The sequence below is a fragment of the Apteryx mantelli genome, chromosome 33 (genome assembly GCF_036417845.1).
Source record: "Apteryx mantelli isolate bAptMan1 chromosome 33, bAptMan1.hap1, whole genome shotgun sequence".
In the NCBI taxonomy this organism is placed as follows: domain Eukaryota; kingdom Metazoa; phylum Chordata; class Aves; order Apterygiformes; family Apterygidae; genus Apteryx; species Apteryx mantelli.
In genome coordinates, this window is record NC_090010.1 from 3,790,116 (window position 1) to 3,923,042 (window position 132,927).

A 132,927-nucleotide genomic window follows, 5' to 3' on the forward strand; every position below is an offset into this window, starting at 1 on the left:
GCCGGGGGCTGCGGCCGGCGGCTCCGCGCGGGTGCCAGGGCCACGGGCAGCTCAGCGCCGGGGCGCGGGGAGGCCGGTTAACAGGGGGCAGCAGAAAGCTGCAAAACGCAGCCGCAGCCGCTACGAGAAGCAAGAAACGGCAGCGAAACGGAAAAGCCGTCCAAACACGGGCGGCAAAGCCGTTCCCGCTCGCCACGGCGTGCGCAAGCCCCCTGTGCCGGGAGCGCTGTGATCCCTCCCGCGGCTCCTCCGCCAGCGCCGCGTTATTAGGTTTTTGCAAAGCGTCGCAGGAGTGTTTGGAAGGTTAATTAGCACAAGGCTCCGCAGCCTGGGAAAGCGCGGTCGCAGCCGGGTTAGCCATGGGGCAGCTGGTTCAGCCCGCCCGGCCGAAATAAAACCGCTGCTCCGAGGGCGCCTCCTTGCACGGCTCGGCCGGGGGGTTGTTTTTTTCTCCCCCCACTCGAACCCCACAGAGAGAACCGGGATCAGCTCGACCCAGGAGCGGCTCACAGCCTTGCAATTGCACCTCGGTCGGGGCGAAACCGTTCTGCTCTCAGCGCGAATCCCTCCTGCAGGAAAGTGGCAGCCCGGCGTCCGCAGCCGGCTCTGCGTGTTCCCGGGCTCGCCGTGGGCATGGACCCCCATCCACTCCTGAGCCGGCGGGATGAGCTGCTGCGAGCCCGGGAATGGGAACAGGGCTGAAGCAGAGAGGACCAGGAGCGCGGCGCCGGCGGGGTCGGCGCTAACCAGCGGCTCCGGCCGCTTCCAAGCTGCCGCTCTCCCGGTCCGGCCCCGCTCGCCGGGGTGCGTGCGCACCGCTGTAACTCGACCCTCCCATTCCTGTCGTGTTTTACATGGCCGGGCATGTGGTTATATTTTGTTTTGCCAACCTTTGCTTTCCCCAAAGGAGGGAATGAAAGGGCCAGTGTGCCGCCAATTTATTGTGCCTCCCGAGAGCCCCACGGCTGCCGAAAAAGCAGATGCCTTCGGCTTAATCTGGCCTGTTGCTATGTAAACCTCCTTCCCGCTTTGATGTCCCCTATAAATACTCCATGTGTTTCCAATAAACTGGCATTTTTATCACTGGAGCTGTTAAAGGCAGATCTGTGTCGGATTTGTCCCCGGGCTCGGCTGGGGGTTGGCTCGGGATAACCTCCGTGGCCTCCCGCGCGGCTCCTCGCGCCGGGGGCCGGGGCGTCGCGGCGAGCACTGCTCGCTCAGGTCGCTTCCGCGCCTCGGACGGGCGACCACGAAGCGCAGGCGCCGCGGGGTCACCTCGGACATCTCGGGGTTTTCCCATCCCCTAAGGCTGCCGCTAAAGCGATGAGCTGCCGAAGGGCAAATGCACCTTTGCATTGCAGAAGCAAAGAACTCTCTTAACTCCCTTTTTTTTTTAACCTATTTCCCTGAGCTGTCAGGATGAAACCCACCTCGCCTGCTCACGAAACACCTTCTGAATCCCCCTGTTGCTCCCCGCCGCCCTCCCGCACGTATAAATCTCCTCGGATTGTCAGCGTCGCCCGAGGATGGAGCACGAACCCTCCCCAGCTCCGGGCGCCTCCCGACCGCAGTCCCGTGGAGCCGGTCGGGTCCCTGCGCCTTGCAGCTGATGCACCTGCTTTAGGAGCCTCTGGAAGCCCGGGGCTGGTGGAAGCAAAGCCTCCGGAGCAAGGCAGCAAGAGCAGCACGGACCGCTGGTTCCCGGGAGGGAGCAGGGTTTTAGTAGCGCACGAGGCTTCGGCGATGTTCACGCCTGGAGGAACTCGGTGGAAGAGCCTGGCTTGTGGGCTGGCGCTCCGGCTGGATCCCTCCCCGCGGAAGGACGAGCCGGGGCGGCCACCACGTGTCCAGCCGCCCTAGCGGATCTGCAGGAGGTTGAGCGTAAAACCTGCGTCCCGTCCTTTCCAAAAGCTCTGGGGGATCCGTGCGGAGCGTGAGGGTGCTGCGTGTCGTCACCACGCAAAATCCACCCTCACAGATCCCCGTGGGTTGGGGGTCCCATTTGCAACCTTTCCAGCTCCGGGATCTCCTGCAGGGATGGGACTGGCTCCCCGCGCTCCGGCCCAGGAGCAGCGGCGGGTGTGTGGCTGCCCACAGCAGGGTGATGCCGGACCGGCCTGGCCGCACGGGAGATGCTTGCATGGACCACAGACGGCGCGACGTCCGGCTCCGAGCGGGGACGAGCAGCGCCGGGAAGGGAAGCGGCACGGCACGGCACGGCGGGGCAGGAGCGCTCGAGCGGCTGAGCTGGGCAGCAAACGTCCCCGCCTGGCCGGGAAACGGGGGGAGGGTTTTTCTCCGATCCCTATTTCGGCCTGAAATGTGGTGTCAGAAGCCCGGCTGATATATGCTGCAAAAAAAGGGGGTCGGCAGTGCCAGTATTCTTTATTTTGACAGGGCAATGAAAGTGTTATGTAGTCGTGACGCCTCCCTGCTGCTCCACCCCCCTCGTCCTTTATCAACCTGAAAGAGCCCAGGATCCTATTTATAACCTAACCTGAATTGTGCAATGCATAGGGAACGGGCCACAAAGAGCCGTGATTTATGAATGCCAAAAACAATGCAGACCCTCCGCGCTCTCGCCCTGCCTGGCCCGGGGACCCTCCCAGCCGGCGCGCGGGATACGGAGCCCGCCGGCGCCCCGGGAAGGAGCCGCGGTGCCGCTCGGCTTCGAAACGCCCCATTCGCGCAACGTGAAACCGTCCCCTTTTGCAGCACGTCGACGCTTCCTCCGGGCAGAGCTTCCCGGGCTCCTCGTCCTCCCTGGCAGTGGGAAGCGGACCTTCGGCACCACGGGAACACCGCCGTGGCGTCCCCCTCCCCGCTCGTAGGAATGGGCTGTTGCAGAAACGTAACCAGCAGATAAGGCTGTTTGTGCTCGCCTCTTTTCCCAGATCTGGTAGAAACCCAATAGCCCAAGCAGCGCGGCGATAAAAGTGCCCTCGATGGGCCTTTTGCCCCTCGGAAGTACATACTGTTATTGCTGATGACATCTGAATTCGGTATCTGAAATGCCTCCGTCCTGCGCTGTGACACATTGATGTTTGAGGCAACCCAGCAGGGTTTTGACTTTCCCTGCGTAATCAGTGCCAGATTGCCGGCCCCCTTCGCCGGGGAAAGCGTGGGAGCCGCCGTGGGAGCTGCCGGGGTGGCCGGGCCGCGAGGGGCGTCGGGTCCTGCAGCCCCAGGGGGGGAATTCGTGGTGTAAAGCCATCGGGACAGCTTGCTGGGAGGGCGCACGAACCGGCGCTTGCGTCCCTGCCTAGTGCCAGGCTTGCACTCCGTGCACCGTCCCCGGCCAGCACGAGCTGCTCCATCTCCCTTTGCATGCCAGGTGCAGCCACGAACCCAAATCCAGGCTCTCCCTGACCTGGGAAAACTCCCATCCTGTAAATCTTGCTGAGACCAGTCTCTCCACGTGAGCGGGGATTATGCTGGACTGAGCTATAGGATGCTCTAACTGCTGCTGCCCGAGAACTGTGCCCGCCCGGCCGGGGAGCGCCGCAGCCTCCGGCTCTGCCGGGTGGTAGCACCGGGCACCGCCGTCCCGCTCGGGGCATCCGCGCATGAATCCAGCCCCCGGCACAACTTGCTTGCTCCAGCTTCACGCCTAAGAACTTAAGCAGCGCGTACGTTCCCGCTCAGCCAACGTGCTCCGGATCAAGATATTCTGTCTTAGCCAACTTATTCCTCGACGTCGAGGTCAGCCAGGGTGCAGAGCGCCGAAACCAGAGCGAGAAAAGCTCTTGACAACCCCGAGCTTGTTCTGCTTTCCGTCATGCACCGCCGCTGCCGCCCTGGGAGGCTCCTTCGGTGCCGGGGCCGCTGCCGGCACCGCTTCCCGCGGTCCTCGGCTCGCGTGCCGGCCAGTGCTCCCGCGCTCCGGTGAGCCGCGGCACTGCTTTGACGTGGCAGCCGCTTGCCGGGGCCCGTGGGAAACGCGGGTCCGGGGGCTGCACTCTGCACTTCTGAGACGTCCGCGCGGCTTTTCCTGCTGCTCGGAGCATCCGTGCTGCCCTCTCCGCCCTGCGGCCCCTTGGGTTTGAGCAGGCGGCTGTGGAAGAGGTGCCGCATGGCAAACACGGCCTGCCGGGGCGCCGGAGCAGCCATTGTCTCTTCCGCTCTTCCCCTTCCACCACAGCCTCCGGGAAAGCAGCTCGGAAGAGAAGCTTCATCTCACGGAGTTAATGAGCAAGAAGGACTGAGGCTGGATTTGCATTACACTTGCATAAACCTGGGATTATTGATTTGGCTGGCGCTTCGTCCGAGGCTCGAGTGACGTTGGGACGGGTGCACACCTACAGCTTTTCTGCTTCCAAAACCAGTTTCAAGACCGAGACACGTAGTCCTCAGATTTAGGACTTTCGTTCTTCTTCAGAATACTCTTATTTCCTCACTCGCAGAGGTCCGTAGGCCTTTCTACGACATTTTTAAAGTCCTGCTACCGAACCAAAAGTCTCGCAAAGAGTCAAGAGGTTCCTCAACGGAGACATTCAAAATGTCCGTAACGACGCATGCACAGAGTTCATGTTTCATTGTGCGTTGATTTATCATCCCTGGAGTTAATTATTGACCTTAGCTTTGCCTTGGTCAATATTTACCTTCCCAGGTCAATAAATCTTGACGTTCACCTCAACAGAAGTCAATATCTGCTTAGTGTTTATCTATTCCCTCCGTTGCTAATTTTGCTGAAAGCTCTTATTTATTCTTACAAAGTGCGCTTGCTTGGCACAAGGCCCATGCCGACACCAAGCTTCGCTCACCGCCGCCGCCAGAGGCTTCTCTCCGATGGCGCGTGTGGACCATCACGGACGTGCACCGGGGGCGGCGTTATTCCAGCGGAGAGACGGGATGCCGCTTGCTTTCCCCTGGCCGATGAGAGATGACCAATTTCCGATCATCAGCTCTTCCGATGGGGCTGCCTGCTTTGCCGGGACCACGAGCGGAAGCCTGGTCCGTCCGGCTGCTGAGAAGACGCCGAGTTTCTGCCGGTCAGGGTTGAATCTGAGCAAGTCTTTGGGGCAGGAGCAGCACAGCTCGTCCTCAACTTTTTATGGGAAGAGAGGTCCGCTCCAGGGGAACGTCCTGCCCGCTTTGCTTATCAGTCCTCAACCTTCTCAGGCGGCTGGTGGTGGCTCTTCTCGCGCCCCAGAGTGCAACCGAGGAAACTGCTCCATCCAGGATGAGCATCAGGATTGTGATTTGGTGGATGCTGCCTCCATGCTCTGGATAATCCTCTCGTCCGTGCCTGGCAGCGCACCTTGGTTTATCCCAAGAGTATTGCAAACCATAGCCAGCACCTGGAGTGGCCGCTGCAGAGGATGCTGCAGCAGCAGGCAGACACGGCCCGAGATCTTGACTTGCATCCACGCAACTTCGAAATAAATCTCTCCCGGGCCTCCCATTGCCCCTCTCCCGGCCCACCCGCACCCCGCCACAATCCCTAATCCCTCTCTCTCCGCGAGGAGGAGAGGGGAATAACCTCCATCTCCGCGGTCCCGCCTCGAACTTTTAATATTTTAATTGAGTGAATTGACCTGGAGTAGTCCATTGAACTCCGCCTGACCTCTCAAATAACAGGTCAAGGATTTCGCTTTGCCGTGCTGACCTCTTCCCTTATCGGCGAGCCCCGCTCCGCTCTCAATTAGCCGCCGGCCCCTGGCCCGGCGGAGCTGGGGCCGCTTCGCAGGCGCCGGCGCCGGCACGGCTTGCTTGCCGGAGGGACCGCGGCCGGAGCGGCGCTTGCAGCGGCGCGCGGAGACGCGGCGAGAGACGCGCAGGTTGCAAAGAGCAGATTTGGGGGAGTCGGCGGTGAGAAAACCCACCGGTTCCTCCACCTATTTATCTGCTGGAGACCTTGGGCCGGGAGAGGGCGAAGGTCCGTGCAGAACTCGTGCCCGGGGGGAGCTGCTGCAGCTTCCTGAAACTCTTTTTCCACCCAAATCCGCGGCGCCTCGGGGGGGGGGCAGTGGAGCCTCTTGCCGGAGCGGCAGCTGCCATGTCCATCTGCTCCGTGAAGCAGCCAGCGCCTTTGCAGGGAGCATCCGTTCGGCTTTTACGGGGACCCACGCCGGGGGGCGGGGGGGGGGGGGCGGAAAAATGCCGAGATTTGCAAACCCGCAAGACGCCGCCTGCTGCGATTCGCGGCTCCGCGCGGCTCCGGTGCGGGCAGCAGCCCCGGGTTACCCGGCCCTGCTAAGCGAGCGCCGGCCCCGCATTCCTGAGTATAAATATCTGCCATTGTAGCACTGAGGAATGTGAGCGCGTTGGAGTCTAAAATTAAAGCGCTGGGAATACGGCAGCTCGGGTTACCGGGAACAAGACTCCATTGTGCTCCGGCCGCGGCTCCCGCGCGACGCTCCGCAGCGCTTAGGAGCTGCCCGGGTTGAGCGCGAGGGGCGACCCGGCCTTTAACTACGGGATCCGGAGACGTGTCTCAAATTGAAGCGAGACGCGGCACCGGGGCGCAGCGGACGCTTTTGTGCCATGCCCAGCCGTGCCGTGACGCTCCGGTCCCCCCGTCCCTGCCGCGGCTCTCCGAGTCCTCCAAGCTACCCCATGGCATCCTTAAATGCAACCGCTGCTCCCGCCGCTCGGCTCCGTCCCACCAAGCCGGAGGGAGCAGAGATGCTCCCCGAGCCCGGCCGAGGGGAGCTTCTCCCCCAGGCTCCGTCCTTCTTAGGCGGGGAGGGAAGCGGCGGCTGTTTTGCCCCAGCAAACCGGCGTCAAGGCGCGAGCATCCCCCCCCCCCCAAATCCGATTTATCCCGGGAGCTGCTGCAGTGGATGATTGACCTAGGGATGCGGCCGCGACTCAAGGCCGCTTCCGCCTCCCCCTGCTCCGCCGACGTCGGCTGCATCTCCCGGACGTTACTTTTCAGCGCGTGGATCGGGACCGCCGCAGCTGACGGGGAAGCTCTGCCGGGAAATGGGATTGCCCTTTGCCAAGGATCTGGTCGCCCCCGTTTAATTCCCCTCCGGGAATGGGGGGAAATCAGCCTGCTCGGTGTGTGCGTGATTCGTGACACAGAAAAAAACACCGAAACCTCCGTAAATGCAGAGCTGTTTCCTGCTCCCATGGCGGCGTCCCTCGAGCAATCGATTTACAGCCCCCAAAGCTCTCCCGAGTGGATTCAGCCTCTCAAGATAAAGCTTCTCTTTTTTGCCCTCCTTTGTGCGTGCAGGGCGCTGCTTCGGGTCAGCAGTCGCTGCTGCCAAATCGGGCGTTCGGGGAGATTAAACCGCAGGGCCGGGCGCTTTCGGCACGTTTGCCTGGGGGCTCGTTCCCCGGTCGTTTCCATAGTCGTGGAGTTTTCCTTAAAAATGAAGAGGACTTGGGCACACTACCGGGCTCAGCTCAGCTTTTCCATATGCGGATGCAGTCGGCCGAGCGCTCCCGGGAGCCGGCAGCCTTTCTGCCCTCTCCCCATCCCTTCCTCATCCCGGCAGCAGAGCGTCCGGTGCTGGAGCCGAGGCGGCGACGTGCCGCGAGCCGCGCGGGAGCCCCCAGGCTGGCGCGGTTATTCCTGGGAGCTGCTTTCGGCGGATCGAGACGTTAGCAGCTCCTCTGCTTTCTCCGGCTTTGCACGGCACCCGTGCATGCGAGCAGGCAACGCCAGGACGATGCCGGCACGGCGGTACCGCCGGGGCTGGGTCTCCGCTCGCTGCCGCCCGCCGCCCATGGGCTCCCAGCAGAGATCCCCAGCCCCAGTCGCGGCGAGGCGGCCGCCGGCGGCTCTTTCCCGCGGAGGCGGCAGCCGGCTCCCGCGGTTCGGGCTGCAGCCTCCGGCCCCGCGCGCTCCCTGTGCCGACCGCGGCGGAGCCCCACCAGCCGCACGGCTTTTAAGCACAACCAGATGTGGCCGGCGAAGCTGTTAAAGGGCTTTTGTGCGGGGCTCCGGGGCCTCTGCGGGCCCCCGCCGGCCCCAGCGAGAGAAATCCGAGTTTTCAGTCTCTCCGGGGAGGGCACCGGCTTGGGTATTCACGGAGCAATTCGGGGAGTCTCTGAAAGCAGACTCCGGCTTGCACCACCAGCCCCCTTCCCAAATGCCGCTTATTTATACTCATCGTCTCCCGCAGAAACTCGGCGCAAGCTATTTACGTGCAGGAGGTCCGTTTGCAAACGGGGGGGAAACACGCTTTAAGGCCCGTGTTTTCGGAAGCACGCAAGGGCACGGAAAGCTCAGCAGAGAAACCGCACTTGTTGGGAATCCGCGTGCTTTCGGCGCCGCTGGAGGGAGCAGGTATCTCCGAGTCCCGGGAGGGCGAGGGAGCGGCGAGCATCCAGCAGCCCAGCTGGCCGTAAATCAGCGGCCCTCCGTAATTTTATGTAACGTTAATAAATCAGACAAATGAAAATAGCTCGAGCCTTGTAAGGCATAAATCAACCCTCCGCTCTGGCACGGTGCTTTAAAATAATTTGTAGATTGATGGTTGTCTGGCTGAAGGAGGGAATCGGGGGCCTGGGAAGATTTTTAATGACCGCCGTGCTGCGGTGTCTCCTGCACGGAGTCCCGGCTCCTCCCGCCGGCCCCGTTTGCCCGCAGCAGCTTCGAGCAAAACAACTGCTACACGCTGCCCGTTCATCTGCTATGGCCAGCGCCAGCCGGGAAACAGTCCTCGACTCAGACCGGCCCATATTTCACCTCGGCCAGCGGCTCTTGCAGTTACATTCGTGAATTGGAGACTATTAAGGGCTCCAGAGGCTTGTGCTAAAAGGAAAAATTCATAATAGCGCCGGGTTCGGGGCTGGGCGACAGTCCGGCATCTCCCGATGGAAGGTGACACTAAAGCCCGGGGTGGCCGGGTCCCCACCGTCCCCCTTCGCCAAGGGGCTGCGTTTGCAGCCTGGGTTTCTTCCCCCGTTTTTCTTTTCCGGATCTTTTGACACTGTTGGCATCGAAACCGAGGAAAAAGATTCCTCCCCTTTCTGTTATTAGTTTCTCTTCCGTTCGCGATATCGTGGCGCTTCCCGCCCCGGCGCGGCCCTGGGAGCCGCGCGGCAGCACCGCGGCAGCAGCAGGCCACAACTCCCTGCTCCTGCCCTGGCTTTTCCTGCTGGGCAATTGCTGAACGGCTCCTGGCCTCGTTTTCCCCATGAAAATAATATTCCTTCCTTCCTTCCTAAGGGCACTGACTCCATTAACCGCTGTTTGCAATTGCGCCCGGACTATATCTGGATTTTGCAACTGGTTATACTGGTGCGACTCATATGCTCCTCAATCCGCCACACATATGAGCCTGTTCATCTGGCGGGAGGCATCCAGGTTTCCTGGGGATTGCTTGGCTTCCACTTGTCTGGGAATAAGGCAAGTGGTGCAAGTTCTGCGGACGGCCAAGGCTGGAGGGGACCGAATCCGTCCGACAGTGGCGACGTCCCGCTCCCGGCGCGGGGGCAAAGGGCAGTGTGGCGTTTCGGGGGGGGGTGAGCAGAGGCGCTCGAGTCCGAAACGCTTTGCAATGGGAATTTATAGCTCCTCCCGATCCCTCGTCCCCGGGGAACGAGGGCATTAAATAATTAGAGGCCTCTTCAATTAATGCCTCTTGCCCGGCGCTCAGCTGGTCCCGTGCAGGGTGTAAAGCTCGGTTCTCGCGCAGCTGCTCGCTGCCTACGGAAGTGTAAACCGAGCCGGGGAGGCATCACCCCTCCGTGAACCAGCGGCCAGGAGAAAATATCAGGCATCACATGTCAAAAATCCGCCGGCCTCGGATTATCATATTTTGTTGTTAAACCCTGATGTGATTTGAGGAATGTCAGCTTCCCCAGGGGATAAGAGAAACCCCAGCGTTTTTAAGAGGAAGGTGTCAGCACAGATTTTTGCTGATGGTTTCTATTGCTGATCAAACAGGGAAACAATTAATGGATCCGGACTTTCGATTAGGAGTTTATTTTTTAAAGGAATCACAGGGAGTGATTAGCGAAAATAAATCGCGTGACCCCGCGGTTCCCATCCAGCCTTTCCTTGGCTAATGAGGTGAGCCTGAACTCTGCGAGCAGCTCCAGAAATCCGCCTTCCCGGTTTAATAAAAGGCAGCTTCTACCTAGTGAAACCAGAATCGCAGTCAATGTCAGGCTCGGTTTATAGCTCGCTATGATTAGTACGGTTACGTACCGTTTTCACGACAGCGGCACCCGGATGCGCTCGGCCGCGGATGCACTTAGGATGCTGTCGTTTCGGCTGGAGATAAGGGACTAATCCGGGTGCTCCCGGGAGCCGGGGCCGTTCCTGACGAAGGTGCTCGTCGCCACCCCAGCACACGCTCTTGGCGTTGCTGCTTTATCGCTTCCACGCGTGAAACAGCCCCGGCCTGGAGGGCCCCGCTGGCACGGACGGATTCCCAGGCACAGCTCGTCCCCGGGGAGGCGAACGCAGCCCCGCGCGTCTTAAATAACGGCTCATTCTTTGTCACGTTCCAATTAAAACACACAATGGTGTATTGTTGCAACTGGGGGGGGAAAAAAAAAGGAAATTTTTGCATGCAAATAAGCCGCACTAAGAAAATCCCAGGTGAGAGCGAAACGTGCTCATGGAGGGACGAATGCTGCGGCAGGAAAGGGCAGCCAGGCCTGACCGCGGCTGGAGAGCGATGCTGCGGGCAAACCCAAAAGAATCGGTGAAATTGTGTCAAACCATTCGGCCCAACGCAACGCGCTCTTTGGAATTGTCCCTGCAGATTTCGCAGTCTCCGGTTGCATGTGCCGCCGCCCCAAAAGCAAATCCCCAAATTACTGGTGACGAGGGCGGCCGGCGAGCCCCGCGCGGCAGAGCTGCGCACCGCAGTCCTGCTCCTTCCCAAAGCCCAAGTGGCTCCGAGCGTCCCCATCACCTGGCCGCCGTGAAGACGATGGAACCGCAAAGATTCGGCGTTGCCCCCTCCCTTCCCCTCCGTGAGCTGCCCCAGCGGAACTGCCTGGCACCGAGACGGCACAGAAACCTGGTTAATCGGGTCTTTCCAGGCTTTTGCTGGCTACGCGGGAGGAGCAGGATTCACGCGTGTGCGGTGCAGGTTGCAGAGCGGCTAAAACCGACAGCTCGGCCACTCGGCGTCCGCACCCGGCTCCTCGCTGCGGAGCGGTTGTGGATACTGGTGGATCCGGGGAAATGCAGCCCACAGGAGCAGGCAGCGCTCGCCTGCGTCTAAGAGGAAAAACGTGTCATTATCCCTGAGGGATATGACACAACATTTGTGCGAGGAGAAGAGCGCCGTAATGTGATTACAGCAGGAAAGAACCTGATCTGGTTAAACAAAATGAAAGAGGGGCTCGCGTGCGCGAGGCTCCGGAGCGGAGGCCTGGGAAGGCTCCGAGGGCAGAGCAGCCCCGCAAGGTGAATTATCCGCCTGGAGACGGCAGCGCGTCACGGGCTGAGGGAGCAGCGCGCGGGGCCTCGAACCCCTCGCTGGGGTGGAAAAGGCCTTGATAAACAGGTCGTGCTGTGAACGCCTCCCATTGACACAGTATCCTTGGGGCAACTGTTTTATTTTTGCACGGTAAACTAATAGTAGGAAAGTATTCGAGGTATTTGGGATTCCTCTGAGTGCAGCCCAGCAGCTGAGGACCCAACCCCGCGACTCCCCGCGGGCCGCAGCACCGGGGCCGGGAGCGCCAGCGTGCCGGGCTGCAGGGGTGCTGGGGGCCCGGGGTGCGAGGCACTGGGAGGTAGAAACACAAGGATGCGGGGGGCCTGGGGGACACGGGGCCGGGGTGCAGGGATGCAGGGAGGCCAGTCTGCAGGATGCCGGGGTGCAGGGATGCAGAGATAGGCTGCGGTACAAAGATGCAGCAGAGCCAGGGTGCAGGGGGCCAGGGTGCAGAGGTGCAGGGACCCAGTGGGCTGGGATACAGGGTGCAGGGATGCAGGGTGCAGAGATGCAGGGATGAAGGGACCTGGCATGCAGGACAACTGGGGTGCAGAGATGCAAGGATGCAGGGGGCTGGGGTACAGGGTTGCAGGGATGCAAGGTGCAGAGGTGCAGGGGTGCAGAGTGCAGAGATGCAGGGTGCTGGGGTGCAGGGATGCGGGGTGCAGAGATGCAGGAGGCTGGGGTGCAGGGATGCAGGGTGCAGGGATGCAGGGTGCTGTGGTACAGGGGTGCAGAGGTGCAGGGACGCAGGGTGCAGAGACGCAGGGATGCAGGGTGCAGAGACGCAGGGTGCTGGGGTACAGGGGTGCAGGGATGCGGGGGTGCAGGGTGCTGGGGTACAGGGGTGCAGAGATGCGGGGATGCAGGGATGCGGGGATGCAGGGTGCTGGGGCACAGGAGTGCAGGGGGGCCAGGGTGCAAAGGTGCAGGGATGCAGAGTACAGAGACACGGGGTGCTGGGGTACAGGGGTGCAGAGGTGCAGGGATGCAGGGAGCCGGGGCAGAGGGACACGGGGGGGGGCAGGGTGCAGAAATGCAGGCTGCAGAGCTGCAGGGTGCCGGGGCGCAGAGGTGCGGGGGGCCGGGGGGGGGCCGTGTGTGTGTGTGTGTGTGTGTGTGTGTGCAGCGATGCCAACGCCGGCGGCGTGTGTGTGTGTGTGTGTGTGTGTGCGCGGAGGGGGGGGCGATCCCCGCGCGGGGCCCCCTGCACGCGGGGCCGGCGCTCAGCACAAAGCCGCCGCCCCCGGGCGCCGCGCTCCGCCCCGCCGCCGCCGCCGCCGCCGCCGCCGCTGCCGCCGCTGCCGCCGCCGTCGAGGGGAGGGGAGGGGAGGGGAGGGTCGGGTCGCGGAGGGCCGGGCCGCGCGGGGCCGGGGGGCGGCGCGCGGGGCCGGCCGCCGCCGAGGGGCCGAGGGGGGCCGGGCCCGTCCAGCCCCCGCGCCGCCGCCGCCCGCGGCCGCCGCGCCGCCCCGCATTGTCCCGGCGGCAGCGGCAGGATGCTGCGCCCCGCACGGCCGCCCGCCGCCGGGCCCCGCTAGGGCCCCCGCCGGCATGAGGAGGTGAGTGGAGCCGGCGGCGGGGGGGGGCGGCTGTCACCCCCCCCAACCCCCCACCCCCGCCCCGGGCCGCCGCTGCCGTCGGGGGGCGGCGGCGCTCGGCGCCTCGCGGGCTCGCGGCTGCTCCCGCAGCGGCGGACGGTGACCGGGGGGGGGGGGGCCGGGACCGGGACCGGGGGCAGGACCGGGGGGGGCCGGGACCGGGCTCCGTGGCAGCGGCAGGGAAGCGGGAGGGAAGCTCCGAGGAAAGGCGGCCGCCCGGGAGCCCACCCCGCTCGCAGGCCCCGCTGGCTTCATCTTTTCCCCCTCCCTGCTTCTTAAAAAAAAAATATATATATATATATATATATAATATATATAATAATAACAAGCGCGGCGGGAGCCCCGAGCAAGCAGACGCGCGGGTGACAGGGCGGCGGGGGCGGCCCGCGCGTGTCCGCGGCCGCGCGCGGGGCGGAACAATGCGCGTTGCGCTGCGCTGCGCTGCGCTGTGCTGTGCGCGGCCGCACGTCAAGCGCACGCTGCGCCGCTGCGTTAAACCCCGCGGGGCGCTTTTAATGGGGAGCCTCTTCTCTCTCAAAGTTTGCTGCTTTTTTTTTTTTGGTGTTTCCTTTCCAGCTGGGGCACAAAAGCTATTAAAAAAAACCAAACCAGAAAGGTTATTAAATAGCCTTGTGCTTTCCGTTTCGGTGTGCAAACTCCTTTTTCTGCTCCTGGAGATACCCAGGTTTTTGCAGCAAACGTTGCAAGGGCAAAAATGTGCCAGATTGAATTCAGAAGAGGAGAACTTCAGTGTTTGATGCGGGGAGCTTGGTTTAAGTGCACGGTGTATATACAGCACGTATGAATACAATAAGTCATGTCGGCTCATAATTGAATTACTGATTCTGTGCGTTGCTGAGGTTTTTCCGTAGTTTTCGTCCAAAGCGCTCCCCGCGATCGCCGATAGCCGGCTAGGCGTATTATGGATCGCTCTTTATGCACTCAGTTGGCCGTGACAGGGTGTTGGATTCTGTGTTTTGCAGATGCCAATATGCGCCTCATGTGCGTATTTGTTCTTAGAGGTGGTTCTGAATTAAACATTTCTGCAGAGCAGAGGCCCAGGAGTTGTTTATCAAATTAAACATTTGTTTTAGATCTCTTTAGCAGAAGTGTGTTGACATTTTCTCTTCGGGGACTGCTGGGGATAATGAATGGCATATACTGTATTGTGTTCCTTGAAAAGCCTCGGGATCCTGGAATAACATAAACACACGGGGCTGAATTCATCACAGATCTGAGAGGAATGGACTTGCTGTTTACATCCCTGATGGTCCTGAGCCACAGCTTGCATTTAAAGTTTATTATCGATTATGAAACCGTCTGCGTTAATACTTGTCAGATTTCTTTCTTTTTTCTTTTTTTATTGCTGACAGCTGTAGTTTCACTTGCAAAACAGAAACTCCCGGGTTTTGGAAATGCCCCTGGTTGTTTTATCGCAAAGAAGCGGGAGTCCGGATTTAGCGGGGGAGACGCGCGGCCCCCGGGGTGGGTTGGGGCGCCGCGAGCTTGCCGTCCCCCCGTCACGATTAGTTTTCTTTGACCCGGCTGCGGGGAAGGGTTTAGCCGCAGCCTTTGTTCTCGCGCCGAGCACCCGCCGCATTCTTTCCTTTTGCCATTATCATTTTGGTTAAACAGAGAGGCAAGTTGTGTACCATATGGATCATGTTAACAATTGCTTATCTGGCGCGGGTGTTTTCCCCTCCCTCCCTCTCTCCTCCCCGGCCTTTTTCTCCCTCCTGACATCCCGCTTGGGTTTTGAACAGCATCTTCGGCTGGGCGCCGCCGGGCTCCGCGGGGGTGCCGCTCGGGCGAGGGTCTGCACCGCGAAAACGAGCTCTCTTGCCCTCGCCTCGCGGCCTGTCGGGGTTAATCCCCTGAGTTAAAACCCCCTAAGAAACGCTGGAAATCTCCCGAGCAGGTTTCACTGGATATTCCGAAATAGGAAAGACTCACCTGGGCGGGCTTGGCGGCGACCCCGGCAGCGACCGGGGGCTGCAGCGCCGCCTCTCCCCGGCGCTCGGCGTTAGGCGCTTTCGGCTCCGCTTGCCTTTCTTTGCCGGCGAGGCCGATTGCCAGGAGATGATCCAGATGATGTTTTCCTGCTGACGCAGACCCAGACAAGCGCGCAGAGGCCACAAACATCCCCCGAAAGCGGCTCCCGGCTCGGTGTTCAGGCTTCCGAATCAGGCGCCTGCGAGTCGTGCGTCGGCGCTCGCCCCGGTCCCGTGCTCCGCAGGGGATTCCGGCGGCCCTTGGGAAGGAGGTTGTTGTTTTGGGGCCCCAGAGCCAGGTTGGAGCGGCCGGCTGGATGCTTAATTCACCTCCTCTTCCCTCTGCGGAAAAGGTAAACCGAAAAGCCTTGACAAGGCGTTTGCCTCCAAAGCCAGGGTCAAATCCTGCAGCGGCAAAGGCGGAGTCGAAGGAATAAAACAATTGGACAAGGCTCGTTTTTAAATTCTTAATGGCATGTGCCACACCATTTAAAAAAAAAAAAAAAAGCATTCCTGGAATGAATCTGGAAGCGTGTCCCCCGTCCCGCTTACAGTCTGGTATTTACAGATACCGTGGACTTTATTCATGTTAATTATTTTCGGAGCCCCCTGGTCGAGTAGATATTCCCGAGTACAGGAATGATCAGCCCCAGGTTTTCCTGCATCGGGGGCAGTGAACGAGGCTGCTGGCGCCCTTGTACGCTTCTGGTTTTCCAAGTCTGGGATAAAGACCTTTGGTATTTCTTCTCCGTAGTTGGAAGGAAATAGTCACGGTAGCGGCAAGAGCGGCGCCTCAGTCCACAATTATCGGCAGCGGGCTGTGGGAACGCTTGATCCGAGCTAGCTGTCCTAACGGGAATTTCCCTGCGGATGACGTTAATGTAGCTAGAGAAGCGCTGCTGACCCTTGTGCAACGCTGAGCCTTGCGTTTCTGCCTCTATAAACATGTTTTTCGGGCGTGTTTTTTGAGCTCCAGCGAGCGCGGGGCTCGGGGGCCGGGGCGGCACGCGGCATCGCTTCGGGGCCAGCCGCGGTTCGGCGCTCCCACCGGCCCGGCTTTGATTCGGCTCCCGGCAGTCGGAGCGCGCCACTGGCGGGGTTCATGTGCATTTTTAGCAGCTCCGTCATTCCCTGGCTCCAAAAAACCCCCTTCGCTGCCGGTGACATGCGGATGCTCATGTGCGGTCAAGCGCTCGCGGGGTGCGTGTGCCGTCCCGCCGGCTGTTGCTCCGGGGGCCTCGGCTGAGGGTCGGGGTGGTTCTGCGGTCGCGCACGAGAACGCGGCACCGAGCCCGTGTTCGTCAGCACGAAGCAGGGAAATTCCCACCGGCCATCAGAGCGGCTCTCCTTCCCGTCCCCGGGAATTGCCAGGGCTGCCGCAACGCTGGTTCCCGTGCTGCTGTCCGCACAGGGAATTGCAGCCGGGCGGCCGCGGCATCGCTTGCGCTCCGAGCGGGCTCCTGCTGCCCCGAGTTCTTCGGAAAGCGATTGCTTTTTGGGCCATTTTCCTGCTGGTTTGGGCTCTGAATGTGGCTTGTTCCCGGCCCTGGGGCCGGGACGGAGGTGTCCCCCCCCTTTTCCTGGCCCTTTCGGGTTTTGTCCCATCCGTCGGCATTCCTGCGGGCCCGGGGGGCTCCGGCCCGGCCCCGAGCAGCGGCTCTTCCCGCTCCGCAGCAAAGTTTGTTTTGCCGCGTGACGGGGGGGGTTGTAAAATCCTCCTGGCCTTGGGGCCGGCCGGCAGCCGGAGCGAAGGCGAGTTAAACCGTGCGGATCGCCAGCGCGATCCCTGCTCCGGCGGCGCTGCTGGGGCTCCGCAGGGCTGCGACGCAACCGGCCTCCTCCCGGCTCCCTTCTCCCCAGGGCAGCCGACTTCAGCCGCGGAAAATCGCCCACGTTTAGGTGCCCGGTGCGGTGCTGATGCCTGGCATTGCGGCCGCCCCGGGAAGCTCGAGGAGGGAAAACCCCGGCTCCGGAGCGCCGGCAGCCGCCGGAGGCCAAGTGGGGCGGAGAGAGGGCGGGATGGGGGGGCACGAAACGGGGGCACACGAGGAAGGAAAAGCAGAAGTGTGTGTGGGGGGGGGGACGGTGGCTTTTATCTAAAGCCTCCAGCCACGACCCCTGCTGAGGACAAGATGCTGGACCACGAGCGTGGCCCGGGGGAGCTTGTTATCGGAGCTCCGTCGTGAAAACCCCCCCGGGAGCGGAGGATTTGGGCCGTTGGAGGCGGAGGCGAGGGGTGCCGGCGCTGCCCTGGCTCCCGGCTCCTTCTCCAGCCCTGCCCAGGCTGCGGAGATCCTGCTGCCTTCAACGGTCTGCGCCCAAAGCCGTTAAGTGTTTGCAGGAAAATAAACCGCACGGGTAGTGCTTTCCTCTCGGTAAGAGGAGTGCTGAGAATTGCTTTCGGCCTTCTGGTTTTTATGCATTTGTTCGGGTGCGTTTTTTCCTTCCCACCGCGGAGGGTTTGGTGGCTTGTGCACCCAGCGCCCTGTGCGCAAGAAACCCCCAGCTCCCTCGTCCGAAACACGGAGCTGAACCCGCGGCGCCGAGCGCTTGCAGCCGTCGCGATGCATATAAATCTTGCTTGGCTTTTGCGTTACCTTACCTTGGCTTTTTTAAATAAAAAAGAGATCTCGGCCGCACGCCGGCCTCTGGCGGGTTGCGGCGCGGCGGGGCGACGGGGGCCGGGGACCCCCTGCCCGCCTCCCGCCGCCGGGCTCGCTCTTGCGCGGCGTCAGCCCCGCGGCTTTGTTCGCTGCAGGCCGAGCGCCCCGAACGAGCGCGTTAATCCCTCCCTCGGGGCTCCGGGCAGGCTTTGGAAATTCCTGGCATCCCGCGCCACACAATGCTGCCGCCGGCGCCCGCTCGCCACGGTGCGGGAATATCCCGGTTCGTCCCGGCGCCGAAAGGAAAGGGAGGAAACCGCCTGTCTTCTGCACCTGCGAGTTAAGAAAGAGGGATGAGAGCTTTATCGGAAACGGCTTCGTTTTTCAGCAGAAACCTTCCCGCAAAGTTCCTGGGACCGACAGGCTTCCCGCGCGGTCCCCTTAGCCGCGTTGCACCATCTAGCTGGGCTCGGCAACACTGCTGCCGTGGTTTGTCCGAAGCCGCTGCGGCGAGGACGTTTCCGCGCCCGGAAGGCGCGTCCTGCCGCCGCGCTGACGCTGTCGCCTTCCAGCGACGTCGCTGCTTGCTCAAACGCCGCAGCTGCAGGGAGAGGAGCGAAAACGGCACCATCGACCTGCTGGGAGCTGAGACCCGATGGGACAACGCTGCTGCGTCGGGAGCCGGGGACAAGTCCCTTTTCGGCCTTTTTCCCTCGGTCGTCTTTCCCCTCAGTTCCAAAACCAAAAATCAGCCGGGAGCTGCACGGGGCCGATTTCGCCCACGGGGCCTTTTCTAGCCGTGTCCGTTACTGGGAACGGAGGGAGGTGGTGAGTCCCGATGGGCTTCAACAAGTGGTTTGGAACGGAGCGGGATCGGGCCAAGAGAACCAGGCTGGAGTTTTGCAAAGCAGCTTCCCACCATTTGCTGTCTTTGCTCTTCGTTTGCTGAGAGGTTTCCACAGTACCAGAGATGGACATGGTCGAAAGATGCCTTCAAACTATTTCTCTGCATTTTCCTGTAGGCTCCATGAACCCGTACAGGCAAAGTCTCAGACGGTTCGTAAGGGGCTGTTCTTTCCTGGCAGCTGCAGGTAATTTCGTACGCGAAGCTCCTCGGTGCAGTTCAGGAGGAGATTGCAATGATCGTGTCCGTGCCGTTTTGCTAGCAAAGCTAAGAGGAGGCGGCATCTTGCCACCTTGGGTCCCTGACGCGCCAGGGTTGGTTCAGGTCTCAGCTGGGCTTGCAAAGCAGCGTTAGCCAGGGAGGCAGACGCCGGCTCCCGGGATGCTTCCTCGCTGTGCCGGGGCCGGGGCCAGGGCCGGGCAGGAGCAGGCGCGGAGGGGACCAAGCGCGGTGGCAGCGATGCCACCGGCGCGCTGGGGATGCCGTAGCAGCCTCGGCGGTGCTGCTGCGTCCCGCTCCGCCACCGCTGCCTCGATCATTGTCATGCAGATCGTATGCAAATCGGGTCCATTTGCCCTCCCGACCTTTTTATGGGGCCACGTCTGTTTGGGGAAATTGTTTTGCTGATTAGAAATGGATTTTTTCCCCTGCAATGTAATCCCCCGAAAATGGGCTGGGCCCCGCGCCCCGCGTCAAAGCCAGACCCTGGGGAGCTCGTTGTACGTCAAGGAATGAAATTTTGGCAGCGGGATTTGGTCCCGGAGGGGATCTGAGCTGCATCCGTGGCCTCGGAGCGCTGCGGCTCCGGGCGGAGCTGAGGTTTCTCCCACACGTCAAGGCGCAGGGAAGAGCATCCTGAGATGACCTTGAGGGTGGCAGACCAGGAACCTCCAAGATGCAACGTCTGGTGCTCTTCTAACAAATGTTTCCACCCAAAACGCTTTTACTAAAAAGCTCCTTGCTCCCCAAGAGCAATCCGTGGGGTGAAGATCCATGGGGAGATCCCAGCTGAAACGTTGCCCCAGCAAACGTCCTACGGAAAATGCAAGGTTGGAGAGGAGGAGAGTGCCGGTGTCCAGGGATGGAAGTGCTCCTGGAGGCAGCTGCGGCATCGCGGCCAGGAGCAGGACTGTGCTGATGGACATGTCTTGTGACCTTTCCGGATTGACGTTACTCTGGTAGGCGCTGAAGGGACACGTGCCCGTGGCCTGTCGGTAGAGGTAGGGTTGGGCAAAATTGTCTTTTCAGCTATTTATAGACCCAAACTTTGCGGGTTGTGAGACCGCTTTTGTCCTATATTTGGGTGGATGGGGTGAAAACCCAAAGCCAGATCGCAGCAAGCGTGAGCGGTCCATGCGACCCGAGGATGTGTGGCTTGAAGGAAAAGGTAGATAGTATGAGAGAGGCTGATCTTTTTTCTTTTCTCTTTGGGATTTTTTCTTTTTTTAGGTCCCTTTTATTGCATCTCTTTCTCCTGCCCATTTTAAGATGCTAGAAGGTGGAGCAAAATTCCTCCAATTCAGTAATTACAGCAGTTAGTTATTCATAATACCCCCATCTTATTGCAGTCCCCTGGACCGGGGGACGGCCAGGGCCGGCTCCGGTGCCCGCGCTCAGCGCCGTTCCCTCCTGGCGCCGTTTAGCGGCGAGCCTCTCGTCTCGGCTTGACAGATGGGGGATGCTCAGCTGCTGCCGGCCCGAGCGGATGCGTATGAATTTTTTATTTGCTGGATGGATCCCGAAACGGCACAGATGGGAAATGGCCCGTCGGCCGGGCTCCATTTCGCCCTGAGGTCCAGCTGCTCTGCACTTGATATATGAGTGGCCGGAGCGGACAGGAGAGCCTCCGGCTCGCTCCGGCCCGGCCCGGCCCGCGGCCGTTCCTCAGGGGGGTGGAGGATGGGGGGGGCAGAGGGCAGGAGCGCAGTTAGCCTAAATCCTTTTAACATATGTACATTGACCCCGCTTTGATTGCAATACCAGCCTTCCCTTTGTCAGCGCGGCGAGGAGGGGATGGGAAACGTGCCGCACAAAGACGCGCGGCTCCCCGATGGATTTGCCGAACGACCCAAACCCGCGCCTCGCCGGCGGCCTTGCAAAACGCGGCGTTTGCGTGGTGGCGATGGGCCGAGCTGGAAGAAATCAGCTGGGCTGCTCAGATGGGGAGGGGGGGTTAAACGCCTCGCCCTCTGCAAATGTTGACAGGCAGAATTTGCACTTCAGCTCTACAACGTCGGAGCGCGGCTGTCGGCTCTCCTTAGCCTCCTGTTGGCTTTAGGATCAGTGCTCTGCTGGTATAAATCCCTGCTCTGCCCTTCTGCCTGGTCTGGGCCCGGCGCTGCAGGGTTTCCCTGGTCGTTTCTGGATTAAATGTGTGTATCAACCTGCAAAATGCTGCTATATTCCACGGCGTTAATACTAAATCGTTCCAGAAGCGTTGCCATAAACTTTAGGTCCGCAGTGGGTGTAAATCAGAGCATCTGCTCTGATTTTAATTCTCATTTCTAGATGTAGGTTGGCTGACAGCAATGCTGCTGCCCTTTGCTTACGCCGCTGTCATGAGAAGGGATGAGCCCAGGCCCGGAACGAGCTCCTTGCAGCACAAGCCGAAAAGATCATCAGGAAATGCTTCACTCTTAAAAAAAGCAGTCATGAAGAACTGCTGCCTGCTAGTCACGGTGCAAACTGCAGAAGGGCTGCTCCTCCCTGTTTGTCCTTTTTTTTTTTTTTTTCCATCCAGTTTTTCGGCTGGAGGATCTTAATGCTGCCCTGACTTCGAAGGGCTGTTGCAAATCTGCGCGTCTCCCGACCGTCGTAGCACAGGGCAGCAAAGCGTCACGGCGCTGCTGAAAACCCCAAGGTCGTGCAGCGGCCGGGGCTGCTCGGTGCCGCGGGGCTGCGTCGCGGCAGCTGCCGCGGGGTCTGGGAAGCGTCCGCATGGATGCAAACGTCTCACCGGCCCGCGCTGGCGCTGGTTAGCTGGTCGGGTTAGTGAATCTAGCCTAAGGATTTGCATGAGCGTCATCACTGGTTCGTTCGCCGTTCATCCTGTGGGTGCTCGGTGCAGGCTCCTGGCTCGGGGTGTTGAGAGCAAAATCTGGCACAGAAGATCGTTCCTGCACGACGTACCTGGCACAAGGGATCTGCAGGGATAGGACTTGTCACAGCTCCAAGACAAATGCGTCTTGGTGGGTTGGTCTGTTTGCTCTTGAGGGGCAGAAGAAACGAAGGAGGAAGGATGATGCAGCGCGAATCTTGCCTGAACGCACGCCAGGACTCGGGTTTCCTTAGGGCATTCGGCGAAGGACGAACTGATCCTCGGGGGAAAGGAAACCCCCAAGCTCCAGGTTTGGGAGCCTGCTCCCTCCAGGGTGACCTCCCGCGGGGCTCGTCCGGGGAGCCAGGCTGCACCTACCCCCCCCCCCCGAAAAACGTGCATCCTCAGTTCGCCCGTGTTTGCGGCTGTGTGCTGCCCTCCAAATCCGCCCCGTCCCTCTAGGGAACGCCGAATTGCTGCAACGACCCGCGTGCGGCAGCATATGCCGCGTGCGTTTAACGCCTGTATTTGCATTAATGCGTGGAGCGGTGGTTTCTCGCGTGCCCGAACGTCGGCGATGTGCACGCGCACGCTTGCGCGCAGCTGGGTGAAACGCATGCCTGCACGCAGTGAGCGCGCCCATGCCGCGAGCCCTGCATGCGGATGCATCCGCCCCGGGGACGCTGCTCGGGGCCGCAGCATCGTGGCGGCACCCGAAATCGCGAGCTTTCCCCCCCCCCCCACCTCCACCGGGAGGTAGAGGCGGCGGCGGGGAGCGCACCCCGTCCAAACCGCCCAACCGTTGGACGCCCCTCGGCTTGCGCGCCGCGGAAAAAAAAAAGCCCCCTAACAAAAGCCCAGTTCAGGGTTGCTGCTGAATAGATTAACAAGATTTCCATAATTAGAGCGGGAGGGAACAATAGGATTCTCCCCCGGGCGGCCCCCCCGCCCTCCTTTTGTCTTGCGCTTGGGATAATGCGCCAGCGCGAGGGTGGGAAACTGCCGGGCCATTTGGTCACTGGACAGTAATTTTCTCACACTGCCAAGGGGAGCATTGAAACATCTGTCCCGCTCGGAGAGCTCATTCACGTTACATTTCAAACCCTTGACAACTTCTCCTCGGCCGGCCGGCCCTCCCCCTTCTCCGCAGCGGCTTATTTTTAAGGATACGGGGTGTGTGGGGGGGGTGTTTGTTTTTGGCTTTTCTTCGGCCCTGCTCCCCCAGCGCGTTGCGCGTTTAGAGGGAGCGGGTGGAAGCGTTTTTGCTTTTTTTTGGGGCTCTTGGCACTCTGATTTGCGCTGCTCTTTGCCGCACTGCCCTGAAAGCGGTGTTTGTGCGGGGCTGCGCCGCGGCGTCACGCCGTTCGCTCCCTGCCCGCGCGTCCCCCCCCCCCCCCCTTTGATTTGTGCCGTCCTTGTGGCAGGGCACGCGGCAGCGGCCGCTCGGGTGCCACGGCGGGACCCGGCCCCGGCTGTTGCCCGTGCAACATCAGCCGTCCAGCTGCAAACCTCGGTTTTAGCCGCCGTTTAGTTAGAAAATCAACCTCTATCACCGTGCTTATTTTTGGACACCGGCTTTTTAGCGCTGGCATGTTGCAAAGGCCGCCAAAACGGCACCGGGCAGCCGTCGAGGGGCTGCTCGCCTCCCCGGCAGGCGCCTCCGGGAGGGTTTTGGCTTGCCTCTTCCTCGCTTTTGCTCCCTTTGCTCCCGCGAGCGGGGCTGCCCGGCACCGCACGGGCGCAGCGCTCGGCGCGGCCCGTCCTGCCCCGAAACGGGGGTTTCAGGGTGCTATCGCGGGACGGGCAGGAGGGCAGCGGCACCTTGGTCGCGGCCAAGGCGGTTCTTGCAGCAGTTTGGGCCCGTTTAGAGGATCTGCTTTGACCTGGCCATTCCCGACGGATTGCACCCACTAAAGCACATCGAAACCCCTGGCGCTTTGGTTCCCTCCAAAAAAAAAAAAAAAAAGAGCTGGTGGAGTCACCCCAAACCTCCTTTTTTTTTTTTTTTTTTTTCCCCCTTTTAATAGCTTGCAGGTGCCTTTTGCTCCCCGTCGGCGGGGAAAGGCTCCTGTGGATCCCGCCGCCCCTCCGCTCCCCTCCGGAGCTGGCGCCGCGGCCGCTGCGGGGAAATGCGCCGCGAGAGCAGCGGTTTCCCGGCGCGCTCCTTTGTGCTCCTTCCCGCAGGCCGTCCTGGCCGTCTCCGTCCGGCTGTTTATCGGGAGCACTTTAATAATGGCGAGTAAATGCAGGGAGGACGCCGGATAAAGCCGTGCAAAGCCGCCATTTAAATCCTCTTGTGGAAGTTTGATATCCAAAGTGGAAGTACAAATGCCGTATAAGTCAATTAAAGCATTAAGTAATCTAATTGTGCTGCGGTCACAAAGTGGCTTAAAGGCTGAGCGAGGCGAGTGAATGGTGCGCCGGGTCCCCCCCGGCTCCCGCGGTCCCCGGGGCCTTTGTGCGCCGGGGAAGGGGGAGGGATGCGGGAAGGAGGGGGCATGGCGGCAGCGCGCCGGGATAACAATGGGAGAGGGATGGCGGCGGCCCGCATGCGCGGGGACCGCGGCGGTCCCGGCGCCCCGCCGCGTGGGGCCAGGCGGCGGATGTGGGTGCCGCGGGGGGCGAGGTGGGAACACGGGTGCTGGCGTGGCCTCCCGGGATGCTCCGCGGGGCGCCCGCGCGGCAGCGTTCCTCGCCCTCCGCTGTCGCAGCCTGGAAGGGAGAGCGACGGAGGGGCTTGCGGCAGCGGTTCGGCCCCGCGGAGGCTTCGTGCCGAGGACCAGAGGAATTATTTCGCTGGGCTGTCTGCAGCCCATCGGATGCCGGCACCACTGCAAGGGCACCGGCAGAGAGATGCTGCCTGGGAACAAGGGCTGCTTGGCACGTGCCTGCACGCACACATGTGTGCACACGTGTGTGTGGCACCGCCGGCGTTCCCAAACCCCATTTCCCAGCCGCCTCCGAATACCAGCGCATGCCTTGCCCTCAGCACCGCTCCCGATCTGCCTTCGTGGTTGCTCGCTGGTGGAGTCACACCGGCGGAGAAGCCTCTTTGCAGGCTTGATGCAGATGTTTCTATGCAATCTCTTTTTCTAGAAATCGGTCTGCAAACCCCCGGCCCCGACCTCTCTTTAAGGCTCAGTAAACTGCACGGCCGGCAGGATGCAGCCCAATGTCTTGACTCTCATGCTGCCGCTGAGGATTTAACCCGTTCTCCTGCTAGTGATGCTAAATGCCGGGTTTGCAACGTCAGTCCAGGCGGCGCACAGTGCCTTCTGCTCCGGATAAAACCAGGGAGCCAGCCCCAGGCTCCGGAGCGGCAGCTGGGAGCTGGGGCCGCCGCTGGGTGCTGCGGGTGGGCGCCGGAGGCGGCTGGGCTGCCGCCGCGCGAGCCCCCGGCTCTGCGTGCGTGTCTCCGGCAGTGAGAAACGGTGTTTTATGAATAACGCCTGGTCTCGAGGCGCTTTAGGGAACAAGGAATGTGTTGTTACTCTCAATTTGCAGGTAAAATACAGCCCGCAGCGCAAGCTCCTTACAGAGGATGCCGAGCTGCGCGATTCCTTGCGGCGGGGGCAAGGTTGTGGCTTCGCGTGTAATCCGAGTATTTTGTCCCATGCATGCAGAATGCATCAACACTTCAGCTGGCAAGAGCGTGCCTTTAAGCTGCTGTTTTGCAGGGAGGGGGGGGATTTGCATCGGCAACGCCGCAAGGTGCTGGCGGGGGCGTTTGCGTGAAAGGGGGAGGATTCGGGGTGCAGCGCTTGCGTTTGGGAGTCGCCTCCGGGCCGTAGCGGCGGTTCGCGGCGAGGCCCCGTTGCAAAGGGCAGGGCGCCGCGGCCGGCAGCTCACCCTGCCCTCTGCCCGCAGGTCTGTCGAAGATGCACTGGTCACCAGAGCATGCCCAGTCCCTGAACCAGTGGCCGGAGCAGCACCTGGACGTCTCCTCCACCACCTCGTCGCCGGCCCACAAGCCCGACCTCTACCCCAGCGGCCGCCAGCGCTTCAACTACGCCTGGGCCAACGACGACATCTCGGCGCTGACGGCCTCCAACCTCCTCAAGAGGTACGCGGAGAAGTACTCGGGGGTGCTGGAGCCGCCCTACGAGCGCCCGGCGCTGAGCGGCTACGGCGATGGCGCCTTCGGGGCCCTTAACGGGCAGAAGGGCGACGGGGAGCCCTGGGCCGCGCCGCCGGGCCCCGAGGGCGCCTACGCGCTGACGCCCGCGCACGATGGCCTCGCCGGCGCCAAGGGGGCCGGCGCCTCCGCCGCCACCGCGGCGCCGGGCAGCGTCCCCGCCGTGCCGGCCGCCCTCGCCGATCCCGTCTACGCCGGCGGCTCGTGCGGAGGAGGAGGAGGAGGAGGAGGAGGCGGCGGAGGCGGAGGCGGCGGGCTGGGCTCCTCTCAGGAATACGCCTCGGGCTACGGCGGCGCCTACTTGCCCTCGGGCTACTGCGGCCAGGCGGCGGCGGCGTTGCCCCCGGCTCACCCGCCGGGGCTGCTGCCGCCCGCCTCCGCCCTGGTGCCGGGCTACGGCGCCGCCGCCGCCGCCAGCCCCGCGTACGGCTACGCCGCTGCCGCCGGCTACCCGCCGCAGCCGGCCTACGGCGGCGTCCACCCGCCCCATCCCGCCGCCTCCTACCTGCCGGCGGGCATCGCGGCGCCCACCCCGCTGCCGCGGCCCCCCGCGGCGCCCGCCTACGGCTACCAGAGCCCCGGCTTGGCCCCGCCGCCGCCGGTGCCGCCGCCGGTGCCGGACGCCTCGCTGAAGCGCAAGGCCTTCGACATGGCCGGCGGCCCCGAGGAGGGCGAAGGCCGCTACGGGAAGTTCGGCTACGAGCCGCCGAAGCCCGCGCCGGCGTCGCCCTACGGCAACGGCTTTGGCGCCGCCGCCGCCGCCGAGCCGCCGCAGGGGCCCTTCAAGGCCGGGAAGCGGCCGGCGGCGGAGGAGCGTCCCGGGAAGTACGGCGGGCCGGCGCCCAAGGGCCTGGCGGCGGCCTTCGGCGCCGGGGAGCCGGCGGGGCGAGCGGCAACGGCGGCGGCGGAGCCCTTCGAGAAGTTCAGCCCGCCGGCGGCCAACGGGGAGCGGGCGGGAGAGCCGGGCCGCCCCTTCCCGCCCCGCCGGCCGCCCAAAGCGCCGGCCTTCGGCGTCCCGCCCGCCGCCGAGCCGCCCGACGCCGTCGACCCGCTCGCCCTGGAGCTGGTGGACGGCAAGATGGTGGACGGCGGCCCCCCAGTGCAGTGGGCCGACATCGCCGGGCAGGTCTCCGTGAAGGCCGCCATCGAGGAGGAGCTGGTGTGGCCCATCCTGCGGCCCGGCGCCTACAGCGGGGCCGGCCGGCCGCCCCGGACCATCCTGCTGTTCGGCCCCCGCGGCACGGGGAAGACCCTGCTGAGCAGGTGCATCTCCACCCAGCTGGGCTCCAGCCTCCTGAAGCTCAGCGGGGCGGCCCTGCTCTCCAAGTGGAAAGCCGAAGCCGAGAAGATCCTGCAGACCGTCTTCTTCGTGGCCAGCTGCCGGCAGCCCTCGGTGGTGCTCATCACGGAGGCCGAATCCCTGCTGTCGGCGCGGGCCGGCGAGGACGGCGGCCAGGCCGGCAACCTCAAGTCGCAGCTGCTCTCCTACCTGGACAACGTAGCTACCTCGGCCGAGCACAACGTGGTGGTCATCGGGACGACCTGCCGGCCCGGCGCCATGGACGAGGCGGCGCACCGGCGCTTCGCCAAGCGCTTCTACATCCCGCCGCCCGACGGCGTCGCCCGGCGGCAGATCCTGCACCGCGCCTTGGCGCAGCAGAACTCCTGCCTCAGCGAGCGCGAGATGGCCTCCCTCGTGCAGCACACGGAGAGCTACTCGGGCGGCGAGCTGATCCGGCTGTGCCAGCAGGCCGGCGCCGCCACGCCGCGCGCTTTGCCCGGCCAGCTCCAGCCCACCTCCTACGAGGACTTCGAGAGCGCCTTCTGCAAGGTGCGCCCCGCCGCCTCGCCCAAGGAGCTGGACTTGTTCGCCGAGTGGGACAAGATGTACGGGTCCAGACACTGACGGCGCCGCCGAGCGGGGACGACCCTCCGCCCCGGCTCCGGCCGCGCTGCCGGATGTCGCCCCCCCCCCCCATCCCATCCCACCTCCCCGGCTCGGCCGACGCGGCCGGAGCTTCTCCCCTGCGCCGCCACTGCCGCCGCTGCAACGTCTCCCGTTCGGCTCCGGCGGGATCCCGCGGGAAGCCCGGCCCGAGCCGGCCCCGAGGCGGAAGGCGAGCGGCTCCCCGGGAAGAGCCACGCGAGAAACGCTGTGCTGCTTCTTTACCGCTCCTGACTTGGCTCTTCGGTTCTTTGCTTTTGGAAGCAGTTGCTCACCGAACTCAGGATAAATCTATTTATTATTTGCCTGCTTCCCCCGCTCACGCGTCTCCGGAGCAGCGATGCAAGGAGAGGCGCGCAGCGCTCCGACGCTCCCCTGTCTGCTTGGGGGGGGGGGGGGGTCTCTTTTTTTTTTTTTTTTTTGTGTCGTTATTTCTAATAGAAATATCTCAGCCACCTTTTAACCAAACCAGCCCCCTTGGACGTGGCACCAAGAGCGATTCTTCTCCACCGCCTCGTGCCCTGTCGTGGACTCGTTCCTGGGGCGGCAGCGAGATCCTCCCGCGCCGCCGCCGCCGCCAGCGGTTTCTTGTTAGGAGTAAATGGCACGGGGAGAGGGGAGGAATGCAGGACTGAGGGTTTGGGGGGTAAAATAATGTAGATTGTTTAATATACTAGACTTCGTTTTTATTTTTGTAAGGTATGTAGTATTTTTTTTTTGTTTTTTCTTTTTAACTACTCAGGAAAAGAATTACCTCAGCAAAAAAAAAAAAAAAAAAAAGAATGTGTTTTTAAAAGCTCTTTTTATCTTCTCAGAAAAGGAAAAAGATTTTTTTAAGAGTTTTCAGACTTAGGACAAAGCTGTGTCGTGCATTTGCTTCCAAAAAGGGTGACAGAAAGAAAGAAGAAAGAAAGAAAGAAAAAAAAAAAAAACTTGAAGTTGTTACAAAGATGAAAGTTGAATGTATTTCAGGTGCTTTTCACATGTATTATGCCATAATTTTATTTTAATTTTTTTTTTAAACATTGTTATTGTAGCGTTTGGTGGAGTAATGTGTCTTCAACGGAAAGCGTGTTAGTGCCGTAGTGTAAAAGCCGTCGTCAGCACCACTTTTTGGACCGAGCTGCCGGCTACGGTCCCGGCCGGCCGCTCGCTCCCGCGGCCGACCCCGTTTTTATCATTCGCCCTGCCGGGGTTTCGCTGCCTTCGTACGCTTTCTTACTTGAAAAATACCCTCGTCCCTCTTTTTTTTTCCCCTGATCGTTTCCGAGGGCTGCTCGCAGGCTGCCGGATTTTGCCCTGGGCACATCTCAGCCAGCGCCGGTGCCTCCGTTTTTCCCTCCGTAGGAGTTTTCGTTTGTTCCCTCGGTTGCTGGAAAACAAAACCCAGGAGCGGCTGGGATCGGGCAATTGCGTGCGGCCCACGGGAGGTGGGGGTGGTGTTTCCTGGGATATTTGCTTTTGCTGCTGGAAGCAGAATACAGCTGAAATAGCAAATCCTACGTTTTCTGGCTGAAAAAACCAAAACCAACTGTAAGGTGCAAAGCTGCGTTGTGCAGGGCATAAACCCCCCCCCCCCGGGTTTGCTGCAAAGACCTTTCCACCACGGGGCAGCGCATCAGGGGGAGGGAGGGAGAAGCTGGACGCCCTGGTTAGCGCGCGGGGCACCAACCGACCCACCACGGCGTTTCCCCCCCCAGTTAAAAGAATTGCTTTTATATGCATGTTTTATTTTGAAGGCAAGCTTCTCTGCCAGCCTGCCCGGCAAACACGGAGCCGCAGGGGCCGGCAGGCGGAGCGCGCTGCCCAGGCTGTCTCAGGGTTGCACGGCACGAGCTCTGCACGGGCTCTGCAAGGGCCGGGGCGCGCCGCACCCGGCGCCGCGCTGCCGATAACCTCAGGGTCCGCGCTCAGGACACCCCCGTTTCGCCTAGCGGTGGCCTTTCCCCACCGCGTAACGCACCAAAGGAGCAAGCTGCGCCTGCCAGCTTTCGGGTACTTTTGCAATCTGTTGCGGATTGGCGTTTCAGCGCGTGCGAAGGGCGCTGCCGAGGCGGAGCGCGCGTTTGCCGCAGGCACTGCGAGCGCCTTCGGGGGAAGCTGGCGCTCTGGGATTGCATCGAAACCTAACTCTGGGATCCCCCTTCGCCTCTTCCCCCTTTCTCCAAAAAGTGGTACTGGGTAACCTGAAGACTTTTTATTATTATTATTAATATCATATTTGACTTTGTACACTCTCTGTAACCATTTCTACCTCATTTTGCAACATATTGTACATGAAAGTATTTAATTCATGTCTTATTAATGTCTGAGAAAGAAATGCTTTTGAACTGTAATGGTCTACCTCAAGAAATACTGTATTTTAAAAAGAAAAGTATTACACAGTATTAAAGAGATTACCTGAAACACCTGTCCGCGAGCTTGCGGTTCGTTGTGTCGGGGGAGCAGGGGGTATCATGGGGGGGGGTTGTTGCAGGTTTGGGGGTTTATTGCAAGGGCAGGGGGGGCATTGCGGGGGGGGTATTGCATGGTTTTTGGGGGGTATTGCAAGGGTGGGGGGGTACCATGGGGAGGTTATTGCAGCTGGGGCTGGCCCCATCCCCTGCGGGGGCTGTTTGGGCCCAGGTGGGTCCCATCCCCTCGTTAAGGGGCAGCAGCGGTTTGGGCCCAGGTGTGTCCCATCCCCTCATTAGGAGGCTCCTCCACCCCCGAGTCTGGATGAGGAAGGGGGGCTCTAGTGATGGGTCCTGGGGGTCCCTGCACACCACCTTGGCTGTGTCACTGCGAGGAGCTGCAGGTAAGGGGGCTGTGGGGGGTGGCTGCTCCTTTTGGGTATTTTTGTGTCTGTGCTCCATCGATTGTCACTAATGCTTGGTTATGTTTCTTCTTTGGCAGCCTTGGGTTGATTATTTATTTAATTTTTAAGCTAATATATGTGCCTTAAACCCTACTGCTCCCCCCCGACTGCTCGTTTCTCCAAGTCTCCTATCAGTCCTAGCTGGTAGGTGGTGCTTCTCTCTCTGGAAACCTGTGAAATCCTCATCCTGGCTTCTTTTTTTTGCATTAAGTTATGTGTTTGGGCAGCTCAGTGCTCCTGCAAGGGGATAAACTGGCCCCAGGGGGGAATTGGCTCCCCTGAGCGTGGGGGCACAAGCTGGGTTTGGGGGATCACCGTATCCTGGCGGTGGGAAAAACCTCTTTAACTTGGCTGGAGCTGGCGCACGGGAGGGCGAAGGGAGCCGAGGCGAGTGCTCGCCGGCGTTTTGGGTTGCTGCAAGGAACATGTGTCCCGACTGGGAGTTTCTGGAGGCTCCGGCATGGAAACAGCTGGTGCGGGGCCCTGGGTGCGTCGAGTGTTGCGAGGAAATGCCATTGAACGTCCCCGGGAAATGCTCCAAAACCTCGGTCTTGGCTCACGAGGCTTTTGCATCCTTTGGGGGAAAAAAAACTCGTGGTGCAAAATAAGACGCTCGATGGCTGGTGGCAGCTTGCTCCAGGTCTCCGGCTGCGGATGTTGGGATGGGACATCACCCTCCATCCTGTTAACCAGGGGCGTCTGAGCGGAGGGAGAAGTGGGAGGCTGCTGACTTCGGGGCCGCGTTGCCACCTCGTGGCTACGGGGCCCCTTCGACCCTTCCCATGTGCTGGAAAACTCAAGTTTGGTGGGAATCTTGGGTGGGAAACGGTGCCAGCGGAGCACGTTCCCTGCGCAGGCAACAAGTGGGAGCTTCTCCCCCCCCCCCCCCCGGGGAAGGGGATGGAGGGGACGTTCTAGCTCGGCAACGGTGATCCAGAACCAGGCGGGTCGCGGGGGCTCCGGGTCCCCTCGGGCGATGCTGGTCCCGGCAGGGCTCGGCCTCCTCTTGCTGGCGGCGTGGGGCCGCGGCGAGGACGCGGTGGCGGCGGTGCTGGGCCGGCACGCTGTGGACCGCCTGGTGCGGCTGCTCTCGCCGGCCGAGTGCCGGCAGCTCCGGGCCCAGCTGGCGGGGCCGGACGGCGACCTGGAGCGGGAGCTGGAGCAGCTCTCGGAGGCGAGGAACCCCCTGGCCCGGGTGCGCCGGGCCCCCGCCAACTGCGCCACCGCCCTGCGCCGCTGGTTGGGCACCGCCGGCGCGGCCACCCCCTGGGACCGGCTGTCCCGCGGCCTCCGCCACGTCGGCCGCCCCGACGTCGCCCGCGAGCTGGGCAAGAACCTGAACCAGGACCGCAGCCTGGAGCTGCGCAGGAACGTGGAGGGCTACGGCCGCGCCGTGGCCCGTCTCGCCTCCTCGCTGCTGCTGGAGGGCGACCATCACCGCGGTGGCAGGGCTCGGAGAGCCGGCAGCCCCATCCGGAGCGGGGGGCCGCCACCCTACGCCCGGAGCCTGCTGGGATGGGTCGGTCCCCTGGCCTCGGGTGTCCTGGGGGGCTTCCTCGCCTCTGTCGTCCTCCTCCTCCTCGCTGCTGCCTGCTCCCGCCGCCGGGTGCCAGGCTGGGACGGGGGATGCACCCGCCGTCGCGATGTCCTGCGGGAAAGCGAGATCCAATAAAGCCTTGCGGAGGAGCTGAGAGCCAGGAGACCAACCCCACGTGTCCTCTGTCCCCACCCTGGCCCACCGACAGGGCTCGTGTCACCCCGGCAGCTGCCGTGGCCGTGTTCTGGCTGCAACACGTGGCTGCAGTCCGTGGTGCAACCCATGGTTGCAACCCACAGCCATGGTCCATGGTGCAACCCATGGTTGCAACCTTCAGCCGTGACCCACAGCCACGGTCTGTGGCTGCTCCCTGTCCCACGCGGGAATGTCCCCTCACCGGGCAGCAGCAAGGGGCGCGGAAAGGCTCGGTTCCCCGCCGTGCAGCAGTCTGGCTGGTGCTGCGGATGCGACGGGAGCGGCGGTGCTGGGAAAGGGGGCTGGGGGCGTCTTGGCCGAGCTGCACCGCGCGCCTGCGCTGCCCTGAAACAGCTTCGCGTGCGAGAAGCCCTCCGGGCGGCTCTTCGCTTGTGCGTTGGGTTTTGGCTCCGTTGGGGCCGGCGAGAGAGGGGCTGAGCGTGGCCGGGGAAGGACGGACCTGCCCGCGCCTGCCCTGCCTGCGGCTCCTCGGCCGCCCGTCTCCAGCACGGCTTTACGGGAGGCTCTTTGCAATTAGAGTTTAAAACCGCATTCTGCATCAAGAAAGGGCTAATATCGAGCCAAAACACCAGCATCGGGAGCAGGGATTAGGAAAGAAAGCAAAGGACAAGTAGCACCAGCTTTAAAAGGCAAGTGAAACAGTTCAAGTTGCATTTTTAGAAAAGTGAATATCATGGAAATATTTATTGCAGCCTTTAGGGAGTGCTGTTCACCGGGGGATCGGGGCATCCGCAGCTCCAGCGCGGATGCGGCAGGCGCTGCGATAGCTCGATGCCCGGGCTGCAACCGCCCGACAGGCCGCGGAACGACGGGTCGCGTGGGAGGCGTTGTTAAAGCAGGATGGAAAAACCTTTTTATTGCAAAGTCCAAAGAAAGAGGCTGTACAGTACAAAGGACATCGAAGTTCAGGCATCAAATTCCCAACACACTGGTTTTCCATGTTTGCATCCCCTCCCTCTTGGGCTGCAGCGGAGCTGGGCAGACAGCTCGGAGCGAAGGGGGGAGCGAGCAGAGCGTGGGGGGAAACGGGGTTCGGGGCAGCTGCCGGAGGGAAGCGGGAGGGAAGATGCCGCCCCACGGCAGGAAGCGGTGCCAGCCGGAGCGGGGCTGTTCCGGGGCTTTTTGCAGCAGCATTTGCGCTGCCGTCTTGCGGCCGAGGCTCCGCTGGGTGCCTCTGAAGGCCATTTTTTGGGGCAATTCTCCAAGCGTTGCACCTGGTGGCTAATTAAACCTCCCAACCCTGCTGGGAGGTGGGTGATTAGGGACCGGTTTTGCGCAGGGGCAGGAGGTGGGAAGCCGGGAGCTCTGGGGGCTGCGGCAGGCGCCCGCTCCGCGCACCCGCACCCGGCTGCAGCCGTGCAGCGAACGGGTGCTGGAAAAGCTGCTTTTCTTCTTAGCTTTAGTCATCTTAAAGGGGGGGGGGGGGGAGCCCTTGGCTCTTTTCCTTCAATTTCTAAACCCCGTGCACGAGCTCCATCTCGGAGCTAGGGCGCTACCCGGAGGTGAAGACAAGGTGCAGAAAAGGGGCGCAGGGCTGGCGAAACCGCGGCGCCGGCTCCTGCTGCCCGTGGGGCCTTGGGGCTGTTTGGACCCCGTTTCTGGAGAGCAAAGGCAGGAACTGGCGCCGCGGTGCCGAGCATCCCTGCGGCGAAGGGCTGGACTTGGGCTTTTTTAAGTGGCTTTTGGTGGCAGTGCTCGGGATGAGCCCCCGGCGCCTCCTGAATGGCACCAACCTGGAGCAGGACCCGGCCCGCGGGAACCGGGGCACCGGGGGGGTCCCCGCCACGAAACGCCCCCAGCTCCCTTCCTGCGTCTCATCTGGTCCCTTCTCCCTGCTTATTTTCACAAAAACGGAGCAGAAAAGGCTCTTGAGGGACATCTTGGGGGGGGGGGGCAGAGTGCAGCCGGGCAAATAACTGGGACACCGAGACAACCTCACCTCATACAGTGAAAAGGGTAACGTTTATTTTATTTTCTTTTGGCTTATAGTAACGTAATTCTTTAACCAAGTTGGGTAAGATCGTTATGAGCCACCATGCAATTTCTAATACACTAATCTTCACTATTGATCTTTTACAGCTTTAACACTTTTTTTTTTTTTGCGGCGGAAAATTAAATAATTCGAACTCGGGTGTGGCCTCTATGTCATATCATGGTTTTATTTATTTTTTTTGTTCAACATTGGCTTCTATATTTTAAAAAAAGGTGAACAGGAAAAGTGAACAAAGCAGCTTGGATTGGTATTTCTTTTTTCTTTTTTTTCCGCTTTCCCCTCTGCTCTTTTAAGAACACGGTAACAAATTAATAAAAAAGGGAGGTTTTTGTAAGTGTGTGTGGGGGGGAGGAGAGCCACTGGCTGAAGTCTGAATTTTTTGGCTACGTGTTTTGCATTGACAACCCCACACTCGCCTCGTTCCCGCCACCCTCGATCCGCAATAGTGTCCGCGCGGGCGTCTTGCTGCGGAGCCGGCAGTCCGGGCACGACGCCGAGGTCTGTAACGCGCGGTGCCCAAAGTTTCCCTCCTGTCCTTGGCTTCACCTAGTGAAGATGTACAAAAATGCAGATCCGTTATTTTCAGCACCTGTGAACTGTGGCCGATGGAAATATCTGCTGTAGGAAGGAAACTAAGCAATTAAAAAACGAACAAAAAAAGAAACGGTCCAGGACGCTTCGCTCGGAGCAGAAGGACTCGCTCAGGCAACGGAGAGTTGAAGAAACTATTCGTTCCTGGTGTTTTTTGGCAATATTGGCTGATCGACAACACCCCTGGCCTCTTGCATTTAATACAGATCTAATGTTAAAAAAATAAATATATATACATAGTTTGAAGGGACTTCTTTTTCTTTAAAAGTAATCGAGTAGCTTAATGAAAGTGCCAGCATGAGCGCGGAAGGTACCAAGCGTCACGTACGAGCCAAGAGCCCAGCTTAAGAACAATTATGAAGTTTAGCCAAATCTTGCATAGAAGTGGTCAACTTATTGCACATTGGAACCCAAAAATATATACTTTTGCTGTTGCAAAGATAATTTGCAGTAAAGCTTTTTTTTTTGCATTTTTTTTATTTTTTAGATCTAGTTTGGGGGTAGGGTTTTGTTTTCCTTTGGGGGGGGGATGTTTACCAGCTATCTAAAGTCTAAGGAAAAAGGAAAAATATTAAAAAAATAAAAATAAACATGGACAATGGCATAAGCCAGAAGCCATTCTATTATTTTTGTAGTCCTTTGTATTTACAAAAAGGCATGCCGATAAAATAAAATGATATATTACAGTATTTATAATATTCTCTTAAAAAGTTCAACCACACTTTCCAGCTATTTGTTTTGTCTTGTTTTGTGCTGTTTACAATGTAGCCTGTACAGATGGATGTAGATTATTTTTTTCTTCGTTATTCGGGCGCGAGCTGCGGGGCGCCGCGGCTTCGAACCGTCCCGGCTGCGAGATGATGCAAACCAAGCTGCCGCCTGAAAGCGCGGTTGCCTCGGGGTGGGGTTTTTCTACCCCCCTCTCTCATGGGTACCCTTAGCTTGGGCCATGGATGCCCCTGTTTAAGGAACCGGGTGCAGACGGTGCGGCGCAGGGGCGCGAGGATGCTGCGAAATGCTGGCTGGGGAGAAACCCCGCAGTTTGCACTGGGGCCGGTGCCGGTTCCCACCCCCCGGCAGCGGCTCTTCCGTGGCCGCTCGCGGGAGGAAAGCAAAGGCGCTGCCCTTTAAGGGGGGGGAAAAAAATAAGGAGGGGAAAAAAACCAATCTTGTGGCTACAGAAGCAAGGAGAGGGGGAAAAAAAACCATGTGGCGTCAAAGTGCAAATGGGAAAAAATAGTGCATCATGGCCCCAGCCCTGCGACTGGGGTCGTCTTGGGGACGTCCCCGAATTGTCCCCGCAGAGATAGCGTGCCACTTTCCTTAGCACTCATCTCTTTGGGGAAAAAAATAAATAAAGTGTCTGTGCGGCAGGATGGTGGCAGAATAATAACTAATGACAACTATTACAGGATACAAATGGATTTACTGACTGGTCTCGAAGCCCTAGTTCGGGTTTTACAGTGACGCAGCGTAACAAGCTGGTCTCGATTTTTATCATCTCCCCTCGGGCGAGGGCCGGAGCAGCATTTAGTTTTGTTATATTTATTTCAGTGTGCAAAAGATGGCTGGGGGGGGGGGAAGACGTTGTTAAACATACACACACACACACACACACACAATTAATTCATCCGCTTGTTTCATTTTTTGTTTCATTTTTTTTCCCCTACTGGCAGGTCTACAAAAGATTGCTACGAAGTGGTAAGTACCGGTGAAGGGCGTGATTAGCGTTACGGTTTATCTCCGAATACAGTGGACGGTAGTCAGTGGAGTGCCTCGAATTTATGGCTTAACACACTGCTGTGGACAGATTCTCGAGTGCCTGGTGCTTCAATGGTTCCTCATGCATGGTTCCCGGTCACGGCATGCCATCATGCAAATCGTTTCTATGCATTGAACGAGCACTTTTTTTGGGGGAATCAGCCCGAGCTGGCTCCAGGCTGAAGGTACCCGATTACCCCATCTCCCAAACCAAGTAAAGCCCATGTAGAAAGTAGAATGCAGATAATAAATACCAAATAAACTATGACAATTAAATGACATGGGCTAAATGGGTGGTTTCTTTTTTTGTTTTGCTTATTTTCGCATTTTTCTCTTTTTTTCTTTTTCTTTTTTTTTTGCTGCTTAACTAAACGCAAATCTAGTTTTGCATGAACAAACCCTTTAACATTGTGACTTCTGGGTTTTCTTTCAATAATCAACAAAATGGGAAAATAAAATCCATTTTTGGCTGCTTTGGAAAAATATATGAATCCCAGCAGCAGGTTTTGTTTCTGTGTGTGTGTGTTTTGTTTTGCTTGTTTGTCCTAAGTTGCATTGACTGATGTGGAACATGCAGTATCCACCTGCCCAAACAATAGAAAATCCTTTTTTTTTTCCTTTTTTGTTTTTAAATGTTTGTTTACAAGGGTCCTTTAAACAGGTGGTAGGTCACTGCTTTAGATGCAACGCTGTCACACAGTAAGCAGACTATGTTTGGTATAAGATCTTCAGGTAAGTGTCTCCACAGCTGTTCTGTATTGATATATTTCATGAAGTTTGTAAACAATCTTTTTCACTTGCAAATTTTTTTAATTTGTACAATTTTATTATTTTGTCTCAACACTTGGATTCCCTGACATCTTTTGGTCTTTTCACTCTTTCTCGTCTTCCTTCCTCTGCCCGTTGCTGTTTCTCCTTCTCTGGTTTAGTAACACTGTCATATGATGGGAGAGATGCTGTAGAGGGGGTGCCTTCTTTTTTCTCCCTGTTTGCTCCTCCGTTTTCCATTTTGGTGGAGACAGGCTTTCGACTAATAAAACCCCGCCTTGCTAAACGAGACCTGTAAGCCCTCTGGATAACCACCGCTGAAACCTCTTCCTGCTTACGCCGCAGCGTAGTTGTGATGGGCTCATAAGACACTTTGGAAGGGTTGGACGCCACAAATCTTTCCTCCATCTGTTGTCTCAGGATGTCCAGCTCTCCGCTGTCCCCCAGGACACGTTTGGTGAAGGCAAACAGGATGTCTAAACAGTGAATCCTGTCTCCACTTACCATAGGCAAGTCCATGGCAATGAGTTCAATGGTGTTGGGTTTGGGGACACGGAGAGGATGTTCCAAAGCATCAGCAAAGTCTGCTAGCTTGCAGTATTCGATGAACTGCGTGGCGTCGGGGTCAAACTTCTCCCAGATCTCATAGAAGGTTTCAAAGTCATCCTCGCTTAGTGGATCGGCACTCTCCTCGGTGGCCACGCTGAAGTTCTCCAGGATGATGGCAATGTACATGTTCACCACGATCAGGAAGGAGATGATGATATAACTCACGAAGAAAAATATCCCCACTGAAGGGTTCCCACAATCACCCTTAAAACCACTCCCAGGGTGCTCCTTGTCTAGGCTGCAGTCTGGCGGCCGGTTTAGGATCGGCAGCAGCAGGCCATCCCAACCAGCCGATGTGGTGATCTGGAACAAGCAGATCATGCTGTTTCCAAAGGTCTCAAAATTGAACATATCATCTATGCCAGCCTCATGCTTGACGTAGGCAAAGTTTGACATGCCAAAGATGGAGAAGATGAACATGACCAAGAACAGCAAGAGGCCAATGTTGAACAAGGCAGGCAAAGACATCATTAAGGCAAAAAGCAAGGTGCGGATTCCTTTGGCTCCTTTGATCAAACGCAGGATACGTCCAATGCGAGCCAGTCGGATGACTCGGAATAGAGTGGGCGACACGAAATACTTCTCAATGATTTCGGCCAGGAACATACCTGAAGTAGAAGAGAAGGAAGAAGTGTGACAACAGAGATGTGCAGTCTGCCTCTTGTTCTGAATCTAGCTAAGGGACTTGGGCCACAGAACAGCTCGGTCAGACTTTCACAAGAAGCCTGTGACTGAGATGCCTCCCTTTCAGGCAGCTAACTCTTAGCTAGCTGCTCAGGCTCCCTAAATAGTTCTCCTAAATGGAGAGGGTACAGCTGCAGCATGATTCATTCCACCTGCATAAGGATGGATGAGTGGTTTCCTGGAGGTGTCTAGTTCTCCATGTCTAAACTCCGCCACGAGAGCCTAGATAACAAATTTTGGCTATGGATTTCATTTTGAAGGTGCTTAAAAATATGTAAGACAAATCTTATTTTAAGCAGCAGACAAATCTGCATCAGAGCTTTAGATTGCAGGACAGTCGCTAAATTTTGGCTGGTGTTTTGTCAATATGTCCAGGCAGAGTTGTGTCCAGGCAAGCTTTTTGAGTGATCCTGTTGTACTTGTGAGATTATGTATAAATTACAGATTAGCCACTAAGAACAAAAACCTGGTGGAAGAAACTAGTCTACTCACCTTCAACCTAAACTGGAAACAAGAGAATGCAAATCACATACTGATGGAGGCTGGAAGCACTACAGTGCTATATTCAGGAATGTTACAATGCTTATGAACACCTGTGAGGTGAGTAAAATATTTATTTTTAAAGACAGGGAAAGAGTAATTGTGTTTTTACGCAATAAAACTGGAAATGAATTCCAGAACTGAGGGAGAAGGGGGCATTAGTCAGGACTTCAGACTGCAAAACTATGCCACAGTCTCTTCACAATCCTAAAAGGAGAGGCCAGAAGTTCTGGCTCTATGGTATTTTATGCATCCAGCATAAAATACATCCTCCTCAATGACAAGAATATGCTCTGCTCTGCAAACACAGAGGAAGACAGCCTAGCTCCGCATGACGTCAAAGAAAGTTGTGCAATGCACAGACCTCTAATTGGTATCGCACTTACCCACAATGGACAGAATCACGACCACAAAGTCAAAAATGTTCCACCCAATGGTGAAATAATAGTGCCGCAAGGCAAACATCTTCAGCACACACTCGCAGGTGAAGAAGATGACAAACACCAGGTTGATCCAGTAGAGGATGTTCTCCATCTGCTTGCTTTGTGTGTCTGTCTCCACCATCATGGTCACCATGTTGAGGCAGATGAGCATCATGATGACTATATCAAACGCTTGCTGAGTGACAAAGTCAAAGACAGCTCCTTGAATGCGGTTCTGTGCAACAGGAGAGAGACGGTGAACCAAACAGATTTGAACAAAAATCTACTACTAGCCAACACTTCACTGTTGGGAGAAACACAGATGAGGACGCAGCATTACCATGATCTTTGTTACAAAGATTTCAAGGCAGGCTCTACCTCACAGGTCAATCTGTTTGTGGGAAAGGTATGAAAATGCTACTCTTTAAACCCTAAACATGCTAACAAAACCCTATTCTGAGCATATCTTGCTCTTTGTTGAGACCAAAGGCAAGGTGATGCGTTTCCATTCACACATGGAGAAAGCAGCCAGGTCTATATTGCTGTAGTGACTCTGGCTGCAGAAATACTTGAACTAGACTTCAGCTACCTCCTTCGGGTCCTGGCAGCAGTCTAGTCCCAGAAGCAGGCAGATCGGCAGGATGGCTTATCTATAGTAGTGCAGACATTACCTTAGGGACTCACCCAATGTCACAAACAAAGCCTTGCACGAAGCAGGGAAATGTACTTTGGTCTCAGTCAATGTAACCCACATGGCTGGCTGACTGTCCGAGGTCCCCCTCACTAATGCCAGGAAACTTCCTACCCTATGGCTGGCCTTTCAGCCAGACAGGATTTTCAGATTTTTTTGTTGATTCAAGTCAGCCAATTGATTAATATCAACCATGGCTGCAGCACTTTAACCTTTCTCAGATCATACCTGCATTATAATGACAAGAACATGGTGATGTGGAGTCAAGCATGAGGGAGAACAAATGAAGCTTTTGGAGTTGAAGCTCCTTTGAAAGTCTGCTCTGCGTTTTCTTCCTTCGGTTCCCTTTATATCATACTCACCAGAGGTCGGGGAATAGGTTTTTGAGGTTTCTTTGAGCCCAGCTTTTTCATGGCATTATAGTACTTCTTTTGTTCTTCTGTCATAAAAATATCTTGACCTCCAAAGTAAAGGAGCAAAAGGAAAACTGGTTACAATCAGCTCATCCACCAGAAGGGAAAGGAATCACACACTAGCTAAGTCATGAGGATACCTGCCATATGGGAAGTTGGTGGCAGCTATTTTAGACAGAAATAACTTGTACTAATACCCAAGAGATGCTGATTTTCCTTTAAAGAAAACTGAGTATTTTTCCTATGAATAATGTTTTTACTTCATTACATCCTGCCACTCCCCTCTATCTCATTTGCAACAAACCAGCAGCAGAGGTTTCACACTTGTTCTAAAATGAAGGCTGTGTAAGCAGGTACTTTATGCATGCAAATCCTCAAGTTCCAGAGAAGAAAAGCAGTATTAAAGAGAGAGGAAATGACAGTGGCAAGGGGGGGGAGAGACCCTACTTCCAGTCTGTATATCGTAGCCAAGATCAGAAAACAGAAATGCATGAAAATTAAGCTGAGGGAAGTTTTCCAAACTTGGGTAGAGCTCTAGCTAAAGTTTTGCATTGCCGCTTGCACTCTCTGAGCCTGCCTAGCCACTCTCAGAGGGGCTGGGTAGGGAGCGACGCACTAAAAAGTCACAGTGGTTCTGCAGCCCATAGCTCTAAGAGAGGAGGCCAGAGCCACCGAGTGAAGGTCTTCGGCCTTCGTGATGCAGAAAAGCCCCTCTGGCCTGAAGAAGCAACAGTTCTGCCCGTCACACAGGCAGGCCTCATCTCCCCTACTAATAAGCAAATATCGATCACTTATCTTTTTCTTTTGTTGATTGAAGTTGTCAATGATGACACCAATGAACAAGTTCAGGGTGAAAAAGGAGCCAAAGATGATGAAGATTACAAAATATATGTACATGTAAATGTTGTCCTCATACTTGGGTTGCTCTTCTTGCTGAATGGGAGAGGAGAAATAAGTGACATTTCAAAGGCATCATAAAATACAGTTAAAATGAAGACAGTTCTGTGAGCTTTCCAAAAGGGGTGCTCACTTAACAGATACAAAAGAAAAACAAATCTAGATCAGATCTGAGTCAGTTTACCTAAAGGAGAAAGCAATTGCAACTGAGTCATCTTTTTCCTCATATAGATTATACCTTGGATCCCTCTTTCCTCCAGATTTCTACAAAGGTAGTGGGTACAATCAAAGAAAATGTAACCAGACAATATGTCCTTGATTGCACAATAACTCCAGTGCTTGCCAAGACAGGACAGAAGCATTAGTCATGTTTCCAAGTATTCACATGTAAGGCAGTCATACTCTGTAAGCTGCGGTTATATCTGGAATCTTAGTGTCTTCACACTGTTTAAAGTAAAGCAAAAGCATATGTGTGCCTACTGCAGGTATATGCAGGGAGGCTAGAGGGGGAGAGTCTCCCAAAAAACACAGAAAGTTGTTAATACACAAGCTTCCAAAACCAACCATCAAGAGTTTTTAACTTAATATAGCCATCAGACCTCATTTTCAGAAATACAATACGCTACAGTTTAAACTGACTTTCACTGTAATTGAGGTCAGCGCTGCTGTATTAGGCCCATAAAATACACAGTAATTTGCAAATCATAAGGAAATTGTCACTGCAATGACAAGCACTGTCAGAGTGAAAGCATCATCTTTTCTTTTGGAAAGGGGCATGTAAGTATATCATTTGATCAAAAAGGGAAAACATTTTTACGTTGTCTCCATGTATTCATACTCATTTTTTTTCCTGCCCTGCACTCAGCATGCAACAAGAAAAAACATTTTAAAATCTTTTCACATAAAGCCAAGAGAAGAGGAGAAAAGAGGGGGGGAAGGAACATAGTGGTATTTGCATGATTCCAGCGTGCGAGAACAAGAAAAGTGCCTGAAGGAAGAATTCCAGCCGTTCCAGGATTTCTGAAACTGGATTCAGACACAGACTTGGGTTCCCATGTAGGTGCAAGGTTCATGGAGACCCTCCTGGCTAATTCCTCTCCATAATTTGTTTTAATGAAATATATATTCTTGGTGTATTCTTTTTTCACTGCAGTTCTACTCCAGCAGTTTTCCTGCCCCAAGCAAGCAGAAGACTCTTGCTCTTTTGGGTTTTGTTGAGTGTCTTTTAACTTACTAACAGCAGCAAACTAAACACAATCACAACATAAATACATAATACAAGCACAGTTCTACCGTTTTTACTCTTGAATTTAAAGACGACAAAATAGCAGAGCGATGGGGAGGTGAGAGTGTACGTGGTCGTGTACTTTACCTTTCTGGAATCTACTGCTGCATACATGATGTCCATCCAGCCCTTGAAAGTCGCCTAGCAAAGAAAACACACGTTCTCTTAGACAGAATTCATCTGGAGAAAAAATGAACAAGTCTGATTTGTGTCAGCTCTTTCAAGGATTCCCTGGCACTCTTCCCCTCCCTTATAATGAACTTCCACATTATTTAAATATGTCTCTTTTCATTTAGTCTAAATGCACGGATTTATTGTTGTCTCATGGGAGATTTGGTAGACTCTTTTGGGGCTGCTTCCTGCACTGGGAGACCCAAACTAGGCAAAGGGATGAGAGATGAAATGGGGATTGTATGCCAGACCCAAACCCGAGGGGAATTAACGGGAATGCTCATTACATGGAGAGAGGGAAGCAGTCAAAAACGGAGAAAATACTTTAGAAAAGCTCATTTTTATCAATACTAGGGAGGTGGCAAAGGCAAAACTTACAACTTGCAGAAGAGCCAGATATCCTGCCCCAACGTTGTCAAAATTAATTTTCACGTTCTTCCATCGAATCTCAGTGGAGTTGGGCGGCATCAGCGCTTCGCAGTCAGTCTTGTTGTTAACAATATCTATTTCAAAGCGCTCCTCAGCTGTTTCATTAAAGCAGTAATGATATTTCCCGGCAAACAGGTTAACCCCCATAATGCTGAAAATCAGCCAGAAGATAAGGCAGACCAACAACACATTCATAATGGAAGGGATAGCGCCAACCAAGGCGTTGACAACCACCTGTGTTGGAAGGGGTGGGAAAAAGTTTCAGTATAAAACACGAGGCAGGAGACAGCAAGCATCAATACAGCTGTTTTTGGGGGGGGAATTGGAGGTAAGGCCACTGACAGATCGGTGGCGTTTACTCCATGCAAAGTTGGCAGTGAACTTATTCCAAGCGGTGAAGAAAATCTGCTTAAAAGCCACCTACTGAAGCTCTGTTTTTTAAAATAAAACAGGCCAGGCTGTTAGCTTTACCGGTTTTGATTTTGGATTTGTTTTCTTTTTTTTTTTTTTTTTTTAGTTAAACAACAATTGTGTTAAATCATTTTAGTTGCCAAAAGGGAGAGGGGATATTAATGAGTGAGGCTCACACTCTCTTCTTAGCAACAAACAGGCTCCTAACTAGAGTTTTCTCAGAGCCGGGTTTGACAAGACTTTTGCTGGTCGGCCAGGGCCCTTACGGCCATTCCCCACTTTCAAACAAGGCTGTTTTCACTTCAAAGCCTGCTTCCTGCTCCCACCGAGCTCCGCAGCAAACGCGCGGCCCCAACGCCGACGGGGGCAGGACCAGGCCCTGGAATTGCTCTGTTAAGACTCAGCAGTGAGTTGGTGTAAACATCAAGATCATATTTGTGACTAAGCAAGGCCAATCATGTTGTCCCAGGCAGACAGCTGAGCATGCAGCTAGGCAGGCTCAAGAAGACACAAAAGCCATGTTCCTTCCTCCAAACTGCAGCAAACGCAGCGCCGAGCGCCGGGGCTTTTGTCAGAGCTTGTATCTGCCCCTGTCTCTTAATTTGAGCCCTTCCCAGTTTGGGAGCAGCGTGTCCCTAAGCATCCCTGACCAACACATGACAAAACTTAAGCTAGCAGGTTTTTAATAGAGCTAGGTCAGCAGGCTACTAAATCTTTTATTACGATCTCCTCATTTAGACTCCTTTAATAGCTGAACAGAATCTAAACTTTTACCCCTCTGCCATGGTTTTGAAAGACTTCTCCAATACACTGTGCTCCAGCAGTCCTCAGCTACCGACCCGGGGCCACGGCTGGCCCTGCCACAGTTGCTGGCTGCGGCGTAGTGTCCCCTCTCCTCCTCCACGACCCGCCTGCTAGGTGCAGTCGCCGCGCACGTGACAAGCTCTGCAGCCAGCACCTTTCCTCCATCACAGCAAGCAGGAAAAACTGGAGACCACCGTGGTCTAGACGATACGGGGCATTACGACACTATCACGCAACATCATGGATTCTGCAAGTCGCTGGGTTTACAGTGCTAAGACAAAGATTAGGATCAGGCCCTGCAGCGGGGCTGCGTACATAGCACCTTTGCTGCCTTTCCTCCCAATTCCATCCACGTCGGATGCTCCGCTGCTGAACACCAATGCGCCAGCAATCACGCCTTGTGATTTTAAGGCTCTGCGGGTATTGGCATGCTGGTTTATTCCAGTTCACCAAAGCAACGAGAAAAAGTCTTACATCCTCCTGTAATCGTTTACCAAAACGGATATGGTCACTTAGAGTACGCTGAATTTTCACAGCTTTCAAGCCGATCCGAGAGAAGGAACATGGCTTTTGTGTGCAGACTGAACATCGGCAGTTGACAAAGATGCATGCACATTTCACAGCATTACTGTCATACTTCCTGAGGAATTTAAGAGCAGAGCAAGCTCTTTAAGATGCAGATTACTATGGAGTAGAGAAAAGCAAAGAACTGCATTTTATGTTTCCTTTGCAAAGGCATTTCAGATCTCTATTCTTTGGCTCAGAAGAATTGTTCTGGTAGTACAGGGCAGCAACACTTGTCTTAAAGTCAAAACAAAGGAAGAATTAATTGGTTTTAGGTAACAGAGTTACTGAGTAGAAGCTATAATTCTGTATTGATTTTACTGTACTGAAAATTCCCCACTTTAAGCATAAGAATTTCTTGTTTGTGTATTGCGAATCACAGCCTTCTCTCTTGCACGGTTTTAAAATAGCATTTAATATCTAGAGATTTAGTGCTAGGTCTTCTCCTCTGCGATTACACTGGACTCTCTCATGACAGTTAGCTAAACTTCTGATTAGCAATATACTTTAGCAAAAACGACCACGCGCTTTAGTGGCAAAAAAATTAATTCGGACTGAACTGATAATGTACTAGGGGTAAAACACTTCCATCTGGATAAAATTTGTCCCCGTGCAGAGTCAACCGTAGCAGCACATTGATCTAACGTTCATCACTTTGGGAACGAGTTTATACAAAGCTGGGGAGGAAAAGGGACCCAAGTGCCCAAGGGGGTGACAAAGTCGGGTCTGAAGAGGAAACAAGTGCTGAACCCCCAGGCAGGGCCTGAGCGCGGCCTGGCAAAAGCTCTAGCTTTGAGCCGATGGAAAAGAAAAAAATCATCCTTTGTGGCTGCATTATATAATAAAGCTTAGCATTAAGCTAACAGAGCCTAAATGATACATAGAAATAATGGCAGGATGACTTATCAGGGAAGGAACAACCTTCTTTGGATTTACTGTCACATTGTTTACTCCTATATCACTTCCTACAAAATTTGAGAATTTCTTTGAAAATTCCCAATTAGTTCATTGCATCTTTTACACTGTATTTTGCACTAAATTACAGCAGAGCAAATTAAAGGAAATCAGAATGATCCAGGTGGAATCACTCCAGTCGTACACTGAAGTCATCTAAGTGACTGCTATTTTCTTCAGGGTTTGGGGAGGGGGGGAATTTTCCTGTTTTTTAAGTATATCTCTAATTGTGAGCTGAGGTCTAGCACAAAAGACCTAAATTATTGTTCTAGAAGCAGCTGCAAACCCATTAATAGAACATACCTTTACTTATAGAAATATACAGGTTTTTTGCATGTTCTTACGAGATTCTTTCAATCCAAAAAGGAAAAAAAAAAGCACCAAAATACAGAATATTAGTGGCAAAGCAGCAAGACACTGCAATAATTTTGGATCCCCGAGACAGTGGTGCCGTCTAACAATTTGAGGAAAGCTTGTTAAGTTCAATGCTTTGCTTGTGCTTTACTGCTAGTTTCACAGTGACAGGACAGGGGACCATAAAAGCATGGTAAAAGGGAGGGAGTGGAAAGGAGAAGCTTCACTATCAGACAAGGCTTCCAGTCGCCACCAGACTGGACCGAGAACAACAAGGTGCAACAAGAGGAATTAAACCAAACCCTTTTTTTTTTTTTCTCTCTCTCCAAACAGCTGAGCTCCCCACCGTTCCCTTCCTGAAGGCCTGAGCTATCCAAGGAAGGAAGCCGCTTTTTACCCACTTGCACGCAGATTGCATTTTTAAAACCCCCTCCGATATTCTTTCAATCAAATTCCACCAGCGGCCAACACTGAGAGGGGGTGGAGACACTGAGGTGGTTCAAATTCTGCTTCTTTGCACCTGGTGATTCTCCCTAGGTAAAAAAAAGTTACAGCTGAGAAGCCCCCTCAGATGCTAGAGGTAGAAGCCAGGCTAAATGAGAACAGCCAAGTGTTAACATAGTCTACAAATGGCATGTGGTTTGGGCCAGTAATTAATGTAATGAGGCAGCTTAATGCATCTCCCTTTCTTAGGAGGGGAGTGTGCAGCGGTGGGCAGGGTGAGGGGACAGAAACGATAGAGGTGATCAAGTCAGCAGCTGCATCATGATTCTGTTTGGAAGTTTCTTTCCACCAGTTTGATCAGTTCTAGCATGCTTAAAAAAAACCGCTCCACAGGCATGCAGAAGGATCAGCTGCTAATGGCATCTTACCCTCATCCCCTCAAATCGGGACAACGCTCTTAAAGGCCTCAAAGCTCTTAGTGTCCTAAGGGACTTTATGGCACCTAGTTCCGAGTAGCCCAGGGCATTAGCTACAAGGCTGACTAAAGAGACCTACACAGAAAATAGAAAAAAAGAAAAAAAGAAAGAAAGAAAAAAAGAAAAAAAAGAAAGAAAGAAAAAAAAAAGAAAAAGAAAAAAAAGGTTCCAGACTGTTAGAATGAATCCCCTAGCACTGATTGCCCAGCCCAGACTGCCAGCCTGGGCCCCCATAGATAAATACCGAAGACATGACACCAGCTGCCTACTTCACTTGACTGAAACGACCTGGAAGGAAATAATGAGGTTGAGAAAGGCATAAGAAAAAAACATAGGGGAAAGATAAGTGAGAGAGAGGCAGAGACACACAGACGGAGAAGGGGTCTGTCGGAAGGAAGAGCCCAAATGGATGACAAAAACCTTACCCTCGCCCTTTACTGTCTGCAGGATCCCAGCGGCTCCCATTAAATTAAGCCAGACAAATTTTAAAGGTACCTATGAGAAAGAATACAGATAAATACACACACTGCACAAACTGCGCTCAACTCGCACAGCAAGCCGCCGTGCTCACGCCGCGCGGCAGCGCCTCGTCCACGGCAATGGCCTCCAGGGACAGCATCTGTGACAGAAAGTTTGCTTCTGTCAAAATAATTTTGAAAAACGTGAACGCTAGCTCCACACGATATGATCCATCTTTGGTACTAAGGTAGCTAAATCCAACTTTTACTGCCTTAAAAGCCCAAGAACAGGCGGGGTTTTTGCTTGACAGTTTGCAGAGCGGCTGTTAAGCACTTTTGTGCCTCAGGAAGCTGCAGTGACATTTGTGACCGTCTTTGAGGGAAGATTAGGACAAGCAAGCACATCTTACAGATGGGGAAAGCGAGTGTACACCAAATACGTGGTTGCTCAAGCTCATACCCTGAAACCATGACAAAGCTGGAGACAGGTTTCTTAAATCCATTTTTCAACACCATAACCACACAGACAACCCGTTTTCTTTAGCAGCGTGGAATCAAATTTAGGCTCTACAACTACTGGACATCCTCAGCCAAGGGGGGTGAGGGCAGCCTGGGGTCTCGCAGGGTCGAGATTTGTATCACCAAAAACATGAACGCACGGGACCATCTAGTTTTAAGCTGCCACGTGCATTTGGGGCAGCAGTCCAATTCCCACGCTAGCCAAGGGACTGCTCTTTGGATTAAATCAGATGCGACTTGGCCATGTATAAATAACATCCACAGACCCCATTTCATCTGCATCCCACTATCTTCCATTTTTGGCTAGTATCACATTACAGACACACATAAGAACAGATATGTCAACCTTTGGGGAAAAAAAAAGAAAAGAAAAAAGACAAGACATCAATATACAGTAACAAATAATGGAAAACCCTGAGACGTCCTCCCATGGCAGTTTTTCTTTTTGATCATTAGTTAATTCTCAGAATAGGACACTTCCTATTTATCCTTTTTTTTTTTTTTTTTAAAGGGCCATTAAGATACCAAAGTGAAATTAATTGCAAGGATGATCCTTAAAAAAAGCCCACACACTCCAGGAAAAATTCAGGACATTTCAAATACATAAACATGCAGGAGAATTTCTGTGCCAGCTTCTGGACTTCCTTCATCATACCTGCCAAGTGTCTTCTCACCTAGTATACGAGAGACTGAACCTAGGATCTCCAGAGATGAAAAGCTCGATTTGTACAGCCTGGCCTGAAGAATCGCCTTTTGTTATTGTAGGTTGTAAAGGACTCTTACCCTCTGCAGGCCAAGCACATGAAGGCATGTATTTCCTCATCCAACACCAGTACGTGATCTCTACCTATCACAGCTTTCCAAGAACGGTAACGCTGCCCAGACAGCAGCAAATGAACATGTTTTCAATCTATCTGGTAGAGGGATGTTGGGAAGAATTACAAAACTTGCTTGCGCTTGCAGGATGCCGGTTCCATTTCATTATTTTACTCTTTGCGCCCGTGCTTCTTGCTTTCTCTGTCTTCATATCTGCCCCGAAACAAATGGCCACAATAGATATGGCTCTTTTAAGGTTTTTCCATGTGGTTTGGATTTTGAAATTACACTGATAAAAAAAAAAAAAAATGCCCGGGGTGCCCCAAAATTTTACAACAGAACCTTTGTGAGACAAAATCAACCTACTCGGGGAGGAACCGAGGAACTGGTGCATTTAAAGCCCTGGTTCCCTGAAGTTTAGCTGAGATTCAAATCCCACGCTGAGCCACTCCTTTTCTACCATAGATTGAATGGTCACCGTTGGGGACCCTGGGTCTGCACAGCTATCTGAGAACATGCTAATTATGCCAGAAACAAGCAGAATGGAAAACGTTACAAGAAATCACCTGAAGGGCAAACTAACTGCGTGAGCTCCGTCTCAGTCTGGGCTGCACAAGCAGCATCGGCACAGGCGTACACTCAAGGCAACCTGGCCCACCGAGCAAAACCAGCTCCCATGAAGCTCTGAGGAGGGGAGTGCCTCGATAAATCCAGATAGAGCAGCCATAGGATTTTGCTGGAAGACTGATCAGGGTTCAGATCCCAAATTTCAAAGTATGGATGGGATTTAGAGGCAGGAGCTGTAAGGTCCACATACACAAAGTACAGCACTTCTCTCCCTAAATATAACACGGGGGGAAGGCTTAATTGAGTCCTCAATTTTGGAGCTTCTTTCCCTTAGGATAACGCCTTGCTCCTGAGTTTAACTGACAAAACAGCAGTGAAATTTCTAACAGCTAATTTAGCTTCCAGTGGCTCTTTCCAGTGTTATTCTCTCAGGACACTCCAGCAGAATACACAGTGGGCATCGAGGTAAGACGAAAGGAATTGCAAATCAACTGAAAAGCAGAAGCCTTCATTATTACCCAGAAAAAGACTTTGTCTTCACAAATACACCCAGCAAGCTTTGGGAATCAGAGGAGGAGGGTTATTTGACAATGCTATCAAACCTGAAAAATAACATTCAAGAGCGTTGTTATGATGCAAAGGCTTATTCTCCATTAGCTATGGCTGCCATCACGTGACTTCACTTAAACCCCATTTATGCCACATAAGAAACGTTGAAAAAAACGTGTTTAACAGATACAGAAGAAGATGCATAGCTGAGATTTTGCTGAGTAATATTCAGTCTTGGTTCATTACTTTTAACATCAACTTATTCGATAGCTTTTGGCATCTCAAATTCAAACTTCAGATTTTCTGCAGGCAAAAACGTGCAACTTCCCCACCTCTGGTACCAAGGGAAATGAGAAATTTCTACTGAAGAACTATGAACGCAGAGAGCTCAGGTTCCTCATGTGTATCACTTGCACTGCACTTGTTCACTGCATGTAAATCTGCTGCCTGACTGGGAAGTCCCATATCTTTACCCTGCCAGTAGCCAGGTGCTTTGGAAGGAAGACAATAAAACTTGTAACACATCTGCCAATTAAAGCATTCACTTGTTCCCAACAGCTGGAATTCAACTCACAACATGAAGCATGAGGACTGTGAATGACTTTGCTGTTTTTGTTGTGGCACGCTCAAGTGCTGGTCTTCTTTTTAAATACGATACCCCAATGAATTTAATTTTCAGAAACACTCTCCTCAAAGCAGTACAGAAGAATAGGTGGTATCTTGCATTAGTGTCCACGTTAGCACTTGCACTTCAGTTTAATGCAGTGAAAGAGATACAGAGTTATTTTCAGAAGAGTTACTTCTTCGAGATGTATATTAAAAAGGAAAGGTGTTAAGGGATCAGAGAGGACTTTTTTTTTTTTTTTTCTTAAATATTCAGTTTTCCACCGGAAATGTAGACATCTTGAGTCACTTCTGCCCCTGAATTCCAAGGATAGTTCCTCCACCTACTCAGAAATATTTCCAGAGTGCTAATGTCACTGAACAGCAACTTGGCACAAGTGAATCATATTCAAAATACTCCTTCTCCCAGCATGGGACTTGGAAAAACGCTTTTTTGTTTGTTTAATACTTGTTCTTGGGGCACTCGCTAGGACACTGTTTCACAACTGGATGTGACAAAATTTTTTTAGAGAATACAAACATTTGGGATCCTAAACTTCCACTTTCTACAATTCTTAGGACTCCAAGTCCTATGGACTTCCTGTAAGTCTTTACCATTTTTGACAGCATAAATTTCATTTATTTTAAGTGCCCTTGCTGTTTCTTTTTTAGACTCAGATTTATTACTAACATTTCTCTCTACTGTTCTTGTTTTAATTCTCAAATTCATTCTCCCAACCAAGATGTTCTGCAGGGGGATTCCGGGCTGATTACGTGCTGATCCATCCAGACTGACCACCACTTTCTTTTATATACTATGATCTCTTACCAACAAGCTACTGCCTCTGTTTGATGTGGTCCTTTCTTTCTTTTTCCCCTGGGCATTAGATTTTATTTATTCATTCATTTATTTTTAACAGAAGGATGATGTTGAACTTCATTTTGCATGATAAGCTTTATAAGTACTCTGATCTGTACAAACGTAGGAAAGGACCCGTTACTCTGAGCACCTGGTGTTCAGAATAACAGACCACGTTAGGCAGTAGTAACTGCCTCATCATGCTCCCATGGTTACAAACGCCACCAAATCACTTGGAGAACAGTGGGTGTCAGTGTCTGACCTTAGGGAATGCCAGGTTTGCACCCAGCACAAGTTCTCCCACTGCTGACACCTGCCAATAGCTCAACATGCAGGAAGGCCTCTTGCAGACAGTCATTTCAGCAGAGCACAAGGAAGGGCTGGAAAACCCTTCGCGGTCTGTGTAGGCTCACTAGGAACTGCAGGGCAGAAAGTTCACAGCTGCATAGGGAACACGAGCAATACTCAGTGGGCTCAAAGGCTTCACCTTTCATCATGTTTTAGAAACTTACAGATATCCCGGATTCAATCCACTTCCCCATTAAACATATGATTCAGTTCTCAGAAGAAAACATGACCCCAGCACTCTTCTAACTAACAATTTTTTCCAATCAGAAATAAGGAGAAGAGGATACATACAGCCACAATGAGGAAATCCAGCCAGCACCAGGCGTTAGTGAAGAACTTGACGAATCCATAAGCACACCATTTCAGCAACATCTCCAGGATAAAAATGTAAGTGAAGACCTTGTCTGCATACTCCAGGATGGTCCGGATGGTTTTTCTCTGTTCTATGTAAATATCCTCAAAAGCCTGGGAAATAACCAGGTACTCTTGTCAATGATATCAGATTTATTCCACAATTCCACGTGGTAATCCAGAAGTTTAACTCAAACTATATTGACATGAAGAGTGGAATTACATTTCTTGTAAGTGCAACTTATCTGCTCTAGTAGTTGCAACAATTCAATGCCAAACCAAAAAAAAAAAATCCTGCAAAAACAACCCTGAAAAGCTAGGTTTACAGAAGAACTTCTCTACCTTCTAGGCATCCGAATAAAATCCTTTCTTTCTAAATGCTCAGCACATCCTATCTCTCCTATAACACATACAGACAGGTATTCCCTGCAGCTGAACGCTCAGCACATTCAAGTGGGCTGAGTTCATTGAAAAATGGACTCAATTTTCAGGAGAGCTATGCATGTGGAAAGTATCCAGCCTCGACTGTGGGATACCAACTGTTGTGCACTTTTTTCTTCCAGAACTTGCGAGTAAAATGCGCTGTGGTTGTTTGTTGTATAACCCTATCTACTAAATACTCAGTGTGCTGATCCTCTGCAAGACGACAAACAAACACAGTGATTATTTGTAGCTACGTAACACCACAAGCTCAAGAACCTCTATGATGATGGGAAAGTGAAAAAAGGGAAGTTATTTTTGGTAATGTGAAAATAAGACAGATACAGGCTGACTTTGTCCAAAATCATCACATTTCCAGTCAAGCTATGATTAGAACCCAGATTTCCAGACCTTTAAGTTTTCAACCTTAATTTAAACTAAGCAAAATCATTAAGAAAGGCTTTTGTACAGTATCTACCACAAAGGAACTGTTGTTTTGCAAAAATCATCAATATAGCTTTCTTTTTCACCAAATTTTTTATATACAGCTTTCCCATGTAGATGTCTCCTAACTTAATGCAACTAGGCTACACATATTTCTACATTGTACTCACCAGAGCACCACTGCTCAGTAGGATCATAAAGATGATGAAAGTCTCAAACCAGTTATGTTCCACAATGAGAAAGCAAGTCTTCCTCAAGGTCCACCAAGACTTTCCCAGCCCTTCCTCAATATTGACCTGACAGCATTTACAGCGCTGCGTACAACCTGGAATGGGGATAGTGCAGAGAGGAGAATGAGCCCCACATTTTGTTAGGTAACAGATGAGAAAATGTAAGAATGTAAAATGTCTTTGCCTAACAGTGATTTTGATGCAAACAGTATTAGAGATGTTGAATTTCTGCTAAAACTGTGCATTCTAGAGGCTTTCTTGATTACTTTTACCTGAATTTACGGGCACCTGAATTAACATCAATTTGTGAACAGATTAAGCTAGTTATATTTGGTGAGGCATCCATGCACTTGACAGGAGTGGAATGGAGAACTTGCTGATAAAATAACCTTGAACCATTTAAAATATCTTTGCCATGGGAATAGCTGTAACAAATCAGTCACAGAAAGACATTGAGGCCAGCAACAGCGGAGGGGGGAAAAAAACAAACCAGAAGCCAGATTTTTCTGCTTCAGAATACTCAAGGTATCAGTTGTACAAAAGATCGACTTGCCTTAGCTGTAGATCATCTAGATCCTGGCAACAGCACCTGCATCTCCAAGGCCTTCATCTTGCAAATGCTTCCAAACTAATTCAAAATAAGCCAATATCCAGCCCTGAGCCACACTCAGACCTAACCTTAAAGCAAGTTTATAGTAGACGTAGTTCCCAATAGCAGCTCAGAGGCTTGTTTGTACACTTATGTACTACACTTTGCACAGCTTACCTTCTGTGAAGCACGCATCTGGATCCAGATACTCCTCTGGTGCCTCCACGGGGACTTCTTCCACTTCGGGCTTTATATCAATGGTGCTACCTTCAGAGGAGCTGGTATAATCAAGTTTCTTGAACACAAAATAAAACCCAATCCAGCCTATAATTAGATGCCACCAAACATGGAACTTCATGATGACTCAGCAACAAGTTCACCATATTTACTGTAAAGGAAGTTCATTCCTCACCTCATCTCATTAAACCCTGGCCCTGCTTGCATCTCATATTTACAGGACACACAGAGTTTTATTCAATTGCTGACTTTCACCTTATACCTAAATTGACTAAACAAATTAAGTAGCATTTGTGGCTCTCCATAGAGCATAACTAGCACAAGAAAGAGGCTTCTGTCTTGGGTGCAAAGACAATACCATAAAATAAACAAACCCTTGTGCTGGAACTACCCAGTTCTCCCTCCCAAGGTACTTTGCACAAGGCTGAATGATTCTTTAGCATTTTTTCCTACCTCTTTACTCCCATCAGGATCCGTGTCGCTGCTGCAATCTTCTGTGTTGAGATTTTCAAAATCTGATTCACCTACAGCAATAGGCACCCGGACAGTGAGATTGGGGTTATTGATGAAGGACATGTGATCTTCATCTATTATGTATTTCTCCACACTGCTCCCAATTCCACTGGTTGTGCCATTGCCATTCTTCTGATAATCAATGTCTCTGTTGATATCGGCCCCTGTATGGTTAGCAATGCAGTTCGCCTTCTTGTCGTACAATTCATCCAAAGGTTTGACCTCGTCTGCCTCTCTCTGCTTGAAATGAGTCTGCATGAACTCACGCACTTTCGCCTTGATCCAAGCAATGCCCTTCTTGATGCGAATAACAGAGATCTGCAGGTTGTTCATCTCCCCATCATCATCTGTTGCTGCTAAGTTGTCTGCGCTGAAGGAGCTCAGTAGCAAGGCCAAGAACAGGTTCAGCACCTGAAGGAGAAGAGGTCACGCTTGGCAGAGCTCTGACTGTGCTGACACACAAGGGTAATATTTCCAAAGCTGAGTATGAGTATTTAGCCACCTGAGTCCTGCTGATGTTAACAGGGCCTGCAGAGTCAAGCCTCCAAACACCACACTGAGAACCAGCTCTGGTGTCCAACAGACCTATCAAGGTATCCAGGACTCAAGGATCAAAGCACCGATCCTGCAATGCATTCCATAAACAGGGAGCCCTGTGCAGCACACAACCCCGCTGCTGTCAGTGGGGTTCAGTGCAGGTAAAAGGGTCCCTGACATAGACTTCATTGCAGGATCCAGACTGCAGATGTTAAAGGTAGGGATTTAAGCAGCAACGATCTAAGGGATTTAAATTCAGTGTTATTAGTTTGGTTCCATCTCTGGTTCAAAGGAAGTGTGCCAAACCTAGTCGTTTTGAGCAATCACTCCCTGCTCTATTTCCTTGCTCACATCTACTCATAGTCCCCAAGGCTTATTTTGTCAAAATCCCTTGGTGAGACAAATCTTCTGGGAGAAAGCTCACAACACTCTTTTTAAGATATGCAACTGTTCACACTACGCCATTCTTGATTATTTTTTCTTCCATAGATTTTTTTTTTCCATAAAATTTAAGACCAGAAGGAAACATCATGATCTAGTCTAACCTCCCACACAACAGGCAGTGCAATTTCACCAGCCGATTCTTGCACACAACCATACCTCATGATTGAGCTAGTGGGCAGATTTTAGAAGAACTTCCAATCTTATTTTTAATGTTTCAGGACCTTCCCTTGCTTACCACGTTATTGCTTCTCCTGGAATTTGAAAGCCAGGCTTTGCTTCTTGCCAGCTTCTTTTACCCCATCAGGCAAGTTGTAGATCTGTCCCTTCTGACTGAGGGTTTCGTACCTCCAGCTTTTATTGCCAAGTGCTAGCATTCTTTTTTGATGGGCAACTGTTAAGGCCCTAACCAAGCAAAACAAAGCCTTAATATTGTGCTACCAAAGTCAACAGGACTGTTCATATGCCAAAGGCCACAAAGGACCCCAACAGAGCTGGAAGACTCACAAATCTAGTCCTTTGGTCTCCCCATGTTCTATCCCCCCCAGAGGCAACCAATAAAGACCATCAGTAACCATTTACTGACCACTAAATTTCCGATGACCATGACCATCATGAAGACAATCAAGCACATGGCCTGTCCTGCCACTTCCATACAATCCCACATGGTCTCAATCCATTCCCCACACAACACACGGAAGACAATAAGGAAGGAGTGGAAGAAATCGTGCATGTGCCAGCGGGGTAGCTCACACTCCGGATTGATCTTGCAGACGCACTCCTTGTAGCTTTTGCCGAAGAGCTGCATGCCCACCACAGCAAAGATAAACACGATGATGGCTAGCACCAAGGTCAAGTTCCCCAAAGCGCCCACTGAGTTACCGATGATTTTTATCAGCATGTTCAGAGTGGGCCAGGACTTGGCTAGTTTGAAGACTCTCAGCTACAAAACAAAACAAAACAAGGCATTTAATTCAATTTCACCTAAAACAAAGAGGAAAGCCAGGTAAAACTTTCTAAATGGCAACAACCTGTATGTTATGAAAATATAAGCCCACGTTTCTGCTGCTGAAGTCAGTGGGAGTAGGGAATGCTTAACTTCTCTCTGAATTTGGCCCCCTGTATTTTGCACTTTGTTATCCCCCACATACTCCTCTCCCTTTACACAGGAAAAGTATGGAGCATCTTTCTTGCTTTGCAAACTCTGCAACATTAAGGAAGTCAGGAGACTTATTTGAAGGTTGTGTGTCACAATTTTTTCTTCCCTGAATGCTTCTCATGTTCCCCTGGAAAAAAGTACCAGGTTTCCTGGCAAAGCCAGAGCACACAATCAAAGTTTAATTTCCAGAGAATCTCATCTCAGAGGAGGGAGACAGACCTTCTGAAGTTGCATGTAAGCGTGAGCTTCCGAGTACGAGCTCTTTGGAAAATCTGACCTCAGCCATGGTTCTCAGTGTCCAAAAATCTAACCTTGAGGTTTTCATAATTTAATTTTCACAAGCTCTAACCATTGCCAGAGCAAGATAAAGCACATGAGGGCTGTAGGTATTCAGCACTTTTATTATACCATTATATAGAACCTACCAAATTTGACTCAGTGAATTACCTGGAGAGACCATGTAGGTGACATTAGAATGCACCTTTTATTTCACCTACTTTCATCTACTTCCCAAGATACCTCCCACATGATCCTTCACTGCCTACATGGAACGAGCTGCTGCTCAGGTCTCAAAATGTAAACAGCAGTTGTGAAGTGAGAGGAGACCACAAAAATGACAACGCCCCATTGCTGTCCTCCCCAACACAGAAAAAGAGGGGGTTTGCTTTTCAGTTCTACCATATTAATTTATGAAAAAAGTTTTCTAGTAGCTGCAAGACAGAAACATTCAAAAAAGGACTGAAATATGGAATACCAATCGGAAAGATCGCAGCACTGAAAGTCCTTCCACATCTGCCAGACCCAGTTCCATTAAACTGAGGGAAACAATAAATCCATCAAAGATGTTCCAGCCTTCTTGGAAATAATAGTAGGGATCCATGGCTATAAGCTTCAGGAACATTTCTGCCGTGAAAATCCCAGTGAAAACCTGGAGTGGTGAGGAAAGACACAGAAAAGAAGAGGCGTACAAAGATTCCCGTTTGTTCATTTTCTGATCATCAGTGTCAACATCAAACAATGCACTTTGTCACACTGATTCACACGTGGAGTCTGTACAATGCCACATGCTTGCCTGCAATAAAGTCTTTTCTCTATTGATGTAGCTTCACTAGCATGAACCTTGTAGACCTACACAGGCAATCTTTAGCATACCAGAAACTAATGGACGGATTAGAAGTAGTAACAAATTTTGACCAGAAAGGTGTGCCCGTAGCCAACGTCTCTGAGTTGCCATAGATTGCAGCGAGGGCAACTCATGCATCTCAGTGTCCTCTAGGAACCTGTAACAGCACCTCTTTCAGGCTAAGTCTACATTAACAAGTAGTGTATCCCAACAGGAGCAGATCTGTAGGGCACGTTTACCAATGCTATCTTACCAGATTTCCTACGGAGAGCACATGTTCAAACTGTGGGGTCATAGGATGGTGCTCCATTGCCATGAATAAAGTGTTCAGCACAATACAGATGGTGATGGCCAGGTCAACAAAAGGATCCATGACAATTAAGTTCACTATCTCCTTCAGCTTGATCCAGTACGGGTGGCATTCCCAAATCAAGAATGTGTTGGCAAATTTGTACCAGCAAGGGGGACACTTCCTCTGGGACTCCTCCAGCTCTACAGTTACAAAAAAGAACAGCAATGGACTTAAGTCTTTGCCTCTAAAGCTGCTGCATCTGTCTGACTCTTAGCATGGCTAAAATATTAACTCGCTGATCTTGCCTGTCCTGAACTTCTCTCTTCTTGCTTACACAATAATTCAGCGTTCTTGGGGAAAGATATTTTTTGCTGTATGTACATACAGCACTCAACGATGAACTTCACAATGCTCAGCAATAGCTTAATGCAAACAATTAATAAGCACTGAACCTCATCACCATGGCCAATGCAGATGCAGATCACCATGATAGATGCAAAGAGTCAGGTCAAGTCTTGTACTGAGCTTCACCGAGTTCTTCCTTGTATCTAGGCAATATCAACATACACATTTGCACTAGACTACCAGGAAGTACATTTTTAAATTTGTGCAACAAGACTTTGTGCATCTCCTGATTCAATTCAAATTATTTTAAATGGAGGAATATATTTAACTCAGAACTGATCAAGGTAAAATGATTTAAACTAACAGATTCTAAACCATCTTTGGTGCCAGTTTTTAAATAACTTAAAAGTTAAACGAATTCAATGTTGAATACAGACATAGTCTAAAAGAGGAAATAAATGACATAATGCTGCAAAGCAATTTAAATAGCAAGAAGCTGATTAAGACAAACCACATCCATTTACAGAAATCAAACATAATGCTGTGTCCATTTTTTAAACCGGCTTATTTCAAATGGTTGGGGGGGGTGGAAATCAAGAATTTCCCTCCCGCCCCTATTCTTTGTCTTGCAGTGATTCCATTCAGGCTATACAGCTGTTCATCCTGATGCTCTATTTTTTATGGGTAGGGAAAGGACCATCGCTCTCTCTTTCTGATTGGTTCTTCGGTTGCTTGGTATTTAGTTGCCTTGGAATTTCTAAAGTTAAAAAAGAGGATCGTAGCACTGTAGCCTGTAGGCGTTTGCGCAGGAGGGAAGCAGCAGAAGAACCTTGCTCTGTTTCTAAGTATATTTAGTTTTCATGCAATTTTATTGCAGGAGACAGCAGGAATTTGAGAACATCAACCTCGTATGGCTGCTGTTCACAAGTTCTTGCCGGCTCCTGCCTAACATATTTGGAAATCTCGTCTCTGCATGCGGTCCGTTTCGGAATTGCCATCGTACAGAAGTCCCATTCTCTTTTGACAGCAGCCACACTTGAGATCTCAGTGCAGCTCAAACCTTTCTCTCCCGGGCTGTAAACAGAGGAGGGTGTCTCCAGCCCTTGGGGCATGGGGGACACAGTACCCCTGTATCATCACACGTTGTCTTACTCCTATAATCTCCACACTGCATATTCCTTATTGCAATATCACAACTCTTCCGTTGTTTTTACTTGTGGATCTGCATAATTCGGATGCAAAACCAGGTAAAATAAAGCCTAATAAATGCTTCTGTGTTAATAATGACTGAGAAGCAGCAGGTTTATGTAAAAACAGTGCATGAATATGTACTACTCGAAAGCAGGAACAGCAAAATTCTTTACGTCTGAAGGGCATGCATATGAGAACAGGGACTTAAGGCTCAAAACAGGTCTCTGCTGGGCGACACTTCACCTCACAGGCCTCAGCCATGCCTGGCCTCCGTCTGTGCTCCCCCATCCTACACTCTTCACCCTGGTCCCCAATAAGGTATTCCCCAGCGTAACCTCATTAACCAACCGAAGCCACTGAGAAGCCATCTCACTGAGTTTAACACTAACACCCAGCATCCTCTTGGACAGACGGAGCAGACGCATCTGTCTGTGCCCTCCGGCAACCCCTCTGGCTGTGGATGGGCAGCCAGCAGGGCTCCGGCTCTGCACAAGCGACCTCAGGCAGATCTAGGTCCCCACAGGGGTGCAAGAGCCTCTCCCACAACTGCCAGGAGAAGAGGTCCTCTGCCTACCTAAAACGCACCACGAGGGGGCAATCGATGCATGCGTACTGAAAACCAGCAAAGACACCTTCCAAGCATACCTACCCTCAACAAGGGTATTCGTCAAAACCGTCATGATACTGTTGGTTCGATCCTTCCTTCCGTAGGACGCATTCATCTGATCCATTGAGACCAAGAGAGAGCCACCAGGCTTCTTCTTAATTTCGATTTCAGTAGTACCCTGCAAAATTCATACGCCAATTAACACAAACTCTTAGTCTGCCTGGTGCTTTACATATTATCAGCCTAGAAATATGGTACACATGCCCAAAAGAGAAAAAAACCTTTGCTCCTGCTGTCCTTTTCACTCTCCTGTATTACATAAGTGGTCAAAGCAAAACTCAAGCCCTTGTTTCTGCTAGTACCAGTGCTTTGCAGCCTTAGAGAAATTAAGGATTATATTTTAAAGAACGATTTTAACAAATACTGCTGTAGTACTAAGCATTATATATTCTGTACTACTACTAGACTAACAGCACAGACAGGAAGTGAATCTTTTAACCAGGCCACTTTACAACACTTCTGGTCAGGGTGCAAATCCCACCCCAGCCTCATCTGAGCCACCCAAACTAAAAAGGAAACTGAGGATTTGATAGCATCTACATTTATTTCAAAATCCTTGTCTGAAAATTGGGATAAAAGGAGTTCAGCATGGTGCATCGCCTCTAAGAACTAGTGGGAATCTCACGCTCTAGCCCCCCGAGAAGCTCATTCTCCAACACAACAGGGACATCACCAAGTCTCAGGTTTCACCCTTGTTCAGAATCATCTTGCTGCACTCAAGCCAAAAAGCAGATGCTTTCACAGGCACCTCCCAGGTTCCCCTCTTCAGATTGCTTTGAAAGTGCCAGTCGCTGTTTAGGTACACAAAATGTTGTGTACTAACAGATAATTGCTTTTTTTCTTTTCTTTTAAAGAATTTGGCACTGTCTGCTTGTCAACTGCGAGGCCTTTCACCACGCTTTCCCAAGAGAATGAAATACTTCTGTGAGCAGCAGAGGTATCCGCACAACCCATGCAGCTCTCCCACCACGATACTTCATTTGTTGCTGCGTGTTTAACTCTTTATAAAGCTATGAAAAACAACTGCCAACTAATACTTTATCTTTTATGCATGCATCATGCTGATTACTCTTCCTACTATGTTCATGCTGTGTTATAAAGAGAACTAAATACTGAAGCAAAACATTATATTAACATGCTAACTGGAAAAAAAAAGTAGCAACTAATATTGAACATAACTAATTAAGGTCAATTAGGTTGCAAGAATTGAAGTAACTAAAACAAAAAATAGCTTGGAATTTATAGACATGGTAGCAAGCTCAGACTTTTTTCCAGAAACTCTTGCTTTAGTTACCTCTCGAATGTTACTGTTTTAATCTTATCCAGATTATTATAGTCCCCACTAACACACTTATTTTTTGAGCTTTGTTTCTCTGCTGCATTTTGAAATGTTGATCCATTAAAAAAATTAGCCAATACCAATTCAGTCAACTCTTTAAAAAAAATCACTGTCAAGAAAAATTCAGAAATTGAAAGGAAAGTAAACTTTAAAAGTCCTTATTTGTATTACATTAACAGCTTGCCTTGTAAAATAAACCTACAGAATTTAATAGCAATGAAACTAGTAGAGTCCCACAGATATTCCCCTAAAGACACTTCAATGCTTTAGGGTGCAGGACTTGATCCTGATAAAGATCTAGAGTCTTATGCAGACTGATGAGGCCTCCACAGCCTGATGGAAATGTTCAACCACTGCCCAACCTGTCCTACCTTGCATAGGCTTTGCAAACAAGAAGTTCAATGTTTAATATGGAAGGTTTTAAAACAAGCACCTTAAATAATGGTTTTCACCCTTTGGATTTTTTTCAGTTGAGAGACTGAAGCTAGGCGAATGAAAGCCTCTCCCTGTTACAAGCAGCTACATTTCCTCTTTCACAGATTTTTACATGCTCAGAAACGCTAAATCCAAAATTAAGCTGTTTTCATATAAATGTCTCAATTCTGTGAAAACATTTCTATTGTGAAAATATTTCTATTCATTAAGTGTTTTACACAAAACCTAAATTTTGGACTTGAATTTCTTGACAGTGTCCCTTTCTAAATCTCTCATTTTTACCTGAATTGTAATTTTTCTTTGTGTCCAATCTCTCTCCCAGGGCCGTCTTTTAGAACCAAACTTTGTTTTGGAGACTTCTCCTTCGCCTTCCTTCCCTTGCAGGGCCCTCATTCTGTAAGCCCATCTATTTGAAAGAAATTCTACAAGCTGATGCCCTTAAGTGCAGGTGTGTCCCCAGTAATTTCACAGGTAAGGTAGGCCTTAACTTCGTAAAAACAAGGAAAACAATCTCCTTGTTTGTATTCAAAGGTATTCCCGCTCCTGCTAAAGAAAAGATGTCTCCTCTTTAAATTTAGTGACGACTCTAACATTGTTCTTTATATTTCCTTTTAAATTCCTGAATATTATTTCTTATTGTGGAGAAACATTTGCAACACGCTGTGATCAATGTCCCCATCCCCATGTTTTGATAAACTGGTATTTAGGAATCATCCTGACAAATGCCAAGGATTTCTGCTATTATTATGCCTTTAATTAAGGACTCAATTCCAAGCCTTTTTTTCCCAGGAAGCCGGGGGAAAAGGATGTGGGTCAATAAGATTGAGAAGGAAAGAAAAGGGGAAGTTAAAGCAGTCTTTTTAAAATCCAGTGCAGACTTCGTCGCCTGCGGTCAGACAAACCGATTCTCATTCCATCGGGGAGCCTGTTTCACTTGGAGGGCGGCATACAGGAAAGCGGAAGAGGACAGACCGCCATGCCTATGCTATCTACTCATTGCCTTCCTTACACTGTCATCGGTAGCTGCCTTATCTATTTTCACCTCAGGCAGAAGGCGTCCACCAGGCATGCTGGAAGGCGGGCCACCAATGAGGGACACCACTCCGTTACAGTCCACCGTGCTGTTCCTCTTCACGTTGCGGCGCAGGTTGGGGAAAATGCGCGAGGACCGGCTGCCTTGGCTGTAACCGCTGTAGCCGCTGTAGCTGCTTCTTCGATCGCGGCCACGGATAGGGATGAAGAGGGAGTCTCTCCTGCCTTCGCTTTCCTCCACCGTGCTGTGCTCGTCATCGGCAAACTCGTTTTCCGAGCCCGGGTCACGAAAGCGTCCTTTGTAGCTGAAGATGCTGCTTTTGCTATTGTGTCGGGAGATAAAAGGGGAGCCTGGGATACTGAGAAGAGACTAGGGGGAAGAAAAGAAAGAACGACAACAGTGTGAATAGCATGGCAAAAACAAAGCACTTCAGCGCCGTCACGTGTTGGTGAAGTGGGTTCGCTCCCTCTCCAAACTTATACAAACCATCACCACTTAGACTTTGGCTACCCTTAAAAGTTGTTGATGTAAATCCTCTTGACCGGCTGAGCTACACTGGTAAAGAAGTTTGTGTAAATTCAGTTACGCCAGCAAGAGTACTTTTGTCAGCAGAGCTCACTCTGGGGAACCAGATGAAACAGCACTGGCAAAAGAGCGTGGAGGCAAGTCACAGCTCCTTCAGAAAGGGTTGCAGAGGTAACTGCTGCCGAGTTCGCTCTGGAGAGCACACCAGCCCTTCACTGTTGAAATACTTAAGGGACAGGGACTGCCTGCATGCTGCTTGGCACAGCGCGAGGCCGTTCCCCACTCTGCCTTTAAGGTGCTGTCATGACAGAGACAAGCCTTTGCCACGACTGGAGCCAAGGGAATAGATTCAGCAGGACGGCTGCAGCGGACAGTGCTCGCGCAGTGATGCTGGCTGGAGCGTACGGACAGGCCTTGGGCACCTGAGTGATTTCAGAGCCATAAATCCCTTTTTCATAAATCAACTGAACTCCTAAATAAAGTTAGCTTGTTAAATTCACTAACCTCAGTAATAATTTGTGCTAGGATAAGTAAGCGCGAGGACTACCAATCTGGGTCCTAAGCATCCCCCAATCCATCGTAAGCTTAAGTCAGTGGGCAGATTCCTCTGAAATGCTAACCGGGGTCTAAACTAGGATATCACTCTGAATATAAATCAGCACGAAACATTAGAGAAGGAAATGAATACTACCTGGTTCATGATGGAAAACTTCCTTCCTAGCCTGTTGTCTGGTAGCCTGAAGGCTTTCCTCCTCATGCCATCTTCTGATTCCGACTTGAACACCTTCTCATTGTCACCCTTCTCCTCTCCTTCTGACAGTTCTTTGTCCTTTCGTTTTTTCCTCCTATTTCGGCGCTCCTTGGCACTCTTGGAACTGAGTTTGGAAATCTCTGAAGAGCTCCGAGACACCCTCCCCCCACCGTCATCCTCCACAGCATCTTCAGAGACCGTCCCTGCCGAAGTGACCATAGCAGCAGCCTGAGGGCAAAGGGAAGAAAACGGCAAAATAAATCAGATCTTACCTTGACTACTATTCCATTTTCTGCTTTAAAAAGAAGAGTGTGGCTTAGTGCACATAAGCACTTTGGGACAGGGCTGAGATGCTTATTCTTTCTCTTGAGGGGTACTTGCAGCCAGGACTCATAAGTACTTTAATAGTCTACTTTTGCAAGTAGTAAAATCTCTCTCAGGTCTTCAGCTTTGTTTATAACTGTTTGATATAGGATTAACAAAGTACTTAGACAAAGTACTTGTCTATTTTGCAAAGGAATTCCCAGACTTAACTATAGACTGTGAGAATGTTTAAAAATTCCTTAATAAAAGGCAGTTTTCCAATAGAAAATAAACAAGGCAAGCTTGCATACATTCAGAAAAACACAGCAGCAGCAGACAGAGACACCAAGTTTGCCTCCACATGCCTAGGGCAGCCCCACAACACGTGTCCCACTCGCCTGCCTCCCCTCCCGCCACTTACACCAGCATTAACCCCAGTCCACAGAGGAAAGCGATGCTGAGAAGGCTCGCCATAGCATTACTGCTCTGTAATAACGGGCAAATAAATCTAAAAATACGTAAACTCATTAAAAATATATGATCAAAACACTCACCTGTGCTTCCTCCTGCTGCTTTTTCAATTGTTCTAACATGGCCTTAAATTCTGCCTCTTTCTGCTCTGCCTCCTCCAATGTGGCCTGGTTCTGCTCTTCATAAGCCATAGCCACCACAGCCAAAATTAGATTAACTAGATAGAACGATCCCACAAAGATCACCAAGACAAAGAAGATCATGTAGGTTTTTCCTGCTGCTCGTAAGGTCTGGAAGTAGAAGAGAATGACAGAGGGAAGAGAAAAGGAAAAGGGAAAGCAATTTCTAGAGGGATCACCTGATAAAAAAACTTGAGCAGCTGATTCCAAGTTTCTTGACCCAAATGTTTCTAAGAAAACATAGCGGTGCTGAATATTTAACATCTCAACACTTCCACTGCAAAGCATTCAGACATTGCACATTCAGTAGCCATACACGCAAAAGGTGACATCACTCTTCTTCTCTTAAGATAACAAGCAAAGGGATGGAAGTTAAAAAGGATTCAGAAAAACAGCATGAAACTCAATGCTTAGACTCCCTCAAAAAGAAAACAGCCATTTCAGCAAGGTCCCCAAACTGTCCTTAGGTTACAAGGAAACACTCTGCCCTCTAAAGCGCCTGAGTATCCTCTACGAGTCAAGCCAAAGCTGCATCCAGTCTCTGCAACACGGAGTGAAGTTTCTCCAGAACTAATCCAGAGTTTAGCTTCATACCCGCTAAGGACCCAGAGTCTCTTCTAGGTTTGTAAGCACAACACCCGCTTTCAGGCATTGTCCCCTTCCTCCTCAATGCACAATATCTCATTCTGCAGCTCTACCTGCAGTCACTTTTTCAGATACTAGGAAGAAAGCAAGCTAGTCATCATTTCCTTTCCCAACTTGTCCCCAACTTCTCATCTTGTATAACACCAAAGCAAAATGTTTACTTACTAATTGATATAAGTTTTCCCAAAAGTCCTGAGTCATAAGGCGAAATAAAGCCAGAAAAGCCCAGCTGAAAGTGTCAAAGCTCGTGTAACCATAGTTGGGGTTCCGTCCTGCTTTCATGCACGTGTAACCCTCCGGACACTGGCTGCAAAGAACACAAAAGCAGTATCGGGCCATCAGTACAAGAGAAAGGGACAGGGCAGATTCACAACATGCACGTTATCCATGCTTAGGAGATTTCCCAATGCTCATAACAAATTGCATGCATTTTGCTTTCCTCGTTAAGAATAGCAGATCAAGGAGGCTGACGGACAATACTTGAGAAAGCCCCCGTCACCCTCGTCCTACAGACACGAGACAGGGCAACACGAGGCTTTCCACCCGCTCTGAGCCAGGCAGGCAGGCTCAACCTAAGCAGAAAGGACCAGCCTCTGTTCTAACTCTCCTTGCAGTCGAAGGACTAGGTGAAAAACCAATTGGAGGCAATGCTACGTGGGAAGTTTCCAATTCTGAACCTCCATCCCCCACTTCTCTGATGATCTTTATGGTTGGACTGAGAAGGAAGTAATGCCACTAACAGGCATCATTAGACATACCTGCCTCCTGAGACGACAAGAAAAATGCCAGCTTACATCACATGAGCCAAACAGGCAGCAGCAATGGATTAATAACTAGATCAAGAGATGTGAAAACTTTCTGCATGCAAATTAACATAAGAACCAACACAGGAAGTGACAGGAAATATTCCAAAGGTTGTCATCAACAGCAAACACCACTAGCAATTAGAGTCTTTACTTTTAATAAATCCCAACACTCACCCTGCATCTGAGCTGTTACCACAGAGCAAGGGATCAGGGGCCCCAGGAATTATGTAAAAATTTGCTGAAGAAGATGAAAAAGATAAAGAATTACATGCACACACACATATGGAGTTAGAGGATTTAACATACTACAACACTATAAAAACTTGAACTGAATAGTCCTCTGGGGGCTCTACTGATGAATTTATCAGTAAACTAACTCAGCTTTAAATAACATTAGCCCCACTAACTGTGCCTGAGTTTAAACACCTTTCTGAAAGCCAGCAGAGCATTTTGAATAAAAATTTAAGACTGGGTGACTGCACAGCAGAGAAGCTTAGTTCAAAGCGAGAAGGGAGGAAGAAATTAAGTTACAAAAACTTGGAGCCTGGTTTCTTGATCAGCTGCAGCATCATTACAGCTTTGAAATCCTGCCAGCATGGAAACAAGTCACCTCCCGTTAGCAAGCAGAAACGGGTACGAGCAACTTCATGTGCATTCGTCAAACAAGAACTCAGCAAAACTAAACGAAGGACTTGGCACTCAGTCCAGGGATTTAAATGGGCAGAGTTACTTCCCTTTTACCATACTTATACCCTGTTTTTAATTGGAAACGAATCAGAAAAAAAAAAAAGCATTTTGGACCAAGTCTTTATCTAGCTAGAAACAACACAGCCAAGACTTTCTAAAGAGACGAGCCCAACTAGAAACACCTTAACAAGGTCAGGCTTCCAGAAACTGAAAGACATCTGAGTATGGGGTTTTTATCGGGCAAAGCTGGGCATATAAGTCATGTCAGAAATCCTGGGCAGCAGCATTAAGTCAAATAATAAGGTTTTGGGGAGTATCACTGCAGAAATACCTACAGATATTGTTGGTGTATTCCTCCCAGTCAAAGCCCCTAGAGCCGTTGTCCAGGAACGTCTCGTTCACATTAATTGGCCATATCACACACTTGTTCCTCAAATTGCCCATAAACAGCTGCAACCCGATCAGAGCAAAGACACTGAGACAAAACACTGTCAAGATCATTACATCTGACAGCTTCTTCACCGACTGAATTAGGGCACCCACAATGGTCTTCAGGCCTGCAGGAAAAAAAACAAGACTGGAAATCACTCCTGTAGAATAAAAAGACATGGAAACTTCAAATGCATACGGTATGTTACCACCGCCACATCGTAGCACAGGATTATCGCTCTAAAGTGGCCGGATTCCTGGGAACTCCAAGATGCACCACTTGCATTCGGCTTTTTCCACAGAGTATAACGAATATGACGAACGAACCATTCTCATGCCAGACGTTAAGCCGAACAGTTTCAACGGTGGACTTGCAGCAGTGAGATCAAAATACAGAAGTTCATCCCTGAAAATATCCGAGTTTTGTAGAAGAGTATGCAAAGCATACTTAAGAATCATCATAACGAACAGCAGGGTTTGCCTAAGCAAAGATGTTAAATTAAGATACACTGCTATAAACCTCTCCATGGACGCATTTAGCTGTGCTTAAACCTGGCTTACGGCACAAACTACAACTTACAAAGATCCAATACCTGTCATACTGTCTGCATCATAAGTTTGTATTGGTTAACTGAATTGTTTCAGCATTTCGCTTTTCCCTGCAGAAGCAGAATCCTTCATTGAGATCAAGGGTTGTTGATATAAATAAGAAAGAATTTGGGATGCAGGAATGATACAGTACTAGGACCTTGTAAATGAGCCTTTCAGATGTCCAGCAGAACAGTCTTGCATATATGAGTGGTGAAGGAGGCTGAAGAGAGTAAGGAGTTAAATGACTGGCTTTTTCCAAATTTTTCTGAAAAGCTTGGGAAACAATGCTCTTACCTGCCTCTCCCTTGACAATTCCCAAATCACTCTTCCTGCTCACAAGGTTCAGAGATTTTGCAAATCAAACTGCCTCACTGTACAAATTCATATAATGCTTCAGCAAATAAAAGCTTCTACCATCTTTCTTTAATGCAAAGAGCAAGGTAATATTTTCATCAGGGAGAAATTCTGTTAAATGAGGGCAAAATACAGTTCTTATAAGAAACCTTCTTCTTTGAAGAATGCCGGAAGTCTCATTCTAAGAGATGAATAGACTGCTCCTAGAATTGATGGAGTAAAGTTTAATAAAAACCTACAGATTCTCCCAGATGCATGAATTCAAGCACAAATCCTTTTTCTTCTTCCATGCAATTAATCTAGTTCCATAATTCAGTCCTCCCATCCTTTAATTCATGATATGAAAAAGGCATTTAATGAGTTGTTGAGTGTTCTGCTTTATACGTTTCTTACTCAAATCTACTGTTAGCGCCTACTTTTTGCAAAGTATTTTATTATTCCCTAATCGTGCATGATTTCCATGCCCTGGCATATATGCCATACCCCTATCTCTCAGTGCTTCCATGCCAGTGTAACTGATGTTAATTAAAATAGTACTGATGGAGAAGGTCTGTTTCTGACATATTTAAAGATTCAACACGTATAGGTATTTTGAAATCCAAGCAATTATTCCAGTCTTGAAATGCTTCTTTGGATTGCATCAAACATCCATAATATCCCGATGAACAAGAGGCTGCTTAAAGGAACCAACTCAGAAGTTTAAAAGAAACAAAACAAAACAAAGTCAGGTCCAGCTGAATACATTTTTGGTAGGGCTAGATCAGATCCAAGTCTCCGGCTGAGGCCACATAAGCATTCTGCAACAAACTATAAACTTTTGACAAGAAGCCTTTTTATACCAACACAGGTTTGATCCATATCAGGCACGTAAAGATTCAAAAATACATAAATAAAAAAGAATTCTTATGGAGGAAAAAGTTCAGAAGCATCTTTTATTTCCTTCAAAACTTTTAAATCAATGCCAAAGTCCTATGCAAACACAAAGCAGTTGTTTTGCTGTTAGTTCTGGCAGACAAATAGCCGTTAGGACACTCATTCGCATGCTAATCTCCACTGCTCCAATATGCACCGCTCCGTACATGCAGCCATGGGCACTCGCATTCGCGTTTCTGGCTTGTACGCTGCTCTCTCATAGGCATATCAGGAGAAAGTGGTCTCGAACAAAGATGATAAACGGGCAGCAAGAGAGTTCCCAGCCCAGTCACAAGATAAATGCACCTTCAACAACTCTCAGCTGAAGGAATTGCCCCCCTGTGCTGCAGGTCTCGGTCACCCCGGGTCCTATCTAGGGCAGAAAGTGCCGCTGAGGCCGACAGTGCAAGGAGGCTGATGGCATTAACTTAAATTAAGTAACTCACCAGTGACTTAAGTGCCAATGAAAAACTTTCTTTGGACCATCACAGAGTTTAAGATGGTCTATCAAGCCATAAGATGAAGGCAACATTTTGATATTTCAGCTCATATAGATCACAGGTGCCACAGCCCAGGCCTGTCACACCAGTCCATATAGACCCTCCTCCTGCACAGCATTTTATCCAGTGGCATGTCTTCTCCTGACAATACTTCTTACTTGTATCTTGTCTAAAAAAAACACACTGAGGACAATCCTAATTATTTATAGGCGATGCAGTTAGCACTCGTCATAACAGCAAGATGATTTTCTCATTAGCACAATGTTAAAATTCCCATTCCATTACACGCACTGAGGCGGTAAGAGAACGCTGTCATATTTTAATATATTAAGTGTATTCTAAAAATCACTTCTGCCATGAAACATAGTAACATTGAAACCCATAAAGAGCACACTAAGCCTGACTTCATGTTAAATAACCCAAAAGGTTAATTACAGAAGCGCTTCATGTTCTTCGTGTTGTTAGTGGCGAAACCAAAGGGGGAGCAAGGTTTGTACCTCCCCTGCCTGCTGCAGAACCACAATTGGGGCAATTCTATCCCAAAGTCTAACTGATACAAATAACTGAAGTTTTGCCACCTCCAGTTCTAGCCACGGATGAGTTCGGTGTATTTAATACTCAAAACAAGCAATCTCAGCTGGGTGCAGCAAATCATCATCCAGTAAAAAAAACGTGGCTGCACTGAACTGGAAGAAGGGTCTCCAATCCCCTACCCTTGCTGTCATTTGAAATAAAAGGAAAACTCCTTTAGTTTTGAGCAGTGTGGAGAGAATGACACAAAGCTGAACTCTTCTGCTCCTTTCCACAGGAGGACAAGGCATGCTGTCACACATTTAGTAACCGGCTCATTAAAGTTGCATCATCTTCATTTTGCTATGATCACGAAAGCAAAACACACAGAAAACTTATATTAACATTGATGCTTCTCTTTTAGCAAGCCAGTTAATCCCTGTAGCAGGCTGATAAAATCACAACTGCATTTCAGATCCATCTAGTGCACTGCTATCAGCAATTACCAAATCCCTTTTGCTCTTTGTATGTGCACGGCCAAACATTAGGAAAGGCTAAGTAAGAACATTATTCTAGCATTCCCTCATTCAGTGCAAGAAAAGCAGGTTCCACTTAAGAGCATCATGCACAACAGCCATGTAAATCTGATGGGTTTAGCAGTCTGGAGAGGGGATAAAAGTGATGGGCTTCTAGAATTCCCACTTCTTTTTTTGGCAAATATATAAGCAAGTGTAGCCTGAGAAAGCCACAGAACCATTATCAGTTAATGCATTAGGAAACAAAACACACAGAAATAGAAGACCACAACTCACCAAGTGGCTGCTTATTTTGGGTGCCTACCTTGAAATATGTCAAGCACCTAGAAGCTGGAAAGCTACAGGGGATTTAGCACCTGTGAGAATTGAGCCTTAAAATATCTTAAGCTTAGCCTTAAAACCAGGGGCACTTTTGAGAAATCATCCACAAAAGACTTTTCTAAACAAGCCATGTGCACTTTGTATACAAGAATTAGGAGTTTCTTGCTTCTAATCGTATTCTCAGTCCCCGTCACGGTGCCTCCACGGTCTCTTACGATAAAGGAAGAGCCTTTGCTCCCGCTTTGACACGCAGACTGGGCAAAAGTCCAGAAGCGGCTTTGTGAATGGCCGTCCTGCAAAGCCCATGTGAAATGGGCACGTCTAGGAATTGGGACTTCTGGCTTGATTTGGGCCCCGTACTATTATATTAATATCTGATGACCAGTTCCATTAAAAAATATAAATGGCAAGACTGATAATGGCAATGCTCCATTTAGCTTCGTCTATCTCAAAATGTGAACATCAATCCTTTCTGAAGGCAGGGAGGCAAGCTTAGCGTCGTTACTGAAGACAGAACCTGTCCCAGATCCCACCTGACTCCCAGTTGCTGGAGCAGCCTCAGGCAGAAAGGTTTCACTTTGGTCGGGTTTTGTTTGCTTGCTTTATAAACTTCTTTCTAAAACAACTCTAGAAACACTGGTGCTGATGGGATGACTCACAGACCACAAAACTATTCAGCTCGAGTAGGAAGGTAGCACCTGATCCTTTACTCGTACCGAACTAAACTTTTGGGTTGGCTTTCATTTAGGAGATTGGATAGCTGTATGCATACAGAGATAAAGTACAGAACAGCAGACTGTTCATCCAGGAATAAAGCAAATTTGATGGCTCAGAAGCCTTATATTAATTTCAAACAACTCTATTTACGCAGACTGCAAAGCCCATCAAAAACATCCCAGTGCCATTTCTGAGAAATAAGCAATGCAGGACGAGGGAGAAGATATGGAGAAGAGATACAGGCAAGACTAGCCTTTAATGCTTAACGGTTTCTCACCTGGAATAACAGAGATAGTTTTCAAAGCTCGGAGAACTCTGAAAGTTCTCAATGCTGAGACATTCCCAAGGTCCACAAACTCTGTGACATATCTGCAATGAGGGAGGTCACACACAAAAAACACAATGACAATACACACACCAAAAAAACAACAACTACAGACAAAGCAATACATCACTCACAGGGGCCTGTACCCAACAGCTAACACCAACCGGAGGCCGCCTTACCTGGAATTACAGAAATAGTTTTCAAAGCTCTCAGAACCCTGAAAGTGCGCAGAGCTGAAACATTGCCTAGGTTTACAAACTCTGTTATATACCTGCAGAATTAAACCAGAGTTAATGGCACCATTGGGGTCACCTTCCTTTGAATATAGTTGTCTGTTTGCAGGAAACAGCTTGTTAATTTAAAATGTTTGCGAATTGGCATTTAAAAGAGAGAGAGAGAGACAGAAAGTTTCAAGGTGAAAACAGTTTCGGTCTCTCACGCTGCAAGCCAGCTTATCCAGCTGTGCGTTCTCTCCTATATAGCACGCAAAAATTTAATGCTATCTCTACAGAAGAAGGTAATTGTAAAACTGTTAAATGTGCCAGGAGACTTGGTGGCATCACCTCAATTCAACTGTTTCAGGTATATTTGCTTCATCTTCCTTCATGTTTTTAATAAAGTACCATCATCTTTTGCTTTTATTATTGTCCTTTATTTTAATCCTTATGCTTTACTACCTGTTTGTGAGCTACAGGTAGGTGCTATTATCCCCATTTTACAGAGGGGCAAACCTGAGACACACAGAGGCTAGGAGCTATGGAGTTTTGTTTTTTTTTAAATCACAACTGAGAATAGAATATTTCCTCTGTGCTGTTTGGGGAGAAATAGGGTATAAAAAGTCAGAGAAATGCACTATATTCAGGATTCTTCCTGGTGCAGAAAGGCCATCTCAAGCACTTCATAAAATGTGGACTCTATTAGTGAGATTTAAATAACACAGAGGTTTGCTCTAGCCCTCGACAAAAAAAGTATTTTATTCCGTGTTTACGGGGCCAAACTCTCCCACAGCAATGCGACCCCACTGGCAGTAAGGAGATTATATAGCTGGATTAGCTGAAGATTTAGCATGTTTATTTAGTATCAGTGCCTTGGGCCTTTCAAAGCCAGCATGCTGATATTGGTTAATTTAAGAAACATAAAGAAAGGAATCAATCCTCAGTGAATTCGACCTACGCGCCCAGCCCTGGGAGCCTCCCCCACAGAGGCACGTTATGCTGCCCACAGCAGATCCCTGCCTTTTCTAAAGCAAAACGCAAGCGTCAGCGAGTTACGAGTTATTTGCCCTTCTTTGGACAATGCACAACCCTCTGCATATCATTTAAATACACAACTAAAAGGCAAGTAGAAAAAGGGCAGATATTCAGGAAAACCAGCACTCTCAGCTGCAGAATCCAGCCAACACGAGGCCATGGCTTTTTAGAAGGTTTAAGCATTTTATTGCAAACAAATTCAAGTGCTCTGAACCCTTGAAAATTAGGACCCGGAGCCTCCCTAGTTTAGCCCTCAGTTTTCACTGGCCATGGGTGACTGTGGGAGCCCAAACATCTGCAACTGTAACATCCCAAAACAAATGCAAAAGAGCAAAAGGAATCTCTTCCACCAGCAGCTCAGACTGCCAGTGACGTGCAGCTGGTTTTCATCAGCGGCAGGAAGACTAAGCAACGGTCAGGGCAGCCCGGAAAGAGCCCGGCGGCCCCCGGAAATCTAGACTGCACCTCCGGCTTCAGAAGTGAACTCAAACATCCACATGAGCTCCTCATTCTTAGACCAAGGTAAGCTGATCTAGCACGAGAGAAAAGAACGAGGAAGCAAAATAAAGTCTTTCCTTTTCTGACACTGCATCTTCATCTGAAACGGGTTGGGAGCTGTTCGGTAGCCGCAAGCTGCAGCCCGGGAAACGTGAACATGCAGGGCCTGGCTGAAGAGGGACCGAGTGGCAGAGACGAGTTTAACCTAATCCTGTGTTCAACACAGCAAGCTGCCACTCTGGCACACGAGACAACCTAAAACGCTTGACACTATTATAAAACCACACGTTAACAAAGGCAGTTATTAAGAAAACTGTATTATTTTTGCAGCAGCTCTGCTAATTCCATTGAACTGCCTTTTAGATCTGTGATTCTATGTCAAGCTAAAGCTTTCTTTCGAAAATTAAGAGAAAAATCTTTTGGGGATTCACTTAAGTTCTCCTTGCTTTATTTTTGCCTTACACACCCACCCTCTTCCTAAGATCTGATGCCCTCCCACATATAACAAATACCTGAAATAATCTAAAAATGCAACTTACGCCATCATGATCACACTGAAATCTAGCCAGTTCCATGGATCGCGTAGGAAAGTAAAGCCATCTATACAGAAACCTCTCGCAATAATTTTCACAAGTGATTCAAATGTATAAATACCAGTGAATGTATACCTGTTAAAAGGAGGAGAGAGAGCTGTACTGAGAAGTCTGTAGAAATGTAATTTTGGTCATGAAAAAAAAAGATAAATTACAGACTTTCTTGTCTAAGCAAAGTGGATATAAAAGACTACTTGTGTTCATGCTAACGTAAACACGAGTAGGAAAAGATTTCCAAACAGTCAGAAAACAACATTCTGTAAGATTCTTAAAGATACAAAAAGTATTACTTACTCCACATTCTTCGACCATTCAGGCGGGTTACTAAAAGTCATGAATACACAGTTGGTCAAAATAGTGCACATAATGATCATGCTAAATAATGTGGAACAAAGTCAAGGATCAAAGGGACACTAACGTGGCTCTTTACATCAGCTTACACCCTCTGACAGGTCACTGAACTACAACACAGTTCTAGAACAACCGTGTCCAGTCCATCCCTCCCGGAATACACCCAAGAGCCAAGACACTTCCTGCATCATGGGAGACAAGAACAGCGGCAGCTATACGTAAATACTACTTTTATGTCGCCATTCACTTAATTTTCTATTTTCTGTTCTCTCTTAGCAGTTCAAAAATCACAGGCCTTAATGAAAAGGTCTTCCCAAATAATTCCCTAATAACATCAAAGTTCATGGCCTGCTAATATATCCCGCAAGGAAGCGGCATTGCATCCCACTGACACCTGGGATTTTGCTTGGAGAAAATCTCACAAATCTGCACAAGGCGTATTTTAAATGAAACCTGTCCTTCCAAAGCAGAGCACACTGGACAGATTAATCCTGCATCTCAGAGGTACAGATGTTATCTCGTTTCTGATTCCATACGGAAAGAGGCAGGTTTTCATACCTGACACCACCTGCTAGTGGCCGTGGCCTGGTCACCAAATTTACAGACACGAGTCTCCCCATATACTCTCGCTGTCGCATGCACAGTCACTTGCATGAGCAAAAAGACGACAAATTTCAAACACATTACTCAAAAAACAAAGTGTTTTTAAAAAAGGCAACATGTTTTTTCATATATTCTGCTATGGGAAAGAGGAAGGAGGGTTGGTTGGGAATAAAATCCCTTCAACTCTTCAGATATAAATAGAGTTGTTCCTCCTTGTCCCTTTAAATCAATATCTGGCTTGGATAAATTGGTTGACCATGCTTCTGACCAATCTTTTCAATGTTTGCTGAAATAATTATGGACTTGTATATCCAAAATGAGATTTTTCACGTGTAGTCAGCATGTTTATCAGAAAGGGAGAGTTCACAAAAGCACCTTTTTACTAATCGCTGCTGCTCCCTCTGAGCGTCAAGGATCTTGTGCGTCTTATCTGCAGATGAAAGGTTCCTTATTATTTAATTTGAGGAGCATTGCGGGGACGATACAGCTTCAGAATTGGAAGTTTGAGTCAATTTTGACTACTGAATTATTAGCAGAATGGTGAAACCCAGGGTCAGATCCAAAGCTGTTTGAAATCAAAAAACTATTTAAGCAGCCTCGAATTTTAGAACAGGGCTCAAGACCCAGTGCCAAAACCTCTGTCTCAATCTGGCCCATTTGCATCTCTCAGCTGCATCCTAACACACAAAGCGAGGAGGAAAGTCTACAAGAAACAACCCAGGAGCCAAAAGAGCCTGTTCCCAGCCTTAGATCCCAGGTTGAGTTTGAAGCATTAAAAGATGGAAAAGAATTTTTTCATATGAGATGCAGGAAGTAATTATATAGAAGCCTCTAAAACAACAAACAAATGCGTTTCCACAAGATGTTTTAGAGTCACTTTCTAAAAATAAATAGGACAAACCAGCTCATCCAATATACTACCACTTTTTTCCTGTCTTTTTTTTTTTTCCTTCCTTTTTAAATAACACACGCAGGTGATGTTTTGGAAGCTGTCAGAGCTCTCTGAAGCCCAGCAGTGGAACATTTTGGAATAGCTTTGCCATTAGAAGGAAGTTTGAGAGATGCCAAAAGAGCAAGAAATTAGTCAGCATCTAATTATATATACAGTATCTTTGGCTGCTTCTCCAGATAACAATTCTGTTTAACCATTTTAGCAGCGAGTTAAAGCTCGACTCCTCTCCATGGAAGCATAACTTTAAATCATGTCTGTTCCAATACTTATCAATGTCTGTGTATTGGTGGAAGAACTGATACAGATAGATACAATTTAGCAGGGAATATAAATGAAATGTTAATTGACAGGCTATATCTAAGGGTTATGTTTTTCATTCAAAATACACATTTCTGCGTATGCTCCAAGGCAAATCCAACTTCACCAGGCACAGAACTGTAATTCATAAATAATGTCTGAATGGAGCAGTGAGACAACAGGTCAGAGATTTTTCAAGCAATAAACAAAGACAAAATAACTCAATAATAAAAAGGATATGAATGTATCAAAATTTTAATAGCTATTCTTCTAAACAGATTAAAAGGACTTAAAATGTACAAGGCAGGTGTGGCACTAAATCGGAAGAGTGTTTTCCCTCTGTTTAGTACTACAAAGGTCTGTAGAGAAAGAAAGAAAGAAAGAAAGAGAAAGAGAGAGTTAATGCATGAAAACCAAAGTATGAATTGTACAAGAAAGAGCAACAACTTTAATAGTAAAAGATTATTTTCTGCTTTTCTAAAGCATATTCTCCTTTAAGAAGTTCCCATTAGGGTAAAACATACCTACCAGTACATCATTAATAATTCTTCCTCAAGCCATCCCATTTTACTAGACATTACCCAGAGCAGAAGCAAACTCTCCCACCCAAGAGCTTGCATTCTCATTACACAGGGGTCCAAGCCCTGTTAGCTCTTTCTTATAGAATCACAGAATCACTGAGGTTGGAAGGGACCTCTGGAGATCATCTAGTCCAACACCCCTGCTCAAGCAGGGTCACCTAGAGCACATTGCACAGGATTGCATCCAGGCGGCTTTTGAATATCTCCAGAGAAGGAGACTCCACCACCTCTCGGGGCAACCTGTTCCAGTGCTCTGTCACCCTCACAGTGAAAAAGTTTCTCCTCAGCTTCAGATGGAAGTGTCTGTGTTTCAGTTTGTGCCCATTGCCTCGCGTCCTGTCGCTCGGCACCACTGAAAAGAGTCTGGCCCCATCCTCTCGACACCCTCCCTTCAGATACTTGTACACATTGATAAGATCTCCTCTCAGCCTTCTCTTCTCCAAGCTAAACAGGCCAAGCTCTCTCAGCCTTTCCTCATAAGAGAGATGCTCCAGTCCCCTAATCATCTTTGTGGCCCTTCGCTGGACTTGCTCCAGTAGTGCCACATCCCTCTTGTACTGGGGAGCCCAGAACTGGACGCAGGACTCCAGATGTGGCCTCACCAGGGCTGAGGAGAGGGGGAGAATCACTTCCCTCGACCTGCTGGCAACACTCTTCCTGATGCACCCCAGGATATCATTGGCCTTCTTGGCCACAAGGGCACATTGCTGCCTCATGCTTAACTTGGTGTCCACCAGCACTCCCAGGTCCTTCTCCGCAGAGCTGCTTTCCAGCAGGTCAACCCCCAACCTGGACTGCTGCATGGGGTTATTCCTCCCCAGGTGCAGGACCCTGCACTTCCCTTTGTTGAATTTCATGAGGTTCCTCTCTGCCCACCTCTCCAGCCTGTCCAAGTCTCTTTGAATGGCAGCACAGCCCTCTGGCGTATCGGCCACTCCTCCCAGTTTTGTATCGTCAGCAAACTTGCTGAGTGTGCACTCTGTGCCTTCATCCAGGTCATTGATGAAGAAGTTGAACAAGACTGGACCCAGTACTGACCCCTGGGGGACACCGCTAGCTACAGGCCTCCAACTAGACTCTGTGCCACTGATCACAACTCTCTGAGCTCTGCCATTCAGCCAGGTCTCAATCCACCTCACTGTCCACTCATCTAACCCACACTTCCTGAGCTTGTCTATGAGGATGCTATGGGAGACAGTGTCAAAAGCCTTGCTGAAGTCTAGGTAGACAACATCCACTGCTCTCCCCTCATCTACCCAGCCAGTCATTCCATCATAGAAGGCTATCAGATTGGTTAGGCATGATTTCCCCTTGGTGAAGCCATGCTGACTACTCCTGATCACCTTCTTTTCCTCCACATGCGTGGAGATGGCTTCCAGGATGATCTGCTCCATCACCTTTCCAGGGATGGAGGTGAGGCTGACTGGCCTGTAGTTCCCTGGGTCCTCCTTCTTGCCCTTTTTGAAGACTGGGGTGACATTGGCTTTCTTCCAGTCCTCGGGCACCTCTCCTGTTCTCCATGACCTTTCAAAGATGATGGAGAGTGGCTTAGCAATAACATCCGCCAGCTCCCTCAGCACTCGTGGGTGCATCCCATCAGGGCCCATGGATTTGTGGGTGTCAAGTTTGCTTAAATGATCTCTAACCCACTCCTCCTCCACCAAGGGAAAGTCTTCCTCTCTCCAGACTTTCTCTCTTGCCTCCAGGGTCTGGGGTTCCTGAGGGCTGGCCTGACCAGTAAAGACTGAAGCAAAGAAGGCATTCAGTAACTCTGCCTTCTCTGCATCCTTCGTCACCAGGGCACCCACTCCATTCAGCAAAGGGCCCACATTTTCCCTAGTCTTCCTCTTGCTGCTGATGTATTTGAAGAAGCCCTTCTTGTTGATAGATGAGAACCAAGGCCCAAAGCAGCTAAGGAGCTTCCCTACGATCAAATTCAGGAGCCGAGTTGGCAGCTGAAGCCAGGCTTCAAGTCATCGCCCAACACACAAGACCATTTTTATGGCATCGTGCTTCCATGACCTATTCCTCCTTCCCAAACCTTGTGGACAGCTCCCACAGTGCATCGTGTTGCGATGAGACAGCACCTCACCTGCAAAAGCCTTTGACATATAGGTGGGAAAAAACCTTACCGGTGGAGCCCAACCCCAGCATGCTCAACAAGCCAGACACCCAGGGCTCCCCGCTCGCTGGTAACGTTGGACACATCGCGCAATGGTGCGCAAGCGCCAGTCACAAGCAGGTGCTCTCACTGCCTTTAATTAGAGAATTGTTAACATTCACGAATGTTTACAGAAGCTGTGAAATGAAGTATGCAAACATAAGGCAGAACTGATCTCATCTATCACTATCCTTAAAATAGAGACCCCCTATTTTATCTCCCCAGTAAGGAATGTGCATACTGGATGGCACTGGGAGAATCATCTTGAGAGGCAAAGTTAGAACCTCGGTCTCCTAATACCAGCACACCCAGCGCATCTACCATTCAAGTTAAAGGAAAAAAAGTAATTTGTGTGTACTGAAAAGCCAATAAAAGCCAATAAAAGCCCTGGCACCAGTTTCCCGTTGTACAATCCCTCCTGCGGGCTGCAGAATGGGTGCGACAGGACGAAACTCGGAGCCCCGCAGGGGGACAGAGTAGAGCCTACCTCCCCGCTGGCTCGCTCCCCGGCACTAACCCACCGCCTGGCACAGCCCCGAGCCTCCGGGAGTCCAACGCGAGGGAATCCACCAGGGCCCTCTGCCAAAGCAGCGCCTGAGCCTCCCTGGGAGACTCCCTCTTCGGAAATTTGTCATTTCCCTCCTAACAAGTGAAACAACATATTTTAGCTCATTTGGCTAAATTAGACCATTGAGCAGCAAATTATTTGAAAAGGAAATCAAAATCAGGTTGTGGTTTAGCACTAAGTGAGAAACATTAGTTAGCGCAACCACTAATGCACCTCCCAACAAAGAGCACTTTAAAGACAACCTTGGACAGCTCTTCGGCTGCGGCATCAAGAATTAATGAATGAATTATCTTGGCATGTAGGAATACTGTAAAAGGCCATGACTTTTTCTAAGCTGCAGGTTACAGAGTGCTCGAAGGCCACCCCATCAGAAAAACCAGCTGCCTCTCCTTCCCTGATACAACCAACTTTTCAAAATTCACATACCTTTCATTTTAAAGCCTCCTCTCACCATCCCTGGCAATGGCTTTCCCTATTCAGACTGTAATGCTTGTTGAACTTACTCCTCTGCACATTGCCAGTCATAACTGGGCCTCTCACTACGACTGTAACACAAATGAGAGTCTGCTCCGCTCATTTATCATGATGGTTCCAAGATCTGCCACTACAGTTCCCTAGTGTACCTTATAAAACCCTGGGTAAATCTCCACTTGGCGTTGTAAATAGAAAGAAGAAGAGAAAAGCCAAAAAAGCGTCTGGCATTTTAAAAACTTACCTTATTTTTTCTTTATGCTGCTGACATATTAAAACTCAATTTCAAAATGGCTGCATGCACTTAAAATGTTTGCTGGTTCAGGTCCAAGAACATCCTTAAGCCCTTTTAAGATCTGCTGAGGCAAAGCTCAAAACTCAGAGAAAGGCGATACCTGGAGAAAGGCATTTTGCAGTCCTCTTAGAAGAGATGAAGTCTGTTAGAAGTTTCAGAAGGCCTCAGTTTGTTGTTAAGCAGTTGTTGAAAAGGCTCTGTCCATTTTAGTTTGCTTAAAGTTGGCTGGGATTTTATGTTTTATAGGAACTTTAAAAATATCCCTCATATAAAAAGAAATAGTATCAAAAAAGAAATACTCTTAAGGAACAGGCCTCATTAAAACCACTGCATTCAAGTCTGTAAATCAATTTGCAAAATAACGCATGGAAGAAGCTCTGTTGGAGAGTAGGGCAGAACTGATCAAATGATGGCAAAAAGAACTCTGGTTACACGAGGATCGAAACTAGGCTCGCTTCATGCAGGTTTTACATTAAGCACGTCTGTGATGGCTGCAAAGCGAGGAGGAGTGGGCAGAAGATTCAAGAAGAAAACAGCTTCATGAACAGCACAGGGAACATATGGGACTGCATTCCCGCAGGGGTATATGACTGCCTTGCTCAACGCAAGAGAGAGCAATGACTCGCCGATGGCATCCTGAGAACGATACCTGAACGTAGCTATAGGCAAAACGGATTTATAGGGACCTCTGTAAGCTGAGGAGGTATACACAGAATTAAAAGTCACTTCAAAACATTTTTCAAGTCCGTTTTGCCTCATAAAGATGTACTTTTTTTACACAGAAAACATATTACTTAATATTTATTTTTCCATCCCTCCCAAAAAGGGGATACATCTAGTGTTTATCAGTATCTTATTCTTTACCACTGAAAAGCTTATGGGTGAAAAAAAGTATCTGCCACATCTTGTGCTTCTTTTAAACTCTTGTTTGGAGCCCAATACAGCAAAACCCCCTGGAGCTTTTTTTTTGGAAATGTTTTCAATTTTTATCTATCTATATTCCCTAAAGATATATTTTCAAAACATAAGTATTGTTCATCATGCAGTACTGAGGAACCAATCTGGTTTACCAACATCAGAAACTGCCTATGCAGGGAATTTCATTCTGTCCTAGAAGTGGGGATGATCATTCTTCCTTTCAGTCATCACCAACAGGTTTCATCTGTTTAGACTATTGCGGCAGAGCTTCTCTTGCCTCCTGGCCTGTGTCATACCCAGCATAACGCGATCCTGATCACAGGAAGAAAGCTCTACTTGCTACTGCAACACTAAGAACTGGATGTAAGTAGTGCTGCTGTCTGTCATCTCATGAACAGGTATACAACTGCGAACGACTCTGTTCCAGCTTGCCTACCACGCAGCTCCCAGCGGGAACTGGAAAAGACGGCTGCCCAGGAGATTACCCTCTCCTTCCTTTGCTCCACCAGGACAGTAGGGAGGATAACTAGCAAGTGTATGCTTCCTTTTCCTGCTCCTTTTAAGCCTCTGGGCGGATGGAGGGCAAGAAGTAGTAATATCATACCTACAAGGCCTGGAAAAGGCAATTCGCTTTTGGAAATGAGAATAAAGGGCTGGTTTTGAGATGGCCTGGATCTTTTGCTTCTCCCCATCAAGCCTAGCCATAGTACCATGACCTTGTATGGCCACAACCTTGCCATACAAAGAAGTCATAGGAGAAGGCTCCTTGAAGCACATGCTAGAGTCAGACATGCTTCCCCCAAGCTGCTCTTTCATATCCCTGTAATTTTCCCAGTTCTGTGCACTCAAGGTGACATTCTGGGCTGGAGGGCCTGTTTCCAAATGGAGCATGTGACTTGATGAAGTTGCAAGTCACTCTTGGCACATACACACTAGAAGGATCCTCAGGTGCCCATCTGCGAGCTATAGGTGACCTCAGACAATCCCACTCCAGACTCTGATGTTCAGAGACGTGTAGGTTGCTTTCCGCAACTGCAGAGTACCCCAGTACCCACTGGGCTCAATCCACCTAAGCTTAAATATGGTCTCCCCTCTCAGAATATCCAGGGACCTTCTACTTCTCCTAAATGGAGAAACTGCAGGAGCATTAGCACCTTTGCCTTGTTATGTAGCAAGTATAGAACAGATTCATATAATCAAGTGAGATGGATGGAAGGCACTTAAGGAAAATGACCAGAGCCTGGCTCTGTTCATGGTCATGTTTGGTGGAGAAGAACAAGAAGAGTTGCTCAACAGAAGTGACAGCAGATGCCATAAACGGAGGAGAAAGGAGAGAGGCCTAAAAGGTGGAAAACCATAAAGAAAAGAAATATTAGTGAGGTTGTGGACACAAAAAGAAGAGGGGGATGACACTTACCTCTTGCATAAGCAAACACCGAAGAATGTTCTGCTCTACAGCCCACTTCCATGTGGAGAATTGTTCTGTTTCTCCCCATTTTGCTCAGCTGCTGACACGGGTTGCCAGACAAGCAGAGCACCAGGTCTCAAGAGCACAAGAAAGAGGCAACGCCGCTAAGTGACTGGCACTTCTTTCTGCAGTAGGCGATAACATCTGTTTCTACAAAAATCTTTCATCCAAAGATCTCCAAGATCTTCACAAAACTCTCTGAGACCTTCCAGGGTAAAAAGTGTTTGAGCCAAGTGGGCACTAGGAAAACACACTTACAAATTCTGATTCACCGCTGGCTTAGACTATATGCTTGCACTGTAGCTCATTTTCCCATAAGACAAACAACTGGTTTGCATTCATTGCTTGGGGTGTTCACACAGTTATCTTTCATGAATTTCTTTTGCATACGTCAACAAGGAAGTTCATGTGCAAGCATTTGCCTTTTTCTTTTTTTAATTTAAAATGTTTCAGGTGCCCACACTAGATTTCATGGGCCAGTAATGCTTCCATCATATACTCCAGACCAGAAATTGGAAGATGATCAAATTATTTGCAAAAAAAGTTCATGAAAAAATTCTCCCTGGTACTTAAATGAAAACAAAAAAGTGCTAAATTAGCTCCATAATCTTTTACTTGTGAGTAAATGGATTTTCCTGATTCTATTAAGAGCCATTACTCCCATTTTACAAAAATGAAAAAAATGAGCAGAGAAGAGCAAAGCAGCTTGGAGAAAACAGTATCACTTGCAGGGGCAGGCTCCAAACCCAGGAGTTTCGACTCCCCGTATCGTGGCTCTGTTTCTAGGTCGCACTGTTTCTCCTTTAAATATCAGTTAACAGGCCACTGGAAAGTTCAGCTTCGCAGTTAAAATGCAGTTTCAGTTTCCTTAGATAAACCAAGATCACTGTGTCCTACTGCAAGGAAAAGCAACCAGCTGATTTGTTCCTATGCATGCTGTATGTCTAGCTTTAAAAGAAAAGACCTATGATGCAAAGCCTTCTGGCAAATGCTAGAGAAGGAAAAAAAAAAAAAAAAAAAAAGTCTTGGAAAACTTCCCATGATTCAAGCAGATTCGCAATTCCTGATGATTCAGAGAAGGGCCTTTTTTAATAGCCTTAAAAAAAATTCTTTGTGGGAAGTCGCTGAGTATTTGAAGAAGCAAAAAAGTAACACACATCTAAACTCTCGCCATACCGATGTGGATGCAAAAGAAATAAAGGCAGTAAAATGCTAATTCCATGTCTAAGGGGAGGGAAGGGCTCCTTTTGCCGAACAGCGGTAGGAGGCTGGCAGGGCCGTCCAGGCCGGTCTCCAGCCCCGAACCTCGGCCTGCCCCTGCCAGCCAAAGGCACGCGCGGGCTCTCTGCCCGGCCGGCGCGCCGAGCTCGCAGAAACTCTGCAAGCGGCTGCACGCAGAAATGACAGCTCTCTTCGGGGGACATGACAGATGTCGTCAGATTTGCCTCCAAACAAAATGCTATTTTAAAACTCTTATTTTTAGAGGAAAAAAAAAAAGCAACATTCCCAGCTCAGAAGACTGATAAAACACGAGGGTTAATGGGGTTCACCTCTGTCTCCTGTTTCTGGGGGAATACTGAGACAACAAAGGCAGGTCTCAACGCTTCAGGACACAGCAGTGGCCGTTACCCTTTCGGCACTGCTCTCCTGTTACGGCTTGAAAGCACGTGGCCCGATTCTCCCACGTGCACTGTCCATCCAGCTGTGTGACTGCAGAGAGGGCATAAAACAACCCTGTTTGGATTTGCGGTGTCATTTCACACCTACTCTGGTTGGGTGCAAGTGGCCACACGAAGCCAAAGATACACTGGGACCTGCTATTAAGCTGCATATCTCTAGCTCAGCCCGCCCACACCAAAGCCAGGCAACAACAGATTTGTTTAACACAGATAAAACATCTCTGAGGGATAATGTAAGCTTCCTTCTCACCAGCAACAGCAGCCATCAACACTCTTCCTTAAGCATAACATCCACCTAAACTCCTCTCTGCCTGGTATTCAACACGCACCCAAAGCGCCTATTTTGAAGCCCTGCTCCGAGTCGGTACCTGCACTCTTAGCAACTCTGACACAATCAACAAGCACTGAATTTGCTAGTGTCAGTGCAGCGAAGAACTCCAAGTTATACGAGGCTTTAGCAGCCAGTCCCAGGCGACTCTATGCGAATAACGCTCCGCAATTCACAGAATCATTTCTGAGCATGGCAAAAAACGCCTTCCCCAAAGTCAGAAAATATTCTGTTACCCATGATGACTTACTGATATTTTACATGACACCCATGTAACCATTCAAAACTTGGGTAAAATCACAATTGTTGTCACACATACAGTCAAACCTCCAGCTTCTCAAGCACAGCCAAGCCCGAGTTATATCTTTCTAGTAATTAGCTTACTTAAATTCAGTTTCTATGAAAGAAAGTGATTAAATGAAGCAATAAAAAAGAAGCTCAGTTTTAAGTCATCTAGACTTCTAGGAAAAAAGATCAGTGATCACACTCTTCCCTGTTTCACCAGTACAAGATGCCCCCCCTCTCCATTTCCAGCATACTGCTTGCTTACTCACCACTTCCCTCAAGACACTACTTCATTTCTTAATAAATTTCAGCATCAACAAATGCCTCCAGACTCATCACCTGAATTCCCCAGACAACAATTAAAAAAATAAAAGTTATGAAGATGAAAGTGAGTTAAGTAATTCATCTCGCTTTGATTTTGTCCCAGTTCTATCCCTTTGTTTCATTATGACCAAATTCAGACTGAATCCAGTGCAAGCAATGAATTACACAATAAACCCATCACCCCTCAATGAAATCCTTCTTATTGCCCTCATGGTTAAAAATTGTCACATTTGTACAAGTTAATCTATTTTTAGTTTCCAGACCTTGTTCTGCCATCTCCACCCAAGCAGGTGCTTAAAAGACTAATCATACAATCTCTAACTTAGTTAAACTGGATAATTGTTTGGAAGGTACATGAAGCACAAGAGCAACACTGTTAAACATCAAGAAAAAAAATACATAAAAAAATATAGGCCCCATCCAAAGACTCGATTTTTTGTCTTCTATTTAAACCATACTCAAACCTGCAACTTCTTAAGAAAAAGATGGCTTAGTGACTTCTTTCCTAGTGCAGAGCGGACTCACTTTCTGGGTCATATAATAAGGGTCAAAGTCCTCCAGTGGTACAGCAACCAGGCCTTTTGGGATGTCCCCGTAGATGAAAGGCAAATTCTTCCCCGCCTCAAGGTCACTGTTTGGTTTTGGTTTGCTGTCTTCATCATCATCCCGGTGGCTGCTGTCTTGCTTTGGACGCTTCTTTTTTTCTTCTGCAATGCGTTTCTCAATGTTAGCCAGAGACTCCGGAGTGAAAGGTTTAAAACTATCAGGGCCTGGTGGTGCGAGCAGCCGTGCTGCCATCTTTTCATCCTGCAGCAGCTTCTTTAGTTATGTTGCACCCCGGGCAGGTCAGCTCTGCAAGGGAGCAAAGAGCACAGGCAGAGCAGAGTCAGGCACCGCAAAACCACACAGGCAAGCACAGAGCGCCGAAGAGCCAAGGGCGCCCGAGATCCTCCCGTCCTCCCGGGGAGAGGCAAGCTCCCAATAAAAGTTACTGGCAGACGCCAATAAAGTTAGGTGCCGGGTACTGCCCAACGGAGCGGACCTCCCAGTCCCCGCACCACCCAGTGCCGGGTAGCTAGTGGAGAACTGTTTTCCCATATCCCAGGATCTGGAATTTCGAAAGCCTTCCCACTCTGCCCCGGGATGGAATCGCAGCCTCACAGTCGAGGCATTTTCACCTAGGTTTAACAACGAAGCAAGAGCAGGCACAGAGCCGCACCGCCAACGCCCACACGGATGGCTCCCCTGAGCCGGTACCTTCCGGCCGGGAATTCTGGTCTATCACAAAGAAATCTTTCTGAACAGCAACTTTATCAAGAACGCTACGTTCCCACAAAAATGATTTTACCAGTCCTTGCTCTCTCACAAGCTATTTATTAGATAAAAATTCCAAGTCCTTTCTGTTCCCAGGGTCGGGATGAGGTGTTGGGCCGCGTCCGGAAGGATGGGCATCAGCACATGTCCTACCCCGCTGACAAGATGCACGTCAGGACTTCCTGCCTTGGAACATGCCAGCTCTCTATTACAGCAAGTCAAATCTCACCCTTTCATTTTACATGCATATAATTAGCAGGGTTTCTATTAATTTTAGGCCCTAGGAATTAAATAATCTTTAAAATCTTTTCATGAAGCACAATAGTAATTTTTGAAAGTTAAACTTGCGTAATACGTGGGTTAGATGCAGAGTCTTCTTTGCATCACATGCAATGCAAACAATACCAGAACACGAAGAGAAGCAAAGGGAAGCAGACCAGGTACAAAAGCACTAGGAAGGCCTCGCAGGGGCTCCAGCCCGCGAGGAGCACGGACCTTTCCCAGGGTTTTACACCATCCCTACAAAGGACACCTAGCACTGCCCCCCCGGCTCCTGCAAAGGAGAAACCCTGCCGGGGAATCAGTTTATCCGAATCCAGCACGCCCACAAACCCTCTGCAGCTCGGCACCTTGTGCCAAGCTCTTGCTGGAGAAGCAGCAACCAGAATATATTGCAACGCCGAGATGCTGTTACCTCGTCGAGCTTTTCGCACTACAGGAAGAGGCCGCGGGAGGAGAGGAATTACAGAAATCCTGCACTGATGCAACAGCACTGCAGTACTGCAGGCTGGAATACAACGGAGCCCTGACACTGCCTGGCGCTTCGGGGACTAACCCACACAAGGAGCTGGCAGGCAACTTCCGAGGAAAGACAAAAGAGCCATGGAGTATATGGCACAGAAAGACTAAAAGCTATGCATGCAGGCTAAGACCCTGTATTTAAAGAAAAAAGGTTATCAGTAATGTCAGATCTTTTTAATCTAACAGACACACACAGCCTCGTAACATGTATTAAAGATTTTGGCTCTCTGAATGAAGAACGACTTTCGAATTCCTTGAAACCTACAATCCGTACAGGACCGAATCATTAAGATTCAGCTATTCTAGCGTGAAGTTAGCCACCAACAGCCTTTCCGGCCCTTGGCTTTGAGGACTACATGTATCAGCCTGGCAAGAGTTCACCAAATCCAGGGACTTCACCAAAACGGAGGCGAGGGAGGGACACTCCTACCCATAACGACCGGCTGGGACCCATCCGCCCAGCTTTAGCGACAGACGCCCTCCAAGGCTTGCACCGAACGTCTCGGGAGCTGCGCCAAGGCGTTGGGGGAGAGGGGCAAGACAAAAAGAAACAGGCTCCTTCAGGGCGCGCTCAAACCCTTGCTGGTGGACACGTCTTCAAAGCTCCTCCATGCCTTCCCTCCCGCCCGGCGTGCCCGCAGTGCCGTGGGCTCCCGGAACAGCCGGAGGCGGCTATCGGGGCAAGGCAGCGGGATGACTCCTTCCTTCCTCCCCTTCCCCACGACACAGTCCCCCGCTCGGCCCCTCCTCTTTCAGTGAAAGACATTTGGGGCAGGACTCTCCCCGACACACGTACGCGCTGTTCCTCCTGCCACTGGATTCCTACTGGCCTTCCTGATCCTTCCTGAGGCCTGTAGGAGCTATTTATATAGAAGTAATGTGACTTTGCAAACTTGACTTAGAATCACCAACTTTGCACGGATTTCAGTGGATTTCAAAACAAATGCATCATGGAAATGACCTGAGTTATCTTTTTTAAAAGACGTGCAGATCCCAGCCTTCAATACGGTACCCAGGGTATTTCCAAAACACAAAGTATCAGGTGCAAAGTAACCCTCCAAGTGATTCCAGCTTATTGCTTCACTCTAGCTGTGATATCGCCATTTACAGACTTTATGGAGGTGCCGGTTTGCATGTAAAACCCAGACCGCACCACACCTATAGAACTTAAACACTCTTTCCAGCTCGGGTTTTATTTGCATATCCAAAGAAACCTAAGTACGGATTTTCCTCCTTATGTAACAACACAGCGTAGCCCGAGTTGGAATTCTTTTCATGTAAACTTTAACAGATATTTCTAGAGTAATAATAATAAAAACTCAAAAAGATGGGAAGAAGGGAAAAGAAAAGCCAATATCTTGGTTACATTATCTCCAGAAACATCACAGAAGAGCCTGCTGATATTAAGGAAAAATTAATTTATTCTATTCTTGCAGCATTTGCATGCATTTAATTACCAAATTTCCCACATACTGTGAAACTATATAGCAGCATTGGGGATGTGGTCTAATTGAATGGCACAGATAAATATGTAAGGCCTGAATTTAGAAACCAAAGTAGCTCAGGGACACAGGAGCATAAAAAAGGAAAAAAAAAACCCCGAAGGCACAAATGGATGCCTTATTTGTATGCACAATTACACAACCGGGAACTGGAAGCAACCAACCAATCGAAGTGGCCCTTTAAAAAAAAAAAAAACCCTCCAAATCCGGTGCACGACTGCATACGACGCTGGGCCCCCGTGTCCCCGGCTCAGGGTGATGACGTGGGGCTCTTTTATCCCCCTCTGGGGCAGATCCCCACGTGCTCTTTGTTTGCCGGGACGTTTCAACTCTGACTCGCAGTGCGCTACTGTAAATATTTCTCTCCCTCAAAAGTGTTTGCAAGGACTCTGTCCGTTAATAAATCACGAGACACTCTGATACTGTACGGAAGAAGTTTGCCTCCTGCTGCTTGTTCTCTATTTACACATAGGTGCTAGCCTGTTCTGCTGCCAGACTTAAAAGACGCAATTGCTTTTGTTTCAGTAGCTGGTATTTACTCCCAGATCTGTTACTTGCTCAATATCAATACATAATGCTGATCCGGCATTCTCATTTCTTGGGATTTTCTTGCCTGCCTTAACTTGTTTTCCCAGTAAATTATCCCACATTAAGATTATAGACAGAATCAGGATATAAATTGAAAGGATAGGAATGGGCTATTTACTTAATTCCTTAAACCAGACCCACGTAGCAGTTTTTATGCTTTGCAGCTCCAACAGCCAATGCTCACCCCTTCCCTTTTACTCAGCACCATCAGACCCCACTTCCGCGGGATGTTTCAGAGAGCTAGGTTCGTTACAAAAACCGCATGGCCAAGGAAGCCGGGACGCCCTAGCCACACGGCCGTGCCAAGCTGCCCGGGCTCGCCGCAGCACGTGCGGAGCAGGACCTACGCCACCGTGCAACCAGGAGCAGTGCTTAAAACGGCATCTGCGGAGCAATCCACATGGAAGACGAGAAAACCCCAGCAACAGCAACAATTTTTCACCCAAGGATCCAAGAGCATTTCTTAAGCCTCCCTCAGCACCCACCAAGGGAGGGCTCAGGTATCTCTTCTGGAGAAGGGAAAACGAGGAACTGAGTGGAAAGCGCAAAAGCATCCACTAAAAACAAACAAACAAACAAACAAAATCCCCACAAAACCCAGCCGCACAGAGAGAGCATCTCAGGGCATCTGCTTCTTGGGTGAATTCAGAGTCCAATCTGCTTATTCCAGTAAAACTCCATTGCTGCTGTAGGGGCTTGTAGAGGAAGCGCAGCCAAAAGGATGAGCTGATTTCATTCCTTTTCCTTTTTGCGCATCCCACGTAGTAGTTATTAGAGGGTATTTAAAAAGCACCAAGTATTACCTAATTCTTTGCTCTTTTTTAACATAACAGTAACGTTTAAAGATCTTTACTAAGATCAGTCCATATCCACGTGTTCGCTGATTGAACAAACATTAAACTGTCGTCATCCTGAAGAGCTCTCAATTTAAGCAAAAAAAAAAAAAAAAAGTTTCTCTGCAGAGACGGACATAGAAAGGGAAAATAACATGTCCAAGATCACCCAGAAATCAGTGGCAGAACTGGAAGCAGATCACAAGCACTGGGACTCTCGCGGGCCCCAGGCCTATTTCGCGGGCAGTGTCCGGGGAGCCAAGCGGCTTGCGCTCGCCTCCCTCGACACCGGCTCCGAGCACCTCGGCCACGGCACGCCTGGGCCGCCGGAGCGCAGCCTCGTCCGCTCCGCACGGGTTTCTTCAGCCTAGAAAACTAGCCGCTTCTTTTTACAGATGAGCAAAGCCTTGCCGGGATACACAGAAATTGGTGAGAATAGGTGCTAGAATTCGTTTTGGCAAAGGCAACGCTTTCCGCAATGCAATTCTTCAACCTCCAACAGAAACTTTTAAAAAATTGTGACAAAGGCTGCCTATCGGGCTGGAATCAGAGAAAAGCATACATGCTTTTCCCAGCTACGGATGACCACATCGGGAATGAAATGCTGTTGTTGGGGATCAGCAGTGCAATTCACGATGACTTCAGGGGAGTCAGAAATTTGTCCCAGGCACCTGGAGTTTAACGCATAGAAACACCTGGGGCCTAACTGCCTATTTACACACATATTCTTCAAAGATCAAAGATTTTACACCCCAAAAAATGCTGTACTGAGGTGTTCACTTACTAAGAATTAATTATTTTTTACAAATGTTCCCAGCAGTCCACTTACTGGTGCATTATGAAATACTCTAATAAATTATTAAAGCTGATTGTCAAAATAAATTGAAAAACACTTTTGAAGCAATATCTTTGCTTTAACACATTTCTTCGCATATTAATTTGCAAGATTCAGTCATTCACAGTGTATGTTTCAGTTCCTTCAAAAAAGAGCCTTTCTATAAGAATTTTTATATAACCCACATAGAGACACATGGGTTTTGATTTGAACATGCAGGGTTGGGGCAGAAAAGACGACATCAGTATAGATGAATAATCCTCTGAAATACGACTGGATGAGACCCTAAAACACCTGGAATCAAAATGAAAAAAAAAATCTGTGTATGAGAGAATCTGTGGCTGGAAATGGCATTCAAAAGAACCAGCAAATCTTCTCCCCCTGCGGTAAATTCTGCGAGTCTAGAACAGGCCAACTTCATGGATAAAAGTGCAGGACAATGTAACTGGCGGAGATGCAGGTGGAAACCTTTCCCTTAGAAAAGCTGCCACGTGACAAAAATGCACAGAGCTGGGTGGAGGAGACAGGAGCACAGCAGCAATCCAAAGCAACAGAAAAGTATTAAATATACTCATTGTAACATTTAAAGAGGCTTTAATAAAGAACTGAAAAACTTAAGAGCTAGTACTGTGGGTTTTTTAAATCCCCATCAGTAGCAGTATGACTTCTCTAATGTCACCCACTAAGTTATGAGAACTAAAAATAGCTAAACCCAGATCTCCAGTTCCCTGTCTTTGACAGTACTCAAAGCTGACTTGCATTTATCACCAACTGCACGTAGGAACCTGGCGATTCATCCCGATTAAGCACCCTGAAGTATGGCGCTTCAAGCTTCCCTTTCGAAAAGCTAAGTTCTGAACAAAGAATTGTTCAAAATAGGTGTTGCTTAATAATTAAAAGACACCAGTGTACTGCTTGAAAGACCTAAATTTAATTCCTTGTTCAGAATTTAATTCCTTTTTCAAGTCATTTAGCCTATTAGTGACCCACAAAACAGGAGCAAGGTTATTCTTCACAGGAAGTTTGGAGGAATTCATTTAAGGTTGTGATGCGCTCAAATGGTACAATAATAAACAGTATAAATACGCAAATCTGTTAACAAAATGAAAGGAAGGAGAATAAGCCAGCTTCTACTTCTCTGCTGTTACACAACACAGATTCTCAAAAGTTCTGCCATGTTCTGGAATACAACCCATGCAGGCCCAGCGTTTCCCCATGCTGCCTGAGCCGTGCTGCCTTCATCTTCTCTTCTCTTCACACGCAGATCTCAGCTAACTAGACAAAAAACATTCTTCCCTGATGTCTTGCAAAAGATGTAGTTAGAGCCATCCAGCTATTCCTAGTTCTCTTACATTACCATCCTGCTACTGACTTCACTGGCCAGTCAATAAAAAGTTCACCTTCTGCTCCTGTTTAAAATATCATTAAAATACAGGCATTTGTTGTTCAACCTCATGTTTTTAGAGTACTTTCCCTCTTAGGTGAACTTTAACTCACAGCGAAGGGCCTATGTATCACTTAAGTGCCACTTAAGTCACTAAGGAAAATAAAATCCATGAATGGGCTGAGGATTGGACATCTAGCTTTGCAACTTTGTAACTATTAAGTTAGGCTCCTTAAAAGTGGTCTAATTTTTAAAGGTGTTGAGTACTGACTCCTATTAGATTTCCACAGAACTACTGGGAATTCGACATGCCTGGAAATCGAGACAGGCTTTATCATTCTTGGCCGCAGAATGGCAATATTCCTGTTTATCATAAGTTACAAAATAAATTTAGTTAATACCTGGGCAGGTGCTTAGCCAGGAAAAGAAAATCAGGTAAGCTGAAGCACTGGGAAAAGATATGCAAGTTATCTGTGATGAGCTTTGCTGCTTTGTTTTTAAAGTATCCTTCCGCAAAACCCAAAGCCAGAATATCACCTCACTGGCCAAGGAGAACCGGATATTGCTAAGTTTGCCTCAACAAGCCGTAGGAGCCTCTGAGCAGCAGCAGCACCACGTCCTCCCCCAGGAGCCGAGCTGAACGGTTTCGAAGCCCTCTCAGACATACCTAAGTGGCTGCATACGTGTGTATTTTATTTGTTTTTAAAATTCATATGTAGAGTTCCGGTGAACATAAATAACAGTGCACATATATTGAGAGAGAAAAAAGAGTAAGGCGATGGCTTTTAGTCTTTTTCAAGATTTTCCACTCTCTACTTCTATAACAATGAATCAATAACAGGTTTTATTTATATGCCTTTAAGACCACTACTTGTAATGTCAAGGATGTATTATACGCTACTTAACAATGAAAAACACTACCGTTTTTTTTTTTGGAAAATGTTTCCTCCTAGAATTAACTGCTGAGAATATTTTATTTTCAAATATAGAATCCTTACACCTTTCTGTTAGCACAGGAGCAGCATGAGCAACACGGAATATGATTTTCAGGTCTTAGATGGCAAAATTTTGCTTTTTAAAATGGCTACTCTTAGAAAAGAGCACTTCACTGATTTGCTGCAGTCCAGTCCCTGATGGCTACTCTTTCTGCTTAAGAGATCCTCCATGCTGATGTGCTCCATTAGGTAGGGATAGTACTTTGCTATAGGAAAAGACTGAGAGAAGAAAGGCAGAAGTTATTCTAACTTCGGAGCAGTATTCAAAGACACTTCTTTCATAGGACAGAAGATCATGCAAAAAGTTAGAAGCTACTCTTGACTCTGAGATACTACCAAGAAGGAATTTTACTACTCTTATCCTGCAGTGGTGAACTACCTTCTCTGTACTTGTCTTCTCCTGCTTGGTGACTGTCCGCTCTGCTCACACAGAGCCTGGAATAATATGGCATAAAGGAGAATCTGGGCCTGTGAGGAACAGACTTTATGGCCCCTCTTTGCCGAAAACGCCAATGAGAAGGACAACTAAAGCCAGTTTCTCTGAAGGTTGAAGGGTGGATGCTTTTTAACTGGGGACTGGACCGAGATCACCAACATGGTCCAATGGACCGATATAGCATTTAGTTACTTCCGAACCACGCTGGATTCAAACCAATGGCCAAACAATGATAGGGTCTCCACTGCAGTACCAGCAACATGAGCCATCACATGCAATCTCTTCTGTGTTTTTTTTTTATTATTTTTTTTCCATCTCCACATGAGTGCCTACTTGCAGAGAAACTTGCTCTCATCTCTAATGCCTTTGTTACATTATTTTACCACATCTTCTTTAATCCAGACCATTTCGTTGAGCATAACGACAGATTATTGATCCTAGTGCATTGTTTATTTCAATGACAGTTGCAAGCGCTCCAGGAGGAAGGCAATCAATAGTGAATGGAAACCATGTGACCACATGAACACTGTGTGCCCCAGGAGTCACATACAGCCTCTGGTGCCGACTGCTTCTCGAGTCATTGAAAAATAGTAAGCATCAACCGATAAGTAAAGAAAAGCCCTATTGGTTCATTTTAATGAAAAAGCCTGCTAAACAAACCCACAAATGAAAGCAGACATAGCAGTTAAAAGGGGGAAGAAGATGACACCGTGTTTCAGAATTTCAGACTCTGCTATTTTCACTCAATGCTGATCGAGTCTCTATTTCTCCCCCTTTAACCGAAAACTAAACCGAACGCCCGTGCCGCATTTCTTGCGCCATGCGATTGCTCTCTTTGCCTGTCGCCGGCCTCGCTCTCCGCCTCTGCTCAGGAAACACTCGCGTTCCGCTTGTTCGGCTAAGCGGGAACGCGTCGCAGCCCGGACGGCGACGGGGGTTTTCCCCGCACACCGGAGGTTATATAACGACCGCTTCAACGCGCGGTGGCGGCCCCGGTGCCGCCGCCCGGCCCCGGCCCCGGCCGTCGCTGTCCATTTCAGCACCACGGGACGCGCCGTCCCTCCGCAACCGGGCGCCGGCGGCGGCGTCCCGCGTCGCCCCCGCGGCTGCCGGCCGCGCTGCCCGCCCCGGCTCCGGGGCTCTTTCCGCGGGCCCGTCCATCACGCGGCGCGGACGACGAGCGTTACTGTGCAACGACATTTCCAGCCGCCCTCCCTCCGAAACGGCGCCGGCCACGGATTGCCGGACAGCGGCAACGGGAAGACGGGAATGCTGCTCCCCTTTTCGCCTCCGGACTCTAGGAGGGGGCGAGCAGGCTCCCGGAACAGCCTCGTTGCTCACGTTTGAGTCTTTCCCGGTGTGAAATGAGGACATACGGGTCACGGGTTCCCATCGGGGCGGATTGCTGCAGTGTTACAAGGGCCGGGTGACATGTCCACACACCACAGACGCGCAGCCGGCACCCAAAAAAACGACCCCACCTGTAAGACTCCTAAGCGACCCCGCGCCGATCGCCTCTAACGCGGCGCACATGGAAAGAAAGCGGCGTCTAAACCTACCACACCTGCAGTCTCGCTCCCAAAACTGAGCTCCGGCCCCTCGGAGACCCCCGGCTCCGGCCGGGCCGCCCCCGCTGCACACACTCCCCTTGCCGGCAGACTTTCAGACTTCACCCCGGCTCAGCCGCAGCTCCTGCCGTGGAGTCTCCTCCAGCCTCCCCACCCCCACGTCAGCTGGGCACAATTTGCACCAGCGAGGAGGTGGGGAGGGGGAGAAGACACCCAGATTTTTAATAGAAAAAACTTGTGAACAGGCAATTCCTTTTCCCCAGGGGGAAAAAAAAGGAAAAAAAGAAAAAGAAGAAGAAGAGGTCTACCCTCCTAATTCCCCCAAATCTGTACAGCGGAAGAAAGCGAGGGCACCAAGCACGGTGCCCACACCGAGGTCAGCCGAAGCACCGAGGCCGCTCCACGGAGCTCCCCCACAAAACTCTCTCCTCCAACTTCTCCCCCCGCGGCCGGCGGGGGGGGGGGGGGAGGAGAGGAGGGGGCGGCGGCGGCCGGGCCCGCTCCGCAGCGGGGCCGGGGGGAGGGGGGGGGCAGGGATGCCGACGAGACCTCCGGGCCTCTCCCGCCGCACGATGCGGACAACGGGACGGCCCGGCAGCGCCGGAGCCCTGCCCGCCGCCCCCTCCCGGCACTGCCGCCCGGCCGGGCCCAGGCCCCCACCGCAGGCCGGGCCCGCGGAAGGGGCTGCGCGGGGCCGGGGGAAGCGGGGGGGGGGCAGCCGCTGGGGCAAGCGGCCCCGCGGGGAGGGGGGGGTGAGGAGGGGGCGCCCTCCGCGGCTCGGGAGCGCGGGGGAAGCAGCGCCCGGAGCCGCCGGTGCTGGGAAACCGCTCTGCGGCAAAGCCCCCGCCCGAGGGGGAGGGGAGCCGGCACCGATTTATGGGGGGGGGGGGGGGGGGGGAGGAAAAAAAATAATAATAGTCGCGACAGCGGAGGGGGCGAAGGGCCGCGCGCCCCCGCGCAGCCGTCGGGGCCCCCGGCCGGGCTGGACTTACTGCGGCGGCCGCGCTAGCGCGTCTCCCGCGGGGCGCTGCCGGACTGCGGCGCGGCGGGAGCTGCAGGAGGAACTGCGGTTGTCGCCATCTTGGTGCGCTGCCTCCGCCGCCGCCTCCCCCGGCGCAGCGCGCCCTGCCCTTGCATAATTGATGACTCCGGGCAGCGCCGGCGGAGGCAGCGCGCCGAAGCCCCGGCCCCGCGGCAGCCCGCCCGCCCGCTGCCGCCGCCGCCCCGCCCCGGCCCCGGCCCCGGCCCGGCCCCCGCCGCGTCCGCGCCGCGCCGCTCCGGCAGCGAGAAGCCCCGGCGGCCGCGGAGCCCCCGCGCACCGTTTTCCTCCCGAGCGGAGGAGCGACGGTAACGGCAGCCGCTCCTAGCGGCGCTCCCTGCCCGGAGCATCGCAGCTGCTCGGCACCGGCGGAAAAGCCCCCGGGAGCCGGGCGCTCCCCCCGCTCCGGCCGGGGCTCCGCGACCAGAGCAGGCACGAGCGCGATTCCAGCACGTACAAGAAGCACAAACTCTTAGACCCGAACTTTGTTTAGGCCCCTGTTTTGCCTCAGTCTCATTCACTGTCCACGCAGACCGGACTTCAGAAAGAAATGCAAAAAACCCCCCAAACCTGTAAGCGACACACAAGGAGTGACCTGTCCTACGTGAAAGATTTCAACAACAGTGTATAAAAGAATAAACCTCGTATCAGCCAAACACCTCTCGTTTACATCATTAGATCATGGCTACAACAGTGTTACTACTTGGCCCAGTTATCAGTTTTTTGGTTTTTATAATCTTCCTTTTTACTCTCACCTGGCAAGTTGATACCAGGTTCCTTAGGAAAGACCCTCCCACGTTCTCTCTTTACGGGTACTAAAAGCAGCCTCTCTGCTCAGTGTCATACACTGCTGTGACTTTCCATCATGAGTCAAGCCGAAAGATTTCCATTGCATGAAGCAAAGCAAAGTATCAGCTCTTTATTTTCCCTTTCGTTTTCTATGGAAAACGTTCAGCATCAGTGCATTTTTGTATGTCTATGGATCAGTTTGGGCAAGGAGGGCATCTGCTAACCTATGATCAAATTAGTAAGTGTTTTGGTGATTAACAGATTTAAAAACGCTCGATTCCTGAGATCACACCATCTGCATGTAACTGTATTCCTATCTCAGCATTTTTGACTTTTTGACTAGTTTTAGCAGAGGATTAATAGTTTCGAAGATAACTAACTTCCAGAAAGTTTTGTGAAAATACAAAATTGCAATGAGAAGAGAAATCTTTCAAGTAGCACCTAAGATTGTAATGACCAAGGGAAAGGCTGCAGCCTGAGTATCTACATTATTAGAGACCAGAAAATTAATGCATAGCAGATACCTTCATAAATGCTCCTGAAATAAACTCCAGTCGGAGTTTACTATGGAACATAAATCCACAGAAACACCAGGCATCATTAGCTTCGATGCTCACAAAGACACTGTGATTTAACCTCTACATTTGTCTTGAAGACTGCATGCTGTTAAAAAGTAGCTGGCTACGGAATCACAAAGATCATTGGGTAACAATGAGATTTTACAAAGGAAATAAAAAAGCACCACTAAGACATCTATATCACCCGTGCCAACGTTCTTTGCTAGGTAACGCTAGGCCCTGTCTTGCCTTATTCCTTCCAATTGCACATGGGTCACAAACTCTGGTAGTCTCGGCAAAAACTTGTACTCGACTCCACTTCCATGGGAGAACCCAAAGCTCCCGCGTATCGGCAGTACAGATCTGCAGAGATCTTAGAGAAACCTCTTCAGGTTTCTCCTCAAAGATCCTTCCTCCGCACCTGCCAGTTTTCTCAGCAAGCTGCGGAACTGCTGAACGCCCAGCAGCTCACCAAAGAGATTAACGTCTCCTGTTCTCGGCTACACCCCCAGCATACAGCGGATTACGGTTTTTTCCAGTGAAATAGGGAGTAACAGAATACTAATAATTGATCCAAGTTACCCCTCTTCATTTAAGCCAGAGAACTCCCCTGCTTTTACACCTATATCTTATGCTGTTGGGATGAGAATTTTAGGATCATTTTTATCGTTATGTAATTCCTGTTTTCAATAGGACTGCGCCTGTGTTGCTGAGACAACAACCTGAAATGCTGTATTAGGTTGCTGTTTTTTCTTTTTTCAATCCACCTTGCGGGAATGCCCTCCTCATGGAATTTTAAGTCTTGTCCTCTGAGCAGAGCTTCAGGAATTGTACGCCATGTGCTGAGCCGACAACCTCACAGGGCACAGCGCTGCGCTCGAGAACTCATTTATCTTGCCTTAGATACGACACAGGACCTAAATCTTCCCTCACTGTACATCGCTGACTTCTATGGGACTGCTCTAATGTAACACAAGGGCAGATGCAAGCTAAAAAAATTAAGATATTTCAAACCAGAACTAACCAAAAGCACACACTAAATAAGCTGCTACTGAGATCCAAAGATTTGGAGAAAGTTGTGGTCCAAACTGGACTTTCCGAAGCTTGGTTCTCACTAGGGCTTACATTTCCAAAGGGATGCAAAACAAGAAAATAACAAATAAAAACACTGAAATATAGAAAAAAAGATCCACTGATAATAAACTGCTAGGAAACAGGACAGCATCTCCCAAATATAGAGTTTTAAAGTGTTCAAAAAACAAAGTTAAGCCATATGACTTAAGAAACAGAAAAAATATCTTCTCTACATAGATAAGAGTGCCAACAGTTTGAACTGTGCAGTGCGGCACCCACCCCGCTGTAGGGCAAAGCTGCCAGGACTGGGACAACGATCAGTTCGGCAGCAAAGCAAATCATCAGCCCGCAGACAGAAACGCGGGAGCACACCCCGGCTTCCAGCGAGGGCACCCGCAGGACTGATGGGCACCGCGGGCACATCATTCCCAACGGGCACAGGCAGCACACCGAAAATACATCCTTCAAGGACATTCCAGGGCCCCAAGGGTGTTATTACAGCCGGCATAAGATATCTTTGAGCAAGTTGCTTAAAGAAATAAGTAGGTCAATGCTCATGTGTTGAACAGTCATAACAAAAAAAAAAAAAAAAAGGGATCCTAATTGAGCTAAACGATCCCAACACAGCCTAATAGAGACTCTATTGCTGATGAGAGGCATGAAATTCAGCATAATGCCCATGCAGAATTACACTTTCTGCAGTTTGCACCTCTCCACCCTCTTGCTGCTGTTACTGCTGGCCTTTGCCAACAACAGCGCATTGCTCTGTTTCTTTGACGGACAAACTATCACCCAGGCACGAGATACAGCACTTGAGGTAGAAGCACTTTCAGACCAGTTTGACACACAGAAAGCAGAACTGGGGCATACCGAGTTTTCACAACAGCAGCTGTGCTATTAAATATCTAATTCACTGTCCCAAACCATGTTGAAAGGGAGTCCTTAGAAAATGAGCGCACTCAGAGTTTACGAGTATTTTGAAAATAATGGGGCCTTGAAAAGCAGATAAATATAATAGCAGCTATAATATAATAAATGTATAAGCAGATAATAAAATAACTCCAGTTAATGATCTTGCTTGTAATCAGAACAGTAAAGCAAATCAAAACCATAAAAACTTTCCCTGGGTTAAAACACATACACACACACACTACAGATTTTATGCTTGATAAGAATACTGCCTTTTCCTTATTTCATCATTATAGCCCTCACTTCTTTTCCCTTCTCCTTTTGCATAGTGACCTCTGAACTGCCTGGTCAGTTCATAAGCTTTGTGGGCAGGGACACGTCATACCTACGTGTCTGCAACACCTACAGGGTACCTGTGCTTCTGTAATAATACCCATGAGACTATATAGCTTTGCTTTTAACAAGCACCGTCAAGCAAACCCAAGCTAAACAAAGCTCAGTAGCTGCAATGACTATGTAGTTTAAACAGGTAGTTACATGTGGAGAGCTAAAGAGATCGCGATAGTCTGAAAGACTTCCGCTATCTCATGAGTGCAATTCTTTCGTAACCCAAATGTACTGTGTTCTTAACCAAACTCTGCATCAACTATAAGGTGAGCTATCATTTAAAACTCCCAAGTTACTGGGAGAGGCGATTACTATTAAAGTGCACTGCATACCCTACCACAAGGGCTCAGGAGATGGTCAGAGGTATGATGATACAGCAGTCAACAAAACTGAGAGGCAAAACGCGTGTGAGGGTTGAAACAGTTGCTTCTCCCAGGCTCCAGGCTCAAACCAGACAGGATCTGAGCACTCAGATTCCACCCAGTTAAATGTTTAAGTACGTCCTTAATACACAGGCAGAAATTCAAAACCACTTCACACTTGCAGTAACTATAGCCTTACACGTGTTACGTGAAGCAAGAATGCTCCGCACGTCTGGCTTTCCCCTCCCTTTTCAGACGTTTCCAGCAGTTTTGTGCCGCTGAAGCGGTGACGCACTGTCACTTTAAGACGGAGTTTGGAGGGTGGCCAGGAGGAAAGACAGACACATCCGGTTCAGAGGTAGCGCTGGCGACCGGCACCAGAAGGACCTGTAGCGCGGGCTGCCGGCACGGCCTTCACGCCGCGCTGTGCTCGGGGTCTCTGCACCCATGGGCCTCATCTCCTGCCTCCAGAGATGCGTTCAGCTCGTCATCTTGCCCGCATATATACTTGCCTATGTGGGTTTATGGGACTCCTTCTACAAGAAAGTTTTTCCATATATCATGGCCAAGTTTGCACCAATCTACAACCGTAAGGTCTACAAGCAGAAACAAGAGCTGTTCAGCAACTTAAGAAAATTTGCCGGCCCTTCAGGCCAGCTCAGGTTGTTGGAAATTGGCACAGGCACCGGCCCCAATTTCCAGTTCTACCCACCAGGCTGCCGGCTTACATGCACCGATCCTAATCCCAATTTCCAACAGTTCCTCCTCAAGAGCCTCTCGGAGAACCCGCACCTCCACCTTGAACATTCGGTGGTTGCTTCTGGGGAGAATCTGCATCAGATATCGGATGGCACCATGGACGTAGTGGTGTGCACCTTAGTGTTGTGCTCTGTAACCGACGTCAACAAAGTCCTGAAAGAAGTTTTGCGAGTGCTCAGGCTGGTAAGCTGGGGCAGGGCGAGGGAGGGAGGCAGGGAATGATCCTGCTCTCACTTCTGATTTCCTTTCCCCTGCCAAATCCTCTTTCTTTCTCTCTTGTAATCTTGCCCATTAGAGAAGGGCTGCCAACTCCTTCACTCCTTACTGTGCTGTAGATACCTGTAGACCCTTCCGTGATCACAAGAGAGAGCATCCATCCTACTGTATCTCGTACCACTCAGATGCAACAGAATCAGGTCTGCACAGCGTACCACTCGCAAGTAATTTCTTTGGGCTGCTTCACCTGCAGATGGAAGAACTAGTTCATCCTGCTTTCCCGCTCCCTCCTTAGCACCTGGCCAGGGTGCTGCCAAGCGTGCAGAAGGCCTGGAGCACCTGCAAGGCGGCGCTGACTGCTGGGGCAATCGAGAGACAGCTACTCCAACAGGGCACCCCGGCTCCTGTACTCGCAGCTGGGAAGCCTGCAAAACCCCCAGACCAAAACTCTGAGGAGGTCCCGGGGGCCGGGAGGAGCAGGAGCAGAGCAGTACAGAATGAGGGTTACTGCAAGAAAACGGTGGACATGAGGGGCACAAAGGGAGAGAAGCAGGGAGGGATGCGAATTCTAACACAGGCAAAAGATTAACAAGCATTTCAGTTTATAGTTGCCCTGTGCATTCACTAGCAACTGCTCTCACCTTTAGACCTTAAGCATCTGACCAGGTATTTTCATTATAATCTAAGGTGACACTTGTAAAACCCCACATTCCCACATATTTATATGCCTCTCTTCCACTACAACAATACTTTTTTTCCACCAGTTATCTCAGAATAACCGGGGAAGGGTTTAAATTAAACTTAAGACAAATCAAGTCTGCATGGGTTGGGTTAAATCTATGTAACTGGTCCTTCCTGTGTAAATAAGACTTCGTCCCTGGATGTGGCTAAAACCCCACTTCATTCCTCAAGGTAACCCTGTACACTCCTACAAGGCAAAACTAGGGAAGAGGCAATAAGATAAGGCAATAAGATCATACCCAACACTCTCCACTAAGAAGGGGAGGGAAATACCAGCTCAGCGTCCTTGACTTCTGTATGTGGATCCATTAGACAGCCTTTACTGTTACGAAAAGGCTTGCTTACATTACTAGATTTGCCTTTTATCTGTTGTTTATCAACACTGAAAGGCATCGAATTGGATGTGGCAAAAGACCCAGTTAAACACTGGCAGGGTTCACAAGACTGACAAAGAACAAACTATTACATGCTGTACCTACCCGCTGTAGCCTCTCTCTCTCTCATCTGGGACATTTGATTTCTGCTTGCTAACAGCTATCTCACATGCTTCACAAACATTAAGAAATGAGCTCTTTTAATTGCTGGGACGGAGAGTAAGCAACTTGTTTATTCACATTTTACTGATGAGAACTGAAACCCAGGGAAGTTAAGTGGCTTGTCCAAGATCATGCAAGGTAGCTGGGGCAGAGATAAATACCCTGTGACAGCAATTCCCAACCACCAGACCATACTGCCTCTTGCAGAATTATAAGCTGCAAATAAATAAATAATCATCCAGTAAATAAGTAATCATCCAGTAAAACCCACTACCTTCTACACAGATTGAATGGGAGGCAGTTACAGAGGCTTCACTACTCAAAACGAACATGAATCCATCATGCATAATCTCTAGGAAAGGAGGCCAGTCTCCAGAGAGGTGAAAAAAGGCAGCCTGTTCGCTAAAAAGTAAATAATAAAATTCTACGTACAGAGGTGAAAGTTCCTAAGTCCTTTTTATAGTTTTTTATGGCATTGTTTTACAGGGTGGAGCATTTTACTTTTTGGAGCATGTGGCTGCAGATCATTCCAGCTGGACCTACTTTTGGCAAAGGGTCTGTGACCCAGCCTGGAAGTGTTTTGGAGACGGGTGTTCCTTGAGCAGAGACACGCAGAAGAACCTGGAGAAAACTAACTTCTCAGAACTGAACTTGAGGCGCATACATGTCGCACCCCGCTGGATTCCTACCAGTCCTCATATCATTGGATATGCAGTAAAATAAATGACCACGAGCGCTGCAGGACACAGAACGTCCCTTCGGCAGCTCCTTTCACACTTTTTATAAAGTATTTTTCACTGCGTAGTAGCCTTACAGTAAACCCATGTACAGCAGCTAAGTACCCAGAATAAAAACATGAAAAACTTTGTGAGCATCCATAGCTCGTTCAAACAGGGAATCACATTCTTCCATTTGCTGGATGGAGCTCTTAAATAGAGCTGTGGCACAAGGACCAAGCAGATTGGAAACAAAACCAGAGAACGCATTTCAGTGCAATGCAAAATAAAGGAGGAGTCACCGTCTCAGAGTTGAGAAAGGGAAGAGGGAAGAAAGGGAACAGATCTGTGCCAACAAATACAGAGAGCTAACGTCCTTCTAATAGCAGAGACTATTACTCAACCTTTAAGATTTCAGATTCAGGACACATACATAATAGATACAGCATCAGTACAAGCCTTTTTCTTTCAGTCTTCCCATTACAAAATACCGCTAGGAGCCGGCGTTCATTCTCCCATGCCAGTTGAGTCCTCCCTTACTGGACTGTTTATTCAGGGAAGTGCCCATTAGAGCACCAGTTCACTACACAGAGCTTTCACCGGCCATTAGATGCTAATGCTATCAGCCTAGATTTAACTTACAACCTACAAAGCAAGAAACAGAACTTCTTACCCTGGGAGAAAGTTGGCATTTGTTAAATCAGATGGCAGAAATCTCATCTCAGCTGTGAAACGGTCACCACTAAGCCATGCTCTTACAGCTCTTTTGTCACGCTCTGCTAAAAAGTTAAACCTATGCTTAAACTCTTCATATTCTACTCTCCCTTCGGTCCAGATTACACCTTTAAGGTGCCAAGTCTTTTTTAAAAGCCACACATTTCATTAGGAATGTTTTCCAGTTAAACTCCCCTAGGACACCAAGAGAAGGTGCTGCTATCTTGGCCACTGTTTAACCTTCTTTTTGATTTCCCACAGTAAAGCACCTAAGAATTAAAACCTAGTGCAAATGATTTTTAAGAAAAGAATGCACTTAATGCCTCTGTTTTGTGCTCCACACGCATCCAACTGGTCTACACAGAAAGTACATCTGAAGTAATTCCCACTGTTTAGATTTGCTTCTCCAACGTAGTCACCACATGATGGAGGCATGAAGGTGTGACAACAGAGTTTAGCAATAAAGCAGTCTAATAACGATGCTGCCGTATGCTGGGTATTTTATTTGCTTTCTGACCACTAGAGGGAGGAGGCAACTCCGGACAACAAGGCTACCTAGCATTCAACAGAAAAATCAACTTCTCCAGGGCAATTCGCAACAGAACTGCTGGAATTGGGGATCTAAAGTTGAGTGGGGCAAACAGTTCCCTCGTCCCTTTACTAGGCTCACTCAGGCAGAGCAATTAAATGTCAGTGGCTAATCTACACTGCTACTGCTAAACCCTGTGAAAAAACACCGGTGATAGCAAAATTGAAAAAGTTTTACAGAAGGCATTTAGCATAAAACGGACTGTACATTGTCAACTCAGGCTTATAAAGTTAATAAAACCAAGCTACTACAGACAGCAATTACTGAATTAATAAATTGTTTTATCTCTGGTCCACGATTCCTATAAAAGATCTGAAAGGTAACTAAGAAAAGCAAGTTCATTCACCACAAAGGAGCCCACATCCGCATATCAAAATATTTTAGGTGTCCATGAAGTGGAAAGACTGAAAGCTGCTGTTGCAGAGAAAGCACACAGCAAGTAGCTGACTAGCTCATCCAGCTACTTTGGACACCTAAAACAAGGTGGTAAACAACCCTTAAATACACCTTTAAAATGTTAAACAAACAAAATTAAATGTCCACAGCAAATCCGGAGTTCAGATTAACTTCCTACCACTCACTGAAAACAAGATACGGTTTCTTTAAGAGATATGAACCGTAATCTGAAACTGCTGAACACCAGATTAGGGTGATGGATGACATTTTGCCAACAGTTAAATACAAAGATGCACTGTCCAGTTTATCTAGGTTACTTAACGGGCTGGCAGCTCCTTTCTGGCCCGAGCTGGGACACTACGGTAACTGTTTGGTATGCAGTGCTGTTTTTCCCTTCCTCGTCTGTGACTGGACTTTAAAATCAGCTTTAGAGAAAAGTCCACCCCATCAATCCAAAGAGTTGCACTTCAAGAGGAACACAGCGAGTACACAAACCCAGCTCGAAGTTTCAAGTGCTAACACGTAGAGGAACGAGCTCTGCGCCGTACGGATCCGTTGCCCCCACGCTGGAAATGACGGAGGTCAGCATTCTCCTCTTCCGTGCCTGCCTCGCGCTGCTCGCCATGCCCATCTACCTGCTATCATTCCTGGGTATATGGGAGCCTTTCTGTAAGAAGGTATTTTTTCCTTTCTTCCTCGAGAAGCTTTCTGCAGTTCACAACAGGAAAACACTGAGGCAGAAACAGGAGCTATTTCATAATCTGCCCGAGTTTGCGGGTCCCTCAGGAGAGCTGAAGCTGCTGGAGATCGGGACCGGCTGTGGTGCTAACTTCCAGTTCTACCCACCAGGCTGCAAAGTGACATGCACCGATATAAACCCTCACTTCCAGAAAGGCCTTTCTCGAAGCATGAGCCAGAACCAGCACCTCCACTATGAGCGTTTCTTAGTAGCTGCAGCGGAAGACCTGAGCCAGGTGCCCAGCGGCTCTGTGGACGCAGTCGTTTGCACTTTAGTCCTATGCTCTGTGAAGGATGTAAACAGAGCCCTGAAAGAAGCACAGCGAGTGCTCAGACCAGTGAGTATTTGAAGTTTTATGTTATTTCTTTTATCATCTATTCCAGAGGCACTGCACCAAAACAAAAAGTTGACTTTGAGCTGACAAGCTAGACCCTGTTTTTCGTAGTAAAACAAGATTTACAACCACCCTGCAATGCTATATGGTGCAAAGCAGTAGTAGCACACTGGTCAGTCAGTCTTAGTTCAGCCTTAAAAGTAACACAGTAAGCAACTAGAACTGCCATTAATTTTGGAAGCAATTACAGCACATCATTTAAAGCAGAAGTGGCTCCTTTGTTATTGTCCCTCCCCCCACACACCAGATTTTCTTTTAGGGAGAAGGGGGGAAGGTCTCCAATCAAGACTGAAAGTCTGTGTTTTAAACAAACTGCTTCAGCCTCTTAGAAGAGGGCCTGATCTACCTGTATGACTAAAGCAATCTAAATGCCTTCATTCCCCGTAGTGTCTCATTCAAGTTAAGGATAAAAAAAGCTATTTTTTGCAATAAAATTTCAGCCTTTAAAATGGTACTGTCAACTCAATCCTTTGGGATGTCAAAAACCCGGTGAGTTCTAGTAGGGTTCATACATTTCACCTACTTTCCTTTGAAAAATGACACGCTAGCAACTGTAATTTAAACAAAAAGACAAAGAACAAACTATTGCTAAAAGAACAAAGGGATCCAGTAAGTACACCTTTCATCCTTTCAGAACATGCATTTTGAATCTCTGCAAGTTTCCTGCTTATATTAATTCCAATTGACATTACAGAGGTAAAAAAGCTGGCAGGAAAGGGGTAGAAAGATACTGTTGAAGTGAGCGAATTGCGTTTCCCATGCATCAAATAGTGTTTGAGAAAAGGTGGGTCAGAGAGGGAAGCATCCGCTGCGTGTGCGTTCCTTCTGTGATATTCTAAGATGACTTTGCTTCCCCAGGGTGGCGCTTTCTATTTCTTAGATCACGTGGCTGCTGATCACTCCAGCTGGAAGTATTTTTGGCAGCAGATCTGCTATCCGACTTGGAAACTCGTGTTTGCTGGGTGCTGCCTAACAAGAGAGACATGGAAAAGCCTAGAACAGGCCAACTTCTCCGAACTGAAATTACAACACATCAGCGTTCCTCTACCCTGGACACCTATTAAGCCTCATATCATTGGATATGCTGTGAAGTAATTCATGTTGCACTGTAACTTTCTCCCCTGTCCTCCAAGAAATTCCTTGACATAGTCAAAGCTGCAAAATGGTATATGCTAATCTAAATAGCCACACCCAGGTTAACATGATTAAGCTTCAGTTATCTTAAGTTTCTGCTTTAAATGTCAAATGAGGAAGAAGTTCAGCTTTCTAAAAATCTTGAAATGGAAATAATTACACTGATGATAGGCTTTATAGGTAAAGCATCAGCAACTGGTATTCTGAAGTTCCAGACAGCACAAAAATAAAGCAGATCTGCCTGGGCAGACGTTAAACCCTTAGAACGACTGCAGTGTGCTGGCTGTGCCTCGCCAACGCTAGAAAACCCTCCCCGGTTCGCGGCGGTTTGAGAAATGCCTCACCGCTGGCACGAGCGCACGCTCAAACCCTTCCTTATCTCATCTAGACTCACCGAGTTTCGAAACAAGGCTGATTTGCTCGTGCAGCTGCAAGAGCATGCAAACATTTTGGTAAAGAGACAAAAAAAAAAAAATTAACTCCTTACTCAGGGGAGCCTCTGCTTAACTGGCAGGCGATTCCTCGGGATGCTCCCAGGCCGATTTCCGCCGTGAAAAAGCGGGCAGAGCGGGGTGCGGCCACCATCACCGCTCGCCTGCAGAGAAGCGGCCGCGCTGACGGGCCGCTTTCCACCTTGCCGGCCCAGCCCGTTCCCCCTTTTCTCTGCTTTGTTATCGCAGCTTATTTCGAGTGTTACGAAACGGGCAGGTTTCCCGTCAAACCCTCAGGCACAACCGTTACGCTCCAAGTGTACAAGCGTATAAACCCCCCTCCCCCCCACACACACACCGTGCGGCCGTTGGCGGCCGTTGCGCGTCACGTGCCCCGCCACAGCAGCGCGGCCGCCATTTTGCCCCGTCGACGGAGGATGCGGCCGAGGCTCCCCGTCGCCTCACTGCTGCTGCCGCTGCTCGCGGGCGCCGTGCCCGATGCCCCGGCCCCCTGGATTCCCACTGAAGGTAGCGCCGCTCTCGCCGAGCGCTGCGGGAGAGCAGCGGGCGTCGAAAGCAGCGGGCGCGGGCAGGTTCAAGCGGTTGGGCGCGCCTGCGCGTCGCCGGCCGCGTGGGAGAACTACAGTTCCCGTGAGCCCCCGCGCGGAGGCGGGAAGCGCCGCGCGGGCGGGCGCCATGACGGCGCGGCTGCCCCAGGGAGGAGGGAGCCGGGCCCCTTTTGCCGCACGGCTTCATTCCACGGTTACCCGCAGACACGGAGGGAAAGGGTTTCTGCCTACGCACAGATGAGATCAATACCAAAAAGCAGCAGTGACGGGAACCCACTGGAAACCACTTACAGTGACTGGAAACCGCCCTAGCACGGGAAACCACTCACAAAAATGCATATGCGGCCCTATACAACAAGCACGTATACAGCTACCGAACAACGCACGCACAGCCAGATACAGTAAATAAATACCTCACGGCACGAGAGAAAATCCAAGGGATCTTCAGAATCAGGGCTCCAGTGCGAACATCCAAATAAATAAATAAATACCACAGTATATGCCAAAAAACCCCGCTGCCAGCAGAGCTCCACTGCGAACGTCCAAATAAATAAATACCACAGTATATACCAAAACCTCCCCCCGCTGCCAGCCTGCTGCTAAAGCTGCGTGTCTGCTCTCTTTTGCAGAGTGCGGTGAACGGCCGCTCGCCGAGATGCTCTCGGGGCCTCGGATCGTGGGTGGACGCGATGCCCAAGCGGGAGCATGGCCGTGGTTAGTCAGCCTCCAAATTCACCAAATTGGTGTAAAATTTAAGCACGTATGCGGTGGAGCTTTAGTTAACGAGAACTCAGTGCTTTCAGCTGCCCACTGCGCTACGGGGAAGAAGTATGTATCCATCTAAAACGTCTTTTTACTGAGTATGAGAAGGGCATAGAGCAGAAAAGCATCACCTTTGAGTCACGTAATTTAATTTGTATCGGTTGTATCTTTGGGAAAAAAAATGGAAATCAATGGGACCGAGCTCTGATAACGCAGAACCAAACTATCCAACTCCTGTTTGCCAGTACTGCCCACCGGTGGTACTTGAGGACCAAAACCCTTCCCTTCGCCCTCCTTGGCTGCAGCAGCCACGCTTGGTGACTGCTGCCGTCCCGGCATGCCCGGTATGGGAAGTTACACCTTAAAATTAAGTCAGCATCAAGATATTTTGGAAACGCGCTTCTGATTTGGCCCAGAACAACCTTTGTTACTTTTGCCGAAGGTTGGGTTGTTCTCATATCTATGCAACGTTTTTGTTAGGCTGGGGGGTTTCTGTTTTTTCCCTTTTTTTTTTTTTTAACATGAATTTCTAGTTTTTCTCAATAGATTTTTCTAAACTAGTAAAGCTCACTGCAAATAGAAAATGTTGCAATATTTAGATTAGAAAAATTGCAACTCGTTAGTTTTTTTCAGTTTTAACATTACTTCCATTTTTTCTTGCTTAACAGAACCAACAATTTGGCACTCTAGTACCTTTTCTTTGACAATGTGGTAATAATAATAACATGCCTCAGAAGAGGCTTCATTGTACTTAGAGCAATTCTGCTGTATTTCAGCTATTTGCTCACTGTTGCCTTTACTATAGCCTTTAAAATAGTTGCAAAATTTGCACATTAGTTCATGCAAGTTGATATTGACTGCATTGTCTTTGTTGACGCAACCATGACATGAGGGAAACAGAACTGCCAAAATCTCTTTGAACTTTGAAACTTTAATCTTAACCATCTTAACCAATTTTAACTTTAACCACTTTAGTGCACTTTTACAAACATTGATTTATAGTGGCATTTTATTGCAAATAATCAATTTAGTTTTTATCTTATACTCTGAAGAATTTTGAATATTAGTCTGAATTTTATAGCCTGCCCCTTTCTCCATTACAGGCCAAATTCAATTACCACTTAATATCAGTTAAGTTTTTTTTTTTTTCCTTCAGACTTGAATAGAAACTAGGTCTGCATGACTCTGGTCCTATTTCTAAATTTAAGTTGATATTAATATTTGTAACTTCTGGTTACTGGATTTTCTGAATCTAGGCACAAGCACTGTCTTTACAAGCACCACGGGTACAAGCCTACCTCCTTTTTGTAAAAGAAATCCATGTGGTTATCTTCTTCAACTGAATACCTCCTGGGTGGCCTCTGCTGGGACAGTGGTGGGAAGCAAAATCTGAATTATCAGCTTAAATCATTAATCTGAATTTGCTTTAAAAGATATAACCAGCATTAGGCAAACTGAGTATTCAATACAGCCAAAACTGTCATTAGCCAAATTTGTTCCAAAAACTATTTACTACAGAATTTTCAAGGTGTATTCTCAAAGGTGCTTAAGCCAACACTAAAGCAATAGTTTAAAAAATGCCATCAAGAAATGTATTTATGTTAAGATAACTAAGAAATATATGAATTCTCTTTTAGGGACCCATATTACTGGAGAGCTGTGATAGGTGTGCATAACCTTTGGAAACATGATAAACATACAACAAAAAGAAATATTAGAAACATCACTGTCCATCCAGAATTCCGGAAAGAAACATTTGAAAATGATATTGCATTATTTAAACTTGATTCCTCTGTACACTACAACAACTACATTCAGCCTATCTGCTTACCTTCCGCACACCTTTACCTATATATCAACAACGAAACAGACTGCTTTATAAGTGGTTGGGGACGTATAGCCGAGAAAGGTAAAATTTTACTTGCTTGACTGACCACGTTATGAGCTAAATAACTGATTGCAGGTTTCAGTCCCTCAGGCTGACTGACATAACTGAATCAGCTTGGGTTATAGTCTCCTCACAAAACATCATTAAATCCTTCTGCAGCTGAAAATCTGCTCTCCTTGATCTTTCCATTGAAAGCAGATTAGGCCTACAAAGATGTAACCCAAAGGCATAATTTGATTTTTAGCCTTTCTTCCAAGGATAACATGACAAGAGGAAAATAAACTAGCCCGACTTTCAGATTTTTGGTACAGTTACTCAATATTGGCTGCCAGAAATAGTTTTTTATTGAAAAACAAAAATTCTCATGCAATGCGTTGTGAACATAAGGCTCCCAGTGTAATTTTGGCCTTAGTCGCAATGGTCACACACTTGATAGGATGTAACTTAGTGGTGTGCATCCTTATTGAGTGGAGATTTAAAGGGCAGCCAGGGATCACACAAGCTTGTTTGAGAAGTCACCTCTGACATCTGGAACACAGCTAGTGACCAATGTCATTATCATTAATGTTTCTTCAGAGCAAGAAGGGCAAAAACTACAGCAGTCCCAAATCTGCAAATACTTAACTGACTTAAGCTTAAATCCACTAGAAGCAGGCACAGTCTCTGTATTAAGTACACGTCTAAGCAGGTATAGAATTAGGCTTAAAGTACCAAAACAGGAAAAAGAGAACACAGTAAGAATTGCTACGCACAACAGCACAAATATTTTATCTTTTATATATACTGCTTTCCATTACAGGCAAAACCTCGGCTGTATTAAAAGAAGCACAAGTGGAAATCATTCCTTCTGATGTCTGTAACGCTTTTGATTCCTACGGAGGACTGGTTAACAGCAACATGATTTGTGCTGGCTCTGAATCTGGAGGCATCGATAGCTGTCAGGTAAGAATGAACATCGTGCCCAACCTGCCACCATGGAAACCACTAAGCCAAATTCCCATGGGCATCACGATGACCGACATTTGTAGCATAATTAATTAAAACAGTACAAACAATAAACAAAACAGATGTCAAACTGAAAAAAAGAAGTATCATAAATAGAGAGGTAAGATGGTGATCCCAAAGAAAAATCGTATCTCAGAAACACACAAAAAAAATCAGTGATACTTGGCGGGAGGCAAGAATAAGTTAACAGGAGTGAAAGGAGAAAGAACCCAAACAGAGCGCACAGATATTACCATATTTATACAACACTTCTCACAAAAATTTCAATAAGATACACATTATACAAACATACATATATATACACCCACATATACACATCATTGTACATATGCAGTGTATATGAAGCACACACTTTACATGTTTTTATGCTTTTGAAAGAGAACAGCAGCACTGGAAAGTGGTTTGGTTCAGTGGCAAGATTGTAAATTAAATGCTGAGCGATCAGTATCTCTTTCTCAGAAAAGAGAATTCTCAAGTCAAAAGCACCAGTATACAAAGTTGGGGCATCAGTGGTGATATGCAGACATTTAGTGCAGAAGATATTTATAATTTAAAAATATAGTGTATTCATAAGTACTTAGTCTGATAGACTTCCTGCTTTCCTCAGCACGCTTTCTCTAAGTGATTTGGCAAAGATTCAGGGTTGTGTATTCATTACCATGTTTCTTGGTACTTACAGTCATATATTGTGTGGACAGTGTAATTTGAATTCTCATATTAACTGATGACTAAGAAAGTTTAGGGAGACAAATCTTAGAATGAAAAGCTGGGGAAAAAAAAAAGAAAAAATTCAACTTCACTTAAAGGCACTGAAACAATCACGTCGATATGGTATTCTGGTCAAGGTAGTATCACCCAGGGAAATTTATTTTGATTTGTCCATGGATTTTGGATACAGGAGACTTTTCGTTGATTAAGAAAAGGGGGATACATTACTGCCCTAATGCTACATTCATTCTTAGAAGGGAAATGTTACTACTTTTTGGTTTAATGTTGGTAATGTGGTAATGTTATTTACAGGGGGACAGCGGTGGACCTTTAACGTGCTATTACCCTAGTACCAGCAAGTACTATCTAATCGGGATTACCAGTTTTGGAATTGGCTGTGGCCGACCAAAACTGCCTGGGATCTATGTCCGTTTATCTCCGTACAGAAGATGGGTAATATCTGAACTTCTGTTGAGTAACAAGGCTGTGAATCCCATGAGCATCACACTTGTGATCCTTCTGACTGTGAGATGTATAGCGCTTGCATAGGCTTTCTAAAGTGACAGGCTGTTGCATCATCATAGCAGAGGTTTGGGCTGTTTGTTAAAACTTTGAAAAGAGAGCTAACTCATGTTTTATAAGACTAAATCTCACTGTAAAAGGACATGCTTATTTTTTTAGAAAGCGTGTTTTTATCCAATTTCTGTATGTATATATATAAAACCTTTTAATAAAGCAATATTATTTTTGGAGTTATATTATTTCTTGTAAACATATGAACTAAAGCAAGGCACACACAAAAAAAATATATACAACCATTTGCTATGAATGTAAGGTTTCAAATGATGATAAAACACCATCTTTTGGGGAGTACGAAACAGATGAATTCATTATGTTTAAAACCATTAAAGTATACATCACCGTGATAATTTTAGAGAATATTAATTCCCTATTTGTTGGAAGAAAGCCGATGATTTACAATTTAACCTGGTCATACAGTGTACATAGTATTCTAGCTTAAAGGAACACTGCAATGTATATTGTTGCTCTGAACTGTAAAGCCTTAGCATTCTTGCAACAAAATGTGTTTTCATCAATACTGAATTTATTTTCTTTTAAAAAGCCACTCTGATGGGCATGTCTCGGCATACAGTAAACATAATAATTTTAGGCTGATGAAAACAATCCTATAAGCATGAAACATAGCTAATTAAAATCACCTACCAGTCCTTCCAAGTCCATCTCCAAAAAGTTTGGAATTTTATTATCTTAGTTTTCTGTCTTCTGCCTTTGAGATCCATACTAACAGTAGAGGAAATAACAACAGCCTTGACTCTAATAATGAAATTTAATATAGAAATGTTACCAACTGAAAATATTTTTTCCTTCCCTCTTCCTATACTTTTCCAGCTATCAGAAGCTTAGGTATTACTTAACACCACATGTGTTTGCTGATAGAAGGGATACTCCCTCTGCTGGACGAATACTAACAGAGCACAGAATGTTTTTAGTTGTCAGTGGCTCAGTTTAAACAAAACTAGAAAGGAAAAAAAAATCTGTAAAAGACAAAAGGTATTCTCCACTAATTAGTTTTAGTGATGACTAAATTCTACACATAAATAACTCAGCATTCTGCTTGCCTGCTGAAAGAACACACCAAGGAAAGGATCTCTGGAAGCTGCTTCTTAGACTGTTTAAGTATTTATTCTTGGCCAGTACAAAAGACCTGATACTAGATAAAATAGACATTTGGACTGAACCACTGCAACAGTATGTTAACTAAAAATAAACTGATCAATAAATAAGGAACATCAGAATTATATTTTGGCGACTTTATTTACCAAGGTCAAAATTTTCAACCATCTAACTGTTTCAACAAATATTTACAGTTCATATAAAGCATGTATTTTTGTTTGGAAATAACCAGCAGAACAGTATTTGGTATTATCTCTCTTACTGTCAGGATGTACATTTTACTCTCTTACCATGTAGATTTTGAAATAAATCCAAAATAACTACTGCATGATAAGTGCTTACTTAAAGAGCAAACCCATGTTACTGTTTCATATGCTCTTTCCCAAAACACTGTTATTTTGAGAGGATAAAAATTTACTAACATTATGTCTGGCAGCATTACATTTGTTTCACTTGCTGAATACAGAAAGAATTGGCCACCATTTTTCATACAGCCTTAACACTTGATAGCTTTTTAAATTATTCCATATGACAAAAGAAGGTAAAAGAACAACAGCACACAATGAGGATCAAAATACCATACAGAGGAGTTATCTAATTAGTTTCGGTACTGTAGGTCAAACCCTGCCCTCTTATACATATGCCGAATAGCGTACACACACCTGATGGTAGACAGGTCCGAATCTCTGAGGTGCTGAGCGCATCCCAAGAGGTGTTTCATTTTTCCTGAAATCCCCCTAACAGATGGCGGAGGCACCAAGCACCTCTTCTGAAGCAGTTTCATAACATAATGACTTTCTCAATCTTGCTCATTACTTTTGATGTGCAACCAGAGCGCTTTTTTTGACATGACTGAGAACACAAATGTCTACTTCAGTTTGGCCTAAAGGAAACGTATAGTGGATCATGTCCATAACAATCATATATTAAACTTTAGAAACAAAAATATTTTTATAGCCTACTAACAGTGTGATTGTGGAACGCAGTCTCATACCATTTGCAAAGAGCTCTGCTTGCTAAGAAGCCCATTAATTCAAAAATGAGTAAAATAAAAAATACTGACTGACCATATGATAAACAATACACATCTAGGGAGTGAGTACGCCTTTTAATTTCATTCAGATCTGAGCTAGCACAACACACACACATAGCTCTAACACCTTTTAATAGCATAGTCCATAGTGCAATTCCCGCTGACATAACTGGAAGCAGGATTCAATCCTAACTATGGAAAATAGTGTATTTATTATTCATGCAATAAGCACTGTATACACATTTTTCTATTTACACCCAAGAGTCCTGATCATGTCAAACATCATTTAATTTTCACCTGAAACAAATCAAAATGATACAAACTAGAATCTCTGATAGCAATAAGATCAAATGTGCAGATATTATCAACTGGGGGGGGGGGGGAAAGCCCTGATCTCTTTTTTTTTTTCCCTCCAATACTCTTTAGGATCCATTTTGTTGCAAGTTGCCTACAGACATACAAAATTAATTCAAATATCTCCTACACCAAAGAGGATCTCATTTGACTTTGTACTACCCATAAAAATATATGATTGAAAATCTGGTTCACAAAATATTCCATTTGTTTACTAAAATGAAATATATAAACTGTCAAAATACGTATATAAACTCAATTTCAGAATTTGTAAAGATCACAATTTAGCTACAAAATATACCAACCATCTACCTGTTTTTAATAGAATATTTTCTTACAAAGATACCATTACTTTGCAAAATATTGCCTACCTTACAAAATTAGTCTGGAAATTTTGCACTACTTTCAGCATATAAACCCTATGTTAGAACCTCATTAAACCCTTTGGTATATGTCTTCAATTTTTTTATTTTACTGTTCTTCTCTTATTTGGTTTAAATGTTCCAAAGCACAGTAGAATCTCCAAACAGAATAAGCCATGCATGTATAATTGTAGATATAATCAGCACACCATTTATTTTTCAATTATAGACGTTTATCATGCCCAGCAACTAAGAACAAACTATTTTAAAATCATTCTCCAGAAACTTTTGTTCACCAGTACTCGTTTTACCAAACTGTGGTTTAAAATAATTGGAGGTGTTGAATTCTCTGAAGAATTATCAACACCTTATTTCACATGCCTCAGACATTTTCAGGACTAGGCCTCTCACTGCTTTCTGCAAAACCTTTCCAAATCTGATAAACACAGCAAACATAAAAAAAAAAAAAAAAAAAAAAACACTTTTAAACTGTCAGCTGAGAAAGAATAAACATAATTTATACCTCTAGCAAAGTATTAGCTTTTTTTTTTTTAATCATCTTTACCTGTAAATAACAACTTACAGGTTAAAATAAAAATATTTACATACAAATAACTGAAAGAAAAAGTAAGGATTGAAAAAACAGTAAGAAATCATATACTGGTTATAAATGTTACTAATAATGTCAGCTATGGCAAGGATTCCATTTCATCCGTATTTTAATTGTAACCAAATATTGCCTCCATTACAAAAGGTATTTGTAGCTCAAAGAAATTCTAATCACCTGTCTGGTAAAACGTGAATGTCCTTTTATTGTAGATGCAATCTTGACTTTAATGAAGTTTCCAGTTGTGCCAGCAGGAATTTTGGTGAGGTTTTCTCGTTCCTTTTTGTACTTTGTCACCAACATGTAAATAAAATCTATATAGTCTTTAAGTTGTGAAATCTAGGTAGAAAAGTTTCATTTTTGACCTTTCATCTAGTTTAAAAAATTCAGTATAAAAAAAATTCTCCTCTGAAATTTAAACAGTCCACAAAAGTTTTACCTTCTTTTCTTACACACTTTTATGACAGTAAAGATCTTTCAAAGTTTTTAGCTCTTCAATTAAAGTTTTGTTTTGATTTTCCAGGACTGCAACTCGATTTTCCAGACATTTCACATACTCTTTCTTCTTTCTACGGCATTCTCGAGCAGCTTCTCTGGAACAGACAGACAGAAGTCACTGTTTATTTCATCTGAGATTTGAGCATTTTATGAGTGTTATAACACTGACCAATATGAGATGAGGGAGTTGGCACTGGCATCATTAGCAGAACAAACTGCAACAGTAGGTGGAGAGCATGAAATTTAGCAGTATCTGCTAACACACATGGTAGTCAATCTGCAGGGAAAAAACAGCTTGTTTTCTCCAAATTCCACATAGCATATTTTGGTCAAAATCTCTGAGGTTTTTACTGACTGGATGCAGCATACCATACTGATGGCACACTCATTTAAATTAGCTTAAATTTAATCTGTCCTTTGAAGACCTATTTTAGCACATTAAACTAACAAATAAAAGCAGCCCGTGCGCATTTACATACCTGTTCTTCATCAGCCTTATTTCTCGTTTCAACTGTGGATCATCTGTCTTACTGGTCTGCGATGTCAGAGTGACAGGAGATGTCATAACCACAGTCTGAGGAAGGGATGTGGTAGTTGGTGTGGTGCGGATCTGGTAAGTCTGCATGTCTCCTGATGCGGCTGTTACAGAAACAGTGCAAGATGTCAAAACGCGGTAGCGTTAGGAAGTTACACTTTCATCCGGAATCAGTATTTCTAAGCAGTTCCAGAAGGCATACTCACTCTGCACGACCACCTGGTTGCTGGGTACGAGTATCTGTTGACCATCTGATGTTTGTGCATATTGCAGGATTGTTGCCCCAGGCTGAGCACCACCAGCGTTTGTCATCGTTAACGTCTGCAGACCCTGCACACCATCTGCGCTTGGACTGGCCAGCTGCAATCCATTTGCGGCAATGGCAACTTAAAGAAAAAGGAACATGCACAAAAAGATTTGTAGCTCTGCATTATAGAATATAGATGGAGCTGAATCTGCACACTGTACATTCATTCCAACTGGCAAATCTGTATCTTAACGCACCACTAAAAATATTCCCTATTTTGAAAGGCTTTATTCTTTGTGACCTTTAATAGTCAGATCTCGTTGTTGGGTTCTAACTAAACATCTACATACTTCATCTTACTGAGGTTTCTTCTACAGGAACTGAGTATCATGAACAATGTAATTTAGATTTACTTTTTTGTAATTCCCATATTTTGAAGATTTAAAAACTTGGTTTTTAACTGCTTTCACTTTCAGACTCACATACAAACACACAGCTTTTTGGTTTGCAAACACAATGATTACTAGATGATAAAATGAAAGAAACAAATCCTTTTTATTTCTCCGATACCACAGGAATGCATTTTCGCCCTAAGGTTTATGCAACTGTATCTTTAACAGTCTTACATTTTGGACTAAATCTAACACTAGAAGACTGCTATTTAAATTATTTTTTCTTGCTGTAAAACAAATATAACAACATTTCCCTTTTACATATTTTTAATGTCGTCTTAATACACAAAAATTAAGACAATGCAGTTTTGAGTTTATCTGTAATCTTTAGATATCAGTTTATTTCCACATAACAGTAGTAGCTTCATTAACTGCTAAATGAATAAACCATCTTTTTTGTTTCACCTTAGTGATATATATCACAAACAAAAACCTGTATTTTGGGAAAAGTTTAATAAAAGTACATCCAGTTAGGTATGTATTTTGTATAACATACTGTACTGTCCAGTGCTCGTCTGGTAGATAGGTGTGGGGACAGACATAGATGTAACAGTAGAGACACCAGGACTTTCCTCATCTCCTTTTCTATCCCGCGTATCTTCAGAAGAAAGATCTTTCAAGATTTTTCTATAAAAAAAAGTTTCCATATCAGCTCTAATAATAGGCAACAGCTATAAATTACTGCAACAACAGTTGCAAAATACTGTTGCTATTTTGTATTACAGAAATAAATGCTAAAATTTTGATATAAAACAGTTTTGGAAATGAATACAATTTTGTATGAGGTGACTGTCTCAAAGTCTTTCTGCAATTATATTTCTGTAGTTTATGAATTCTTGTTTTTTGTTAAATATTTTAATCATTTTATGTTGACAGAGCTAAGAACAATTCAAGTCAGCTACTGATTGATAAAATATTTGCATGCACAATTCAGTGCAAATTCCAGATTTTCAATCATTATCCTCTAAAAGCCTTAGATGTTTGCACTGGTAAGCCTGCAATAATCTGTACCATTTGCAGTAGATTTCAGTAACCTTCAGAAAAACAATGTACTGAAGACACTTTGTACTGAAGTTGTTCTAGCACTGCAGCTGCATCATTTCATTTCAGTAAAAGCTGCACCAGAGTTTCCATCATAAACATTCTTCCAGGGATTTATAACTGGCCTGTTAAGAGATTTTTCTGATTTAAAACTTGATCCTCCAATTCTCTCAAGAATATGCTTTGTATATCCAATTAAAACCAGTTTGCTCTGTCTGCTGTCAGAATAAACTAGGAAACAGATTACTGCAAAAAAGTTTTAAAATGAATCTTTTGCTCTTTCAATACAAAGTAAGGCTTTTTATTTGTGTTCTGCATTTAAGTCTTGCACAGCTTCTCAAACAAGCAATGTACTATGTAACAGCACCCTATGAAAACAGACACATCCCTATTTAAAAGAAGAACCGGCGGAGGTATGAATTTTATGCATCTTACCCCAGGCCAAATGATGAGTTAGTGGTAGTTATATGAAGAGAAAAGCAGAGCTGACAACAGCCGATCCCAAATCCACACCGCTAAAACAGTTCTCTCATAGAAGCTCGTCTTGCAGCTTCTATTTTCCTACCCTGGCTACTTTTATTGAGGATTTTTAACTGCTCTTTTCCACCACCATTTTTGGAGTGCATGCAAAATATTAAAATCCCTCCTAAATGGTTTGCTTTGGTACATAATTCAAGATGAGATAAACCCGACAGAAAGTATTAAGAGGAGTGAACAGGGATAAAATATTCAAAAAACGAAAAGCAGTGGCCAAAGTGGGAACAGTAATCACAGACAGGAATGTCGAGTAAGTTCATAAACTCTTTTAAAATTTTCAGGATGTTATTGTAAAAAAGTACTAAATTTTGTGTCTTTTTAATTTCTAACAAATGTATTATTTGAAAGGCTAGCACACAGTATTTGATTACTTTCCTCATTTCAGTAAAATGAGATCATTAAGTAAAAATGCAGCTGATAAACAATTTTCCCCATACCACCTCTTCTTGGAGCTGATCTCTAGTTTTATTTAAGCCAGTTTCCTTGTAGCAATTGGTCGCTAACATGGCACATTCAAAATGTTTACTGCATAAACAGATCCAACGTATGCTTCAAGAGAAAGAAAATAGCTTAGAGGTTGACAGAAGCTGTCTAAAGAAGCTGTATGTTTATTTGAAACCAAAATAACAAAGTATTTCATATAAAGTACTCACCGGTAAGACGGACGACGAGCTAAGATGCCTCGAGCTTTCTGTGAGGAGCCTATGCTATCTGATGAATCCTGAGAATCTTCACTCTCGGACAAAGACGATACCTAAAAAACACATTCCATGTGGCTATCCTGTACACTACAGAAGAAACGCCCAGAAAAAATTACACATTTTATGAGCTAAAGCTGCACGAAAACTACACAAATGCAGCTATTTGCAAAGAGAATGAAAATGCAGTGGCTTTCTAGATTCAGTGCTATTTAATATTTCTAGCAATTCTCAAAGACTGTTACAGCTAGAAAGGTCGTAATGAAACCAGAACATATTCACTTTAAAACCCAAAGGATGCAAATCTATTAACTCCCTACAAAGAGAAAGCTCAAGAGATCCCCAAAATATTTACTATATTAAAAGCTGAAAAAACCTCCACCATCTGAAGCCAACTGTTCTATGACTGCAGGATTAATCAATCTAGAAATCTAAAAATAACAGTGTGAAGAAATAAAAGGTTTAGCATTTTCATAAAAATCTCATAAGCTTGACTTTGAATTCTGGAATATAAGTTCTGAAGTAATATGAAGATTATATAACAGAAGAGGGGGGGATCCAAAGAGAAATCTGTAAACAAGAACTCGGTGAAGAACTCCAGCTAAGCAAACACTGACAAGGGTTTGAGGAAAGCTACCCCTGTCTTTCTGCAAAATAAAGCAAAATGCTGCTAGAAGACAGTGAATCTTAATAGCTGATCTAGTCTGGAAAGGTGACCCACTTCCACATATAAATTTGTCTAAGGAGGTGACAGGAGTGGAAACAAGAACACCATTTATGTACAGAAACAAACATAAAATACTTAAATTGCATCATGTAGACAGACTAGCAATACATTTTGTTGGTAAGAACACAAGAGCCAAATGAAAACAACATAAATATTTAAAGGCAGCAGCATATCAGGGAGCAAATATGCAAAGCATTAACTATAATTTTATTTTTATTCCATTGTGTCCTTGTCCAGTGTCAATTTTTTCCTCTCATGCTCCTTATTAAATGCAAGCTAACAAAGCGTTTATTGGTACTTATCTGTGTGCCAGCAACAAAAAGTCAACAAGAATGCATGCAGCTATGGGAAAAGTATTTCTCAGTTAACTTCTGCTACAGAGACAAGAGCAGCAACCTGCTATCAACATTAAAAAAAAAAAAAAAAGCTGCTCACTTATTACTTTTTTTCCTGTGAGCTACAAGGCCACAATGCTCATAAATTACCAAAAAAATGCAAGAATACAGTCAGCAGGGACCCTGCAACTAGAACATGATGATAAGGAAAGGGATCAGCAGAGACTCAGGTTAAGACAACCTACTAAAACAGACGTGAAACTGTTTTCAAAGTGAAATGCATTTTCTTTTCCATGATCTGATGTTACAGGAACAATGATAGCTGAAAATGCATTACGGTTTTTTTTCTTGATTTCTCAATTTATTGTCATAAGAATGGATAACCAACAGTGAAAGGATGAGTTACTAATGTATTTTAGTTCTCCCAGTGATTCAGCTGACCAGCGTAGTTATTTCACAGCGTAACTTCAATGCCATGCTGCCCAGAGGGCTCTCTGCAGCCAGGAACCGAACTGCAGTAGGAACAGGCTTGAGTGTAAACTCCCCAAGGCACCTCTCTGAAGTGGCTTGTACAAAAATCACATGGCAAGTGAGTAAGAGACACACAAGCAGAATACTTAGGTACCGCAGAGATGGAATTACAGCGTACACTAGGTGAGTAATCAACAGTTTATCCACCGTCATTCAGGTCTACCCTTTCCAAACACGCATTTTCTTCACTGGATTATTCTGATACTCTCCTTATTTGGGGATTAGGACACACAGATTGTGGGTCTGTTAAGAGCACCAACTAGAGGGTTCAGTTTTTGCTTTTTAAAGGGAGATTTGCTTTTTAATTGGACATAAACTTATGTCCAATAGTTTCATTTCAGCTCTAAAGGCAACTTTAACACTACAAATAATTTCAAGTGTAAATAATCATTAAATAATGATGTACCCCCACAATACCGGATTGGTCACTACCTCTCACAGCAGGGCCAGAAAGGCTGCGCTGTGGCAGAATTAGCTCAGACAGGCCTTTGCAAGTCTTTTCACGTACATAAAACAAGACGCTTGGCTATTTAACAGAAGTTCCGTAGTTACCTGCACTGTTTGCACCTGGGGTGAGTGGATTACAGAAGAGGACTGAGCTGTCTGAATGACTCCCTGGACCTGGACTTGTTCTCCAGGAAGCTGGACAACTGTCAGTGGAGCAGGACCTCTTAGAGACATCTACAACAAACCAAAGGAGCATGAACAAAAGCAGGTGCCCTACAGTATTCAGAAAACGTAGCTACGTGTATGAAAACTAATGGAGAACATGCATTAGCAGAAGCTTCTCTGAAGTCTAATCAAGTCACAGAAGGTATCCTTTAAAGACACTCATTTTTCAGATACGTATCTGTATACGTAGAAGGCTGAAACAGCCACTTACGTGCCTCAGTTTAGGAAGAAAATCAAACAGGTAGCAGTATGTGTGAGAGATTAAAATGCTTCAACTTAAATGCGTTCTTTTCTAAATGAACCATAATAAAGCAGACTTCTGCAGAATCACAGCACGGAGACCTTTACTGAGAATGATTACTTCCATATAACTTCATAAATATACACAGATAAAGCCCCACATTTGTGACAGTTTATTTTTTAAGTTTTGATTCCATTTAAGAGTGCCTTATACTTAAATAATCAGAAATATAAGTGCCTAAAGAGCTAAGCTGCCTGAGTTCCCTGTAAAGTTAATAGGAGTTTATGGCACTAAAAACATCTTAATCAAGATGAAATCACCAACAGGTCTAAGGGCTTAGGACAGATCAGCATAACTACACTAAATTAATGCAGTAGGTAGCATGATTAATATATGATGTTACTGGATTTTTTTTTTAAGCAACCAGTGTAAGACTAAGGTTCAAAGACTTCACAGAGAAGAATTCAGAAGAGTTATGTAAAGCAAAAGCTGACCAACCTACTTCGTGGCACAGGGGCCGTATGAAAGATATCAGACCACAAAGGAAACTAAAGGAGATAAGTTACACAAGCTCCAGACAAGGAAGAAGAACTAAGAGCAGATTTTTCCCAATAAAAATTAAGGCATCTGCTCCATAACGTTATAAAATTATCAATTTCAATTAACATTGTAGCTGAAATCTAGGTCTAAATAGCAAGAAGTTAATTATTACTGTTATCCCTGTACAAAATACTTTTTACATTCTAGCAGATTTTTAATTGATGTTGAATTCATGTGAGCTTTGCATTTTAATATTAAAGTTGCACATGCAGATGCATAAGTAAATAACCAGCTTCCTCACCAAACTTCTTCACCGTTTTTATTGCTCTTGAATATATGAAAAGATGAAGGGATCTTTAAAACTCATATAGCTAACTTTTCATTTAATACTACTCTGGTTATCACACATCATAGTATTAAGTTGCATCGGCAACCTTATATAAAAACAGATCAGAAAAATAGCCTGTAAACAAACAGCAGGATGCTTGCTGATATTCTGTCCTGTCTTTGTTTCATGTGGTTATCTAGATTTTGCATCAAAATCTAAATTGCCTCCATACAGTAAACAGTGGATGAGCTGTTAAACGTCATTGTTTCGCAGCGCTGAGACGCGGCTGTGAGAACAGACTTTTCTAGAAAAATATGCTCTTTCAGAAGCAGAAATTTTAATCAGGAGGAAATTAGGTTAGAGCTTTGAAAGTGATGTTACCTCATGAAAAGTGTGTCAAATTTCCAGCTTCATATGATTTATCACATTAAATACATTCATGTTGGGCTAAAATCCAAGTGTTTCCATGGTGCTGAGCACCCAGGATTGCCATAGCTTACAAAAGGAGCTGTAAATAGTTTTTCTGAAAAAAATAAAAATCAGGTCCTCAATTCATTACTGAGCAGCTCCCACAAGTCAGGTTGATGACTGTTAAAAAGGATGTACAATCTAACAAAAAATGATGGGCTGCATTTTTGCACTGTACCAGCATTGAATTCATTTTGGTTTTTCGAACCCAAGCAATGCTATCAATTTTGTACCGTCCATCATCAGACGAGTTTATTCTTCTCAACTTTCTTTGCTGGTCCTTCTCTGCGTGTTTCTAGAACTCCAGAATTAATACAGTTTGCACATAAAAAGGGCTCTTAACTCCCTCAAATGTTTGCTGAGATTTGGCCCAGGCTTTACCTGTTGAGCAATATGAGAGAGCTGAGCTGCCTGTAGTGTTGTACCTTGTACAGCCGATGTTTGTGAAGCCGCCACTGAACTGTTACTGCTGCTCTTGTGCACCTCTTCCATAATCAACTAGAAGAAAAGCAACAAGTTAAGTTCAGTTAATGATAAATTTGAACGGGAGGTAAGTGCCCAAACTCCACTGATATTTAATAGACGCGCCTAATTCTTTTAGCCTTATTTGAAAAAATTTTAATTAGTGCTTTGTCCTCCTGCGTCGCTTACTGTTAGGGAACAGCACAGCGTATTTTGTCAACCCCCTTTTGACGCGCTGAGCGTTGTTACGGCGTCTGACAGATAGGGAAAACGGAGGAAAGGCGAGGTGGCAGCTCTTCCGCTGCCCGGCGTGCTGGGTCCGCACGGGTCAGGGCCCGAGCGCTTAGCACAGCACGAACCAGTCTCTGAGCCGGAGCCGAGGCGAGTTCAGCTCTAACAACACCTGTAGCTCCACCGTTTGGCAGCAGTGGGCCAAACCTACCCCTTGCCGAAGTTTATTGTCAGTGTTTATTGAATTTCCTGTTCTTTAATGAAAGCAAACCAAGTCATGAGAGCTAGGGGGGGGAAAAAAAACACGTATGCTAAACGTTTATACTAAAGAATATCCTGCTCTAAGCAGAATAAATTTTCCAAAATATTTTATCCAAGCTACCAGCCAAACCTATTTTAAAACATCTGAAGATGCATGAAAACAAAACAGGAATTCAAAATCGGACTATAAAGAACACAGGTTTGAAAGATAAATAACATCCTTTTAAACGCTGCAAAAGTAACTGCATCTCCATATTCTAAAGTCATTTCTCTCATTTCCAACATTTTATATTTAACTGTTCAGCTCTACTTGACAGCCCTCCCCTCCCCAAAAAATGGGGATTTAGAGTGATGTAAAAATGCATGCTTTTAGGTGGGGTGAGTGGGTGGACCAGCCTCGAGCATTAAAAGATGATCGGTGAGTGTTAAACATTTTGTCACAGAAGGTTTAAAACTGTTGAAAGGACAGTTGCTATGAGACTGGAAATTACATTTCTTTCTGTGGAAATGTGAGTCATTGATTTTTCCCTACTGAGATAAACCACAGCTCTTGCAGCTTGACGTACACTTAGAGGGTAAAAAGTTAATGTACATGAAGACGAGGATCTTGTTCTCGCAGTCCTTACTCATCCGAGGAGTCCCACTGCACTCACAGGACTCCCCAAATAAGCTCCTAAAACAGGGCTTTGCAGGGAGAAAACCGGTCAGACATCGATGGTTTTAAGGCACACAAAACTGCCTTCTTTAGAGCCCGGAACGAACGTTTTCTGACAACATGATACAGCTTCCCAACGCACATATTTCTGCAAACGTAAAACAATTTACCCAGAGCTTAAGGTGAAGCAGGAAAAGGAAGGATTTATTTGGGAAGAAAAGGTCTATCACGGCAGGGCAGCGCCCCAGCTGCTCCCCGCCGCTGGAAACCTCCAGCGAATCGACGCCATCCCAACGGCGTTTGCCAGGAGTATCGTCACACCGGTGCTGCTCCTAATGCGAGAGCGCCTTCCCCGCCGCGGCATCCAAGCATGAATCAGAGGGACGAGGAGCCGGAGCGACACGTTACTCAGCTTCGTACTACTGATGCTTGCAAGAAGCCAGCCCCAGTGCAGGAGCAGAGCAATGCAACTCTAAGATATTTTCTTTTTTAAGTTCCTACTGCTCTAGAGCTCACCGGCAACTCTGAAGAGTGTTTTGGCCTTTTTTAAGAGAGAAAACTGACGACTGCAGTAATTTAAACATAGAAATAATAAATATAAAAAAAAAGAAAAGCAGAATTCATGACAAGTATGTATAAGGGAGTCAACATTGTATACCCTCCAATTTAATTTTATTTTTTTATAAAGGAAAATGTACGTTTTGTAGCTGTGCAAATGGAGCTTTATTAAGTGTCAAAAGTAAACAGGGCCCTGTCAAACTGAAATCCAGTCAACAGCAAAAATTAAAAGAAATTTCCAGTGCTACAGAAATACCCAATTCATCTCTGTAGTGCTAAACCACATTCTCTGTTTCTCCCTCTCTCTTTTACTGTTTTTCTCTGCCTTTTTGTCCCATGAAAGGCTCACCACAACAGCAAAATTGACTGCGATAAACAATGAAAGCAAAAGATATAAAACCAACCACTCAAAATAAACAAACTGGGAAGAAAGCAGAAAGATTTTTGCTGAGCTTCCTCTAATTGGTGTGAAGCCCTACTTACACAAATAATAGATAAAACATTTCCAATAATAAATGTGTTTTTTAAGTTCACTTCATCTCTACTTGCTCTGTAGTACTTAACTAAACATTCACCCAACATCTATCAGTTTTCATAAAAAATGGATGTAGAAAGCCATTTTAACAAGATGAAAGCTCTTATTGCATCTATATCTTCCGCTGGATAAAGAAGGTATAATACACTCTTCAGCCTGCACAACTGTCACACAAGAAGATTTTCACATGTCTCTGTCTTGTTAAAACAACCAATTTAGCTGAAGAAATATGAACTTTCCATTGGGATGTTCTTTCATGAATACCTGAAACAGTGATTTCTATCTATGCAGCCTTCAGAAAGACTGTTCCAATTAAAAACCTCAATCTGCACATTCTCAAAGAAAAAGTACCAAAGACAGAAAACGTACTGGTGTTGGAGCTTTTTACACCACAGTTCAAGCTACCTCCGACAGCAGAATATGTTTAGCTGAAACCAGTAGTTTGAGGTGGAGAGAAAGTTTTGCGTGTCACATGGAGTACAGAAAGTAGGGAATTCAGAAAAGTAACACCTGATATTTTATTAACTGGAAAAAAATAATTGAAGCAATCTGTAGGAAAACCATTCCTTATAACACGATAGGCAAGAATGGTGCTTTACAGAAGAAAAACAAGGCCTCCATGCAGCTACCTCTCCAAAATATTGTAATCTAAACGAAAGGACTCTGCGATCCAAGCAGAACATATTCGTTCTAAAGGACTTTTAAAATTCTGAGAACAGCCGAAGACACTCACAGCAGTCTAAAACTGAGTTTGAGTCTCAAACCTATCTTAATTTTAAACAGAAATAGAATGAATAGCATTTCATTGTGAGCAAGTTTAATTGATCATTCCGCAGCTCACTCATACCCCCTTCTACCATGTGGCCCACATTGAACCACCATGCAAGAACTGCTAAGAAAATTATAAATGACTGTGAGGGAGTATCAATTAAAGAACAGACAAACCAACCCCATTCCCACAACTTTGAGTAAGTGTGACGAAAAATGGTCCAAAATTTTAAAGAGACACTCCGCTTACAGATATACTGTCCTTGTACAGTAACTATTTTCACAAGATTTTAAATTGAATCACTCTTTATTTCAGTGCCCCATCTGTAAATGGTACACCACTTTCTAGTCCTCACTATTTTGTTTTTGTCGATTTAGAATGCAAGTTCTCTGAAACATGATTCTTTCCAGTTAAATGTTCGTAAAATGGCTAAAATAACAGATTCCTAGCCTCAGATGAAGCTTCAAAACATAATCAGGAAATAAAAAATAAGATAATGAAATATAGAAGCGGTATGTTAAGGCAAAGAGATGTGAGCTATACTGCAAGATCACCAAAGGAAGAAACTAAGTTTGGTTTGGCCCTTTTAAATCTATCAGAGGAAAGGCCTAAGTGATGTTTCAGTATTGAAATATTTTAAGAGGCAACTGATTTTTTAAAAATTTTATGAAGTCAGAAATCAAGGAATACTGGATACAGAGCTTTAGTCTCAAATACTGAGTAACAATATTTGAAATACTGAAGTACATAAATTACAAAAAAGTAATTTAAAACATTTTGTGGAATTATATTCAAGTAATCCAGTGAAAATTTGGATTCTTTAAGGTCTCAAAACATGCTGTCTTCCCAAGCTATGACAGTTAAAACACTATCTGCTTTATCTGCAATTAAGACTCTTCGTGAAAGTTTTCCTCATCCAGAAGACAGTGACAGCAGTCCATTTTTTCCCCAGAAATCGGTGAAAGACAGAGGCAAACGAGAGCACATCCTACACATTCATGCCAGAAAGCAAGCGAGAAGACTCGAGCCAATGGACCAAGTTACAGTTTTGGATCCCATTTTACCAATACACAAACGAATACACCTGAGAACTTCGGGAGTGCTTTCCACACGTGTTTTCTTACACGGACACAAACCCGCCCCAGGGCTTCTGTGATGAAACGAAGCTTGGTTTGCATTCCCGCAACGAGCAGCTTCAGAAATAAAAGCCCACAATCTGACTCAAAAGAACGTACGCGTCGCATTGACACGAGGGATCTCGGCGCTCGCGAGGGGGAAGCGGAGCGAGACCATTTAGGAAGCGCTTCGCGTCCAGCCGCCTCGATCAAAGCGGGAGCTCGCCGCTCTGCGCGTCGGGCCGCTGCGGCTCAGAAAAACCGGACGGACTCAGAGTTAACGTAAAAAGAAGTAACCGCCGCTATAAGCACATAACCAGCCTTATTCCCCGTGCACAGAGGGCTCCCGGAGAGCGAGCGGGTGCCGCCGCGCAGGCGGAGGGCGGCGGGCAGCAGGGCCGGGCCCGCGGCGGGCAGCGCCCGCGGGGAGCCCCGGGCTCGGGCCCGGCCCCGAGGCGCCTCGGCCGGGCGGGCCGCGGCGGCAGGAGCCGGCAGAGGCGGACAAAGAGCGGCGGCAGGAGCGGGGCGAGCCCCAGGCCGCGGCCCGGGCGCCTCCCCCGGCCGAGGGCAACGGCCGAGCCGCAGCCCGGCCCCCGCGAGCGGCGGGAGGGCGCCGGCCCGGCCCGGCCCGGCCCGCGGCGGCCCTGAGGGGAGGCGGGGGGGGGAGGGGGAGGGGGGGCGGCCTGGCCCAGGCCCGCGCCCGGCGGGGGGGGGGGGGGGGGGGCGGACAGCCGCCCCCTCCCCCACCCCCGGCCCCGGCCCGCCCGCTGCCTCAGCGGCGCCCGCTCTTACCTCAGAGGCCCCCCGGGCTCCGCCGCTGGCCTCGCGTGGGGAGAGCCGCCGCCGCCGCCGCCGCCGCCGCGCCCGCCGCCGCCTCAGGAAACCGGCGCCGCCGGCATCGTAAACACGGCAGGGCCGCTCGGGACGCGCGCGGTGGGCGGGCTGCGACCATAGAGTCTCCCCGGAGGCCTCGCCTAGAAATCCCCACCATAGAGTTCCTGCAGCATAGAGCTGCGGAGGCCCGGCCTAGAGCGCCCGCTCTTGGCACCGCCCTCCGGCCGCCGGGGGCGGCCGCGCACCATAGAGCTGCATGGGCAGAGCGGCTGCGCGGGAGGGAAGCGGCGCCGCTAGGCCCGGGCACGGCCCCGGGGCAGGCCCGGAGGGGCCCTGCCGCCCCCCGCGGCGCCGTACCGGGCCCGGAGGCTCCGCTGCCTTCATTTGTGCGGCGGGGAGGCGGGAGAGGGGAGCCGGCGGACAGAGCCAGGCGTAAAACAAAGCGCCGAGCGGTGCAAACGCGCAGCGGGCGGCGTTAACCACCCGCGTTAAGGCGGCGGAGCAAAGCGGAAATTCTGCTTTAATTAAAATGGCTGCGCCCTGGCCCCATCGTTCTGTTTTTCCTTTTACCGAAGACGCATTTCAGGCACTGCAGAGTAACAGCTTTAGACTAAACAAAGGTCAAACAGGCAAAGACAGTAGTGAGGATCTGGGCTACAGTTTTGGGGGGAAAACATTTTTTTTTGGTCCTATTTAGAAGTTAACGAAAATTGGAAAGAGCAGTACAGTAAGGTAACAACCCCTTTTCACAGTGATTCTTTTTTAAATTTCCTTACTGTAAGGAAATTTAGTCTTCTTTATCTAATCAAGTTTACGTTTCCTTTATAATCACCAATATCAGAAAAATAATAGAATTGTAGAAAATAATGTCTTACTGACAAACATACAACCATTAATAGGTACACACAGACAATAGATTATAATCTTAATATTATAATCTAATTACAGCCTCACAGGTACTAAATATATCTTAACATGTATGAATACTTAAATCTTCATTAAAGCTCCATGGTTAGTTTTTGACAGCGGAGGTTATCCGGTGTTAGATAACAAACACCACGGAAATTTATCTCATCACCTCACTCGACTGCCTTACCAGAAAGTTTCAGCACTCCAGAAGACAACTCAACTCTTGTTGGGTTTTGCACAGATTTGAGTTTTGAAATAACAAAATCTTTCATGGAATTCCAGTTCACAATAAAACATACCAATCCTGAACCGTAACCAGAAATTAAATAAAGAA

General features: G+C 48.1%; 7 protein-coding genes across 8 annotated transcripts; 5 read left to right on the forward strand and 2 right to left on the reverse strand.

Annotated features, from left to right (window-relative positions):
• Positions 1–12,865: 12,865 nt before the first annotated feature.
• On the forward strand, positions 12,866–27,910 carry FIGNL2 (fidgetin like 2). Its single transcript, XM_067314241.1, has 2 exons — positions 12,866–12,919; positions 25,361–27,910. Exon 2 carries the CDS (start codon positions 25,372–25,374, stop codon positions 27,532–27,534), a length of 2,163 nt encoding a protein of 720 aa, XP_067170342.1. The 5' UTR covers positions 12,866–12,919; positions 25,361–25,371; the 3' UTR covers positions 27,535–27,910.
• Positions 27,911–30,313: 2,403 nt separating this feature from the next.
• Positions 30,314–32,102, forward strand: TMDD1 (transmembrane and death domain 1). The gene is made up of 2 exons (XM_067313955.1): positions 30,314–30,370; positions 31,368–32,102. Exons 1-2 carry the CDS (start codon positions 30,314–30,316, stop codon positions 32,100–32,102), a joined length of 792 nt encoding a protein of 263 aa, XP_067170056.1.
• Positions 32,103–35,773: 3,671 nt separating this feature from the next.
• On the reverse strand, positions 35,774–98,046 carry SCN8A (sodium voltage-gated channel alpha subunit 8). Its single transcript, XM_067314230.1, has 27 exons — positions 97,942–98,046; positions 87,219–87,545; positions 77,856–77,974; positions 75,707–75,796; positions 75,359–75,487; positions 73,024–73,115; positions 68,212–68,433; positions 67,364–67,427; positions 66,549–66,690; positions 65,643–65,849; positions 64,726–65,013; positions 63,486–63,878; positions 60,685–60,820; positions 58,461–58,699; positions 57,839–58,012; positions 56,512–56,868; positions 54,888–55,358; positions 54,375–54,492; positions 53,549–53,703; positions 52,455–52,628; positions 47,397–47,519; positions 43,387–43,671; positions 42,925–42,978; positions 41,451–41,588; positions 40,605–40,709; positions 39,516–39,786; positions 35,774–38,513 (listed from the first exon to the last, which is right to left on the reverse strand). Exons 2-27 carry the CDS (start codon positions 87,489–87,491, stop codon positions 37,366–37,368), a joined length of 5,967 nt encoding a protein of 1,988 aa, XP_067170331.1. The 5' UTR covers positions 87,492–87,545; positions 97,942–98,046; the 3' UTR covers positions 35,774–37,365.
• A 4,404-nt stretch (positions 98,047–102,450) lies between these two features.
• On the forward strand, positions 102,451–105,183 carry LOC106499428 (thiol S-methyltransferase TMT1A-like). Its single transcript, XM_013960906.1, has 2 exons — positions 102,451–103,008; positions 104,805–105,183. The coding sequence occupies exons 1-2, from the start codon at positions 102,514–102,516 to the stop codon at positions 105,039–105,041; spliced, it is 732 nt and encodes a 243-aa protein (XP_013816360.1). The 5' UTR covers positions 102,451–102,513; the 3' UTR covers positions 105,042–105,183.
• Positions 105,184–106,923: 1,740 nt separating this feature from the next.
• On the forward strand, positions 106,924–109,241 carry TMT1A (thiol methyltransferase 1A). The gene is made up of 2 exons (XM_013960907.2): positions 106,924–107,809; positions 108,725–109,241. Exons 1-2 carry the CDS (start codon positions 107,306–107,308, stop codon positions 108,959–108,961), a joined length of 741 nt encoding a protein of 246 aa, XP_013816361.1. The 5' UTR covers positions 106,924–107,305; the 3' UTR covers positions 108,962–109,241.
• A 627-nt stretch (positions 109,242–109,868) lies between these two features.
• On the forward strand, positions 109,869–115,063 carry TMPRSS12 (transmembrane serine protease 12). Its single transcript, XM_067314253.1, has 5 exons — positions 109,869–109,959; positions 110,630–110,828; positions 112,400–112,671; positions 113,450–113,592; positions 114,676–115,063. Exons 1-5 carry the CDS (start codon positions 109,869–109,871, stop codon positions 114,910–114,912), a joined length of 942 nt encoding a protein of 313 aa, XP_067170354.1. The 3' UTR covers positions 114,913–115,063.
• Positions 115,064–116,180: 1,117 nt separating this feature from the next.
• Positions 116,181–131,243, reverse strand: ATF1 (activating transcription factor 1). Of its 2 annotated transcripts, none has more exons than XM_013960921.2 (8): positions 130,971–131,235; positions 126,646–126,762; positions 124,568–124,696; positions 122,378–122,478; positions 120,643–120,773; positions 119,654–119,833; positions 119,392–119,551; positions 116,181–119,007 (listed from the first exon to the last, which is right to left on the reverse strand). In XM_013960921.2, exons 1-8 carry the CDS (start codon positions 130,977–130,979, stop codon positions 118,863–118,865), a joined length of 972 nt encoding a protein of 323 aa, XP_013816375.1. In that variant the 5' UTR covers positions 130,980–131,235; the 3' UTR covers positions 116,181–118,862. The 2 variants fall into 2 exon arrangements, with proteins under 2 accessions (XP_013816375.1, XP_013816372.1); XM_013960918.2 differs by lacking the exon at positions 116,181–119,007 and adding an exon at positions 119,015–119,189 and having other exon boundaries at positions 130,971–131,243.
• Between the last annotated feature and the right edge of the window lie 1,684 nt (positions 131,244–132,927).

Excerpts from the sequence above, each read along its gene's own strand:
- SCN8A (XM_067314230.1), bottom strand. The coding sequence starts at position 87,491 with ATGGCAGCACGGCTGCTCGCACCACCAGGCCCTGATAGTTTTAAACCT. Across the intron at positions 58,700-60,684 it reads GACGAATACCCTTGTTGAGG|AGCTGGAGGAGTCCCAGAGG; the intron begins GTAGGTATGCTT and ends TTGTAACTGTAG. Across the intron at positions 40,710-41,450 it reads TCAATCAACAAAAGAAAAAG|TTTGGAGGTCAAGATATTTT; the intron begins ATAAGTGATCGA and ends TTGCTCCTTTAC.
- FIGNL2 (XM_067314241.1), top strand. The coding sequence starts at position 25,372 with ATGCACTGGTCACCAGAGCATGCCCAGTCCCTGAACCAGTGGCCGGAG.
- TMDD1 (XM_067313955.1), top strand. The coding sequence starts at position 30,314 with ATGGGTCCTGGGGGTCCCTGCACACCACCTTGGCTGTGTCACTGCGAG. Across the intron at positions 30,371-31,367 it reads GTCACTGCGAGGAGCTGCAG|AACCAGGCGGGTCGCGGGGG; the intron begins GTAAGGGGGCTG and ends ACGGTGATCCAG.
- TMT1A (XM_013960907.2), top strand. The coding sequence starts at position 107,306 with ATGACGGAGGTCAGCATTCTCCTCTTCCGTGCCTGCCTCGCGCTGCTC. Across the intron at positions 107,810-108,724 it reads CACAGCGAGTGCTCAGACCA|GGTGGCGCTTTCTATTTCTT; the intron begins GTGAGTATTTGA and ends TTGCTTCCCCAG.
- LOC106499428 (XM_013960906.1), top strand. The coding sequence starts at position 102,514 with ATGGGCCTCATCTCCTGCCTCCAGAGATGCGTTCAGCTCGTCATCTTG. Across the intron at positions 103,009-104,804 it reads TTTTGCGAGTGCTCAGGCTG|GGTGGAGCATTTTACTTTTT; the intron begins GTAAGCTGGGGC and ends ATTGTTTTACAG.
- ATF1 (XM_013960921.2), bottom strand. Across the intron at positions 119,834-120,642 it reads GACGAGCACTGGACAGTACA|TTGCCATTGCCGCAAATGGA; the intron begins GTATGTTATACA and ends TTTTTCTTTAAG. Across the intron at positions 119,008-119,391 it reads ATAAGGCTGATGAAGAACAG|AGAAGCTGCTCGAGAATGCC; the intron begins GTATGTAAATGC and ends TGTCTGTTCCAG.
- TMPRSS12 (XM_067314253.1), top strand. The coding sequence starts at position 109,869 with ATGCGGCCGAGGCTCCCCGTCGCCTCACTGCTGCTGCCGCTGCTCGCG. Across the intron at positions 109,960-110,629 it reads CCCCTGGATTCCCACTGAAG|AGTGCGGTGAACGGCCGCTC; the intron begins GTAGCGCCGCTC and ends TCTCTTTTGCAG. Across the intron at positions 110,829-112,399 it reads CACTGCGCTACGGGGAAGAA|GGACCCATATTACTGGAGAG; the intron begins GTATGTATCCAT and ends ATTCTCTTTTAG.